Below are 144,179 nucleotides of genomic sequence, written 5' to 3'. Positions count from 1 at the left end.
AGCCTGCTTCTCCCTCTGCCTATGTCTCTGCTTCTCTCTCTCTCACTGTGTGCCTATCATAAATAAATAAAAATTAAAAAAAAATAAATGATGATGAAATAAAGTTAAATATGTATGTTTAAAATTTGTCTTAAATATGTTTATATTGGTGTGGTATTAACACATATAATAGAATGGATTCAGTATAGCAAATAATATCTTGTGCCTACTGAGGCCTAAGGATACCAACTTGAATAAATCTGGAGGTACTTTCAATTTAACGAACAAGCTTTGATTATATCCCTTTAATCTTATAACCTTAGACTTAAAATAAGCATCATTCTCTGTATAAAATAATACATGTCATTTGGAATTAATTCATTTTAGCATGTAGTGGACTGGAGAAATTTTCTATCCTCTTAGCTTTATTGCCAGCCTAGTTTTCCTTATTTTTTAAGGGTCAGTTTAAGGCAAACTTCTGACGTCTTTTCTAATCTCTATCCTAAATGTTACCTTGTTTTGTAATTAAGTGCTTAGTATCAGACACCGTTCTAAGCTTTTTATATGAATTAACTCATTAACCTTCACTATAAAGTAAAAACACATAGCCTGTATCACCCATTCAGAAATGACAAAGTGAGCACCTGTTAAAGTGCCAAGTATTAGGATGAATGAAACAAAGTCTTGGTCTTTCTGAAGCTTGAGATATGGAGAGGAAAATAGATGGCAAGCTTCCAGGCAGTTACTACACAGGTTTATCTCATTATGTATTTGTTTTTTCACCTGAGTAATCTAATCTCTTTGATCCAGTTGCCTGCTTGTTAAGAATAAAAGGCAATTCTCTCATTGCAAGACAAATAAGTGCCAGTATTTGATGACAGGTATAGTGAATGCTATTGTGAAAGCCCATTGCCTGGAGAATTGTTGAAGCTATCTAATTGAGGTCCACCCACATATGTCCTTTTCCTGAATAAGAAAAGCAGTTCTGCAGAAAGGAAAATGATGTTGAATTAAGGTATGGTCAAGAGTCTGGTTTTCCAAACATGAGGTATGTTACAATGTGGACACTAGTAAGATTAAAGCATTTAAATTCTGTGCTGTTTGTAACCTCTAAACATGAAACATTAGGTTGAGAAGGAAAGCAGAACTGGAAGTTCAGTAAAAATATGAAGAGTTAAAAAAATCTGGTCCTACTTTTGGGACAAAAGTTTGAAATTCTTTTTAGAAAGCAGTAACTGCTTTAGGAAACACTAAATGCCTCTGCTAAATAACCAGAAATAATGTGGTCATTCCATGAAAAATGTTCACCAGTAGCAACTTTCTTAATAGATCATGGATAATACTTAAATTTCTGTCAGTTGTTTTTATTCGCCAAATTAAAAAGTCCTAATATTACCACTTATACTTCGTGGCTTATACCACTACTGACTCCTACTAGTACATATATTAGAGTTGAGTGGGAGCCACGCTACAAGCTTTATTGGCAAAGCTCAACTGGAAAAGCTTTAGCCTATGGCTCCAACTAAACTTGTCCTGCCCTCTTTTCCTATACCTTGAAGTCCACCTTAAGAGGAAGATATTTAAACCAACTGATGTAAGAATTGCAAATGACCTATGGACAGTGGGTATTATATGTAAGTGATGAATCACTAAATTATACTCCTGAAACCAATATTACACTATATGTTAATTAAAATTTAAATAAATGTTTGGAAGAAAAAAAAAGCCCTACATGACTTCCACACCATGTTATACAGTGAAACCAAGATTCTAAGAGAGCCTAATGGGCCTGCCCTGGACTCTTGACTCAGTTTTGCTTACCATAGGTAGAGGAATGGAAACATGTTCCAACTGGGCCTATCCGGGTCTGAAATAGAGCCCCAGAAGGGACTGAACCACACGTCTCCAGGATTCTTCTCCCAGTGTCATCAATTGGAGAGAGGAGTCAAGCCTCCATGGGAATTCACACAGAGGTGTGTAATAGTCTCATGTATTAATTGGCTTTTGCACAAACAACCATAGAATAACAATTTTTTCCCGTGTAGTCTGTGGGTTATCTGGAGTGCTTGTCTTCTTCTTTGCCCCTGCAAATCTGCAGGGCACGTGTCTCCTTCTATCATTGAAGGGGCAATGGCTCACCAGGACTCCTAAAGCTTATCTTCAGAACGTTCACACTGACATTTTTGTCCATATTCCACTGATGCAGGTAAGCCTTAAGGCTAAGCCAAACTTCAATGGGGCCAGAAAGTACACTCTTCCCATGGACGTGGGGAGAGGGCTGTGCGAAAATCTGATGAAAGTGATAGAAAGATCAGGATACCTAAATAATGCTACCCTGTAACTCCTTTTTTCATCAGATGTCACTAATGCTACAATATTCAAATTAAGGTGAACTTTTAACTTTAGTATTCAGCCTTTCCTATTCGAAATTAACATTGGGATTTCTGGCTACAAAGATATAAAGACATCAGAGGAAGAAAACACAGCACCTGTATTGGCTAGGTAATTTTTCATTTAACTTTCCTGCTTTAGTGCACAAGTAGAATTGCAGGATCAATGGACACACAAACAGCTCTACATTTTTTAAACTTTAGGTGGTCTCTTCTGTCCATGATCAAGAAGCTCATTTGGCTCCTCAGCAAGCACATCAAGAGAAGTGTGTATTCACCTTTCCTAATGGCTCCTACCCTTTTACATCCTTTTAGCAATTGAATGTCCATAACACATTACTTTCCATTTACTGTATTTACAAAACTCCAGGTTTCTTTGGGAGCGTTGTAATTACACTGTCCTCAGATGACTTTAACCAATTAATGGCAGGAACCAAAAGACAGATGACTGAATCCTGTAAGTTATCTATATCGTTCAAAGAATAAATCAAGTGTGAATTTGTGAACCGTTGTGCAACACTTTCCCAACCAGTCAAAAGAATTGTTCATTAAATAACCTTTTACTCTTTAGGGAATTAATTTTTGGCTAAAGTTGTAAGTAATAATATCTTCATCTTTTTATTAAATATGTAAAGTTCTGTTTTAAGTTATTTTTGTACAATGTAACCATGATAAAAACTTGTGTGTTGGAATAACTATGGAATAGAAATGCTGCTAAATTTCAAATTTTATTAGTTACACCTTCTTAGAGCAGATCTTTGTTTTTTATTTATTTTTTATTTATTTTTTACTGGAGTTCAATTTGCCAACATAGAGCATAACACCCAGTCCTCATGCCTTCAAGTGTCCCCCTCAGTGCCCATCCCCTTGTCACCCCATCCCCCCACCCACCTCCCCTTCCACTACCCCTTGTTCGTTTCCCAGATTTAGGAGTCTCTAAGAGCAACTCTTTAAAGATCTTTCCATTCTTCATGAATATGGCTTTGAAAGCCAGCAGCATTAACTGATGCTTATTTTTAAAAAATCTCGTTGGGAAATCTACTTAATCTTCATTAGAGTTGACAATCCTCTTCCAATCTGGCAAAAAACATGGTAGCCTTAGCAACAAAACTATCAGAAAAAGCTTAGAGAGGAAAATGTCAAGAGTTGACCCTCTGATTACAAAAGTCAGTTTATGTTACCATTTCACCTATTTTTGTGCTCTTACCATTTGATCTATTTTTATACTAGAGAAACATAATTTTCATTTATTTGTATAAATTCCATTCATCTGTGTTTATCTGCACCATTTTGCTAGGCAAGCTTGTTTGCACAAAGGAACACATGACATCAAAATCTTTATTGTTTTGGCATTTTATCTGTGCTAACAAAAGCCTCTGATTATAGGCACGACCACACATACTCCACTATCCATGCAAGGGAAAGATCTCAAACCTCTTCCAAAACTATCTAGTTATGGACATACCCAGTGGATACCTAGACATGGATCTGAATTTCTTTCTGAACGGCAGTGTCACTGACTCACATGCATTATTACTTAATCCTCACAGCAAATCTAGAGGGGTTATTCCCATTTTACACGTATAAAACCTGAGACTCAGGAAGGCCAGGTAATTTGCTGAACTTCAGATATCCAGGATCTAGCCCCAGGCCTGACCCTAAACTAATATTCTTTCTCACTGTTTTTCAGAAACTCGGCAACAGCGGAAGGTGCCCTGCTCCAGCTGCAGGGACTCAGCCAGAAAGACTGGAATACTACATGACTGTACCTGCAAGTTGGGGAAGGAGAACTCAACACTATTTGAGTATTGAGTTGCATTCATTTTTTAAAAAACACTTTTTCAAAATAAGCTATCATTAAATGTTTATATATACATAGTATTTTTGCTGTATAATAGCAGCATGCATTTTCTTCCATCAATGTTTTCTTCTCTCATTCTTTCACTTGTTTATGTAACTACATGCTGTGTTGGAATTTGGGCTTCTTTACGGGTTGGAACCAGTTCGAGAAAGGGGACACAGCAGGCAATTGAAATGTATGTTATCATCCAAATTATAGGGTTCCCTAGTAAAGCTGGGTAGAGGCTTAGACGTCATGCAAAAACAGGGTTTGCTACTGCATCTCCATAAACAAGCCATGGGATGGCCAGACAACTGCAGTTGTCCTCACTCAAGCCCACTCCAATAGGGGACCAAGAAACTCTTTAAGTACAAAAGCTCTACACAGCTTCTATAGGTCTTAAAAAGGTCTGCTCTACGTTGCTTGGGATGGTGTGAGAAAGTGAAGAGAGCGACCCCAAATCTCTTCTCCAACACCATGTTGTGTCATCAGGATTGGAGTCGAATCCTGAAGAGGGGAATAACACGCATCCCTCCTAATGCTTGCCAGCTTTTTAATTTTTTAAATATATTACATTGTGGATTCCACTGGCATCATGTGAGTTGTTTTAAGTAGCATACTCCCAGGCATTTTTTTTTCAGTTTTATTAATTATGTATGCATTTTCATCTGTAGTCAGAAAGATACCTGTTTTTTTTTTCCTAACATGTTTTAACACATATTACCCTGAGCAAAGATTGTAAAGTCCATGCTGAATACTTAAAAACATGTATTTGTAGAAAAGTCATGAAGGCGGTGTACGCATGATGGAAGGCTGAGAAACAATGTCATAACCCTTTGTACTCAGGCATCAGAAGGGGACCAGGCAGCTGTCCCTCTCAGCCGAGTGGTGCATGCTCACAGTGCTGCTGTGCTCACACAGACCCCATGTCTGCTTCTCCCTACACAGAGTCCTTCTGGGACTTCTTGAAGGGCATTTTGCTTTTTGCCCATAAAAGACTAGCACCATGAGTCAGATAGTACTAAGCTGAAAGTTCACTCTCTAATTCTATTTCTTTTATCACTAATTATGCCCAGTCATGTTGTCCAAAATAGCTCACCAGACTTTATGAAATGAATACAGAGAACTATATCAATATGAAAATGTCCCAAATTTGAACAATATGAAACTGATTTTTGTTACTCAACTTCCCCACAAACTAAATCCCCTTGCAAGGAAAAGCTCATGGAGCTTTTATTTAAAGTCCAAATGCTCTCACTCTCCATTTTATACAATTGGCTCAGTGTAAGCCAGAGGCTTTTACTTAGAGCCGAGGTTCCTATAGCTGCAGCTGTGTCCTGGGATTTCACAGGAATGAGTATAGCTTCTTCAGCCTCTTCAAAGTTGCTTCAAATCTCTAATTAGTTCTAGTCTCCAAGGGGTCAGCAGTCACAAAAGAAACTGTCCACTATAGAAGTTGTCACAAACAAAACTGTGGTACACCAATTAAGTGACTATGTAATGTCATCTGATACTGCTATCGGAGCACAGCAGATAACTTAGTAGCACCTATGCTGGAGACAGCGAGGACCTGGTCTAGGTCCGGTGGCAAGCGAGCCAGCTGCACCAGCACTGAATCCACGGCCTGTGAATCTGTATGACTGAGCAGAAAGTGCCCATCAATAGTTGTGCTTCCCCATGTTTAATATAGGTATTCCTTTGCTTTTGCTGTTGTTTTGTTTTGGTGATGTGTGCAGTGGTCTCCCATATATATTACCTACTTTCTCTCAGAGAGTGACATTTGAGACATTATTGCCTTCTTCAAAAATGTAGATAGGTATTCTGGTTTCTTCATTTCCTTGTGTCTTGTGTCTCATGTTTTGGCTACTTTGGTACAAGATTGTGAGACCACAAGTCTAGAGAGAATTTCTCCTCCCACATTCTCCCAAGTCTGTTCTCTCTAGGACAGGGAAGTACACTCTCCTCTTAAAATGCATGAGGAATGGGATAAAGAACATCACCCTACTCCCTTAGTGCTATGTTTTACTAGTATATGAAGTTTTATTTATTCTGAAAATGATAATTGTCATCTCTCGTCCATAGACGTTTCATTCCTACCTAGGCAGGTTGAGTTGGGCCAGGCAAAGCAGTAGTTGGACAGAATCAAGATTCTAAGAAAATAAAATACTGTAATCACAGTAAGAGGCAATGAGTCAAGATTAGTCTTTTGTCAAGAAGTAAAAGAAAGATAACAAAGTTTAGCAAAACTTTAAAGAGGATCTAGATATCACAGATTAAAGTAGTCAAAAGTTAGTATTCCAAAGAGTTGCACATTGAAAAGATAGAACCCAAGCACAAAACAAAAATATTCCAAAAAACTTAAATTCAGGACAGAAACTTTTTTTAGAAGCTTTTAAAAATTTTTTATTTATTTATGATAGAGAGAGAGAGAGAGAGAGAGAGAGGCAGACACAGGCAGAGGGAGAAGCAGGCTCCGTGCACTGGGAGCCCGACGTGGGACTCGATCCCAGGTCTCCAGGATCATGCCCAGGGCCAATGGCAGGTGCTAAACCACTGCGCCACCCAGGGATCCCCAGGACAGGAACTTTTCTAGTCTCTTATTCCCTCCTGCCTCCATTGGATTGGACTACTGGGGTAAGGAGAGAGATTGCAGATGGGAAGGAAGTGGTGCCAAGAGCTGCAGCTGCAAAAAGTCGAGTTGGTTTTGTTTCTTCTAACTTTTAAACTTAAAATTAATACATACACATGCTTTAAAAATCAAGCAGTAGAGAATGATACCAGGGAAAAGTAAATTCTCAGCCTGAACTTGTTCCCCAACTCATTTCCAGCTCCCTGTTTTTAAGTATTTTCTGTTCTCCTGGTGGTTATCACAGTACCTCTGAAATATGTGTTAATACTTGATTTCTCCTTTTATCTTGTTTATCAACCTTAGATAGCATCTATTGGAAGATGAGAAACTTATTTCTTTGATCCATCCATGTCTACACTTTTCCAGTTACATTGCTTTGATATTTCTGGTGATTATCATTTTAAATAGTATATTTAAACTCTATTTTGTTACATCAATTTTACACAGTATATAATTGATTTCTTGCTATATAAATAAATAGGTGAGAAAAATCTGTGACATTATCTTCCATATCTCTCTGCTGCTTTAATATTCAGACTTCCAGTATTTCATATTATCAGTGTTAATATTAGATTCTCTTTTACACTTGTTGTCTTCCAAGCTTTGTTTGTATGTTGATTCTACCAATTAAAATAGCTTTTCTGTTATTCCAATGATTAATTTTCTCCTTACTGAAGGACTAAATAGGTCTAGTTATTGAGGAAAAAAAAGGGTAACCTTAGGTCAGGCAAACTGAAAGATGAATGTTCCAAGTGTCAAGGTCAAATAGGATTCCTTGAACTCAATCTTCAAGACTTTCTATTCAGTTTGGTCGATGATACCTTTAATATACAAGAAATATTTATCTGCCTTTGTTCTTATTTTGTAGCCACCTCTTTTTTGGCTTCTTGACTCTAAAGATGTTTGTTGGTTTTGTTTTCTTAATTTTTTTTTCCGTTCTCTTGTTTTCCTCAGGAGTCTACTAATATCTCTTCCACTTGCACCTTTTTTTTTTTTTTTTTGTTTATTCTAAATTTTCTGGGTCTTTTTCCCAAATATGCGAGTGATGAAAAAGGTTCATCAGCGCTGGTAGCATGATTTTCCACTGTGGTATTAGACCTTTTTCTTGAATGAAAAATGGATGGCAGGGTCTTTGTACATATAAGCTAGTAGTACTGTTTTAGGGTACATTTCGGTATTTTGTTCATCATGTATTTTTTGAAAATTGACTTCTAAAAATATTACATTAAAATATCATATCTTCTTTACTTAGTTTTTTGATGCATCTCAAATTTTGTGTGCCTGGTTTCACTCACTGCAGTATCTCTATCTCCTTTGGGACAAGGACTTGGAAGGTTAAAAGTAATTTCCAGATATGGTCAGTAGAGGGCAGCAAAGGGTAGCGGCGTGAACACTTAACTGCCAAGGCCTGGGCTTCCCTTTTTTCCCTCTTTATAGAGATCAATTAGTGGTAGTAGAAAATCCAGAGTGCCAGAATCAGGATAGAAATTACTCATAATACTGATCCAGGATGGGTATCAAGCTTAGAAGGCAGTGGAAATGTTTAGCCACAAATTCATAGCCTGGTATCTATCAAAGAGATGTGAACCACTGGACATTAGGAGGGGAATCATTAGACTTTCACAGTCCTGACTCTTACTCCCAGCCTGTCTAAAACCTAAGATCTCGTTCTGTAAAGTATCAGGAGTCTCCTACCCACATTGAGAGCTGATGCAAATTTCCTGTCATTATCTGATACGTCATTTGCAAATATCTTCTCCCACTCTGTAGGTTGTCTTTTAGTTTTGTTGACTGTATCCTTTGCTGTGCAAAAGCTTCTTATCTTGATGAAGTCCCAACAGTTCATTTCTGCTTTTGTTTCTTTTGCCTTCGTGGATGTATCTTGCAAGAAGCCACTGTGGCCGAGTTCAAAAAGGGTGTTGCCTGTGTTCTCCTCTAGGATTTTGATGGAATCTTGTCTCACATTTAGATCTTTCATTCATTTTGAGTTTATCTTTGTGTATGGTACAAGAGATTGGTCTAGTTTCATTCTTCTGCTTGTGGATGTCCAATTTTCCCAGCACCATTAATTGAAGAGACTGTCTTTCTTCCAGTGGATAGTCTTTCCTCCTTTATCGAATATTAGTTGACCATAAAGTTGAGGGTCCACTTCTAGATTCTCTATTCTGTTCCATTGATCTATGTGTCTGTTTTTGTGCCAGTACCACACTGTCTTGATGACCACAGCTTTGTAGTACAACCTGAGAATTCTCACAGAGGAAGACATAGACATGGCCAACAAGCACATGAGAAAATGCTCTGCATCACTCGCCATCAGGGAAATACAAATCAAAACCACAATGAGATACAACCTCACACCAGTGAGAATGGGGAAAATTAACAAGGCAGGAAACCACAAATGTTGGAGAGGATGAGGAGAAAGGGGAACCCTCTTACACTGTTGGTGGGAATGTGAAATGGTGAAGCCACTCTGGAAAACTGTGTGGAGGTTCCTCAAAGAGTTAAAAATAGACCTGCCCTACGACCCAGCAATTGCGCTGCTGGGATTTACCTCAAAGATGCAGATGGAATGAAATGCCGGGACACCTGCACCCCGATGTTTCTAGCAGCAATGTCCACAATAGCCAAACTGTGGAAGGAGCCTCGGTGTCCATCGAAAGATGAATGGATAAAGAAGATGTGGTTTATATATACAATGGAATACTACTCAGCCATTAGAAATGACAGATACCCACCATTTGCTTCGACGTGGATGGAACTGGAGGGTATTATGCTGAGTGAAATAAGTCAATTGGAGAAGGACAAACATTGTATGGTCTCATTCATTTGGGGAATATAAATAACAGTGAAAGGGACTAGGATGGAACGGAGTAGAAATGGGTAGGAAATATCAGAAAGGGAGGCAGAACATGAAGACTCCTAACCCTGGGAAATGAATAGGGGTGGTGGAAGGGGAGGTGGTCGGGGGGTGGGGGTGACTCGGTGGTGGGCACTGAGGGGGGCACTTGACAGGATGAGCACTGTGTGTTATTCTGTATGTTGGCAAATTGAACACCAATAAAAATAAATTTATTTAAAAAAAGAAATGAAAGAGGAGAAATAACAATACCACAAAAATATAAAGGATTTTAAGAGAATATTATGAAAAAATTATATGCAAAGTCATTGGGCAACCTAGAAGAAATGGATAAATTCCTAGAAACATATAACGTCTCAATGCTGAGTTGGGAAAAAATACAAAATTTGAAAGACTGATTATCAGCAGTGAAATCAAATCAGTAATAAAAAAACTCCCAAGAAAACAAAAGTACAGGACCAGATGGCTTCATAGGTAAATTTCAGCAAACATGTAGGGATGCCTGGGTGGTTCAACAGTTGATCATCTGCCTTTAGGTTGTGATCCTAGAGTCCTGGGATTGAGGCCCACATCGGGCTCCTTGAGTAGAGCTTGCTTCTCCTTCTGCCTCTGTCTCTGCCTCTGTCTTTTTCTGTCATGGATAAATAAATAAAATACTTAAAAAATTTTTTTACCAAACATATAAAGAAGAGTTAACACCTACTTTTCTCAAACTACTTCAAAAAACAAAGAATGAAAGCTTCTATGTATTCTGTGAAGGCAGCATTACCCTGATATCAAAACCAGATGAAGACACTACAGAGAGAGAGAGAGAGAAAGAGAGAGAGAGAGAGAGAGAACTACAGGCCAATATCTCTGATTAACATACATGCAAAAATCCTCAACAAAGTATTAGCCAACCAAATCCACCAATACATTAAAAAAGTCATTTACCATGATCAAGTGGGATTTATTCTTAGTATGCAAATGTGATTCAATATTCACAAATCCATTAACATAATACATCTCATCAACAAGAGAAGGGTAAAAACGATGATCATTTTAATAGGTGCAGAAAAGCATTTAAAAGTACAACATCCATTCATGATACAAACTCAACAAAGTAGGTTTAGAGGGAACATACCTCAACAGAATGAAGACCATATGTGAAAAAACTACAGCTAATGTCATACTCAATGGTGAAAAAGTGAGAGCTTTTCCCCAAGGTCAAGAACAAAACAAGGATTTCCACTCTCACTACTTTTATTTAGCATAGTACTGGAAGTCCTAGCCCCAGCAATCAGACAAGAAAAAGCAATAAATGGCATCCAAATGGGTAAGGAAGATGTAAAACTTTCACTATTTGCAAGTGCCATGATACTATATGTAGAAAACCCTCAGGATTCTACCAGAAACGGACTAGAACTGATAAATGAGTTCAGGAAAGTCACAGGATACAAACCAATATACAGAAATCCACTGCATTTCTATACACTAATAATGAAGAGCAAAAAAAGAAATTAAGAAACAGTCCCATTAACAATTGTACCAAAAATAATAAGATACCTAGAAATAAGCTTAAACAAGGAAGTGAAAGACCTATATATCTATATACACACTGAAAAACTATAAAACATTGGTGAAAAAAATTGAAGACAACACAAATGGAAAAATATTCCATGCTTATTGATGAGAGAACAAGTATTAATAAAATGTTCCATACTCAAAATGATCTACAGATTTGATGGAATCCCTATCAAAGTACTAATAGTATTTTTCGCAGAACTAAAACAAGTAATTCGTAAGGATGTATGGAACCACAAAAGACCCCAAATAGCCAAAGCAATCTTGAAAAAGAAAAAAACTGGAGGTATCACAGTCCCAGATTACAAGATATATTACAAAGCTGTAATAATCAAAACAGTATGGTATTGACAAAAATGGACAATAGATCAATAATACGGTATTATGGGCATAAAGATCACCTTACAGTATCTCTTCTATTTGATATTTAGGGTGAAAACATAGGTGTTCGGTGAAATAGATGAAAACAGACCCGGGCAGCCCAGGTGGCTCAGTGGTTTAGCGCTGCCTTCAGCCCAGGGCATGATCCTGGAGACCCAGGATGGAGTCCCACGTCAGGCTCCCTGCATGGAGCCTGCTTCTCCCTCTGCCTGTGTCTCTGCCTCTCTCTCTCTCTCTCTCATTCTGTGTCCCTCATGAATAAATACATAAATAAAGTCTTGAAAAAAGAAAACAGACCCCATCATTATTATTCTCTTTAGAGCTCATTCATCAAATTAAAATAAATCACAATGGTATTATGGAAGAAATTAAGCTTTATTACTGCAAAGGTAACTGTGACATGGTAAAAGAAAGCTCCCTTTAGCTTTCTCAGGCAAACTTTTCTCTCCTTTGCTTTACTACAAGGAGAAGATGCTATCAAAAACTGTATCTTTCTCAATTAATTCCTTAAAACCAGTGACTCACCATCCTGGTTACGTGTAAGAATCACTCAAAGAGCTTTTTCCAGATCTGATGAATCAGAAGCTCTGGGGGAGGCAGTTTCAGAATGAGTGCCTGAAAAGCCTCCCAAGTGAGTCTGATGCATATCAGAATTGATCAACAGGACGAGATTCTAAAAGGAGAGAAGTTTTCCTGGCCTCTAAATCTCTAACCTCTCTGAAGGGAGACGCAGAGAATGGGACATATTCTGAGAATTGGGGAAGGTGCAGAGAGAAGTCTGCCTATATTTTTTTACCTGAAATAGATTATTTTTTACCTGAAATAGATTTTGACAGGTGCTTGATGGGAGGCCAGAAAGTGTTGCCCAATGAGCCTCCATGGTTCTGAATACAGTCAAGCATGGCCAGACTAGCACTTGTCCTTTAAAAGTGGTGAGAAGGGGCGCCTGGTGGCTTACTTGGTTAAGTTTCTGAATCTTGATTTCCGCTCAGGGTTATGATCTCAGGATCATGAGACAGAGCCCCAGGTCAGACTCCATACTCAGCACCATTTGTGCTTCTCTCTCTCTCTCTCTCTCTCTCTCTCTCTCTCTGCCCCCCCTCTTGTGCACATGCACTGTCTCTTTATCTCTCTCTCTCTCTGTCAAATACATAAAATAGTTATTCTGTATGTTGGTAAATTGAACACCAATAAAAAATCAACTTATTTAAAAAAATAAATAATAAAAAATTAATAAAAGTGGTTTGAAGCCTGGAGGCCACTATCTACATGCCACTTCTGTGTTAGTTTGGTTTTAAGATGAGAAGCCTTAATAAAGTCTAAAAGGACTACCAGGACTTGTGCTCTCACCTCTACCTAATTTACAGGCCGATTTCACTCTCCTGTACCTTCTGCCTGTGTCTCCAATCCAGCAAAGTCTTCCATGTTTCTGAAACATCAGTTAGTCACATTCTGTCCCTTCAACTGACAAATGTATCTTCCCTCCCTTCCCCCTTTCTTCCTCTTTCTCTCTTCTGTGTAGTCCCAAGTCATTCTTTAAAGGTCATTTCAAATGAGCTCGTCAAAGAAGTCTTCCTCTCCATAATTGAAATCAGGTGTCAAGTCCCTCTCTAAATTTCTCATCTCACTCTTTAATTTTCCTCTGCAGTACTTTCCAGAGGCTGTGTTAGGCAGTTCTTGATGGCATTCTCTGTTTAATATCTGTCTTCCCCCCTCCTCACTTAAATCCTGGTTTTGTGAGACTTGGGCCTGGCTCCCTGTTGCCCAGACCTATCAAGTGCCTTTCTCCTAGTACAGGTTCAAACACTATCCGTTGAATGAATAAAGTAAATAAGACAAAGACTATTTTATGTCATGCCTTTTCCCTGTCCATCCCTGCCAGAAAACTATTTCATTCACTTGTTCAATACAGAATTTTTTGATTCCTCTGATGCGTCAATGTTTGTGAGAATTTAATGATAAATCAGACATAGACTCCTTCCTTGAGGTCCATAGAGTCTAGTGGGGCATAAAAGATAGGTTTTCACATGCCTGATACAGGAGCCTGTAAGAGAAACCACAAACTTTGTCTGTAGGATCAAATTTCAGTCCTCCAGAGTTGTCAAAGAAAGACACTGTCCATGTGGGAAGAGTGGGGGTGGGGGGTCCTCACAGGAAGCTGCGTGACCTCCTGAGTCACCTGGATTTGAATCCTTCATGTTACGTCACGGCTGCTTGGATTCAGAGCCCAACCTGTATGCGCAGGAGCCTCGTCATCTGTAAAATCATCAGTTTCCTAGTGGAAAGGGAACACTGTCTTCATGTAACATGTTTTTAACAGGCTCCTGTAGGTGCTTGGACACTGAAGGAGATGTCCAGGTGGCAAATCAATGGTTAGTATCACTAACCATTTGGGAAATGCAAGTGAAATCCACAGTGAGATATCACACTACACAGCTATCAGAATAGCTAAAATAAAAAATGACAACACCAAATGCTCGTGTGGATGGGGGGAAACTGAATGACTCATACAGTACTGGGGAGAATGTGAAATGGCACAGCCATTCTGGAAACCAGTTGGACAGTTCCTAAGAAAAAACTATAAAAACAACAACAACAACAACAACAACAACAAAATAGCTAGCATATGACCTGGCTCTTCCCGTCCTGGGCATTTAGCCCAGAGAAGTGAAGACTTCACACTGACACAAAAACCTGTACACAGATGTTTATAGTAGCTTTATTAGTGACAGCCAAAACCTGCAGACACTTTGAACTCCTTCAACAGGTAGTTACGCAAACTGTGATACATCCATATCATGATGTACTACTAAGGGACACCAAGAAATGAACTGTGAATCCTTGCAGCCATCTAGATGAATCTCCAGTTACACCAAATGGGAAAAAGCAAATCCCCAAATGTCATAAACTATGTGATCCCATCTGTATAACATTCTTGACATGGCAACCTTTTACACATGGAGAACAGATTTTGTGATTGCCCGGGATTAAGGAGGTGGTGGAGGGGGAAAGAAATTTGTGTGGTTGTAAATGGGGAATAGGAAGGACCCTTGTGGTGATGGAAGTGTCTCTGGAAGACTCCATCTGTAAAAAAAACTGATGTCATCTCCCTGTGTTATTTCTTATAGCTGCAAACGAATCTACAGTTATCTCAAAATAAAATGATTACTTTTAAAAAATCAAAACTTGGAGGCCAAGAAAAGGAAACCAGTATGTCAGTTTGGCAGTTACAGCATGAGCTTTGAATCTGTGACATCATAATGGCAGTGACCGCGGACCGCTGCGGAATCTTGAGGCTTCAAGCAGTTGACAGTACTCTGCCAAGTGCTGTAGACTCCCTTGATTTCCCGTCCCACGAATTGAAGAGAAAAGGATGTTCCCGTCAATCAGAAAGCATGCTGAGCTCACAGGTGGTCATTCAAGGCTTCAGCGCATGAGGTAGTCTTCTGATACACTATTTCTGATCATCCAAACAGACCGGCAATAACAGGAACTGTTGTTTTCTTTTGTTTCCTCTAATACATAGAAACTAAGTAGTCACTTCAGCACCAGCTTCCTGAAAAGCTGCTCCTGTTCTTAAGATTCAGTGCTGCTGAGCAGAAGGGAGCAGGCTTTATACATCCTTGGGGGAGGCGGAGACACTTTCTTGGCTCCACGAGAGAGCCAACTCTCTCTCTCCATGAGACAGAATTTTCAGTGGGTCTATGAAAATACCTGTCCTAGTTATGAAAGAATTTTTACATTCTGTTCAATTGTGTTGTTTTAGTACCTATTTTGACCAGGAATTCCTGTCAGAGCTCAGCCAAGTAATAGCTAAACTCTTGTGTGCAGAAACTTTCTGAGGTTTCCAATATTTTTGCTGATCTTTGAGAATTTTTACCCCAATTTTGAATATTGAATTAGATAAGATGGGGGTCAACTTCCAGGATCTTCAGTTATCTTCATTTTATCTTAACATAAAAGCAATTTGTAATTGATTCTTCACACGTTGTTTTATTTTATATTAGGCCACAAGTTGTCCTGTTTATTGTTGTTGTTCATTCACCTTCTTGTAATGTGCTCTACCTTTGGCTTCTTGGCTTTTGCCTACCTAATGGCTCACAATGAGCTTTGCTGCTTTCTCCACCACACCTCTAAGTATTGGCAGGCCCAAGGGCTTTGTCCTTGAAACTGTCCTCCCTCTGCATCAGTTTCCCAAGTGACCTCACCACTTTCTATAGCTTTCGGTAACTCAGGAATCCCTGATTCTGAGCTCTGGAGCTCTGCTTTGGGGGTTGAGACTACATTTTAGTGTTGTGTGAACCTTGAAACTTGGCATTAAACTATATTGTGTATTTGACCAGTAACTAGCTGCTCTGTGTTTGATGTGTTGTAGGAAGAGCTCGTCTGTGGAGGTGGACACCCACAGCGAAAGCACTACATCATCTGAGGGTGCCACTCGTACCCTGCTCATCCATGGTCCCGTTGAGCTCAAGAAAGGCTGGAGGAGGAAGAAGTGGCAGCTTTTCTTGTACAGCGATTTATTACTGATGTCTAATACCAAGTAGGTGTACCATGTTTCGTGCTCTTGTGATTCTCCAAAAAATTGCATTCCCATTAACCCTTACTATACGAAAACATTACATTTTTTCCCTTTTGTGTTTGCCAATGCTTGAATCCTTCATTCCATGAGTACTTCTGGAGGTCTTGTTTTGTGTCATGTCCCTACAGCAAATACAATTGCCAATGTGACAGGCCAATGTCTCTCCTGCCTGGGACTTACAAATGGCAAAATAAGAGGGGGAATGATAATGATTAGTGCTGCTGATAGAAGGTGGATAGGGGGCTGTGCGGAGAGGGTGGGAACGTGTTAGAGAGGAATAGTCTAGGAGGGCTTCTCTGAGGTGGAGCATTAAAACCAAATCTATGAGAAGAGAAGCAGCCACATTCCCAGACAATGTGCCTGAGCCGTCGAGGCTGAGGGACTTGCAGGCCTACGTGGGTACAATCTGACCCCTCAGAGAGAGGGGCTCAGGGAAGCCTGATTTGACTAGAGCCCAGAGCATAGGCCATGCTATCAGATATGATACTATGCTCAGGGGTCTAGTCACACAGGGTCTTCACAGGCCATGGTAAAAAAGTGGAAATATTTTGCCAAAGGATTTTTAACTAGGGGACTGACCAAATCTGATTTATATTTCTAGCAAATTTTTCTGACTGTTGCTAGATAATAGATGGATGGGTAAGCAAGAGTGGAAGCAGGGAGAGTAGTTAGGGGAGGCCATAGTCCTGATGGATGGTATCAGGGCTCTATCTTAGCAGTTTAGTAAAAAGGAAAGATGGAGCAGGTTAACCCGGGTGGCTCAGGGGTTTATCTTTGCCTTTAGCTCAGGGCGTGATCCTGGAGACCCAGGATTGAGTCCCACATCAGGCTCTCTGCAGGGAGCCTGCTTCTCTCTCTGCCTGTGTCTCTACTTCTCTCTCTACTCTCTGTGTTTCTCATGAATAAATACATAAATCTTTAAAAAAAAAAGATGGAGCAGATAGATGGAATCTAGGAGAAAGAATCGACTGTGTGCACTTTCCTCTCAACCCTGAACACAAATGCATCGAATATCCAGTCTAGAACATGATGATTGCTCAATAAACGTCTGGGAGCAGTTCATGGAAGGTCACCTGTTTACTTACTCCATCTCTGTTTGCATTATTCACAAAACATGGAAGACAAAGAACACTCCCACAAACAAAATATCAAGAAGCTATGGTCTTGCGAAAAAACTAACTCCCTCTTTTTTTTACTGCTTTCACCCTAGATCCCAGTTATGCCATGTCATAGGTAAGACATGCTAGTAATAATTTGGCAAAATGCTATACTCATCTGAGTTACATTAATAGTAATTTATCAGGGGCTTACTACATGTCAGATACTATGCTAAAAAACTTTATGTACCTAATTTTGTCCAACCTTACAACGACCCTGTGAGATGGGAGTATTTTTATATTGGAGAACCTTGATGCTCAGAGGTCTAATGGATCTGCCCAGGTTACCATATTAGTAATGGACAGAGTCTACATTTGAAATCAGGTCTATTTATTTCAAAGCACAGGCTTTTATTCACTATGTGGTGCTACCATTTCTATTCTCTCTTTTTTCCTGAATTTCATACAACATTCCATGAACACCTAGATTCTTTCACTATTGAAAGCAACCCTTCCTTTACATTGAGTGAACAACTAACTCCAGTCTGCTTGGTAACAAATAGATCAGAACGCTTAGCGAATTGAAAAATGAAGGAAATATAGCTATCAAAAAATCAGAGGCAAAGATAGTAGTAAAATATATTTGAGACTAGGGAAATTGCCCATAGATGTAACTTCGAAGGTGGTGATGTCATAAGGAGGCCAAAGAGAAAAAGAATGTCCAGGCCTTGGCATGAGGTCCATATGAAAGACTCTCTTCCTCTTGATAGAGGCCCATGTCATTATTTTAAAAATGCAGACTAGTTACCATTCTCTTTATTTAACCAAAGTGAGTATGGGAGACCAAAATATGTGGGATGCATGCTGGGAACCACACTAGGAACATCACAGATGCCTCACCCACCTGGGTTTCTCAGTGATTGAGCATCTGCCTTTGGCTCATGTCGTGATCCCTGGGTCCTGGGATCGTGTCCCACATCAGGTTCCCCACAGGGAGTCTGCTTCACCCTCTGCCTATGTCTCTGCCTTTCTCTGTGTATCTCTCATGCATAAAGAAAATTTTTCTCACAGCACTCCAAGGCCCATATTTTTTATCATCAACAGGCTGCAGAGATGAAAATGGGGACAGAGGAAGTCTCAGAAATGGTCCAGTCATACATAGGGAAATCATGCAAGAGATTCCAACCCAGGCCTGCCTTCATCACAAGGCCATGTTCTTCCTCACATACCATGTTGTACCTTTCCATCCTTAGCCCAAGAGACATGCTAACAAATAGCAAACTCATTTCCTGGTTGTTAGGACCTTGCAGACCACTCATATTCAATTTGTAAGGGGAATATGTTCTTCTTTTTTTTTTCATCTTTGTAAGTATTATAGCCTTTAGGGAGAGGAGAAGACTTTCCTTTTCTTACCAGAACTATTTCTTGTCCTGGGTGCTGCCTACCTCTCAGCGGGTTTTACAGAGCCTACGATATTCTGCTAAAAAGATTTTTATATAAAGATAGTGTTGTTTTTCCACTAGAGAGTTGCCTCTATTGAAGGGCTGAATTTTTATTTCAAATAGTTCATTAAGACAAAACAAGTTGAACATTTTTCATCTTTCACATATTGCTTTTGAGATATGTCCTTATGTCTACTCAAGGGTTTTTATATGACAAAATCTTTATCAATTTATTTGTTAATGTTCGTTGAAAGGGACTCGGTTCCCAAAAGTTTATCTTATATACTTTGTATTATACATTGGTAATATTAGAAAATGTAAGTGATCACAGGCATTTGAGTTTCATATTTAAGCCAAGGTCTTTGATATAGAGAGAACACAGATTTTAGAATTCCGAGTTCGAGATATCATCATGGTCAGGTTCTGGTGAGAGCTCTTTTTCTGCTTGCACGTGGCTGCCTTCTCACTGTGTGCCCCAAGGCATTACCTCAATGCATGTATGTACACACATACAGATCTCTCCCACTTCTCACAAGACCATCCATCTTACTGGATTAGGACCTTACCTTGATGATCCCATTTAAACTTAATTACCTTCAAAAGCTCTATCTCCAAACATGATGATATTGGCAGAGAGGGCTTTATGGTAAGAAGGCAGGAAAGCAGTGGGAGGGAGACACCATTTCATCCATAGCAGTAGCAGGCAGCACTTAATGCCTGCCACAATCTTTAGAAAACTACTATGAGATCATTCCCATAGTAAATATTTGGGTATATTTATGATCACTGTTAATATGAAAAAATTTACCTTTTTTTTCTAGAAGTAAAAACTAAAAAGAAATAGCCCCTGAAGTAACCAACATATTTAATCCCTGTCATGCCTTGGTCTTACATGGAGGAATCAATACCCTCAATCAATCTATTCAAATGAATAATCTGAGTTTAGTGCCTAATTTTTCCAATTAGCAATAAAAAGGGGGTAGGGTGACCCAGGTTCCATTTTACCTCAGCTCACCCTCAGGCTTCAGCTGGAGACTCTCTCATCTTTAGGTTGACACTACAGAATTTAACAGAAGTTGAATAAATAGTTGATTAATTTCTACCAATTTTTCGGTCAGAATTAGTGAATTTTGTCTTGTGTGTAACAATGAGGGGAATTAAATGTTTGTTTCTTCACAAAGAAATTCTATTTCTCTAGTTGTACAAGATGTTAATAATAGTGAAAATTGTTTGGGGATTTTTGTCACTTCTTTCATACACTAGAAAGTTGTGTTCGCAAGAATTGAAGTCAAATGGAACCTTCCTTATCACTTTTGATATTCATTAGAATGCTAAATAAGTTATTTTTCAAATAAAAATTACTTTAAAAATTAAAGTACTTTAAAGTACTTTAAAAATTGAAATAAAAATTATGTTATTTTTAAGAACAGTATCTACTTGGGGCCCTTGGGTGACTCAGTGGTTGAGTGTCTGCCTTTGGCTTAGGTCATGATCCCGGGGTCCTGGGATCAAGTCCCCCACCAAGCTCCCCAGAGGGAGCCTGCTTTTCCCTCTGCCTATGTCTTTGCCTTCTCTCTCTGTGTGTGTCTCTCATGAATAAATAAATGAAATCTTTAAAAAAGAGAGAATAGTATCTATTTGATAAAATATTAAGGTATTTGTACTAGTAGAGACCCGTGAATAATTTAGAAAAAGGGACTGAACTTAGATCTCACCCTTTTTAAACATCACATTCCTCATCATTAGTTATTAAGGAATGTAGAAATGAAATAAAAAATGAATTTAATTTGGTCAAAAGATGAAGATGACTATTAACTCACTGTCGGTGAAATGACGAATAGTTACAGAATAGACTATGACCCCTTCTCCCAACATTTGTAAGAGAATGCCTCTATCTTGGAACAGAGGAAATCTCCCTAGAATCCTGCAAAACTCCACAGTTCACTGGGGCTTACCTTCTGGCATAAAGATTAAGGTAGTGGAAAGCAAGAAGGACATCATGTTAATACAACTATAATAAATGACTATTTTTAGAAATAAAAACTGCAGTTCTCCTCCTCTTCTTCTTGAGTCAGTTTACAGTAGATTAACACTTTCTAATTTCTGCTGAGATAATCCAATTGGGTCAGTGATTGAGAGTAAGGAAACACAGTAAGACATTAGAAGAATCTATTAAAGTATAAAGCTTTGTTGTACACGTTGTAAATATTTCCAAGCTAGCAACTGGTTTTATTGATATAATGCCTTGAGATTTATCCTCTCACTCCCAGTGTAAATCCCACGAGAAAGCCTGATGGCTCTGGGGACAGAAATGAGGATGAGGGTAGGAAAGATGAAAAGGTTACTTCACGGTCAAGTGGTTACAAACATGGGCTTAGGAGTTAGGCTGTCTGGGTTCAAACCCTGTCTCCTGCATTTGACAATTTATTTAAACTTTCTGTGAGTTTCCTTATTTGTAAAATGGAGCTAATAGAGACCATCTAGTGTAGTTGCTTGAGGATTAAATTTTTTATATTTATATTTATAAAATATTTAGAACAGAGCTTGGCATATGATAAGAGTTCAAAACGTTGTAGGAGAGTAGAAACCACACACTGGGCTCTAGGAAAATTCCTTGGTTCAACTAATCCTGGTGCCTTATTGAACTAAGGTTATTGGATGGATTTTTCCAGGTCAATGTATTTGGAAGTTTCCACACAGGATCTTAGGGGTCTGTATATACACAGATACCTATATTAGAAAGAAAAAAATGTGTAAGAACAAGCAGATACCTGTCTATCATTCCCCTTGGCCATATATTTTTGACGTGACAATGCCTTTGGAATTACTATCTAGAAAAATGATTTTATCTGTTAATTGACTATGTTCCATAAAAATCTTCAAGCACAGAGATACAGGCACTTGGGTGTAATGTTGAAATAAAAAAATGTGGAAAGATGTTGGTATCCATCATATTTATATTCATTGTGTCCTAAGTTTGAATCTAGATTATCCTTCAAGTGGGCTTCCTAAAAGATTTTTTTTATTTCATAAATCCCACTGAAGAGTTTTGCTCTAATTGTTCCATGAATCAGTGGAGCCATAGGGATTTTTGCACATGAGGTGGCTTTCATCTCAGTTTAGTTCAGTGTTTTCCACATGTGTTTCTGAATAGTAAGGAGTTCCAGAGTGGAGGATCCAAGTTCCCCAGGCATTCCTTATAGGACTTGTAACTATTTAAATCTCAAGCCCACCTGCGAGTCAAAGTTATGAATTAACCAAATTAATCAATTAATCAGCCAAAATAAATCAATGGTGGTTTTCATCTTTGAGGTCAAAGAGGATTAGGTAGAAATTATCAAAAACCCATTTCACCCCTTCTTATTCCTCAGAGAAACGGGAAGTATCCATGACTTACATATAAGACCTCCGGACCACTGATCTTGGATTGATTGATGGACAGATGGATGGATGGATGGATGGATGATTTTTCAGTTGGGCTCAGTCTGTAGGCTAACAATTTTTTTGTTTTAGCCAGAATCTAAGGGAAAATGGTATGGACAAAATTTTAAGAAGGGAAATTGAAAATAACCTATGCTTCAAAGGCTAGAAAATATTTTGTAAATTAACGTTGAAAGTAACTTTTAAATCTTTCTGATCCAAGCTTATGTTTTTGTTTCGATTTCATCTGTCTTCCTCACACTCTTGAAAAGATTATTTATTTATTTATTTATCTATCTATTTATTTATTTATTTATTTATTTATTTTAGAGAGAGAGTAAACATGAGTGGGGGGCAGGGCAGAGGGAGCGAGGAATCCGACTCATTGAATGGGGAGCCCTACACAGGGGCATGATCTCAAGAGCCTGAGGTCGTGGCCCAAGCCAAAACCAAGAGTTGGATGCTTAACTGACAGAGCCACCCAGGTGCCGCTGGTTTGTCTCTCTTAAGGAAAAAAAAAAAAAGCATATAACTGTTTTTATAAGTCATGTATCAGGTACCTTTCTTCAGCCCCTCAAACACTTTTTGAAGTATGCAAGTCATAAATGAATAATTAACTGCAATATTAGCCATAAAAATTATCTGTAATAAGTAACAAATCCAGCAATAGAAAATGAATGAATGGTTTTCCTACAAAGCTCTAAAATATACAGTGGTTACTCAATACTCACCATTCAAAAATATGGCTATTTGCTGCCTTTAGAGGAAGTGTTTTCAGGTTTCCAAGCCAGAGTTTGCTCAACACACACATTGCAAAGGCCCATCTAACCATTTTCTGTGTGTGCACAGAGGGTAATAGAGATGCGGGAGACATGATTTGCCCTGGAGCAGTGAGAACTGGTCTCTAAAGAGCACAGCTGCTCCCATAACATTTTTGAAATGAACTAACAGAGGTCTTGTTTGGGATCTTTCTAGGTATAAGAAAAACTTTAAGATAAAAAAGAAAATACCACTGAACACCATGTGGATTGCCAACTGCATGGATACAGTGGGAGATGCCAACATCCGTTCTGGGAGGTCCTTTGTGTTGGGCTGGCCCACGGTGAACTTCGTGGCCACCTTCAGGTAAGACCGATGCCTTGGTGTCCTGTATCTACATGGCTTGAAAAGGATAACATTGTAATCTATTGTCTACCAAGCTGGTGACTCACTTCTTGACCTCCCATGACACTTGTTTTGCCTTGTACTCTGCGTAAGAAGGTGCTTATATCCACAAGGAAACAAGTAGATAATGTATAGTGGGAACTACTGGAGTAATTTCCTTCGGTTTTGATCAATGGTTTTTCAAATTTTGTTGTCTTACCTTTATGATGACCTGCGAGATTTTGGTGGAGTGGGGTGAGGAGAAGAAAGCAGTGTGTTAAGTGCAACTGCGTAAAACAGGAATGAGGCTTGGGGTGTGGATGTTTCAAACAGAGATGCAAGTGTGGCATGATCCCTGTAAACTCAGAGGTGTCTGCTCAGGATATCCAGGGTCGAGAGCCACATTCCCATCCTCATGTCAGCCTAAGAATGTGTCTTACACAACTAAACTCTACTCAATGGAATCAAATGAATAATCTGAGTTTAGTGCCTCAATGGAATCCTATTTTGTTTCAGATCGTTACCAACTAAGATAATCTGTACACAGCAATTCAGGCAACCTAGTATTCAATGGCATGATCAATTTATTTGTATAATTACATACTGTTGTTAAGGGAATTAACTTGGGAGTGTAAAAGCAATTTCTCAAATTTAATGGGACCCTTTAATAGTACTTGCTCAAGAAATCTATTCCGGTGATTTAAACATGCAGATACCTCCTGGGAATCAGAGGGCAGGATCTTGGAGAGGAGACCTTGAACCTCACTCTGTTGTAGTTGTCCCAAAAGAAAGAAAGAAAGAAAGAAAGAAAGAAAGAAAGAAAGAAAGAAAGAAGAAACCAAGTTTTTATCAACAATATACAAAATGTGGTACAGGAGCTAGGGACAGGAGGGAAGGGAGAGTGACTGCTTAATAGACACATGTTTGCTTTGGGGTGATAAACATGTTCAGTCACGATCGTTGCACAGAACGATGAATATAGTAAAGGTCACTAATGGTCAATTTTCTTTTATGTGTAATTTACCACAATAAAAAAGAATGCTGGTAAGTGATAAGTCCACGTGTGAATGAGCCTTAAGACATTTGCAACTTTGGATATTAAATGCTGTGAAAATTTTAGCAGAGAAAATATTAATCTTTAGTAATTTTGCGTCAGGGGATTGATCTTTCTCAGAAGATCACAGTGATGAAGAATAAGGTTTTTAGGAACTAATTTAACATATTACAATCTGCCATATGCATAAGGAAATAAAACTATTACAGGTGTTTTTTTCCAAAAAAGATATTCTTGTTTCTGAGCCAAGACAGTTCCATCAAATTGCTAAATTTCTTAAATGTGATTTAATTTGAATGGTAATATTCTTTATATCTGAATAGCCCTTGCAGCTGCAGGAACACTCTGAGCTATAATTTAACCCCTTTCCAGTTCTGGAAACTAAATATCAGAGTGGTTAACAACATGCCCGTGATCTCATAGCTTGCATCACATAGTCACAATTAAGTTTTCAGATTTGAAATCAACTTTTCTCCCTCTTTAGGATCTACTTCCCATTGCTTTAATACCACTCACAGAAGAGTGGAGTCCATCAAAACCACTCTAAGGGGAGTACAATTTACACATCCACATCCCTTAACAACTGGCTGCTCATATTTTTAGTCTGGAGTGGTGATCTTAATATGTTAGTAGGAGTATCGTACGTTCCTCAATTTTTTTCTTCTCATTTTTTAAATTGCAGCTCTTCAGAACAAAAGGAAAAATGGCGTTCTTACCTTCAAAGGTATTTTGTCAGTGTAATATTATAAGTCTTTAACCCATGATGAAAAAAATGTAGATCTCTTCAAAGCAGTGCCCCCAAACTATGTTCCCTCCCCTTAGTCCGAATTGTTACACTATCCTCCAATGATTTCTTATTTAATTGTACCCTGCCCATTACTACAAATAACCTGCTCTCCTTTACATCCATATATTGCTTTTTTTTTTATGAAATTCTGGTTATTACTCTCATCTTCCCCCACTTTCCAACCTCATGATTATAGCTAACATTATTCTCAAAACATATATTAAATTTCCATAAGTGCAGTTTACCCTACCAAGTAATGCTCAAAGCAACTTCTCATTCCTACATTTGAAGGTGCTAGTATGCCCTCCGGTCTAGGCAGGAAAGCTTTGGTGCCTGGATCTGCTGGTCAAATCTCACATGACAAGAGTGATCTATTGTTTTCCTAGTCACAGCTTATTTTCCTGAAATATTTTTGCATGTTTCCTTCCAACCCCCAATTTTTTTTTTTGCTGAGCTTATTTATATGCATTTAAAAATAACGAAGTATGTTGAAAATATGATCAACATAAATTGATTTGAAAGTAAGGTAATTTATCCTACTCTCTTTTGGGTTACTATCGAATTGGATTAGGTACATCATGCTAGCCAAAGAGAAGGAGCAGCCAAAAAGCATTCCCCTCAAAATCTTCACTGAGAACATCAAGAACTGTGCCTGTGTAAGTATTTTTAAGACCAACAATTAAATTCTGAGTTCCTAATTCTGACTGAATGAAAAAATGGGATAGAGGTGGAGACACAGAGAGGGAGGAAGCAGTGAGTTGGGGAGAGAGGAAGGAGAGAGCAAAAGGTAGGAAGAGAGAGAGAATATTTAGAAAAGTGCCATGAGGAAAAATGTATTTTCCCCCTCTCCATGTACTTCTTTATAGACCTAAAAACTGTGTCCTAGGTAACATGAAGCAAGAGGAATACATACTACAGTGCTTAAGCAAGGAAAGAGTATTGGATGTTATGTGTCTATGACATTTCTCTGGATCCTTCTAATTGCTTATAGTGGCTTGTAATACAGTGATTTAGAAGGAACCATCATTTTTTCCAAGGGCCACCACTTACATACAGAATGGTCTGGATTGTCTCCACAGTCCTTTTTCCCCTCCAGATATTTTATTTAGTATAACTATAAACTCAGAGAAAAGTTGTAAATATAAAAGTAAAAAAAAAAAATAAATAAATAAAAAATTAAAAAAAAAATTAAAAAAAATTAAAAAAAAAAATAAATAAAAGTAATACAAAAAACACCCCGTATACTCTTTATCCAGATTCATCTATTGGTAACACTTTATTCCATTTGCTTTATCATTTATTTTCTTTCTCTGTGTCTATTACATGTATGTGTATACATATGTTTGAGGGTCATACATATACTATAGCCCTTTTTCCTTAAACCTAAGTATTTCTTAAGAATAAAGATATTCTACAGTTATCACCTTTAGTGAATTTAACCTTGGCGTAATACTTTACTCTGCCATTCCCATTCTCATTTTGTCAGTTGACCTCAATAATGTCTCCTTTCTAGTACAGGATCCACTTAAGGATCAGGTGTTTTATTGAGTAGTTATGTCAAATGCAGAGGAGTTTCAAAAAGTCTTTTGTTCCAAGGAATATCAGGATTGAATTGAACTAAGAGGGATGACACTTTTAAGGGATCAGCATATTTCTATTTCCATTTCTTTATACTGTGGGGAGGAAAAAATCAAACCAATTGGCCCAGTTTTGTGTGTAAATTTGATTTCTGAAATTGTAGTACAGTAACCAAGACATTTACAGTGATGAACAAGATAATTTGGGTATCTTTAAATGGTATTTTTTGTGGTTGTTGTTATAGTTCGAAGTAGCTCTAGATCACACAAAACAGCATTTGAAGGTGGAACAAAAAAGGTATTCCTGGCTAAAGCAAAAGCCATGCAAATAGTTTGATCTGTTGTTAAGTGCCAGCTAGATGCACTGCATGAAGGAGAGAGAATTCTCTAGCAGCAGAGCACATTCTTGTCTCTGCCTTTGATATCAATTGTGGCAGTGGTTTACATTCAGAACTTTCCTTGGAAAATTACCTTGAGATTTTTAAAAATCAACTTTATTGAGGTATAGTTTTGGTGAAATAAACATTTCTGATGTTCTTCACCCATTCTTAAAGATCCAAGTTTCCCACTGCACTGTTTCACTTCATCCTAGAAAGATGATTCTTAGCATTCCCTGTGCAGAACTGCTGCAAACAGATTTACTTAATTTCTTTTATCTGAATATGGCTTTATTTCACACTGACTCTTGAAGGATATTTTTGGGGGTGTAGAATTTTGTTTGCAAATTTTTTTCCTTTTAGTCCTTTAGAGATGTTCCAGTCTTTTGGTCTTGATGCTTTCTGATGAGTAGTCTGTGATTAAACATTAATCCTCAGTAGGTGATTTGTCATTTTTTCTCTAGCTGCTTTCAAGTTTTCTCTTTATTTTTGGTTTTTAGCAGAGTGGCTATGAAGTTCCTAAGCATGGTTGTCTTTGAATCTGTCCTATTTGACATATTCTGAATTTCTTGAATTTGTAAATTTATGTCTTCACCAAATTTGGGAAATTTTAATCATTATTTCATCAAATATTTCCTTCCTCATTATTTCTCTTTCTCTCCTCCTGACAGTTCCATTCTTTCCATATCAGACACTTTCACATTGTTCAGAGATCCCTCAGGCTCTGTAATTTTTTTTCAATCTTTTCCCCCCTTTTCTTCTTCACACTGGATAATTTCTAGTATCTATTTTCAAATCACTGACTTCTTTTCATCATCTCCATTATGCAATGTAGCCTAGTCAATAAATTTTTTAAAAATATTTTTCAAAAAAAATAAATAAATAAAAATATTTTTCCGATAAAAATTTCTATGTTAAATATTTTTCCTCTCAAATAAGGAAAAGTCATTAATACTTCTTATTTCTATACTATGATGCCTCTATTTTTGTTTAATGTGAACATATTTTCATTTGTATCATTGAGCATTATTGTAATAGCTGTGTTTGGCTAATAGTCTAAGCATCGAGATCATCTCAGGTGTGGCTTCAGCTCTTGAAAATTGATCTCATTTGCCTGGTTCTTCATATATTAAGTAACAGTTTTGACTCATGAACATAACCTAAGTTTTCTTTTTCTTTTGAATTATTTCAAAAAATAGTTTATTTTTCTGAAGTTATTTGTTTAGAGAGAGTTCTATCTAATGGAATTTGTCTGTTGGGAGAACCTACAACATGCAGGAAAATATACATACATCCCTTAAATTACTATTTGAATTGCTATTTGAATGATTATTGAATTACTTTGGGACCATCTGTGATATCAAGCAATTGCATTCAATTCATAAGAAGAAAAATACAATGAAAGGACAAGGAGTGATTTATGAAAGAGTTTCTTTTAACTTTGCTTTTAATATTTTCAAGGCCTGTGGGTGTCCACTTGTGCTGTTTCTTCTTTATGCACTGTTTCCCGAAGGACACAGGCCCCATTGCCTAAACATGTTATAAAAACTGTATGCATAGTAAATGTTCTGGTTACATATTCTCTTATATGACTTTCGTAATTTTTGTAATTCAGATAGTTTGTAATTCAGATAGTCTTATAGATCCATCTCAGATTGCTATTAACCCCTTTCAGAAAATTTTCTTTAAACTTTTCCTAGTTGTATGGAGCAGTTTCTCAATGTATGGTCTGATAGAGAGCTATTAGAAGTACCTACTCGCTGGCAGAGTTGTGAATGGAACATCAACTTCTAACATTTCCAGTCTCATTTCCTAGATTCATCAGTCTTAAGAGATTGCAACAATGGAAGTCTTAGTTAACCATGATGCCTGACAAAGAAAATATGGACTAAATAGTAGTTTTTAAAAAGTGTCTTTCATAGCCAGTTCTTACCTGATTTTACTGAAACCGACTATGTAATTACAAAGGAACTAAGCCAAAAAAAAAAAAAAAACCCAGAAACAAACAAACAAAGGAACTAAGCCATACTATACAAACACAACTCAGTAAGAGAGGAAAGTATCTAGTGCCTTCCTTTAATACTATCCCCCTCCCACCATTTTGGAAATAGCCTTATGGAGCTGAGGGTCACCCCATGTGCCCTCTTAGAATTCTCAATTTTTCTCTTCCTTGCTTCAGCTGCTGTATTTTGTATGCCACAAATTCTTGGAGGGAAATATATGTTTTACTGACATGTTTCCTACTAGCTTCATGTTATATAAAAAAATGAAATTATAATTAAGGGTTCGTGTTCTACACGTGCTTTACTTTGTCATTACCTGGAAACAAGCTTTACTTTTGGAGTATGGATAATAATTTGACAATTATTTGGTCACATGCTTTAAATTTTAAAAAAATTGTAGCAATTTTTCTTATTTATTTTTTACAGTCCGTAACTGTAACAGTGACAAATTCCGACACAGCAAATGACACTATCAACATGTTACTAACAATGCTGGGAATAACCGTAAGTTGCCTACTATCTATTTTTAGTTTACGAACCAACTTTGACTTTTGAGTTTTGTGAGTGTGTGTGTGTGTGTGTGTGTGTGTGTGTAGGTGTTGTGCACCTCCCATCATAAGACAGCTGATTATTGTGGATAACATACTCATATTTTTCCTTCCAACTTTAGAAATTGAAGGCAGCGAAGCTATAGTATTAGCTTATACATGAGTGCTATTCTTATATTCCCATTTGAAATTTTCTGCAAATTCAAAGTTATAGCCTAAAATTGGACTATAATTTTAGAGTGCTAATAACAATATGCAGTTTACTGTATATATTTTAAATACAGACAATAAAGATGTTTCTAAGTTTCTTTTTTATTGTTGTTTCTAAATTTCTAAATATTTCCTCCTCTATTGGACTCTTCTTTCTGTGTTTTCAATTCTGATACGTCTCCATCCCTATTGACCCTAGTTATCACACAAGGAAGGACTCAATCCGTTTAATGAATCCTAAATTACATGTTCTGTTGTACATTTTGACATAAAGACTACATGGCTACAAGCTACCTCCTTTTGATGCAGATCCTGAGGATGAAGCAGCTCATACCCTTTAGCAACTGGTAAAGACAAAGACAAGTTCTGAATAAGACCATGGATCTGGGGCTGATCTCTTTTTATGAAAGAGAAATATATTTGAGGATGAGGTTTTATAAGGGAAAAAAGAGGGACAGTGATAGATGGAGAGAACCAAAGGGAGCACTTGGAAAGCACAGCTTCTTATCCAAAATCCTCTGTAAATGTGATGTGACATAATCATAAGATTGTTTGTAAATTCTATCTGAGCCAATGGTATAATAAAGGCCTTTAAAATTTCAGAGCAACGAGAATTTGGCAGAAGAAATCAATGATTTCTGTACAAACAACATTTAATAATACATCCAAAATAAAATTGAATTTATATGTACTGACTAAAGCACATCCTTACATACGTTTCTAACCTGTATGATATAGAAACCCTAAGTAAGAATTAAATCCTGGAAAAGAGAGTGAGTGGTTTGAGGGATGAAGGTGGGGAGATTGACTAATGATTTAACTCATTTTATTTCATGTTTGTGATTTTCTTTACTTAAAGCGATCAATGTCACTAGGCAAAGAATTTCTATTTTAATGAAGAACTGGGCTTATTTGGCTTTATGTATACCTGATTTAAAGGATTCCAGCATGGCATTTCCAAACCCTACCCTACCTTATTAGCTCTTACTTCTTATTTGCAACACAATCTTGAGCAGATTTAGCTGTGTGTGTGTGTGTGTGTGTGTGTGTGTGTGTGTGTGTATCTGTGTCTGTGCCCATACCTATGACATTCCTTCATAAGGTGAAGGCCATGATTTTTAATCAGGAGTCAAGGGCACATGATAACTATTACCAATAATTCCATTTCAAACGTTTTTTTGCTTTAGTCTCCAGGAAGACTCTTTAAAATAGTTCAGCAATCTTTATAATTTAGAATTGTTTGTTTCAAACAATTGGGATTTTCAGTATTACTGGGCAATAATTGTGCTGGGAGTAATCATTTTCTGCATCTGACATGCTGCCTAGAGTCCTCATCCTTTCTCTCCCTAAAGTGGAGTTTGCCTGCCCCAAAGCCAGTGGCAGACTTCCGTCCACTATCTCCTCAATGTCTCTTGGGCATTTGTCTCCTTTGGCTCAGGGCTGCTGAGCTATTGATGCCTCTCAAGTTACTTTGCTCAGGATTAGTCATAGCAGAGTATATGGCTCTCTGGACAACATGCATCTCTGGGCAGGGACATTTGGAGACAAAGGCCAACGCTATCCAAGGAGTCTAGAGAAAGCAGAAGAGAGGACTCTGAGATGAGACTTTTACTCCATAGTAAAGGGACACAAATCTCATTTCTTACACCATGGGCCACCCACAAAGTGAGGGGCTGGCTGTACTGTGGTTTCCCGGTCTTTATCAAAAATTACAAGAATCTGGGACAGTCTATTGGAAGCTGTGAGGGGAACTAGTTAACAACTACTATAGCTACCTCCATGGACCAAATACCATTTATCCTGGCCCCAATTCTTTCTTTTTGGAAACACAGATATGCTAAGGAAATGTGTTCTTCAAGTACTGTGAAAGATATGTTTTGACACCTAGTTCTTTTTGTTTCCAAGGGCTCTGAGAACGACTTCCAGCTGTGGGCGAGTTCTGGCAAGGAAAAACTTCCACTAATTGGTAAGTGTCAGGGAAAATCTAAGATGGGATTGATTAGGTTCAAAATTGTAACTCTAAGTTTCAAAGTAATGGTTGTTCTTTCTTAAGCTTCAAAATCCTTAAAAGTGAAAATCACATGCAATATTCACTCACATGTTTAATAAAGAATTACCAGGTACTGTTGCCCAGGCATTGATAACATCTCTTCATTCAGCAGCTATGATTTAGTGAGGGAGAGAAATGTAAATTTTTGTTTCTACTTCTTTTTACCTGACAAACAGAGCTGTCTTGAAAAAGTGTGATTATTTACTATTTACTTACTTATTTACTCATTAGGTATGAAAGCAAAATGGATTGGAATTTTTCCCATACATTTATTTTTCATATGTCAATTTTGAATTCTAGTTCCTAACTGCTAAGAAGCCTCTATTTGTGAGAATTCTCTAAAATCCAGTTATGTCTCTGAATCCAGGTACAGATATGTATTTAACACCCCTGCCCTGTGCCCAGTTTTCTCTGCATCATAAGGAAAATGAGATAATCACATTTAAACTCCTCTCATCTTCACTGATGAAATCGCCTGCACTTTGCTGTTTCTCAGGTTTTTTCCATCACTGTTCTTAAGGTTATTGATAAACAGATTGCACCTCTTCTAAAATAGTTATTAGCACAAGTTCTCTGAAAAAAAAAATCTTTGGATTAGCAAAATTGTTTAGTGTTTCCAGTAATGGAAGGGTTTAAAAAAAAAGAAAAAGAAGACAGGATTGGTAGCAGGCCTTGAAGTATAGTAATGGATGGTAATGGTGACAATAATCTCTTCTAGAAATCTTAAAGCATTCCTTCTTACATGAAATTTTTTTATCCTTTTAATAAACCTGTGAAGCTATAACTCTTTTTCAAATAATCTGGAAATCTAAACAACCAATTTCCTTTTTTTAAAAAACAACCAATTTCTTTCTGCAAAATATATATTCCCAGTCTTAGACTATAGAGTCACAAAGCTCATCACTGAGAACAAAACCCCTCAGTACCACTTCCTGTTTTGAATTAATGTTGACATCTTTGTAAAAGTTGGACAGGGGCAGCCCTGGCGGCTCAGTGGTTCAGCGCTGCCTTCAGCCCAGGGTGGGATCCTGGAGAGCTGGGATCGACTCCCACGTTGGGCTCCCTGCATGGAGCCTGCTTCTCCCTCTGCCTGTGTCTCTGCCTCTTTCTCTCTCTCTGTTTCTCATGAATAAATAAATAAAATCTAAAAAAATAGTTGGTTAGCAGTAAAAAGGAAAAAAGTTAAATACTTATATATGTTTCAATAAAGTGCATTAATTTAGATAAAATGATGTAGATGGTAACTTTTGAGACTTTGAATAGCTTCACACACGAACGCAGCTCTAAGGAATCTGAAGAGCCTGTCGTTCATGATGATCCATTAGAGCATTCAAAAATGCATTTTTTAAAACATACTCTCAATTCTCAATTGTGGATTAACTCCTGGTTATCTTGGTTTGGTTGTATTGCTGTCATAGAAGCTTCTTTTTCCTTAATGGAGCGAAGTCCCTGTGATTCTTGTGAACATTGCATTCATGACGGATGAAAAGAACAGCAAAAGCTCCTTTAGGTACATTCAGTAATAAATCTGGAATGACAGAATGAGAATTTTCTTTTTTTTTTTTTTTAATTTTTTATTTATTTATGATAGTCACAGAGAGAGAGAGAGAGAGGCAGAGACACAGGCGGAGGGAGAAGCAGGCTCCATGCACCGGGAGCCTGATGTGGGATTCGATCCCTGGTCTCCAGGATCGCGCCCTGGGCCAAAGGAAGGCGCCAAACCGCTGCGCCACCCAGGGATCCCCAGAATGAGAATTTTCATTCTATTCTTGAAAAATGAAATCCATATCATTTCCTAGGGTCTTTGAGAATTCTCTAGAGAGGAAAAACAATTTAAAGCATAAAAGAGCAAAACAAATCACTTGGCAGGCAATTCTGGATAGCTCTGGGTGTGGTTTTCTATTCTCTAACCATCGTTTTACAGTTTGCTTCTGGGTTTCCCACTCTGCACACCCTTCCTTCTGATCATTGCCTGGCAGGACACCCCATAGAGGGAGGGCAGCAGTGGAAGGGAACCATAAAGCATAAGGGCAACCCATCCCACTACTCTAGAGTAGCTCTGGCTGGAGAATTGACAAAAGGAAATGAACAAAAAATCTGTTCGACTGACATTCTGTTGGAGAGAATAGTGAAGATAGCAATTCTATATATATATACTCCAAATATTTAAAAATTTATTAACCAAAAAATAAAAATAAAAAATAAGAATATTAACCACCAATGCTTATTAATATATTCACTCTGATAAGTTTGTGTGTGGACAAGCATTTCAAAGAATTAGTGTAAGGCTCGACGGGGTCAAGTAATTTGCCTAAGATGTATAGATGTAGTTAGTGTCAAGGCACAAACTAGAAAACCTTCAACATTCTCAGATAGTTACCCAGCAAAAGTCAGCATTGTTTATTGCACTCGTGAATATATGTATTTCAAGCAAAGTAACATGCTTTAAATTGTTTTCTCTTCTTAAAATCTTTCCCTTGGGCACACGCTTTCTGTAAGGTGTTCCCACAAGGGTGCATATGATGCTCACTCTGGAGGCACAGCCTTCTTTATCTAGAAGTCCCAGAAAAATACCAACATATACAAATAGGGTGATGCTTACACTCAGGTTTGGTTTGATGACAAAAATACCAACATATACAAATTTTTTCTTGATGACAAGAATACCAACATATACAAATAGGGTGATGCTTACACTCAGGTAGTTTGATGACAGCCATCACCATCATCCTAAATATTCAGGTTTCTTTCCATACAGGACATGAACATCCCTATGGAATTAAAATGAGCCATCTTCCATCTACTAAAGCACTGCCAAAGGAAGCAGAGGACTCCATCTCTCCTTCCCCAACTCAGGAGTCCCTCCTTCTGGAGCAGAAGATCACAGAGATGCAAATCCATTTCATACTGAAGCCCAGGCACCCAGCCCAGAACAAGCAAGGGAGAGGTGAGCCGCTTGCTTTTCTTCAAGTGCCTTCCCTTGGCTCATGTCTCCATGCTTAAACACAATTCAGACACACAGTTTATTCTTTCTGGGTGAGCTTATTGTCATCAATGAGGAGGAACAGTATAGGAAAGAATGCAAAAACTACCCAAAATCAAGCTTAGAAAAATTCAAAAGTCTGACATCAAGACCCAACTCATTTCTATGAAGGTTGTTTCCTTGTTTTAAATCTTTTGGGAAGACCTTTAACTCCTGTCTTTCTCTATACCCTCAGAGCACTTTCAAGCCTGCCCTGAGCCATGCCTTGTGCTGAGTAGTATATCATATATTTAGTTTAACGAGTTGTAGGTAGCATCATTTATGTTAAAGTTGAGCAAACCGAAGCTTTAAAATGCTGAGCTTCATAAGTGGCAGGACCAGGATGCTTCTGGTGCAGTGCTGGCACCCACATGAGTGGAGGTGGTGATGCACTCACTACATCCCAGAAAAGCCAAGTGGCCGGGTGTTCAAGGTTATTTGGTGAAATGTTCCTCATGTGCTTATCCTTCGAAACCTTGGCTCATCTCTGGACTCTTCAAAAATCAGTTATTTAAGCAATGTTAAGGAATCTTCAAAGGAAAACATTCACAGCTGAGCACTAGAAACTTTGAACTCAGCTTTTCACTGCTGGTCACCTTTTCTTTGGAAAGCTCTTCCTTCATAGGGAATGTTGAGTAATTAAAAATCATCTCTGGAAACTGGTGCCTTCATATATATATATAATATATATATGCATTCATAACCTCTATAAGTGCATTCATAACCTCTCATTGTTTTTTTCGCTTCTATGATTTCTTTCAAGCCTGGGACTTGTGTGTAGATGTATATTTACATATATGTTTGAGTGTGTGTGTGAGGAAGTAGGTTTCCACACTTCATTGTGGTTTAGGCTCCTTTCAGTAAATGTTAAACCTATTTAACCAAAAACATCATCTCTGGGTGGGTTAGTGGGATATGACAAGAAAACACAGCCACCACATAGCCAGCATGTAATGACAACATCCCAAGGACCCTGACTGCAGCAAGTCATCCTTGAAGATGGCCCAGAGCAGAGGAACATAGAAGTAGGGCTCAGGCAGATTGTGTCCTGAGAAGCAGATCCTTTGGATGGTAGAAACTTGAGCACTCAGAAACCAAAGAGGAAATCTGGGGCTGAGGGGAGACTGGCTGTGAAAGCAGAGGATTACCAAACTCAGCCTGATTTGCATACCAAATCCTTCTAGCTTTTAAAATCAGATCTGACACCTGAACCCACTGATCACTCCAGTAGAAAACACATCTACAGGTTCAGTGCCTCCTGATGCCTTGTAACTGGCAGTAACTGATGACACAGGGAGTACTCACCTTGAGTCTGATCGAGTCTCTAGGTTTAACCATCAGTCTGAAGGATATGACCAAGAACTTATCAATGCCATGAGGATGCTGTTAGCCAACATCAGGACGTGGAGAGTTCTACACAACAAATGACTCAGTTTCACTCTTCTAGCCACTACAACGAACACGCTGCAAAATGGCAATGGTGAAAATAATGCTAAGTGAATTAAAATACACTAATCTCCCTTCTTCCTTAGATTCAGGCCAGACCATGAAAAGCACTCCTTTCAGAGACTGGGCCTTTTGGCGGCGCTCTGGCACTTGCCAGAAAAACCAGTGCAGAGTTGCACCATCGGCAATACCACAACAGCTCTTTGGGGTTTCACTCACAAATATATGTGATAAGGACAACTTGCCCTTCCCAATACTGGTAGGTCTCAGTTTGGTCTTTTTTTTACCTTCCTGAGGAGAGGGACCTTGGAGAGGCAAAGTGTTCTCATGCAAACCTACCCTCAAATGGAGAAATCATTAGACAGTCCCTGGCTTTGGCTGAGAAGCTTTGCTAGTGTCATTTGATTTACCTACTGAAGAGTCATTTGGCCAATACAGCAGAACAACGTTTTGCCCATTCCACTTGTTTCCACCGAGACCCATGTAGGCCTGTTCAGATCAGTCAAAATGGACTCTGTGTGCATGAATCATCTTCACATTCTGCTGTTGTCTTCCTGAACTCACAGTAGTCTCAGGTCTCCTTCAACGGAGTCTACTTAATCTAACAACTGAAAACATCTTACCTAAGCATAAAGACTCATCCTGAGGCATATATGAATCTGCTAATTCTAAAAGAGGATGTTAAATGACAGCCACAGAGTTTGCCCTTGTTATCTCAAATCGGTGTACTGAATTGTCAGTGTGGAAATTTCCTGAGTACCCAGGACCTCTGCAACCCTACACTAGATTTGGGAATGTTATCCTAGGTGTGAAGAAATTAACCACGTTAGTTCCATGCTTGCTACTACCCCGTCCTTGCATCACATCAATTTTAGGGGGTAGCTAGAACTATCATCCTCCATACTTTACAAATGAATTAGCTTTCAGTATAGTTCACATTTGCCCCAGGTCACACAAATGATCAGAAGCATAATAGGTTTCCGATCCCTTGGTCTATTGGACTCCAGCCCTTATTATCTTTCTACACTGCAGGGAGGGGACATGAAGATAGAGCAAAGGACAGTGAAAGACTCATGAAGGAAATGTAATCAGATAATAAGAAGAGAGCTTTTGAGCTTTTTTTTTTTAAGGAAGAAGGGAAATAGAGACAGTTGGAATGGAGGATACAATCACTTAAAGAGGAATCAACAAATGGGAAATGAGTATGACAAAAAGATTTCCATACTGGGGGAAGAGCATCTATGTAAGAGAATAAGGAGCGAAGACTGGTAAAGTAGGAGACAGGCGAGGATTCCACAAAGGCCTTGAAACACAGAAGTTTGATTTAAAAGGGCAAATTCAATGAAAAAGCTGATTAAAATAAGTGATTACAATGTTTCAGTGTATGACTGTACGGTGGATTTTTGGGTAGAAACTATAGAGAGACATTGACTAAAGAATCTAAATTGACTTTAGTCCTTCCAGCTCTAAAACCGTACACCATCCAATAGCCTAGCTCTTTCTAAAAGGAAACAAGCTTCTGCTCTGGGCTTGGGATACAAAATGTATATGCTCTTCTTTTTTTCCTACAGGATATGCTTTCCGTGATCAATCGGAAAGGACCACTCCTGGAAGGCATCTTCAGAAAATCAGCCTGTATAAAATCCTGCAGAATCCTAAAAGAGAAACTAAATTCTGGGGACAGAGTTAACTGTTACAGCAAATCTGTTCATGTGGTAGCATGTGTTTTAAAGGTGGGGAAAGTTCTAGCTTTACCACACATGGGTAACTGAAGCTGTGATGGTGTCTTTCATTATGATTGCCCAGGAACCAACATAGGCATAACTGATTAAGAACTTGTCAAACTGGAAAACACTTCATGAAATCAAATTTAAGGAAGCTACTGTAGGAGTTAAAAGCCCCATACATTAGAAATACTTTCTGTTTTCACCACAAACAGCCTACCTGAGGACTCCATGCAAAATACTAATACTAATATGATACTATTAATACTAAGAAATTTCAAAATATACACTCACACATACATAATATTTACCAAAGCAAACATCCTGCTTTGGATGACATCCTCACCACGATCCTAATGAAGGCAGTTTCCAAAAGAAAAATCATACGAAAAATTTGAGAATAGGTAGGGAATTTCACAATAGTAAGCAAATGTTTACTTTATGAGGAATCCAAAAAGGCTCAGTGAGGTGACCAAATCATTCTTAACCATCATTGTCGCATTGTCTCCTGTTTCTTGATGCCTTTTACTTTATAAGTCATGGAGGAATGATTTTGCCATTTGTGTCTCCTTTCACCACATCCTAGGCATCCTTTAGTTAATATTTGTGATGTCTAGCCCACCATCCAAGGTTATAACGACATGTTAGCCAGCTCTTGCTACATGCCAGTTTTGATAAACCTAACTTTTGGAGTAGGTGCAACAGACAAAAGTAGATTGGAATTCTGAAAATTCAATAGATCAACTCAAGAACTAGATTAATTTGGAAATTATACAGCTACATCACAGATATCCCATTCTATTGCTAAAATGGGAATGGAGAAAGAAGTGAGAACTAGAATAGAGAATTTAATCCATCTACCTTGGCACTTGCTATCAGCTCTCAACAAAACTAAGTTAAGGCAGTAATGATGACACTCTTACAATCAAGGTCATATGTGGTCCTTCCTTGTCACATTTGGTCTTTTCTTGTCCCTCATTTCTGTTCAACTATATGAAAGATACCAATAGTCCCTGACCACTACTACACTGAGGTCCAGTAAAACACACCACTAAATATTATATAGGCATCAAGAGACAGGGGAAAGAATGATGATACATTAGGTACTCGAATAGCATGATAAGTGTTGCCCTCCTGAAGGTGCACACATGGAATTGATGTTTCTAGCAAGGTTTAATAGGGTCTTTTCTATTCCCGTGTTATAGGCACAGACTAGGAAGATGGTGACCACGTGTGCATAGAGTTCTTAGACATTCCTGAAGCTTTCCCTACTTAAAGTTGACTAATCTTTGTGGAGAATCAGACTCTGCAACCTTGGCCTGAATAGTATCATGCCAAACTATCTGGAGAATTGGCCTACACTAGAAATGAATACATCCTCAGGACCATCACGAGTTTGCCATTAGACTCTCTACTTTTGTATAGTTCAGGAAAGGAAGAATGATACAATTATGAGAGTAGCTTATGTAGTAGTTTGCAGAAAAGCACACAAAAGAGTAAGTGCTATATGATACAAGGGAGCTTTGTCCTCATTTACACTGAAGCCTAGGCTCTGCTTTGATGCTTTCATGTTTGTTGGAGAAAATCCACACACCTGCTTTTGCACGTACAAGTCAATGGAGAATCAGAGCAGAGTTCCATGTGGGTCACAGTTTGGGTATCTACGACGGAAGTAAGACTGAACTGAAGTTTGCAACTAAGTGTTTTCTCTGTAATATTTCCAATATATATTTTGTATATGTGAGTGTGTCTGTGTGTATTTTTCTTTTATCCACATAAGGATTTTCTTGAAAATATTGAAGGCAGTTTACTTTCATCGGACCTCTATGAAAAATGGCTTCATGTTCTTGACGAAGTGACAGAGAAGAAAAAAATAAATGCAGCCCAGAGGTAATGATGCAATAATTACTCTACTCTGGTCATGGCTCAGAAATACAGCCAATATACTATTAGGAATATATTGGTTTACTTCTTGCCACTTTGACCACTAAAATAACATTCAATGCCACATAGTTTCAATTCTTGTCACCCATGGAGGGCAGTTTCAGAATACAGACATGCCTTATGGCTATTATTGTACTTCTCCTGACCTTATTAACATTGACTCATTAGTCATTGTATAACTTCTGAATATATGAAACTGGTAGACAAAAGTCAGTGGCCAAAGAGATGCCAGTGCATCTACAGCCAGTGGCATAACCTAAAGTTTGTCAAACATTTAAACGGAGTGGGTTAGCTCAGAAATTGAATTCGGTAAAACATTTTTGTATACGTTCATGCCTGGAACTCTGCTACAGCAGGCTGTATACTAGATCTAGAAAGATGTTCTCTGCTCTCCATCTCTATACTTCCAGCTGCTAAGTACAGTGACTTGCCTTATTCAAAAGTGCATCTTTCTGACTTCAGGCTTCTAGCCCAGCTGCCAAAAGTGAACGTTGTTCTCTTGCGATACCTTTTCGGAGTGCTCTACAACATTGAGCAACAATCCTCATCCAATCAGATGACAGCTTATGAATTATCAGTGTGTATAGCCCCAAGCCTTCTTTATCCACCTAATTCCTGCAGGTTGGAATTGGAAGAGAACTTCAAAAAAAAGGTAGGGAGAGCTCTCATATGTGTCCCCTCGGGTTTATAATCCAGGCTTTGAATCTGAAATGTGTAGTAGTAAATTGGATGGATCAGTTCTGAAAAGTGCACATCTTCCTAGGCTTTCTTGGAATGGCAGGTTTGTTATCCTTCTCTGGTGGAATATGGGAAGGGGTCTTAAAGTGGGAAACGCAGAGCAGTTGAGTCACTTATTTCCCATCCAGGAGATTCAATACTAGACTGACTAAACAAAAGAGAGAGGAGTGATGTAATATGGTAGAAAAGACCTGGGCTCCGGAGTTTGACAAGCCAAGGTTCAAATCTCAGCCTGATCCTTGAGGGAGAGCTTGTAACCTTGCGCAAAGACATGGTTTCCTCATGACACAATGGTAACAACCCCCAGTTCCTGTGGTCGTTACTGGCACATCCTAGGTGGCTTGGGCACTAAGAGCACCCATGGCTCCAAACACATAGCTTTGCTCTGCAAGTTGTGGCTCATTTAGAAAAACACTTGACTACTCTTTTGCCTCCGCTACATCAGACAGAAACTAGTGAGATATTCCAAAACATCCTGATGAAGCCACACATACCTAATAAGATGACAGCTTCCCCAAGCTCATGCCAAGAGCCAGCATTATTCAAAGTAAGACATGAGAAGGGACTGCGGCTAGACAAACATGTTTTCTCCCCAGCCCTGTGAGTTTTTACTCAAAAACAAAACAAAAGAAAACTTCAAAAAAAATCCACAGGAATATCCACTTTCCAAAAAATATTTGTCCATATTTAAGAAATGGATATCATAGGATTTTGTCACTGCTTTATACATCTAAATCAGATATTTTCCTAAGTTACAACCCAATATTTTCTGGAAGCAAAATTTTAGAAAATAAGTAAACTTTTAGAAAGTGGGTTACTTTGAAAACTATCCTAGTTTTAAAGATGTAACCTTTGGTATCACAATGTTAGGTATTAAATTAGGCCACAAAGTAGGAGTTTAGCCCTCTGTCTAGTAGTATTTTAAAATCTGTACTCAAAGTACAATGGAAAGCATCACTCTATGTTATTTATTAGAGAACTTGGGTTTCTATATATTTTTATCAACTCTGAATTTTTCATAGAAGTCTTTCACAGTTTTGGTTAGATCCAAGGTTTATAAACAAAATGTGACCTATAACTCTTCCATATGAAAAAGAGCACCCCACTGTGTTCTTTTTGCATTACAGGCTTCTCTCATACAGTTTTTGATCGAAAATTGCCTGAAGATATTTGGCGAAGACATCACTTCTCTCTTGGGAGAGAATTCAAAGAGTTGTCATAACAATGGGAAGGCTGCAGGTACTGTGGATAATTTAATAGGCTTTAGGGAGACACAGGCAGCAAGGTTGCCAGGGGTCATGGCAGATACTTAGCCCTGTTCTGGAGCCCAGAGCATGCCCAGGGCAATGATTCCCAGCTGCTCCTACTTCTGAAGGCTGGCTAGCAGGTCAAGGGAGGTTTCACACTGTTGGAGACCCACGAAAGCATAGAAACTTCAAGACGTTTTGGCAGTATTAGGAGATAGCATGGTATGATACAGTGTTTGGGGATATTTTTAAACACAATTTTAAATGGATCCCGCATCTATATTATATTTTGTATGTGGGTAAGCATATAATGCATAATTATTTATTTCTACTTATAATATATAAATCTGCTCTGGTTGAAACCATAGCACGGGGCTTTAATTCCTGCTCCATTCTCTTTTTGATCAATGGCTCTTGAGGCACCACAGGATTCCAGTGCTCTTTAAAATGAGTTGAAAATAACCAGCATCATTGAGAGAAAAGGACTTGACTTGATGTCAAACAACTTCTCCAGAGTACAAACTCCAGTGCCCCCGTTGATCATCTACATGACCTTTGACCAATTACTCTAGCTCGGTATCACTTTTTTCATGCCTAAAATGTGGATAAAAATAATGCCTAAATCTTAGAAGTGTTGTCAAGATTCAATAACATAAAGGATGTAAAAACGTTTCTAAAACACAATTAATAGAACTAGGAGAAGTTCCCCTGAGCCTAGTGCGAGTATTATTGGAGCCTAGCAAATCACAGCTCACTGGCAACACCCCATTTTTTGTAAATTGGAGTTTAGATTCAAAACCTGGAGACACATATCATCAATCCCTCCATACTTTTGACATGTCTTCGTTTTACGACATATACCTCATTGTGTTGAGGGAAGCTTTTGGATAATCCATGTCATCAGGAATTAAGATGAGTCTAGTACCATGTCTGAGAATATGCTGGTGCAAGACAAGTGTTTGTTTTTCATGTCGTCCGTGACAGAAAATCAAACTGTTGAATCCAAGCCAGTGAGAGTGATAGTGATTTCCAGAAGAGCACAACTGCAGAATGCTACCAAGTCCCCATGTGGTCCATCCACCTACATGTCTACAGTTTAGTAAGGCACTGAAGACTGGAATCTCCATAATGACCCTTGACACTTCTTTTTCTGTTTTTTCCAATGAATGAGAAATGAACCCCTTCTAAGACCCAGCTATTTCCATTTAAAGTTTTTTCCTTGGTCCCATATATTCATATTGAGGAATCTTCCACAAATTATCTCCCCTTTTCACTGCCTACCATATCCTATGACCTACTTTTTGAATTGTATTGTACTGTGTTGTGTTGTATACTTTTATATGGATAATAAAAATCATTCCATTGCTCAGTAGGTTAGACAACCATTTCTTTGGTTACGATTCACATAACACTTCAGTGGAGACTCATCTGAGCAGTTCTGGTCTCAGACTGGATTTGAAACCAGAGGATTACTAATCTCAGCCTGATTTGCATACAAATCCTTCTGGGTTTTAAAATCATATCTGACAGCTGAACCCACTGATCACTCCAGTAGAAGACAAACGTCTACAGGTTCAGTGTCTCCTGTTGCATTGCAAAGACAGTAACTGATGGCAGGAAATTCTGACCTTCAATCTGATCAAGTCCCAAGGTTGAACCATCAGTCTGAACGATAGGAGCAAGAACTCATCAATGCCATGAGGACCCTCTTAGCCACATTAGAACATGGAGAGTTTTACACAATAAATGACTCAGTTTCCCTCTTCTAGCCCCTACAATGAACATGCTGTATAATGGCAATGGTGAAAATAAGGCTAAGTGAATTAAAACACACTAATCTCCCTTCTTCCTTAGATTCAGACCAGAAGACCATGAAAAGCACTGCTTTCAGAGACTCGGCCTTTTGCCAGCGCATTGGACCGTCCCAGAACAACCAGTGCACAGCTGTGCTGTCTGAAAAACCAGGAGAGCTCTTTGGAGTTTCCCTTACGGATATCTTTGATAAGGACATCTTGCCCTTACCCATACTGGTAGGTCTCAGTTTGGTCGTTTTTTTTTTTTACCTTCCTGAGGAGAAGGACCGCAGAGGGGCCAAGTGTTCTCATGCAAACCAACCCTCAAATGGATAAATCATTAGACATTCCCTCGCTTTGGCTGAGAAGCTTTGCTAGTGTCATTTGATTTACCTACTGCAGAGTCATTTGGCCAATACAGCAGAACAACGTTTTGTCCCTTCTACTTGTTTCCACCGAGACCCATGTAGGCCTGTTCAGATCAGTCAAAATGGACTCTGTGTGCATGAATCATCTTCACATTCTGCTGTTGTCTTCCTGAACTCACAGTAGTCTCAGGTCTCCTTCAACGGAGTCTACTTAATCTAACAACTGAAAACATCTTACCTAAGCATAAAGACTCATCCTGAGGCATATAAGAATCTGCTAATTCTAAAAGAGGATGTTAAATGACAGCCACAGAGTTTGCCCTTGTTATCTCAAATCGGTGTACTGAATTGTCATTGTGGAAATTTCCTGAGTACCCAGGACCTCTGCAACCCTGCACTAGATTTGGGAATGTTATCCAAGGTGTGAAGAAATTGACCACGTTAGTTCCATGCTTGCTACTTCCCCAGTCCTTGCATCACATCCATTTTAGGGGGTAGCTAGAAGTATCATCCTCCCACTTTAAAAATGAATTTGAAAGCTTTCAGTACAGTTCACATTTGCCCCAGGTCACACAAATGATCAGAAGCATAATAGGTTTCCGATCCCTTGGTCTATCAGACTCCAGCCCTTATTATCTTTCTACACTGCAGGGAGAGGACATGAACATAGAGCAAAGGACAGTGAAAGACTCATGAAGGAAATGTAATCAGTTAATAAGAAGAGAGCATTTGAGCTTTTTTTTTTTTTTAAGGAAGAAGGGAAATAGAGATAGTTGCAATGGAGGATACAATCACTTAAAGAAGAATCAACAAATGGGAAATGAGTATGGCAAAAAGATTTCCATACTTGGGGAAGTGCATCTATGTAAGGGAATAAGGAATCAAGACTGATTCCACAAGGAATCAGGCGAGGATTCCACAAGGCCTTGAAACACGGGAGTTCGATTTAAAAGGGTAAATTCAATGAGAAAAAAATCTGATTAAAATAAGTGATTACAATGTTTCAGCGTATGACTGTCAGGTGGATTTTGGGTAGAAACTATAGGGAGACATTGATTAAAGAATCTAAATTGACTTTAGTCCTTCCAGCTCTAACACCGTATACCATCACATCGCCTAGCTCTTTCAAAAAGGTAGCAAGCTTTTACTCTGGGCTTGGGATATGAAATGCCATATACTCTTCTTTTTTCTCTCAGGATATGCTGTCCTTTATCAATGAGAAAGGACCACTCACGGAAGGCATATTCAGAAAACCAGGTAGTATAAAGGCATGCAGAATCCTAAGGAAGAAACTAAATTCTGGAGACAGAGTGAGGCATTACAGCAAATCTGTTCATGTGGTAGCATTTGTTTTAAAGGTGGGGAAAGTTCTAACTTTATCTGCACATGAGTAAGTCAAGCTGTGATTGGTGTCTTTCATTATGATTGCCCAAGGAGCGACATGGGCAGAACTGATTGAGAACTTCTCAATTCGGAAAACACTTCATGAATTCAAAATTTAAGGAATCTACTGTAGGAGTTAAAAGCCCAATACATTAGAAATACTTTCTGTTTTCACCACACACCACGCCCCTGAAGACTCCATGCAAGATACTAATACTAATATGATTACTAGTAATAATAAGAAATTTCAAAATATACACTGATACATACATAATGTTTACCAAAGCAAACATCCTGCTTTTGATGGCTTCTTCACCACACTCCTAATGAAGGCAGTTTCCAAAAGAAAAATCATATTAAACATTTGAAGATAGGTATGGAAGTTCACAATAGTAAGCAAATGTTTATTTTATGAGGAATCTAAAAAAGGCTCAGTGAGGCAACCAATCATTCTTAACTATCATTGTCGCATTGTCTCCTGTTTCTTAGTGCCTTTTACTTTATAAGTCATGGAGGAAGGATTTCGCCATTTGTGTCTCCTTTCACCACATCCTAGGCATCCTTTAGTTAATGTTTGAGATGTCTATCCCACCATCCAAGGTTATAACGACATGGTAACCAGCTCTAGATACATGCCTGTTTTGATAAATCTAACTTTTGGAGTAGGTGCAAGAGACAAAAGTACTTTTGTATTCTGAAAATTCAGTAGAAGGACTCAAGAACTAGATTAATTTGGAAATTATACAGCTACATCACAGATATCCCATTCTATTGCTAAAATGGGAATGGAGAAAGAAGTGAGAACTAGAACAAAGAATTTAATCCATCTAGCTTGGCACTTGCTAACAGCTCTGAACAAAACTATGTGAAGGCAGTAATGATGACACTCTTAGAATCAAGGTCATATGTCGTCCTTCCTTGCCACATTTGGTCTTTCCTTGTCCCCCATTACTGTTTAACTACACAAAAGATACCAATAGTCTCTGACCACTACTACACTGGGCTAGAGTAAAACACACAGCAAATATATATATAGGCTTCAAGACACAAGGAAAAGAATGATAATCCATTAGGTACTTGAATACCATGGTAAGTGTTGCCCTCTTGAAGGTGCACACATGGAATTGATGTTTCTAGCAAGACTTAGTAGGGTCTTTTCTATTCCTGTGTTATAGGCACAGGCTAGGAAGATGGTGACCACGTGTGCATAGAGTTCTTAGACATTTCTGAAGCTTTCCCTACCTAAAGTTGACTAATCTTTGTGGAGGAACAGAATCTGCAACCTTGGCCTGAATAGTATCATGTCAAACTATCTGGAGAATTGACCTACACTAGAAATGGATACATCCTACACTAGAAATGAATACATCATGAGTTTGCCATTAGATTCTCTACTTTTGTATAGTTCAGGAAAGGAAGAATGATGCAATTATGAGAGTAGCTTTTGTAGTAGTTTGCAGAAAAGCACACAAAAGAGCAAGTGCCCTATGATAGAAGGGAGCTTTGTCTTCCTTTCCACTGAAGGCTATGCTCTGCTTTGATGCTTTCATTTTTGTAAGAGAAAAGCCACACACCTGCTTTTGAACGTGCAAGTCAATGGAGAGTCAGAGCTTAGCCCCATGTGGGTCACAGTTTGGGTATCTATGAAGGAAGTAGGAATCAACTGAAGTTTTCAGCTAAGTGTTTTCTCTGTGATATTTCCAATATATATTTTGTATTAAATATACATATGTGTGTGTGTGTGTTTCTGTGTATATTTGTGTGTGTGTGTTTTTTTTTTTATCCACATAAGGATTTTCTTGAAAATATCGAAGGAAGTTTACTTTCATCGGACCTCTACGAAAAATGGCTTTGTGTTCTTGACGAAGTCACTGAGAAGGAAAAAATAAATGCAGCCCGGAGGTAATGATGCAATAATTACTCTACTCTGGTCATGGCTCAGAAATACAGCCAATATACTATTAGGAAAATATTGGCTTCCTTCTTGCCACTTTGACCACTAAAATAACATTCAATGCCAAATGGTTTCTTTTTTTAATAATATATTTAATTGTTATTTATTTGTGTTCAATTTGCTAACATACAGAATAACACCCAGTGCTCATCCCATTCACCCTCATCCTCAGTGCCCGTCACCCATTCACCCCTACCCCCCACCCTCCTCCCCTTCCATCACCCCTAGTTCGTTTCCCAGAGTTAAGAGTCTTTATGTTCTATCTCCCTTTCTGATATTTCCCACACATTTCTTCTACCTTCCCTTATATTCCCTTTCACTATTATTTATATTCCCCAAATCAATGAGAACATACAATGCCAAATGGTTTCAATTCTTCTCACCCATGGAGGCCAGTTTCAGAATACAGGCATGCCTTATGGCTATTATTGTACTTCTCCTGACCTTATTAAGTAGACTCCTAAGCCGTTGTACAACTTCTCTTATATATGAAACTGGTAGACAAAAGTCAGTGGCCTAAGAGAGATGCCAGAGCATCAACAGCCCGGGTATAACCTTCAGTTTGTCAAACATTTAACCAGAGAGGGTTAGCTCAGAAATTGAATTCGATAAAACATATTTGTATACGTTAATGCCTGGAACTCTGCTACAGCAGGTTGTATACTGGATCTAGAGAGATGTTCTCTGCTCTCCGTCTCTATACTTCAAGCTGCTAAGTGCAATGACTTGCCTTATTCAAAAGTGCATCTTTCTGATTTAGGCTTCTAACACAGCTGCCAAAAGCGAATGTTGTTCTCTTGCGATACCTTTTCGGCGTGCTCTACAACATTGAGCAACAATCCTCATCCAATCAGATGACAGCTTATGATTTATCAATGTGTATAGCTCCAAGTCTGCTTTGTCCACCCATTTCCTGCAGCTTTGAATTGGAAGACAACTTGATTAAGAAGGTAGAGAGATCTCTCATATGTGTCCCCTGTGGTTTAGAATCCATGCTTTGAGTCTGAAATATGTAGTAGTAAATTCGAAGGAACAGTTCTGAAAAGTGCACATCTTCATTGCCTTCCTTGGAATGGCAGACTTCTTTATCCTACTCTGGTGGAATATGGGAAGGGGTGTTGTTAAATTGTGAAATGCAGAGCAGTTGAGTTGCTTCTTTCCCATCCAAGAGATTCAATACTAGACTCACTAAACAAAAGAGAGAGAGAGTGGCATAATATGATAGAAAAGACCTGGGCTTCGGAGTTTGACAAGCCAAGGTTCAACTCTCAGTCTGATCCTTGAGGAGGGAGATTGGAAATTTGGTCAAAGCCATGGCTTCCTCATGACCTCATGGTAACAACCCCCAGCTCCTGTGGTTCTTACTGGCACATCCTAGGTAACTCGGGCACTATGAGTGCCCATGGCTCCAAACACATTGGCCTTGCTCTGCAAGTTGTGGCTCTTTTAGAAAAATACTTGGCTACAGTTTTGCCTCTGCTACATCCGACAGAAACTAGTGAGATATTACAAAACATCCTAATGAAGCCACATATACCTAATAAGATGACAGCTTTTCCCCAAGCTCATGCTGAGAGCCAGCATTCGGCAAAGCAAGACATGAGTAGGGACTGTGGTTAGACAGACAGACATGTTTTCTCTCCAGACTTGTGATTTTTACTCAAAAACCAAGCAAAAGAAAACATCAAAAAAGAAAAATCCACAGGAATATCCACTTTCCAAAAAACATTCTTCCCTATTTTAGAAATGGATTTCATAGGATTTCATGTATGTTTTACACATTTTAATGAGATATTATCCTAAGTTACAACCCAATATTTTCTAGAAGAAAATTTTACACAATAACTAAAGTTTAAGAAGGCAGGTTACTTTGAAAGCTGTCCTAGTTTTAACGATGAAACCATTGGTATCACAATGTTAGGTATTAAACTAGGCCACAAAGTAGGAGTTTAGTCCACTGACTACTAGTATTTTAAAATCTGTACCCAAAGTACAATGGAAAGTATCACTCTAAGTTATCTTATTAGAGAACTTGGGTTTCTATATATTTTTATCAACTCTAAATTTTTCATAGAAGTCTTTCACAGTTTTGGTTAGATCCAAGGTTTATAAACAAAATGTGACCTATAACTCTTCCATATGAAAACGAGCACCCCACTGTGTTCTTTTTGCATTACAGGCTTCTCTCATACAGTTTATGATTGAAAATTGCTTGAAGATATTTGGCGAAGACATCACTTCTCTCTTGGGAGAGAATTCAAAGAATTGTCATTACAATGAGAAGGCTGCAGGTACTGTGGATAATTTAATAGGCTTTAGGGAGACACAGGCAGCAAGGTTGCCAGGGGTCATGGCAGATACTTAGCCCTGTTCTGGAGCCCAGAGCATGCCCAGGGCAATGATTCCCAGCTGCTCCTTCTTCTGAAGGCTGGCTAGCAGGTCAAGGGAGGTTTCACACTGTTGGAGACCCACGAAAGCTTAGAAACTTCAAGATGTTTTGGCAGTATTAGGAGATAGCATGGTATGATACAGTGTTTGGGGATTTTTTAAAACACAATTTTAAATGGATCCCACATCTATATTGTATTATATATGTAGATCAGCATATAATGCATAATTATTTCTTTCTACTTTGGTTGAAACCAGAGCATGGGACTTTTATTCCTCCTCCATCCTCTTTTTGATCAGTGGCTCTTGAGGCACCATAGGATTCCAGTGCTCTTTAAAATGAGTTGAAAAGAACCAGCATCATTGAGAGAAAAGGACTTGACTTGATGTCAAACAACCTCTCCAGAGTACAAATTCCAGTGCCCCCATTTATCAGCTATAGGACCTTTGGCCAATTACTCTAGCTCCGTATCACTTTATTCATGCCTAAAATGTGGATAAAAATAATGCCTAAATCTTAGAAGTGTTGTCAAGATTCAATAACATAAAGGATGTAAAAACATTTCTAAAATGCAAATAATAAAACTAGGAGAAGTTCCCCTGAGACTAGTGTGAGTATTATTGGAGCCTAGCTAATCACAGCTCACTGGCAACACCCCATTTTGTAAATAAAGTTTAGATTCAGAACCTGGAGACACATATCATCAATCCCTCCATACTTTTGATGTCTTCGTTTTACAACATATACCTCATTGTGTTCAGGAAATCTTTAGGGTAATCCATGTCATCAGGAATTAAGATGAGTCTAGTGCCAAGTCAGAGAATATGCTGGTGCAAGACAAGTGTTTGTTTTTCATGTCGTCAGTGACAGAAAAACAAACTGTTGAATCCAAGCCACTGAGAGTGATAGTGATTTCCAGAAGAGCACAACTGCAGAATGCTACCAAGTCCCCATGTGGTCCATCCACCTACATGTCTACAGTTTAGTAAGGCACTGAAGACTGGAATCTCCATAATGACACTTGACACCTCCTCTTTATTTTCCCAATGAATGAGAAATGAACCCCTTCCAAGACCCAGCTATTTGCATTCAAAAGATTTTCCTTGGTCCCATATATTCATATTGAGGATATCTTCCCACAAATTATCTCCTCTATCTTCAATGCCGACCATATCCTATGACATACTTTTTGAATTGTATTGTACTGTGTTGTGTTGTTTCCTTTTTATGGATAATAAAAATAATTCCATAGCTCAGTAGGTTAGACAACCATTTCTTTGTTTATGATTCACATAACCCTTCAGTGGAAGCTCATTTGATCAGTTCTGGTTTCAGCTGAGGTCACCTGTGCACTTACAGTTAGCCTGCAGCTCCTGTCGAGCTAACCTAGGTTTCTGTGTATTGGCGCTGGCTTTCAATTGGTCCCCATGTCTTCCATAAGATAGCTTCTCCTCCTTTCATATGGTGGAGGAAGATTACCCAGAGGCAAGAGGGACTTTTCAAGAGTTAATGTGGGAGAGGACTGTGCAAAGGACCACGCCAAAGGTGGTGGTTTTCAAGACAAGGAGGCATTATTTCTTGAGACCACACATCATAAAACTCACAGCAGCACTACTACCACACATATCCTTTCCTTCACTGGCTTTTCATCCTCAGTTCTGTACACCAGCATTTCCTAAGGGGTATTCCAAGTAGGGTAGGAAGTATCTTTGAAATACTAATTTTTTTTTTTACCTGAGATATTCCTTCCCTCATCCTGCTTCCTACCTTAAGCTGCCTTCAGAGACAATTAAATCACCTCCTCAGGGCATAGAAGCAAGAGGAGAATATGAGGAAAAGGGATCTCCATGTTGCTTATGAGTTTTAGAGTGTTAGCTTTAAAGGAAACAGAAATGATTCATGGCATAGAGTAGAAGATTTCGGTGGCAATCTCACGGGAAAAAAGCCTAAAACCTTGGTAGGTACATGGGATATCTGCACCATTTCCTGCATGGAAACCAAATGGAAGCAGAAAATCCTCACAGAATAGTGAGCTGACATGTCTAAGAACTATGGGGCCCTCTATGTCCATGCAGAGTTTCTAATACCTCAACATGGAACATGTATCTCCATCAGTCCCAGAATAGTATGGAAGAAATAAAAAGCCACTGGGTGTGAAAGACATGCCTCAGCAATAAGAGTACAGGCCAATTTCCCAGGACCAGAGAGCAGTTTGGACACCTCAGCAACTATTTATATACATCAGTGACACAGAGCAATTAGATAAGTGGCACTTCACCATTTTACAACTTGTCCTGCACCAGAAGACTCCGGAACATAGACACACTCATGGGGGCAATTAAGAAAACCTAAATCACTACCAGTCTCAGAACAGAGAATCAAACTAGGCATCAAGTGAGCTATTTAGAACTACAGAACTGTACATTTCTGAATCATGCCAGCGTGTAGACGGGGATTGCTATCAGTGCATATAGAATATAGGATCCATGCATTGTTTTCCCTTTCCCAGGAAGGGTTCCCTTGTGAAATAGGTCTAGGAAATTCTTACTTTCCCAGTTTTCTTCCACATATATTTCACATTATTCGACCCTTTTGAAGCGACCCCATTCATTAATGATCCTGGGAACATTTATTGCCTTGTGCTGAATAGTATCTTATATATTTAGTTTAACTTGGTGTAGACAGCATCATTTACGTTAAAGTTGAGCAAACCAAAGCTTTAAAATGCTGAGCTTGCTAAGTCGCAGAACCAAGATGCTTCTGGTGCAGTGCTGGCCCCACATGAGTGGAGGTGCTGATGCACGTAGTACATCCCAGAAAAGCCAAGTTGCCCAGCGTTTAAGGTTATTTGTTGAAATGTTCCTCATCTTTTTATCCTTCGACAGCTTGGCTCATCTGTTGACTCTTAAAGCAATCGGTTATTTAAGCAATGTTAAGGTATCTTCAAAGGAAAACATTCACTGCTGAGCAGTAGAAATTTGAACTCAGCTTTTCACTGCTGATCTCCTTTTCTTTGGAAAGTTCTTCCTTCAATAGGGAATGTTGAGTAGTTGAAAATCATCTCTGGAAACTGGTGGTCTATAAATGCATTCCTAACCTCTTATTGTTTTGCATTTTCTATGTTTTCTTTCAAGCCTTGTACTTGTGTGTAGGTGTATATATACATGTATGTTTGAGTGTGTGTGTGAGGAAGTGTGTTTCCACACTTCATTGTGGCTTAGGCTCTTTTCAGTAAATGTTAAACCTATTTAACCAAAAACATCATCTATGGGTGGGTTGGTGGGGTATGACAAGAGAACACAGCCACCACATAGCCAGCATGTGATGACTACTTCCCAAGGACCCTGACTGCAGAAAGTCGTCCTTGAAGATGGCCCAGAGCAGAGGAACCAGAGAAGTAGGGGTCAGGCAGATTGTGTCCTGAGAGGCAATTCCTTTGGATGGTAGAAACTTGAGCACTCAGAAAGCCAAGGAGAGAATCTGAGGCTGAGGGGAGCCTGGCTGTGAAAGCACAGGATTACCAAACTCAGCTTGATTTGCATACCAAAAACTTATAGCTTTTAAAATCAGAAAAAAATAAAAAATAAAAAAATAAAATCAGGTCTGATACCTGAACCCACTGATCACACCAGTAGAAAGCAAACATCTACAGTTTCAGTGCCTCCACATCAGTGTAATGGCAGTAACTGATGGCCAAGGAAATAATCACCCTGAGTCTGATCAAGTCCCAGGTTTACCCATCAGTCTGAATGTTATTGGCAAGAACTCACCAATGCCATGAGGATGCTGTTAGCCAATATCAGAACGTGGAGAGCTCTGCACAAGAAATGACTCAGTTTCCCTCTTCTAGCCTATACAATGAACATGCTGTATAATGGCAATGGTGAAAATATGTCTAAGTGAATTAAAAAAACACTAATCTCCCTTCTTCCTTAGATTCAGACCAGAACACCAAGGAAAGCAGTGCTTTCACGAACTCGGCATTTTGCCACTGTGCTGGCACTTGCCAGAACAACCAGTGCAGAGCTGCACTGTCTGAAAAACCAGGACAGCTCTTTGGAGTTTCCCTCACGGATATCTTTCATAAGGACAACTTCCCCTTCCCAATACTGGTAGGTCTCAGTATGGTCTTTTATTGCCTTCCTGAGGAGAGGGACCTCGGAGAGGCCAAGTGTCCTCATGCAAACCTACCCACAAATGGAGAAATCATTAGACAGCACCTGGCTTTGGCTGAGAACCTTTGCTAGTGTCATTTGATTTACCTCCTACAGAGTCATGAGACCAATACACAGAACGACGTTTTGTCCATTCCACTTCTTTCCACAGAGACCCATGTAGGCCTGTTCAGATCAGTCAAAATGGACTCTGTGTGCATGAATCATCTTCACATTCTGCTGTTGTCTTCCTGAACTCACAGTAGTCTCAGGTCTCCTTCAATGGAGTCTACTTAATCTAACAACTGAAAACATCTTACCTAAGCATAAAGACTCACCCTGAGGCATATATGAATCTGCTAATTCTAAAAGAGCATGTTAAATGACAGCCACAGAGTTTGGCCTGTGTTATCTGAAATCGGTATACTGAATTGTCAGTATGGAAACTGCGGAGTATCCAGGACATCTGCAACCCTGCACTAGATTTGGGAATGTTATCCTAGGTGTGAAGAAATTAACCACGTTAGTTCCATGCTTGCTACTACCCCAGTCCTTGCATCACAGCAATTTTAGGGGGTAGCTATAACTGTCATCCTCCACACATTATAAATGGATTAGAAAGTTTTCAGTACAGTTCGCATGTGCCCCAGGTCACACAATAGATCAGAAGCAGAGTAGGTTTCTGAACCCTTGGTCCATCTGACTCCAGCCCTTATTATCTTTCTACACTGCAGGGAGAGGGCATGAAGATAGAGCAAAGGACGGTTGAAAGACTCATGAAGGGAATGTAATCAGAGAATAAGAGAGCATTTGAGCTATTCTTTTAAAGAGGAAGGGAAATAGAGATAGTAGGATTGGAGGATACAATCACTTAAAGAGGAATCAACTAATGGGAAATGAGTATACAAAAGATTTCCATATATGGGGAAGTGCATCTATGGAAGGGAATAATGAAAAAAGACTGATAAAGTAGGAGACCCGGCGAGGATTCCACAAGACCTTGAAACACGGAAGCTTGATTTAAAAGTAAATTCAATGAAAAAATCTGATTTAAATAAGTGATTACAAAGTTTCAGTGTATGACTGTAACGTGGATTTTGGGTAGAAACGATAGAGACACATTGACTAAAGAATCTAAATTGACTTTACTTCTGCAGCTCTAAAACTGTATACCATCCGATAGCCTAGCTCTTTCAAAAAGGAAGCAAGCTTTTGCTCTGGGCTTGAGATATGAAATGCCATATACTCTTCTTTTTTTCCTACATTATATGCTTTCCTTTATCAATCAAAAAGGACCACTCATGGAAGGCATCTTCAGAAAATCAGCCAGTATAAAATCATGCAGAATCCTAAAAGAGAAACTAAATTCTAGGCACAGAGTGAACTTGGACAGTGAATCTGTTCTTCTGGTACCATCTGTTTTAAAGGTGGGGAAAGTTCTAGCTTTATCCACATATGAGTTACTCAAGCTGTGATGGTGTCTTTCATTATGATTGCCCAAGAACCAACATAGGCATAACTGATTAAGAACTGGTCAGATGGAAAACACTTCATGAAATAAAAATTTAAGGAAGATACTGTAGAAGGAAAAAGCCCCTTACATTAGAGATACTTTCTGTTTTCACCACACACCTCCCACCTGAAGACTCCATGCAAAATACTAGTACTAATGTGACTACTATAATAATAAGAAATTTCAAAATATACATTGACACTTTCATAACGTTTACCAAAGAAAACATCCTGTTCCTGATGATTACCTCACCACACTCCTAATGAAGGCAGTTTCCAAAAGAAAAATCACATGAAAAATTTGAGAATAGATCTAGAAGTTCACAATAGTAAGCAAATGTTTACTTTATGAGGGATACAAAAAGGCTCAGTGAGGCGACCAAATCATTCTTAACCATCATTGTCTCCTGTTTCTTAGTGCCTTTTACTTTATAAGTCATGGAGGAAGGATTTCGCCATTTGTGTCTCCTTTCACCAGATCTTAGGTATCCTTTTGTTAATATTTGTGATGTCTAGCCCAAAATCCAAGGTTATAATGACACGGTAACCAGCTCTAGCTACATGCCTCTTTTGATAAATCTAACTTTTGGAGTAGGTGCAAGAGACAAAAGTACTTTGGTATTCTGAAAATTCAATAGAATGACTTAAAAACTAGATTAATTTGGAAATTATACAGCTACATCACAGATATCCCATTCTATTGCTAAAATGGTAATGGAGAAAGAAGTGAGAACTAGAACAAAGAATTTAATCCATTTACCTTGGCACTTTGCTAACAGCTCTGAACAAAAGTATGTGAAGGCAGTAATGATGGCACTCTTAGAACCAAGGTCATATTTGGTCCTTCCTTGTCACAAGTGGTCTTTCCTTGTCCCCCATTACTGTCCAACTATATGATAAATAGCAATACTCCCTGACCACTACTACACCGGGCTACAGTAAAACACACCAGTAAATATATATATATATATATATAGGCATCAAGACACAGGAGAAAGAATGATGATACATTAGGTACTCGAATAGCATGATAAGTGTTGCCCTCTTGAAGGTGCACACCTGCAATTGATGTTTCTAGCAAGGTTTAGTAGGGTCTTTTCTATTTCCGTGTTATAGGCACAGCCTAGGAGGATGGTGACCACGTGTGCATAGAGTTCTTAGACATTTCTGAAGCTTTCCCTACTTAAAGTTGACTAATCTTTGTGGAGGAACAGACTCTGCAACCTTGGCCTGAATAGTATGATGTCAAACTCTCTGGAGAATTGGTCTACACTAGAAATGAATACATCCACAGGAACATCATGAGTTTGCCATTAGACCATCTACTTTTGTATAGTTAAGGAAAGGAAGAATGAAGCAATTATGAGAGTAGCTTTTGTAGTAGTTTGCAAAAAAGCACACAAGAGAGTAAGTGCCATATGATAGAAGGGAGTTTGTCTTCCTTTCCACTGAAGCGTAGGCTCTGCTTTGATGCTTTCATTTTTGTTAGAGAAAATCCACAACCTGCTTTTGCACGTGCAAGTCAATGGAGAGTATGAGGTGAACTCCGTGTGGGTCACAGTTCGGGTATCTAGGAAGAAATTAGGGACTGAACTGAAGTTTTGAACTAAGTGTTTTCTCTGTGATATTTCCAATATATATTTTGTATCATATATACCTATATATTTGTGTGTGTGTGTGTGTCTGCGTCTGTGTGAATGTGTCTGTTTGCATGTATTGATTTATTTTTCTATCCACATAAGGATTTTCTTGAAAATATCGAAGGAAGTTTACTTTCATCGGAACTCTACGAAAAATGGCTTGGTGTTCTTGACGAAATGACTGAGGAGGAGAAAATAAATGCAGCCCGGAGGTAATGATTCAATAAGTACTCTACTCTGGTCATGGCTCAGAAATACAGCCAATATACTATTAGGAAAATACTGGCTTCCTTCTTGCCTCTTTGACCACTAAAACAATATTCAATGCCAAATAGTTTCAATTCTTCACACCCATGGAGGCCAGTTTCAGAATACAGGCATGCCTTATGGCTATTATTGCTCTTCTCCAGACCTTATTAATGTGGACTCCTTAGCCATTATACAACTTCTGTATATATGAAACTGGTAAACAAAAGTCAGTGGCCTAAAAGAGATGCCAGAGCATCAACAGTCTGTGGTATAACCTTCAGTTTGTCAATGATTTAAACAGAGTGGGTTATCTCAGAAATTGAATTCGGTAAAACATTTTTGTATACGTTCATGCCTGGAACTCTGCTACAGCAGGCTGTGTACTAGATCTAGAAAGATGTTCTCTGCTCTCCATCTCTATACTTCCAGCTGCTAAGTGCAATGACTTGCCTTATTCAAAAGTACATCCTTCTGACTTTAGGCTTCTAGCTCAGCTGCCAAATGTGAATGTGGTTGTCTTGCGATACCTTTTCGGAGTGCTACACAACATTGAGCAAGAATCCTCACCCAACCAGATATCAGCTTATGATTTATCAGTGTGTATAGCCCCAAGCATTCTTTGTCCACCTAATTGTGGCAGCTTGGAATTGGAAGAGAACTTCATAAAAAAGGTAGGGAGAGCTCTCATATGTGTCCCCTGAGGTTTAGAATCCATGCTTTGAACCTGAAATGTGTAGTAGTCAATTGGATGGATCAGTTCTGAAAAGTGCACATCTTCATAGGCTTCCTTGGAATTGCAGAGTTTGTTATCCTTCTGTGGTGGAATCTGGGAAGGGGTGTTGTTAAAGTGGGAAACGCAGGGCAGTTGAGTTGCTTCTTTCCCATCCAGGAGATTCAATACTAGACTGACTAAACAAAAGAGAGAGAAGAATGATGTAATATGGTAGAAAAGACCTGGGCTCCAGAGTTTGACAAGCCAAGGTCAGATCTCAGCCTTATCCTTGAGGCGGGAGCTTGTAACCTTGGGCAAAGCCATGGTTTCTTCATGACACAATGATAACAACCCCCGGCTTCTGTGGTCCTTACTGGCACGTCCTAGGTGCCTCGGGCACTATGAGCACCCATGGCTCCAAACACATTGGCTTTGCTCTGCAAGTCTTGGCTCATTTAGAAAAATACTTGGCTACTGTTTTGCCTCCGCTACATCAGACAGAAACTAGAGAGATATTCCAGAACATCCTAATGAAGCCACACATGCCTAATAAGATGACCGCTTTTCCCCAAGCTCATGCCAAGAGCCAGCTTTAGGCAAAGCGAGACATGAGAAGGGACTTCGGTTAGAGAGACAGACATGTTTTCTCCCCATCCCTGTGAGGTTTTACTCAAAAACAAAACAAAAGAAAACATAGAAAAAAAATCCACAGGAATATGCACTTTCCAAAAAATATTCTGCCCTATTTAAGAAATTGATTTCATAGGAATTTGTCTCTGCTTTATACATTTTAATCATATATTATACTAAGTTACATCCCAATATTTTCTGGAAGCAAATATTTACAAAATAAGTAAACTTTCAGAAGGTAGATTACTTTGAAAGCTATCCTAGTTTTAAGGTGTAACCATTGGTATCACAATATTAGCTATTAAATTATGCCACAAATTAGGACTTTAGCCCACTGACTAGTAGTATTTTAAAATCTGTACTCAAAGTACAATGGAAAGTATCACTCTATGTTATTTTATTAGAGAAATTGGGTTTCTATATATTTTTATCATCTCTGAATTTTTCATAGAAGTCTTTCACAGTTTTGGTTAGATCCAAGGTTTATAAACAAAATGTGACTTATAACTCTTCCATATGAAAAAGAGCACCCCATTGTGTTCTTTTTGCATTACAGGCTTCTCTTATACAATTTTTGTATGAAAATTGTCTGAAGATATTTGGCGAAGACATCACTTCTCTCATGGGAGATAATTCAAAGAGTTGTCATTACAATGAGAAGGCTGCAGGTACTGTGGATAATTTAATAAGCTTTAGGGAGACACAGACAGCAAGGTTGCCAGGGGTCATGGCAGATACTTAGCCCTGTTCTGGAGCCCAGAGCATCCCCAGGGCAATGATTCCCAGCTGCTCCTTCTTCTGAAGGCTGGCTAGCAGGTCAAGGGAGGTTTCACACTGTTGGAGACCCACGAAAGCATAGAAACTTCAAGACGTTTTGGCAGTATTAGGAGATAGCATGGTATGATACAGTGTTTGGGGATTTTTTAAAACACAATTTTAAATGGATCCCACATCTATATTGTATTATATATGTAGGTAAGCATATAATGCATAATTATTTATTTCTAGTAATAATATATAAATGTGCTCTGGTTGAAACCATAGCACGGGACTTTTATTCCTGCTCCATCCTCTTTATGATCAGTGGCTCTTGAGGCACCACAGGATTCCAGTGCTCTTTAAAATAAGTTGAAAAGAACCAGCATCATTGAGAGAAAAGGACTTGACTTGATGTCAAACAACCTCTCCAGGGTACAAATTCCAGTGCCCCCATTTATCAGCTATAGGACCTTTGGCCAATTACTCTAGCTCCGTATCACTTTATTCATGCCTAAAATGTGGATAAAAATAATGTCTAAATCTTAGAAATGTTGTCAAGATTCAATAAGATAAAGGGTGTAAAACACATTTCTAAAACGTAATTAATAGAACTAGGAAAAGTTCCCCTGAGACTAGTGTGAGTATTATTGGAGCCTAACAAATCACAGCTCACTGGCAACACCCCATTTTTTGTAAAATGGCGTTTAGATTCAGAACCTGGAGATACATATCATCAATCCCTCCATACTTTTGACATGTCTTCGTTTTACGACATATACCTCATTGTGTTGAGGGAAGCTTTTGGATAATCTGTGTCATCAGGAATTAAGATGAGTCTAGTGCCATGTCAGAGAATGTGCTGGTGCAAGACAAGTGTTTGTTTTTCATGTCGTCAGTGACAGAAAAACAAACTGTTGAATCCAAGCCACTGAGAGTGCTACTGATTTCCCAAAAGGCACAACTGCAGAATGTTACCAAGTTCCCATCTGGCATGCGTCCATCCACCTACATATCTACAGTTTATGAAGTCACTGAAGACTGGAATCTCCATAATGACACTTGACACCTCCTCTTTATTTTTCCAATGAATGAGAAATGAACCCCTTCCAAGACCCAGCTATTTGCATTCAAAAGATTTTCCATGGTCCCATATATTCATATTGAGGATATCGTCCCACAAATTATCTCCTCTATCTTCAATGCCGACCATATCCTATTACCTACTTTTTGAATTGTATTGTACTGTGTTGTGTTGTATACTTTTATATGGATAATAAAAATCATTCCATAGCTCAGTAGGTTAGACAACCATTTCTTTGTTCATGATTCACATAACCCTTCAGTGGAAGCTCATTTGATCAGTTCTGGTTTCAGCTGAGGTCACCTGTGCACTTACAGTTAGCCTGCAGCTCCTGTCGAGCTAACCTAGGTGTCTGTGTATTGGCGCTGGCTCTCAATTGGTCCCCATGTCTTCCATAAGGTAGCTTCTCCTCGTTTCATATGGTGGAGGAAGAGTACCCAGAGGCAAGAGGGACTTTTCAAGAGTTAATGTGGGAGAGGACTGTGCAAAGGACCACGCCAAAGGTGGTGGTTTTCAAGACGAGGAGGCATTATTTCTTGAGACCACACATCATAAAACTCACAGCAGCACCACTACCACACATATCCTTTCCTTCACTGGCTTTTCATCCTCATTTCTGTACACCAGCATTTCCTAAGGGGTATTCCAAGTAGGGTAGGAAGAATCTTTGAAATACTAATTTTTTTTTACCTGAGATATTCCTTCCCTCAACCTTCTTCCTACCTTAAGCTGCCTTTAGAGACAATTAAATCACCTCCTCCGGGCATAGAAGCAAGAGGAGAATATGAGGAAAAGGGATCTCCATGTTGCTTATGAGTTTTACAGTGTTGGCTTTCTAGGAAACAGAAATGATTCATGGCATAGAGTAGAAGATTTGGGTGGCAATCTCACGGGAAAAAAGCCCAAAACCTTTGGTAGGTACATAGGATATCTGCACCATTTCCTGCATGGAAACCAAATGGAAGCAGAAAATCCTCACAGAATAGTGAGCTGACATGTCTAAGAACTATGGGGCCCTCTATGTCCATGTAAGTTTCTTATACCTCAACATGGAACATGTATCTCCATCAGTCCCAGAATAGTATGGAAGAAATAAAAAGCCACTGGGTGTGAAAGACATGCCTCAGCAATAGGAGTACAGGCCAATTTCCCAGGACCAGAGAGCAGTTTGGACACCTCAGCAGCTATTTATATACATCAATGACACAGAGCAATTAGATAAGTGGCACTTCACCATTTTACAACTTGTCCTGCACCAGAAGACTCCAGAACATAGACACACTCATGGGGCAATTAAGAAAACCTAAATCACTACCAGTCTCAGAACAGAGAATCAAACTAGGCATCAAGTGAGCTATTTAGAACTATAGAACTGTACATTTCTGAGTTATGCCAGCGTGTAGACGGAGATTGCTATCAGTGCATATAGAATATATGATCCATGCATTGTTTTCCCTTTCCCAGGAACGGTTCCCTTGTTAAATAGGTCTAGGAAATTCTTACTTTCCTTTTGGAAGTCAAATGCCCCAGTTTTCTTCCCCATATATTTCACATTATTCGACCCTTTTGAAGCGACCCCATTCATTAATGATCCTGGGAACATTTATTGTCTTGTGCCGAATAGTATCTTATACATTTAGTTTAACTTGGTGTAGACAGCATCATTTACGTTAAAGTTGAGCAAACCAAAGCTTTAAAATGCTGAGCTTCCTAAGTGGCAGAACATGGATGCTTCTGTTGCAGTGCTGGCCCTACATGAGTGGAGGTGCTGATGCACGTACTACATCCCAGAAAAGCCAAGTTGCCCGGTGTTTAAGGTTATTTGGCGAAATGTTCCTCATCTTTTTATCCTTCGACAGCTTGGCTCATCTGTTGACTCTTAAAGCAATCGGTTATTTAAGCAATGTTAAGGTATCTTCAAAGGGAAACATTCACTGCTGAGCAGTAGAAATTTGAACTCAGCTTTTCACTGCTGATCTCCTTTTCTTTGGAAAGTTCTTCCTTCAATAGGGAATGTTGAGTAGTTGAAAATCATCTCTGGAAACTGGTGGTCTATAAATGCATTCCTAACCTCTTATTGTTTTGCATTTTCTATGTTTTCTTTCAAGCCTTGTGCTTGTGTGTAGGTGTATATATACATGTATGTTTGAGTGTGTGTGTGAGGAAGTGTTTCCACACTTCATTCTGGTTTAGGCTCTTTTCAGTAAATGTTAAACCTATTTAACTGAAAACATCATTTCTGGGTGGGTTGGAGTGGTATCACAAGGGAACACAGCCACCACATAGCCAGCATGGAATGACTACTTCCCAAGGACCCTGACTGCAGAAAGTCGTCCTTGAAGGTGGCCCAGAGCAGAGGAACAGAGAAGTAGGGTCAGCAAGTTGTTTCCAAAGAGGCAGATCCTTTGGATGGTAGAACTTGAGCAGTCAGAAAGCCAAAGAGGAAATTTGAGGCTGAGGGGAGACTGGCTGTGAAAGCAGAGGATCACCACACTCAGTTTGACTTGCGTACCAAATCCTTCTAGCCTTTAAAATCAGATCTGACACCTGAACCCACTGATCACTCCAGTAGAAAACAAACATCTCCAGGTTCAGTGTCTCCTGTTGCATTGCAAAGACAGTAACTGATGGCACAGGAAATACTGACCTTCAATCTGATCTAGTCTCTAGGTTTAACCATCAGAATGAAGGATATGAGGAAGAACTCTTCAACACCATAACGATGGTATTAGCCAACAGCACAACGTGGAGAGTTGTACCCAACAAATGACTCCGTGTCCCTCCTCTAGCCACCACAATGAACACGCTCTAGAATGACAATGGTGAAAATAAGGCTAAGTGAATGAAAATACACTAACCTCCCTTCTTCCTTAGATTCAGGCCAGAAGACCATTAAAAGAAGTCTTTTCAGAAGGTTAGCCTCTTGGTGCTGCGGTGCTACTTGCTGCAACAAGTGCACACCTGAGCCTTCTGCAGATCCCAGACAGCGCTTTGGAGTTCCCTCTCGTGGATATCTGTAGTAATGACAACTTGCCCTTCCCAATTCTGGTAGGTCTCAGTTTGGTCTTTTATTGCCTTCCTGAGGAGGGGGACCTCGGAGAGGCCAAGTGTTCTCATGCAAACTTACCCCAAATGGGGAAACCTATAGACAGCCCCTGGCTGTGGCTGAGAAGCTTTGGTAGTGTCATTTGATTTATCTATTGCAGAGTCATGAGGCCAATACAGCAGGACAACTTTTTGTCCATTCCACTTTTTTCCAGAGACCCACGTAGGCCTGTTCAGATCAGTCAAAATGGACTCTGTGCATGAATCATCTTCACATTTTCCCATTGCCTTCTGAACTCACAGTAGTCTCCAGTCTCTTTCAACTGAGTCTACCTAATCTAACAACTGAAAACATCTTACCTAAGACTAAAGACACATCCTGTGCCAAATATGAATCCATGAATCCTAACAGAATTTGTTAAATGACAGTCACAGAGGCATCTTCAAAAAATCAGCCAATATAAAATCATGCAGAATCCTAAAGCAGAAACTAAATTCTGGGGACAGAGTTAACTTGGACTGAGCAATTCATTTCTTAATTTTGAAGAGAAGATCCTGAGAATACTGATAAACTGTAAAAGGATAATTGCATAATCTAGAATGAATGACAGGCAATTAGGTGTTCCCCATTGGCCTTTACCATACCTGGGAGTAAGGTGTGTGTAATCATTAGTTAATATGCACTTAGTGATACAGTTAAGGTTTAACATGTCTAAAAGTAAAACAAAGGTACTTAGAATGACTATCTGACTTTATTCCAGAAAGAAAGTTACTCACAGGCTACCAGTATAAGAAAGCTAATTCTCATAATTGGTGGATCAATTACCATGATGAATCTCTCTCTCTCTCTCTCTCTCTCTCTCTCTCTCTCTCTAATAAGACTCAGTTTTTATTCATACGAGGAACATGTAAGAATTTGGTGAATGGAATATATATCAGTACAAGAAACCAGCTTTTTTTTCAGAGAGCACTGAACAATGCCTTTTATATTTTTCTGTAATTCTTTCTATGCTAGTCAAATGGGCCAATAAATACTCTGAAGATTTATAGTGGATGGTGAGTCTTTTCCAGTTTTGTTTTGTTTTACTTACCCATAGCATAACTGGTGCTACGAACAAATTGGTTTTTTCGTAGTCTTGGGCCTCAATGTCAGTATTAATTTAGTTGGCTTGCTCTTTTAAAGAATGAAGTCATTCCTTTGTCAAATAAAAGAAACAAGTAGAAAAACCAAATTGCCAAAGGAAAATTGTAATTTCTTAAAGTGGATAAAGAGAAACTGCTTTATAAGAATGGGAGGTTTTCCAAAATGTAAAAGTGTAAAACTAGTTGGGGGAAAAAAAAAAAACATAACAAAGCAACATCATCCTCAGGATAATAATTATCTCTGGGCAAGGAAAGACCAGGATTAGGAGAAAGGGGAAAGAAAGAAACTCCAAGCACACATACATCAATTTAAATTCTTGGAAGATTTCAAAATGCTTACACTTCACCATGTGCTTCATACTAATGAAGAACATGTTGTAGGTAACTTGATCATATAAATATCTACCACATACCCATGCACACACAAACGCACACATTGAATTGTATATGTAAACATACAAAACACTGTTCAATGAATAAGTAAATAAACGACAGAAATTTTAGGATTTTGTATTTATTCATAAGAGACCGATAGAGAGGCAGAGACACAGACAGAGGGAGAAGCAGGCTCCTCACAGGCAGCCAGATGCGGGACTCGATCCCCAGACCAGGATCACACCCTGAGCCAAAGGCAGGCAGATGCTCAATCGCTGAGTCACCCAGAGGTCCCTAAACTACAGAAATTCGTAGCATTCAGCAATTTTATCTGTGATTCCTCTGTATTGATGATCTGGTTCACTCAGTCCAAGTGGCTGAACAGTAGTATTCCATTATATGATGATATATGTATGTGTGGGCACATCGAGTCAAACTTTCTAGAGGCTTACCTAGTTTATTAGCTTTCAAAGAAATTGATTTTTTAAATCATCTCCATAAATGTTTTTCCTAGGCTTATTAATTTGTGTTTTGTTTTTATAATTCTGTTGCTTCAACTTTCTTACTCTTTTGATTTCTTCATCTAGCTTCTTGGATTAAATGCTAGCTGATTGTAGTAAATATATTTAAGACTATTCAGAACTTCTAAGTATTGCTTTAGCTATACCTCACAAATTTATTTTTCATATTTTAGTTTGTTGATAAAGCCATTACAGTTTATGATTTTCCTTGTGAAGTCTTTTTTAACCTAGTCATTATTTAAGCATTTGGGTTTTTTTTTTCAGATTTTCTAACCTGTAGGATTTTAATTACTAGTTGTAATAGTTCATTTCTAATTAAACTGCACTGTAATCAGATAATATGGTTTGAATAACTATGACTCTTTGTGACTGAGAGTGTACAGTTGATTTTATAAATATTTACAATGTTGCATGCATGCTTTAGGAGAATGTCTATTCTCTGTTGTATCCTCTTTTGAGTGCAGGGATATGTAAACTCACAATTATGTCATACGTGTTACTCAAATTCTCTATATATTCTCCGAATGTGCAGTTTCTGAGAGAGGTGTTAAATTTTGCCACTATGCTTCTCTGAGCTTTTCACTTTTATTTTGTAATTCTGAGTTTTCGTAGTTGCTGGCTTTTGGTGTTTTATGGTTTAAGTCTATATTATTAGGCACATACAAATTTATAATTTCTATAGCCTTTTCATGAATTATATATTATAGCTTATTTGGTTTATTCACATTAATGCTTCAACTTCATATTCGACTTTCACAGATATTGTTGCACTAGCGTTTTTTTTTTTTTTTTTTTTGGTTCATATATGCTTAGTCTATTTCTTTTTTTCCCTTTTTATATTTTCTGTTTTAGGTTGTGTGTGTAGCAGTGTCCCCTGTAAGCAGCATATAACTGATTTTTTTATATCCACACTGATAATTTATTTATTTTTTATTTATGATAGTCACAGAGAGAGAGAGAGGCAGAGACACAGGCAGAGAGAGAAGCCCCGGGAACCCGATGTGGGATTCGATCCCAGGTCTCCAGGACCGCGCCCTGGGCCAAAGGCAGGCGCCAAGCCACTTCGCCACCCAGGGATCCCCACACTGATAATTTCTGATGTTTATTAAAGCGATTTAATCTATTACATTTATTGTCATTATAGTATATTTCGAGTTATACTGACAAACCGTATTTTGTGTTTCTTTTTCATTGAAGATTCCTCCTGGTTCCTTTTTTCTTCTTTCCTAAGTTTTGTTAGATTCATAAATCATATTTTTGTATGCTCTGTGTCAATTTTTATTTATATTAGAATTTCTCAGCTATTATGTCTTTGACCAATTTGTTCCAATATTCCTCTATTATCTTTTACAAGAATCCATTAAAATTTTCTGAAACAATGATTCTCAAAGAACACTCGATACGAACAACCTTTTCACTTTTTCTCTTTGTACTGCATCCTGGGTAAAATTCTCAGTTCTTTTTTCCAGTTTATTATTTCCTTAACCTTGGTCATTCTAGAGTTTATTCTTTTACTTTCTTATTTTTTCTTTTCTCCACACCTATATGTTTTCTGGGATTACTAATCAGATCTTTTTCCTATTCATACAATTTTATATTTTTTCAGTAAAGATCATTTCAGGGGCATGTGAGTAGCTCAGTCGGTTGAGTATACAATTCTTGATTTTGGCTCAGGTCATGAGATGGAGCCCCCACATGGGGCTCCTCACTGGGCGGGGAGTCTGCTTGAGATACCTTCTCTTCTTCTCTCCTTCCCTGCTCTCTCTTGCTCATGTGCTCTCTCTTAATTAAATGAAAATCTTTAAAAAGTTCATTTCATTCATTTTCCCCTCTGATTTTGGTACCAAGAAGTAGGTCTTACTGTGACAAATACCTAAAAATGCCAAAGCAGCTTTAGAACTGGGTAAGGGGGAAGGCTGTAGAAGTTTGGAGGGCCACACTGGGAAAAGCCCCATTGCTGTGAAGGAACTATTGGTAGAAATAATAGATGTTGAAGGCGATTCTGGTAAGAGTTCAGAAATAAAAGCAAGAGCTTCAGAGATAGACTGTATCTTTTAGAGAATACATAACTAATCAGAAACAGATTGTTCGAAACATGGATGTTGAAGATCTTTCTGTGAGATCTCAGATGAAAATAAGGAACGTGTTATTGGAAACCATAAACAAGGAGAACCTTGTCATGAAATGGCAGAAACTTGGCTTAACGAGTGTTCTAGTATTTTGTGGAAGTTTGAACTTGGAAGCAATAAAATCAGAGATTTATCTGAGTAGATTGCTCAGGAAAGTTTTAAAGGAGCTTGTTTCTTCCTGACTGCTTATACTAAAATGCAAGAAGAGAGAAATGAGTTGAAGAAGGTATTAAGCAAAAAGAAGTCAGGACTCAAAGATGTGGAAAATTCTCAAGTTTCCGAATTTCTCAGTTTGTCATCTCTGCTCTAGCACTTGTACTCATGCTCTTGCTATCCCTAGACAGTTCCCTTCTTGTCCTCTTCCCATCCATGTCCGACCTATAGAGTCAGCTTCCCAACAAAGTCTGTCTTGATTTGTTCAGTCATGTTGGCATTTTCTCTTGTGAATTTCTGTAGCCTTATAATCATTTTCCTGTGATTTTTGTGACATGTAGTCTTTAAGGCACGTTTCATTTTGTAATTTTACATTTTCTGAAATTGAAATTTCAATTTTACTCTCTTGTCTGTGTATATATCTATATCTTTTTCAGCAATTCTCTGTTTACCCATCAAATGCTTTTTATGGATAACACATATGTAATCCACGGGTCCTAGAATATGAGGAAATAGAAAATGTGACTGCTGAATGGTTCTCAGGTGGTTCTACATGGCACGTACAAGAGCAGGGCTAGAGCAGTGGGAAATTTAAGCAAACCAGTGGAGCCTTGCTCTGGTCACTCCACAGCCTTGAACAAGCAGCTCAACTCTTTTTTTATACTTTTTGCTTTATTACTTCATTTTTGGATCTGAGCAAAAAGTTTTGTGAACCCAAAAATATTGGTATAAATGTGTAGTATGTTTTAGCTTTGTCTCTCTTAGGAGAACACAGGCTTCTGCTCCCAAAGAGACTGGCACAGTTATGTCTAGATAATTGGGTCAGCTTATTCTTGATTGGTTTGTGTGCAAACATGCAGACTACATCCATAGTCATCACTCCTCTTAATCTTTCAAACATCTCTGTGCCAATCTCCTAAATGTTAGTTCCCTTCTAACATTTTCTTTAAAAAATGGTGCCTCAGGCCTCCCAGAATGAACACAAATTTTATAGCATTAATGGTTCTTTGCAGACAGCAAATTTTAGATTTCTTTCCAAAGCACATTAATGGGTGTTAAGAAAATCTGTAAATGGTTATAATTTAAGAAGAAAGTATTATCCTTAAGAGAAGATTAGAATTTGGAGGGAAAAACAACCACAATTTTTATCTAGAAACTTTTTATCTTCTCCCTCTGCCCCTTCTCCTGCATGCTCTCAATCAATCAATCAATCAATCAATCATTCAATAAAATCTTTATTTCAAAAGAGGAAATGGGCTCACACAATTGTGGAGTCTGGCAAGTCTCAAATCTATAGGGCAAGCTTGCAGGCTAGAAATTCAGGTAAGAATTGATGTTATAGTCTTGAGCCCAAATTGCACAGGCAAATGAGACATTCAGGCAAGGTTTCTATGGCACAGTCTTGAGGCTGAATTCCTTCTTCTATTGGAAACTGGTCTTTGCTCTTAAGGCCTTCAACTGTTTGGATGATGCCCCCCACCCACACACACACACTACGGAATGTAATCTGCTTTACTCAAAGCCTACTAATTTAAATCTTATTCACATCTAATATATTCACAGTAACGTCTACACTAGTTCTTGACCAAACTATTGGGCACCATAGCATAACCACAATAACACATAAAATTAACCATCACGGTGTGTCATTGTCTATTAGGCTCTGTTTTCTACCTCTTTTCCTCACTCAGCTCTACTTCATTTCACCTTACTCCACCAAATAAAATGCAATATGATTTCAGCTTTGTAAGGGTCTCCAATCTGCTACAGACCTAAAACCTCTGAACTAATCAGGAGTTCAAAGAGCTCTCTAGATGACACAGCCACAAAGACCAAATTCCCAACAGCTTTGTGTATCAGAGGTTTTCCTGCATGGTAGGTTTGGTGGAAGAGACAATGAGTGAAAAAAGCAAATGTCTATGAGGCAGGCTGATCTCAAAATGTTAATACACATTTGCCACTGAATTCACATCATGGATGGTGTATCATTTGTGTCATTATTGCTCGAAGTAAATTTTCTTGAAGTCTTTAAACCTGTACCCTGATACATATGTCAAGACTGATGGAGAGTCGCTAGGTAAGGGTGGATCTGAGCTGCTCTTTCATTCTGTATTTGGAATCTCAGCAGTCATCTCCTGGATTTTTTTTAGAGCAGAACTGATACAGCATCAGGGGCATTTCAAACTCTGTCGAAATGACATTTGAAAGCATTCAAATGAATGCAAGTAGCTGCATAAAGTAAGCACTAAAACGTGAGATTAACTATTGCTATGCTTCATGAGCCCTTTCACGTTTTTCTTCTAGCACCGTGGTAATAATAAAACTTAATCGTAGCAGCCTTGGCAGTTTAAAAACAGCACATATGTATTTCCACATTTGATTCTTCCTCCAAATAGCACCATGGACAAATATTGTTCGACAGATATGAAACTGGGGGCTCAGAATTCAGATTTCACTTGCGGAAAACAAATAGCAAATACTGGGTCAGAAGTAGATCACAGCTTTATCCACTATATCATCTCGTCTGTTAAACATTCTCAATTGCTGTTCTGGGAAATAAAAATCATTATGTTTCCAAAGTAAATTATGAACCAACAGCCCCGAACGACTTGTGTTAGAGGTAACAGTTCTTACACAAGAAAAAAAAAAAAGCAACTATTTGTGGCATTACCATGAAAGTCTCTTACTGTGAACTGTCAGAGAAAAAAATTAAATTTACAAGACTCTCATTGATTTAAAATGTAACATAAAAAAACTAGAAGAAAAAAGAAATGGTGTTTTGTGTTATGATGATGAAGTAATTTTCTTTTGTGTCTGGTAATTGCATTGGAAAACATTTTTAAAAAATAAGTACAACTCACACTTAACTACATCTTTGAAGAAGTAGAGGAAGGAGGATATTCATTCAGAGGATCAGCTTGATCTTTGCTTCTTTCACAGAGATCAAAAGACTTACTCTTATTTGAGAGGGAAAAGCAGAATTCCATTAGGACTGAGATGAAGGATGCTGGGAGCAGAGTAGCTGCCTTCTCAGTGCTTCCTAATTGGGTATCCTATCTCCAGAAGATACTCTTAATGGATTCTTCAAAATCTTAATTCCAGTAATTAAGCCATTTAGACATTGGAAGGATGTTAAACAGAGTCCAGTAAGAGCAACAGGATTCAAAGTCACTGCAAATGACTAGAGTGGCAAAGAGATAAATGGATTGGAAAACAGGAAACTTTTTTCCTGGCCCTCTAAAGTTAATCTGCAGTGCCTCAAATGAGTTCATTTATCATTCATGGGCCAGATAATAGGTCTCAGAAATCTCAGAACTGGTTCTCTCTATATAAATCCATCCTTTGTTTTAGAAACAAATCCTAATTTTTCCCATTCTGTCCTCATCAGCACGCTGACTTCCGAGCCCAGCCAAACTCAGAATTTGTGGACTTCAGTGTAGTTAGGGGCCCGAATAATGTGACAAAATGTTCTTAGTTTTACTAAAATCAAACTCATCACACATATTACAGTAAGTTCTGAAGTTGGTTATGTTCTTTTTTTTTCTTTAAGCACAACCACAACAAAAGTGATAAAGCCCCAACTGTATTTTCTTTCCAATGACAATGAACAATGAAATGTTCTCTGTTTCTGAGAGGATCATGTGTTCTATAGAAAGTAATTTAATAAAAAAAAAAGAACATCATTTAAGAAGGCACATCTTAGAGCAGTACAGACATTTAAAATTTGGGCCACGTATTTATGTTTTAAACTGCAGTTCTTACTCATTCTCTATCTTTTGCCATTTGCTTATCTCATTGGACAAGCATATTCTCAATAGCCGGTATCTCTTTCTCCATATATGGAACACTAATCACATACAGTTGAAAATCAGGAGGAAAATTAGCATTCTGTAAACACCAGTCACTTTCTTTCATGGTGCTTCACTTTATTTACTATAGAGATTTTATCGATATTGCCTGGAGTGACTTGCTCTTTTGTTGAGTTTATGGTTAATTTGTATCTCAACAGACTGTAAGTTCCATGAAAGCAGAGCCATTTTCTGTCACGTGTTCTTCTAGAGCCTGAGCCCCAAAGAGGTGTGCTTGGCACATAGTTTTGTTTTGTTTTTGTTGTTTTAGAGAGAGAGAGAAAGCTTATGCGTGGGGGTGGGGTGGGGGGGGCAGAGAGAGGGAGAAAGAAAATCCACGCTCAGCATGGAGCCAATATGGGGCTCCATCTCATGACCCTGAGATTATGACCTGAGCCAAAATCAAGAGTAGGACACTTAACCAATTGACACTTAGCCCACCTGGCTGCCCCAAGGTATTCATGTATTTTAATAAACTCCAGGCACAGGACTAGACACATTGTGGACATTACCTCATTTAATTCTCAGAGTGATCTTGAAATGTAAATATATTAGCCCTTTTTCACAATGAGGAACCAAGGCTTAAAGGAATTAAGTAACTTGTGAAAAATCAAACAATTACGAATTTAGGTGTGCTGTGTGTTCTGTTTGGGGACCATGTTACAAGAAATGTTCCCAAAGTAGGCCATGGCTATAAACAAGATGATTATGGGGACTAAACAAAGTGGTCTTAAGTAACAACAGCATCAGACCATAAAAAAATTATTCCCTTTAAAACTTCTTTGTAATTAACTTTATTACATCAAGGATAAAGTCTCAAACTGGTGCCAGTTTGTATATATTGCTCCCGCAGTAATTGCTACTCTCTTCTTCTCTCTCTCTGTCTCCTTATTTCACTTAAGGGCAGGGAAGAATATAAACCCAGACTTTGTTTGCAGTGTACAAATCTTCTACAACTTACTTAAGGCAATTAGTTCTGGTTTCTGATTTGCACTAGTTACAGAGTTCCATCATCAATAAAATTTTAGATAAAAGCCTTAAATTTACTTAAGGAAAGTATTAATTAGATAAGAGTACAGGTGGGCAGCCCTGGAGGCTCAGCGGTTTAGCACTGGCTTTGGCCCAGGTTGTGGTCCTGAAGACAAAGGATCAAGTCCCACATTGGGCTCCCTGCATGGAGCCTGCTTCTCCCTCTGCCTGTGTCTCTGCACATATATATATCATGAGTAAATAAATAAAATTTAAAAAATACCTGTGAAAATTGGTTGACCTTGAAAGGAGTTCTGCTGCTATATTACATTGTTTGTTATAACTTATCTTCAAACACAGAGCTAAGCACCTACTTTAAAGCTACAAGCTTGGGGCATAGATGCTTTTTAGGAATCGCAGCCTCAAAGAAAAAAAAAAGGAATCGCAGCCTCTTTATGTGAATTTGAGTGTCAATTGAAGAATTCATAACATAGTCTATAGGCAGAAAAATTATTTTGAGACTTGCAAACTACAACGTATGGAAAATCCCACCCTCACTGTTCTACCTGCCTGTGTACATACCCTGTGAACTAAGGGCTCTAATCTTCATGCATTTGCAAATGAAGGCTTCTGGTGCCAGTGCCACTTTAACAGCTCTTCTTCTTGCCATCATACTAAAATAATGTTACCTTTCATTATTTACTAAACTTCTCTGCCAAGGAGGGTGATGTTTTACATCATTTAGTATTGTAGGAGTAGCATGGTTGACTTTTTATTGCTTTGTTTTGTACTAGGCAAAGAGAATATTCAGAATATTTGGCATTTAATGGAAATAGGAATTACTAAGTGAGGACAAGTTTTTATGACCGCTTGGATCAAAGTCCAGAAACAGAAGTCTTACACTTCCGTGTAGCTTTCAGCGATAGACTTTTTATTTGACACTGCAAAACTGTGCTGAATTAGTTCACATTCCTGGTCCTGTGTCTAGGATTTTTTTCACTTCTTTTCTTTTCTTCTCTCTTTCTTTGTTTCTGTCATAATTTTTCTCATCTCTAAAAGCTGTAATATTCTTATTTGCAAAATAGTTCTATTAAAATCAGATGAAATAAATTTAACACCAATAAAAGATAAATGTATTATAAAAAATTCAAATGAAATAAAATCAGATGATAGATATCAAATAAATATTGCCATCCACTTTTTCAAAAGATACTGTTTCTGTGAATATATAGGAATATAATTCCAATTATCAGATAAATGATTTGTGAGGCATATGTTATTAAGTTGTCACTAGTGTTGAAGATAATAAAACTCTATGGTTATTGACTCAGTCTGACTTCGGTCTTATTTATAATAATTTTATGGTGGTAATTCTGATGCGGTGATGACCTTTTCTTTTTGTATGGTTTATAAACAGCGTTCATATAGCCAGCTTTAAGCTGCTCTTTAGTACTCACCTCAAGATGTGCAGTTTTTAGTATTTTGAATATGTTGTGCAACAAAATTTTCTTTTTAGTAATTCCACCTAAATATTTAAAATATCTGAAACTGGCTTTTAAGTTTCAAAGGTAGAATTTGTACGTTCATCCTTATCTGAATACAGAGAAGGTTTCCTAAGGTTTGAAACACAAAATAACTTAGGACTTTGCTTGAACTTCCTACTGCATTTTAAGAATGCTCAAGAAAGATTTCTTCTGTAGTTGAAAAGGCTACACAGAACTGTTTGGTGTTTATTACTTTATCCCCCAAACATTTTTCAACCTAATATTTTATTAAACCTGTAACTGTTATGTCGAATTAGATGTGTTCTTTGTTCTCAGAGCTGATTGTAGGATGACAGCCTCTTCCTAGGAGGAAAGTCTTCCATAAGGACCACTGGGCAATTAAACAAATCACTGAGTTGATTGATCGTGGAGGGTTCAAAACGACTAATTTCTGAATTTAGGATGCAGTCTAGTTACTGACTTTGCAGGACTTCCTATGAAATTAGTTTAGCTGGATAGATGCGGATTCAGTTGACCAGTGTTTACAGCTGATTGATGTGGTCGTGGTGATATCTGTTATATCAGGCTCTGAGTAAAAAGCGCCTGTGAGCTACATACCTAGGAATAAAAAATGAAGGAAGGCTTTCCAATATAGGAGTCATTCATTTGATATTTAGCTCTGTAATCTTATTTACCGACTTGGTATTCCCACTTAACTTGAACTATATATATTTTTTTTACGATGTAAGTGCTTTATTCATTTTCTCTAACTGGTAGAAATTTACGCTTACTGCCAAGCAAATGTTTAAGGCAGGTAAAGCCAAGTACTCACTTGGCTTAAGTTTTGACACTGCAAAACTGTGCTGAATTAGTTAAGAACTTGAGTTCTTAAGAGTCATTTTGCTAAGTATTCTAAAAACCTTTTAAGAAGCTCTTAAGGATATCTATTTATTTCTCTGGTTTGTAGTTTGTACTGAACATGCTATTTAAAGTGTTATGTGCCATTGGTAGCTTCTGTTTTCCTCGAGACTTTTCCTCTGATTCTGAATTGTAAAGTCAACCTTTTGGAAATTACCTTTTCTGAATAATTTTATTAAAACTAAACTTGGGACTGAAAAGATCCTCTTCTAGTATCATATCTCTAGTGATAACTATAAAAAATAGCCATCCTTATTTCTGCTCTCTGTACATATACCGAGGTATAAGAAAAGATCCGGATCTCTTAAGCTGATGAAATAATTAAAACACACACACACACACACACACACACACACAGAATTTTTGCACTTTAGAGTTAGAGAGGATCATGAAATCCGGTGTTTCTCAGACTTAAGTAGTGTTCCCCTGCTAAAGACAGTCTTATTCATCTCTAGCATATTAGAAAGCATTTGGTCATAAGTAACATAAACCCTACTTGGATGCATATAAAATTGACTTACATGATTAAGTGCCTGGAGATTGGTTTGGTTATGAAATTGAGCTGATCAAATACCCGTCAAGATTCTGTTTGTCTGTATGTCTGTTTAATCTGTTTGTCCTTCCTTCAGTCCATCCATTCACCTCTTCTTCCTTCTTTCTTTCCTTCTGTCCATCTACCCTTCCAGTTTTTGGTCTTATGCTGTGTTGGCTTTATTCTGTACGTTTTCTTTATAGGCTGGAAGCCTTTTTGGTGCAACTTTCGGTGGCTCTTAATATTCTGAAACTAGAGAAATACCTTGTTATTTGTGTCAGTCCTCTCAAAATTACTCTGGCCCTGCTTGGGTCATGTGCCAGCTCTGGACCAATCACTGTGTCCAGAAGAATAGGTTTATCCAAGGGGTGGATAAGCCACAATCTGAAATGCCTTTGGGGGAGAGGGAATTTCCTAAAAGAAAGCGATGTAGACACAGCAAGAAGTTCCAGATACCTACCATCTAGTGCCGGGCTTCCTTTTATTTAATGTTAGTTAAACGTGGAATTCTTAAGAGCTGGTATAATGCTGCCATAATTACAGCATTTTTCCAATTGTAATACCAAAATAAATTTGTGAGTTAATTACGAACTAAAATGGTACAACCCCAGCCAGATACAAGTTGACAGCATTTATTAAATCACCCTTTTAGAGTGAATCTGGCCCTGCCTGCCCAGTAAAGGGTCTGCTGAGGTCAGCTCACCTTTGCTACAGTTGCCTTAATGATGATTGACTTCTTCCCCTGGGTCTGCTCAGTCAGGAAGCTTTTATTCCAATAGCACAGCATACCAACTTTGGGTTTTCCTTGGTCTGAAAGCATATTTGCATATCAAGGTGGTCTCTTTTCAAGATTTCCCTTTGTTCTGCGACCATTAAACTGCAGTGTGATTGTGAACACAAATATATACCTGACTGCCAAAATTGCAGGACAGTGCTTGATTCCAAGGTGGTCATCCCAGTATTTTAAAGTATACTTCTTTCACCTTCTTTCTCTCCTCCTCCTCCTCCTCCTCCTCCTCCTCCTCCTCCTCCTCCTTCTTCTTCTTCTTCTTCTTCTTCTTCTTATTATTATTATTATTATTATTATCATCAGTGTGGAAACACAAAATTTAAGACACTTTCATAGAAAAATTACAGATCTCCACAACACACTTGTTTGGGGTCCCTCCAATTGGAGGTGCCCCCAAGTGCCAAACCAGCACAGTCTTTCCCATATCTCAGCTGCAAAACAAATCAGTTTACATATTTACAGCATAGACGTCAGTGACTATGTTTTCTTTCAGAGATAAGTAGGATTTCCTTTAAGGAATATTTTTCACACATGTGTTTGTGAGTGCACGGAAATTTACAGAACACATCTCTTTCAACTCTCAGTCAAGTGTGAATGTAAAACCACATGAAGCAGTTATGCATTTAATTTGTATTGGGTCCCAGTTAGCTTCTCAGATGTTTTCATAGCTGGAGAAAACTTGGAAATACTAGATAACTTCAGGCAGAGCGTTCATGTCCTTTCCATGCCAGATCCAAGAGAACTAATCACTGTAATATCGGAGTAGAGGTTATTTGAGGATATCACTTGGAGGTGCTCCGAATCTCCCCAGCTTCATATAATAGCCTATTATAGTGTAGTCATCTTTTCTTTATCTAAAGCAGTACTCCTCAAAGGGGATGCTGTGGGGGTACCTAGGTGGTCTAGTTGGTTAAGTGTCCAGCTCTTGATTTTGGCTCTGGTCATGACCTGAGGGTTGTGAGATCAAGCCCCACCTTGGACTCCATCCTGGGCATGGACCCTGCTTAAGATTCTCTCTCTCTCCCTCTCACTTTTTTCCCTCCCCAGCTTCTCTCTCTCCCCCTCTCAAAAAGAAAAGGTGAGGGATGCTATTGGAGTTCGATGGTGGCTTTTTTATGTTGTTTTGAGACACTGTACAACACATTGCAGGATATTTAACATCCCAAGGCCCCAGACACTAATTGCCAGAGTGCCCCCATCATACTGACCCACATTTCCAAATGCCCCCAAGGACATACTATTACGTACATACTACTTGGTTAGAAGCCATTGTTCCAAACTCTTTCATATTGATTTCTACTGATGAATACTGTGTAAGGGCCCCAGATAGGACAAATCTTAGCTTCAAACCCTGGAGCTATCTCTTTCAAAGAGTATGACCTTAGGTGCTTCATTTGCCTCCTCTGTAAAATGGGGATAGCATTTACTTTGTAGGGTTCTTAAGAAATTTAAAGGAAATAATGTATATTTTCTTCTCTCTCCTAGAATGAATTTCAGTAGTTTACTCTTTTTTCTTTATCTTGAGAATCATCAGCACCTTAAATATAATCACAGACAGTCATTGCTTTATTCTGGCAAGTGGGAATTAGAACAAATGAATGGTGATTTTATAGATTTTAAGCGTCCTTATTTTTTACATGAATGTTAATTAATGATTTGAACAGAACCATTTGTGAATTCTGTGAGGTACTGGAAAAGGAAGTGGAAGGGGAGCTCAGACCTCCCAGTGCTGTCCCCAGCATTGGAATTGGCCCAAATTAATAACCCTCAGCTTTAAAGTGAGAGAGGGTAGGGAATCAAAGCAGAGACATTCATTAGTGAGCTTAAAAATCTCTTTCAGGTCTCCTAACTCAGGGAAAAGAACTAGGGGTGGTGGAAGGGAAGGTGGGCGGGGGGTGAAGGTGACTGGGTGACAGACACTCAGGAGGGCACTTGAAAGGATGAGCCCTGGGTGTTATTCTATATGTTGGCAAATTGAACACCAATAAAAAAAAATTTATGAATAAAAAACTCTCTGCTCTAAGCATTCTTTTTTTAGGCTTATTTGAGAGAGCAAGAGAGAGAGCATGCACACAAACAAAAGAATACAAGCAGGGGGAGCTGCAGAAGGAGGAGGGAGAAGCTGACTCTCCCCTGAGCAGGGAGCCTGATGCCCATGGTTCCTTGCTCTATCCCAGGACCCTGAGATCATGACTTGAGCCAGAGGCAGATGCTTAACCGACTAAGCCACCAGGTGCCCCAGCACTAAGCATTCTTGATTCTCACAAGGAGAGCAGAGTGTCAGATTCTCAGATTCAATAGTTTTCTTCTTTAACTACTTTCCAAAAATATGAGTAGTGGATGCAGGTCAAATCATTCAAACAGTGTAACTCAAACTGTAAAATTAGGATTGAAGGGCAGGAAAAATATCTAATGTTATATTTATTTTTGTGAGTTATTTTTGTGGTTTTCCTACAGATCATTTTAGCAGATTTCCGTATAGGTGTTTAACCATCCCTTTCCAGACAAATAATTAGTATAATTTTTGTAATTCTGGTTTTAAAGTGATTAATTCACATGACTTATGGAAAAAAGCACTGGACAGAAAGAAAAAGGGATGACACTTTAATAGTAATCTTCAAAACTTGGGAATATGTTGTGTTTTGTGGATTACTCAGGTCCTGCAACTTTTTAATCTACTTGTCTGAAGCATCCTGCAAATCTCCCCAAATATTACTGCTCAAAAACCTGGTGCATAGCCCTCCTGGAGGCCCAAGCTTCAGCATACTTAGAGAATTTCCTCAATTGAGCCCCTTCGGTAGGAGCTATAACAGACCAACTTTAGTTTCCAAATCTGTATCAGAGTGTTAAAGTATTATGTTGTCTAGTACTAAAAACCATTCTGCGATTTAGAATTATGATTATTGTGAAATATTGCAATTGTTTTCATTATAGTTATATATTTTCTCACATTTGTTGTGAGTTTTATCTTTGATATTTTGAAAAAAGGTCCCCCAAATCTATAACTTATTTCTGCAAAAAAAATTAAGTTTTTGATAGTAATGGGAAAACAAGATATGTTCTTATATTTATTTTTCTCAACTAAATATTCAGCTCTTTATTTTTATAAATTATTCAGAAAATTACATCATATATAGTGTAGTTATTATTAGTCTAGGGAGTCTTAATGGTTTTTCAGTACTAAATTGAGAGAAAACAAGCATTGAAAAGACCATTTTATTCCTTTAAGTGTTTCTGTACAGATATTAGTGCTTTTAAAACAGGAGCCTAAGAAGCAGCAGTGGCTAACATCTAGTTGTTCTGTACAAGCCTCTTGAATAATTTTTATTTTTACAAGAAATCACTTTTGAAGGTATACTCCATTTAATAATGTTTGATTAACTGAAAAGTAATATCTATCATGTATTAAAGACTGTATTAGGCATAAGGTTTGTCTGAGACTCTATGCTGTCACGTTATATGTCTCATTTCCTTAAATTTTTAAAAAATATTTATTTATTTATTTATTCTACTTTACATTTTGTGGCTTTTTTATTTTCATGTATCTATTTTTTATTGGTGTTTAATTTGCCAACATATAGAATAACACCCACTGCTCACCCCGTCAAGAGCCCACCTCAGTGCCTGTCACTCAGTCACCCCTACCCCCCGCCCACTACCCCTTCCACCACCCCTAGTTCGTTTCCCAGAGTTAGGAGTCTCTCATGTTCTGTCTCCCTTTCAGATATTTCCCAATTATTTTTCTCCTTTTCCCTTTATTCCCTTTCACTATTTTTTATATTCCCCAAATGAATGAGACCATATAATGTTTGTCCTTCTCTGATTGACTAATCTCACTCAGCATAATACCCTCCAGTTCCATCCACGTCGAAGCAAATGGTGGGTATTTGTCGTTTCTAATGGCTGAGTAACATTCCATTGTATACATAGACCACATCTTCTTTATCCATTCATCTTTCAATGGACACTGAGGCTCCATCCACAGTTTGGCTATTGTGGACATTGCTGCTAGAAACATCAGGGTGCAGGTGTCCCGGCGTTTCATTGCATCTGTATCTTTGGGGTAAATCCCCAGCAGTGCAATTGCTGGGTCTAGGGCAGATATATTTTAAACTCTGAGGAACCTCCACACAGTTTTCCAGAGTGGCTGCACCCTGGAATCCCCTAACTGCAGTTCATATTCCCACTAACAGTGCAGGTGGGTTCCCCTTTCTCCACATCCTCTCCAACATTTGTGGCTTCCTGCTGCGTTAATTTCCCCATTCTCACTGGTGTGAGGTGGTATCTCATTGTGGTTTTGATTTGTATTGCCATGATGGCAAGTGATGCAGAGCATTTTCTCATGTGCGTGTTGGCCATGTCTATGTCTTCTTCTGTGAGATTTCTGTTCATGTCTTTTGCCCATTTCCTGATTGGATTGTTTGTTTCTTTGCTGTTGGGTTTAATAGTTCTTTATAGATCTTGGAAACTAGCCCTTTATCTGAGACATCATTTGCAAATACCTTCTCCCATTCTGTAGGTTGTCTTTTACTTTTGTTGACTGTATCCTTTGCTGTGCAAAAGCTTCTTATCTTGATCAAGTCCCAATAGTTCATTTTTGCTTGTGTTTCTCTTGCAAAAGAAAAGAAAAGAGAAGAGAAGAGAAGAGAAGAGAAGAGAAGAGAAGAAAGAGAAAGAGAATAAAATAAAAGAAAGAGAAAAAAAGAAAAGAAAAAAATGGGTGGGGGGTCAGAAACAAATCAAAAAACAAAAAAAAAACAAGGGGGAGTACCCTTTGATTCTGTGTACTGTAAATCCCTCGACCCCCCTGGAACTTTCCAGTGCTGCTTGGTGAATAATTTGTTTTTCCCCTGTCCCCCTAGCTGGTCTCCTGGGGGAAGGGCCTGCTGTGCTGATTTTCAGGTGTTAGCACTTGGGGGAACTGCTCAGTCCCCTGCCTGCTGCAAGGCTCAGTGAAAGATGTTTAAACTGTTTATCAGGTGAGGCCACTGTGAGGCTCAGTGGGGGTTGTTTACCCCTTGAGGCCTCAGGAGGAGCAACCAGAGTAGTGGCAGCCAGCTCTCCAGCCCTACAGTCAGCTCCCGCAGTAACTCGGGAGCTCTCAGTCTGCAGGGGCCTGGAGACTCCGGGGCGGGGGCACTCATCTGCTCAGCTTGTGGCAGGAGCCTCCTTGTTGTCCTTGGCCCTCGCGGCTTCTACCTGTCAGCGAAGGAGGCCAGATACTGGGCTGTGTCCCCGGCGCCCTGGGCTCCCAGGCCTGTGCTGTTGGAATCCTGCTCCTGCCACGCAACCCCCTTCACGCGGAGCCGCAGCCGGAGCCCCTCCGAGCTACTCCCCGGTCTAGCCAAGTGCACTGCAGCCCTTTAGGCAGCTCGGCTCTGGGGTGTGGCGTGCTGTCCCCGGGGCGCAGGTGTCTGTTAGTGCCTCTGGGAGCCTGAGGGCATCCCCACCCTCCTGGGTCCTGCTCCAACTTCCTGTGAGCCCCTTTCCATCTGGGAAGATTGGTGAAGCTCCTGCTTCTCCGGGACGGGGCTTTCCTGTCCTGGGGACACCGTCCCCAGCCTTAGCCGGCTCCACATGGGGCCCCTTCCCCTTGGATGCTTTTTGTTTCTTTATTTCTTTTTCCCCGTCCTCCTACCTTGATAGATGCATGAAGTCTTCTCACTGTAGCGTTCCAGCTGTTCTCTCTTTAAATCTCAGGCCAAATTGGTAGATTTTGAGGATTATTTGAAGGTTATCTTGGTAATTTGGTGGGGAGAGGTGACTTGGGAACCCTACTCTTCCACCATCTTGCCCAGAATACTTTTCTGACATTCTTCAGCTACACATATTTAGGGCACTAATTACTTGTAATGAAAAACTGACTTAATTTTTCACATCAACCCTTTTAAGTTATTTAACTTCCTGTGTACTGTATTCTGAATGCTGTTCAGTTAAAGAGACTGCGATCTGTAAAAATATGTGTTTTCTATCTGCTTTTCAATCTGGAGATAGGGGATTCCATGGGTCGGGGTTATTGGATAATACCCCTGGAGAAGATATAAACAGGTAGGCCTCGGTGATATGTGTATACGTGTGTATAAGCCCAAAACAGCAAGAATTTTTAACAGAATCCTTTGAAAAATCACTAGGGGTGGTGAAAGGGGAGGAGCGAGGGGGTGGGGGTGATTGGGTGACGGGCACTGAGGGGGGCACTTGACGGGATGAGCACTGGGTGTTATTTTGTATGTTGGCAAATTCAACACCAATAAAAAATAAATTTATTATTAAAAAAAAAAAGAATCCTTTGAGAAATCAATAGAAAAAGCCCTGTGCCCTTTGCTGAAAAACCGTAAATCTCTACTGTCCTAGTGACGATCTTTGTTGATTTCTAAAAATGTGTCTCTCTTGGGTTTAAATCTGAGAACGGTGTGCTGTCAGAATTGATTACATGAGCAGACTTTTTTTTTCTTTGTGCTTCTAAGGATATCCTGAGATCTGTTTAATTGGACACTGAAGGCAGAGCATCTGGCCTAACTTCAGTTAAAAACAAAGGAAAAAATGCCTGTAATTTAATATAAACATATGGTGCCATCTGATTCTCCAAAGATATCCCTACCTTAAATATTAGTGCTTAAAACTAGCTTCTTTTTCTTTTCTTTTCCTTCCCCACCTTAGCTACATTTTTTTTTTTTATGTAACTGGCTTAGGAGGTCTGTGCAAATCAAACAGGGTTTGGGATCGAGATGGTTTTTACTGCAAGATGAGAATATTCACTCATTACAGGCCCCCAGACATGTGGGAGATGATCTTCAGTAGGACAGTAACCAATACACTTCATCTTCATGAAAATTCAAATAAAAGATGATGCTATTTGGAAGACAAGTTTTGACAGGAAAAAATTATATTTTGGCTGCAAAGGTTAGTTAGATGCAGGAAAATGATACTAAGAGGAATATCTTCCTTATTCCTTAGACTTTAAAAATGTTCAATTTATTACCTCAGGGTTTGGTATCAAATTAAAAATAGATAAATGGAGACTTTAATAGTAGCCATCTGTCTGGAGAGTTTTTATTTGGTTTGTCTGGAGAGAGGAAGGATGGCTTAGATTATCTTTGAATGTCTCTTAGATATTTCAAGAGGGGAATGCTGTGGGTAGGGTGGGAAGATACAAATCACATGAGCAGATGATCTTACAGCTTCAGGGAAGTGTTAAGACTGGGAAGGGGAACAAGGCACTTCAGAGTTGGAGGGAACAGGTAGCCTGCAGAGAGGAACTCAGAAGTCATTTGGTTCAGGGTGTTTTGAATAAAATAAATAGTGGTTCTGTTAATGAACAAAAAGAAGTATCTCAGCTATGAATATGTAAGCAACTCTACAGTACACTGCTGTCTATGATCTTGTTGCTATGAGAATATAAGTAATCCTGAATCGATATGTAAAATGGATGTATTGAAAGGGACAGGTTTCATCAGAAGTTTAATATAAAATTAAATGGTGCTTGTCTCCTAAGCTGTGATGTGGTGTGAGATGGTTACAGACAACCAGAGTGAATACATCTAATGGACCGGAAATAAGTCACTAATACTGAATACCTGGACCTGGTTGGAGGCAAAGGGCCTGGGAAAAAGCTGAAATATACAAAGAGCCAACGATGCCCCTGGCCGAGTGTCCTTACTCTAATAAGTCACAGAGAAATCTTTGTTACATTTCACATCTTTGAAGAAAGAATTCCAAATGTCAGACACATCTGATGTATATTGTACTTCCTACTGGGCAGCCAATGTATGACTCAGAGGTAGTTTCTGTGAGTAGTGCTGTCCTCTCCAACGGAGATATGTCCCTGACAGAGCCATTGGGGTTTCCCTACATAAAAAAAAAAGTTGGATTGTGTGGATTCCAACAGTAATGGTGTTCTGGAAGAGAGTGTCTGTTTGTGTAAATGGAGGTCTCAGTCCTTGGATTCCCCAGAAGATTTATGTGGGGATCTGCACTCCAATAAAGATAGCCAGAAAGAATGTAGTAAATGCAAAGCGGTTCGTTAAAGCAAAAAAAGTGCACTTTCAAGGTGGGAGAATAGGCAGGTTCTGAGAGGTGGAACCGGCCCCTAGGTTGTTCTGGAATTGGGTATTACTGGGCCTCTCTGGGCTGGGAGGAGCTGTGATCTGCAGTGAGGTGGTCTCTTAATGGAGGCTGCCTCCAGTCATTTGGGAAACTCCTCCCACAAGTTGGGAGTAAGAGTTTGACCCTCTGAGGTTTGGCAGCCTTCTCCGTGGGGGGGGGGGATAGAGAGTTGTAGCCATTATGCAAATACATTATAATGAGTCTAGGGGTTACCTTGGGGTAGGGGTGGAAGGGGAGAGAGCATGTTCTACACCTGAGGCATTTGATCTGCCCACCCCAAGGTCTTAGAAACTACAAAGGAGGCCATTGTCTTCCCAGGATTTTTTTTTAATTTTTATTTATTTATGATAGTCACAGAGATAGAGAGAGAGGCAGAGACATAGGCAGAGGGAGAAGCAGGCTCCATGCACCGGGAGCCTGATGTGGGATTCGATCCCGGGTCTCCAGGATCGCGCCCTGGGCCAAAGGCAGGCGCCAAACCGCTGCGCCACCCAGGCATGCCTCTTCCCAGGATTTTAATGTGTAGCTTATTTATCACCAGCCTTGCCTCTGCTCCTCTCCCCATCATTTCCCTTTAAAGACTGGGGACCGTGCCTTAGGGTGTTCCTTCCACTGCTTCAGTCTCCCTTCTGTAAAACAGTCGCAGATTTTAAAATCTGATTCTAAGAAAATTTTTGTTTCAAGAATCTAATGGCATTGCTGCTCATTCTGCTTCATTTAGCTCTTTGTCAAGGTAAACAGTTTTGTTACTGTAGCTACAGAGGAACCGGGAAAGGAGACTTCATACCCAATTATCTAACGTGACTTATTTAATGATTTATTCACTGTCCTTAAAGAACAGTGAGTTGATGTCCTCTTTGAGGAGGGGCATGGAGAGTTCTTTCTATGTATCCCAGCAGTCTTTCTGGACACTTCTGACGTTACCCAATGGGCAGTGAGGGGTAAGCAGCAACATAGCACAGTTTTCAAGTGCCTCCCAAAGGAGATCTCAGTATGAGCTTTCCTAGTGAGAAGTTAAAATTCCCATGGCTTCTCACCTAAACATATGAGATATAAATAGTAGGTGTTTATAGTCCTGAGTTCTTCTTTTAGCAGTTACAATATCAAAAATTAAATTTCTGCTTCTCATGGAGGTCTCACATTTTGTCAGCAAGATTTTTAAATGATTATTGAGGATCCTTTGGCATTTAAGAAAACAGGAATTGTTTGAGACACATGGCAGTGAATGGTATAAAGACAGAACAGGAAAACTGCATTTTTTCTGGACAATATATGCTAAAATCTTGACATATCAGTGTTTGGAGCTCATGTAGCAGATGTTTTGATATAACAGTCTTTTGGAGGTAACTTGACCTCTGCAGATGGCTTCCTAGTCTGTACATCAGTATGTGGCTGGACCTGTGCAGTTTGTTTGATGTCCCTGCCCCTCATTTTCTTGGTTGCTTCTGTGCCACTCCCGGGGCCTTTCTAATTGCCTTCTATGTGCTGTTCTCTCTGGGTAGGAGCACTCTGTCTCCAGCCCTCCACTGGCCACTGGCCAGTCCCTACCTTCTTTAGAGCTCCTCTCAGGTCAGAGAGGCTGTATCATCTCTTCTGAGATTGCTCAGCTCCCCTCACTCTGCCTCCTTCTGCTCTGCTTGAGTTGTCTTCACAGCTCTTACCTTTCCCTGAAGTGATATCCTATGCTTGTTTGTTCTTAAGTGCTGCAACGATGTCCAGTTCCAGCTGTCTTGTTCACTGAAAGATTCATAGTGCCTTAAGTTGTACCTGGCACATGGTAGGGACTCAGTGAATTATGTCCAGTGAATGCATGATTGTCCAAATGGATCATTGGGAAATTCAGACATTATTAGGCTCGTGGTGCTTTATTTTATTAAATGAAGTTTTGGAGATGTAGAATTTGTTTATCCCCACCCCAAGTCTGCAAAGGTGAATTTATATTCTTATATTTGTGTTACTTGGTATTAGAGATCTGAAGTGCTGATCACTCACTCCTTTCCTCATCCCCTGGATTCCACTGGAATTTAAACACACAGTGAGTTGGATGGAGATTGATTTTTCCATTATTAAACTGAGCACCGCCTGATAACCTGCAGCGTGGGGGCCTTGGAGAAGCTTGAGTTGAAGCAACTTGGTTTCCAGAATGTAAAATGAGCTACCCACTCCTTTGGCAGTTACCTCTCTCCCTCCAACTGAATGTTGAGTGGGTCTGACCAGGAAGCCTTATGGCATGAAACAAAAGACAGAGGGCGCACTGACCTCAACAAGCCATGAGCAGGCCATGAAAAGACAAAATGGAACCTATTTTATTTATCTACTATTTAGAAATGTGAAAATGTGGCTCAGTGGATGTCAGATTCTACTGGTTTCATTGGCAAGTTCTCCTCATATGGAAAAGATTCAGGAAACAGGTGGAGAGTGAAATTGAAAGGATTGCTCCAGCTCTGCCCCCCTCAAGTGGGAACCAAGCAGTATCCCCTTTTCAGTGGGAAAAGGGGGACAGGTTGCAATTATGGTTGTCCCCTGGGTGGTTGCAGTTGCAACACGTCTATTAAAATATACCAACTAACAAATAATTTGAACCAGAAAAGAGCTATCAACTCTGAGAGTTGCTGCAATTGTGAGTCGTCTAGACATCTGCCAAATAAAATAGTAGGTTCTATTTGTACGTATGTTTAAGGGGGAGAATGGATGTTAATCCAGCATCTATTCAACATCTGTCAATAAGAAATGTGTATCCTTATGAGAAAATATCATATCCTACTCTTGATATGTTTAGTATGACTAATACTAACTTCATGTCCAAACTCAGCAGCTTTTTATGTTTCAGGTTCGTGGGAGTAAGGGAGAAGTACTATACATTTTGGATGCTACCAACCCTCGACACTCCAACTGGCTTCGCTTTGTTCATGAGGCACCATCTCAGGAGCAGAAAAACTTGGCTGCCATTCAAGGAAGCTTATTTGCTTCTTATTTGTACTATGTACTGTGAGAGGAATGAACCAATTTATAACTGCACTCCCTGTTTTAAATTTATTCCCAATGACCTGCTTCACATTACAGTAACTAACTCTTAAAGCAGAGAAATCTCATGTATTCAGCATATGCAGAAAAGGGTTAAATCTAGTTGTAAATTGACACCAGATCATTCTCTTTATGAGAATTCTTGAGGGAATGAATTACATGCTCTGATAATGTCCTTGGCAGATCTTGTTTTCAAGTACTTTTGATTCATTCAGTGAACATTTATTGATAGTTTCTTTACTTGATGGTTTATTTGGCTCATAGTGCAATATTCTGTGTTATTACTTGGGAAAGGCTTCATGGAGAAATTTTATTTGGGTATATCCTCATGACTAGATTTTGAGCTTCTCGAGGATAGTGTATTAGCCAGTGTTTCCCAGAGAAATAGAACTGATAGGATCTAGATATCTGTCTTTCTGTCTATCTATTTATATATCTCTCTATCTATCGAAAGATTCATTCCAGGGAATTGGCTCACGTGGTTATGGAGGCTGGCCAAGTCCAGAATATGCAGAACAAGTGTCCCACTTTGAATCTAGAGGCCACAGGCTGACGTAGAAGAACCAGTGTCCCACTTTACACACCGTTAGGCTGGAAGAGCAGATATTCTAGTTTGAAGATCATCAAGCAGGAGAATCCTCTTATGTGGAGGAGGATCACCCTGTTGTTCTGTTCAGGTCTTCAACTGATAGGATGAGGCTCACCCACACTGGAGGACAATTTGCATTAGTCAAGTCCATCTATTTAAATGTTAATCGCATGCCAGAACACCCTCACAGAAACACCCAGAATGATGTTTGAACAGCTATCTGGTGATCCTGTGGCCCAGTCAAGTTAATACATAAAATTAACCATCCTCAGTAGGAACCGTATTTTATTGAATTCCATATCCCTGTATCCTTGCCTAGTGCTGCACATTACATTGGGCTCTGACAGAAACTGTGAGTTGAACATAGCTGATTCCTCAGCAGAAATTCCGCCAAGATGAGAAAAAGTTAAGCAATAAGTTTTTAGAGGAGTCCTCTAATTAAAACTCCTTTATCAGATGGTTAACAGAATGAAGAAACATTGCAATTCACTGGGAAATTGGTTGATTGCATGTGAAAGCACAGCTCCTGGTACCTAAGCTGCAAAAAAAAAGCAAAGCTATGGTTGGCAGAAGTAAGAGAGAAGGGAAAGAATAAGGAAACTAATATTTCTTTAAGAATTTACCATGTGCGGGCAGGCCCAGTGGCTTAGCGGTTTAGCACTGCTTTCTGCCCAGGGCGTGATCCTGGGGACCCGGGATCAAGTCCCATGTCAAACTCCCTGCATGGAGCCTGCTTCTCCGTCTGCCTCTCTCTCACTCTCTCTCTCTCTCTCTCTCTCTAATAAATAAATTAATAATCTTTAAAAACAAAGAATTTACCATGTTTATTGTTCTAGAAGCTTCATTGTACATCATGTCATTTACTCTGATCCGAAAGACTGTAAATTTAATAATTTGCTGAGAGTTATGCTGATTTCACTCCATTCTGAGTGTAAAGTCCACAGTCAGAAGAGGGAAAATGCACAGAATTAGTTTTTAAAGTAACCAGAAAGGATAGTCATCTAGAATATTCCATTTCCTGATGTTATTAGCTAACCATATTTTCTCCATACAGATAAGCATTGGATAACCAATGTAATTACTGTCTTTTTTTGTCTGGATAAATGAGAGATGCCTCTTACAAAAGGCTAGATTGGGCTGGAAAATAGAATCTTTTTGGCAGCTGGAGATATTCAAGCCACTTTTTAGGTTATTCAGGATATACGTTGATCCAACCACAAATTTCAACTGATATTTTTAAATGTGCATACATTAATTTTTTCCAAGCATTTTGTATTTTTTATGGCTTCCTGATGCAGTCCTCTTCCAGCACCTCCAGCATGACCTCACAATTTTAATTTACAAACTCAGTTCAAGTGTCTCCTTGTGAATGTTACTGATATCAAAAAGCCTACATGTAGACTCATGGAATTTACTTTAGGCAAATCCACTGTTTTGTGTTCTTTCTTTATTCTGTGTTTTAGAGAATGTTATTCTGTTTAATCTACATTTTTTCCTTATGCTTAAATAGTAACTCTAACCTTTGCTCAGCTGCCTTTTGTTTGTGACCTTTCTTCCTATTGGTGGTTATGTCTGTATCATCGATAACACTCTAGGTTTGCCCAGACTCCCAAAGGATTGGCTGCTCAGCTTTGAGTTCCCTTTAACTGTATATTTTGCTTGCAATGATCCCTTTAGGTAATGGAATACTATGTCGGTAAGTGTTTATCTCCACCTTTTACCCACATCACTCCTCTAGGCCCTACTTATGTATTTCTTTATAAGGGAACCACCTGCACGTCTCTCTTGTTTAGTAGCCGGTGTTGCAAAGACTCACACAGTTCTCCCGGTCATTCGGTCATTCAGTGTCATACCTGTCTTCTGCTATGTCAGGTGCGCTTCCTTCCTTGAAATAGAGTAGGAATCTACAGAAGATGACTGTTGGCAACTTTGATACTCTCAGAAATTATTGTTCGATTTAAGAGGAGGTGAAGTGGGGGTGCGACTGGAAGAGGATTCATAAACTAGAAGATCTGTGAAGTTTCATATTCAAATTAATTAGAATCTGTTCAGAGGCCAGTGTGAGAGCCTTTTGGTGCACAAGTGATGACAGTGTCTTTAATTCCTTTTAACATTATCTTGGCTTTTCCTTAGAGTGGGATCGAGTGCACTCTGTGTTCCTTGCCACAGAGCACAGTATGGATCTTTGTTCGCTCCCTTGGCGGAACGTCTGTTTTCCTTGAATGCTAGCTGGAGTAGCAGACTGTTCAGGGTTCAGAATCACATCTGAGCTGGGAGCAGAGGACCCAGCTATAATGGGTCACAAGGCTGACAGTGATGTCAGCCTTCTGATTCGGTGGAATAATCTCCTGAGGGTTGCATTCCAGAAACATCGAGCTGGTAGGAGAAGACCATAATGTTTCCTGCTTAACATTATGAATCACTTACATTCCAAATTGTATCTGAAATTTGGGGTATTCAGGAAATTTCTTGTTTGAGCTGTATGTCCCAGGATTGGAGTAAATGAGAAACATTTGTGGCTATGTGGCTTGCTTGGTGGAAAACATCAATAGTTGGTCCAATTTTTTTGGACAAGGGATTAAGAATTTGAAGTCTGTTTTGGCAGAGAATTGGAACTCCTTTTTGGAGACTTAGTTCACTGGTAGTTTTGCAATTTATTTGATTTTGGAAGATTTGCTTTGGAAATGATGATTTAAATATATGAATTATTGAAGGATCTCATAAGCAAAAAATTCTTCCCACATGCACACATTTCAGAACAATTCATTGAACTGTAAGTTCAAACTTCTGAAAAGTATTTCCAACTGAACCAGAAAATTCTAAGTGTGAAAGATGTGGCTTAAAATGAACCAAAAGAATTCTTAGGCTCCATAAAAAATGGGTGATTCTTATTACTAAGTATTAATTTCTTTACACCAAAGGAAAAATGTAATATTGGAAGAAATATTTGACCTACTCAGATTTTACAGGCTTTTAAAAATTTCTGATCTTTTCATAGAAAATTATTTATGTACAGAATTACATCATTTAAAGTCAAGACTTTGAATTCTTGGAATATTTTAGATATAGTGCTACATCTCATGTTCTTAAAGACATAGTTCCAGGCATCCCTTCCTGGGACTTTTTTGCAGCATAATATCAACATAAATGAAAAGGTGGCTTGGTGTTATAAGAAAAAGGAGCATATAGAAAACCTGGGTTTTTGGAACACCTCATGAGGGATGTCAGGTTGTGGGGATGGACTGAATATGTTGAGAGAGCACTAGGTATTGAGCCAAACTTGTGATGTCAACAAAGCTTTGTCCCAATTCTGATGTCAGTTTCGTTTTCCCATTAGCAGGAGAGCTATTTTATTACATATTATTTTCTCTCCTTTCTCTGCCTTGTGCAAGGATGGGTAGTCTTAGGCAGTTTATCTTGGAGTCTTCTGGTGACACATGATATTTCAAAATGGTCAAGCCAAGAGATCAAATGTGGATTCCTGTGAGAGAAGCAACTTGATTGTTTCTAAAGCACAGACAAGACTTTCTCCATTGTCATGAAGACATTGAAATCCATGGGCTTATTAAATGTTGTTGATGCAGCATTCAGATCGCAGGGGCACCAACCTAGCAACCAAAAAAAAAAAAAAAAATCAACTGGATTTTTCATTTATACCAAAAATTATAAAGACTTTTCTCTAATTCAGTTTCTTTTCTGTTTTTTAAATCAGATTTATATAAATGTTTTTTTAATAATTTTTCTAGACTCTGTTACAGAATATTAGGGAGCAGCTATCTAATGATTTCTTTAGTAATACCATAATAATATCAGTTAAATATCTTGGAGATCTTTTAATGGATTATTTTATAGTAAAGTACATATTTGTCTTTCCTTAGTTAAAAGTTTAAAATAAGTACAATTAGAAGCAGTAGGTCCTATGAAATTTTAAGTACTAGCCCTACTGTGGCTACATATTACTATAGGAAGTTAAATTATTATATTACTTATAAATATATTATTTTAATTCAATTGGAGATTATCCGCAAGTCAAACGACTATTTTTAGAAATATCCTTAAGCTGTATAGATTGATAACTTTGAAATACATCATTTAATCCTTAATAATGATGATGGTGACGGCAGCTAGCACAGAATAGGTACTATGTGCCTATAAGTGGTCATGTGTATTAGAACCTTAATATGTACCATGAATATGTGAGGAAGGCACTAGAATTGTCCCCTCCTCTGTCAGGTGAGGTTGCTGATACAGAATCTAAGTAACTTGCCTGAGCCACACAGCCATTGAGTAGCTGGATAGGAACTGAGTCCAGGTAAATTGTCTTCCCTGTCCACCGTGTAAACCTCTGTGCTCTAATACCTTAGAGTTAATTTGCAAAAGAGTAAACACAGATTTTAAAAGCCTTCCATGCTTCTGAATTTACTATTTAGATAGTTTTGAAACTACTGAACATTTGCAAACAGTTTCATTTAAGAATATACATAGTTTAGAGTTATTTAGAACTCATGTTCCTTGATATTTTTAAGTTCTCAAAACATCCTGAATTCATTCAAAGGCATTGCACCTTCTTTTCTTTTATACAAAAGTCATGCGTAGGCAATATGTGTTTTAGCCTCTTTTTCCCTTTGGTGAGGGAAATTAGCTTTGTTGGAGGATGAGGAAAAGTTAGAGTCAGTGGACAAAACAAACACTTGATATAGAAGTAGAAAGAATGCAGAACTGAGCCCAGTTTGGATTCTGTTAAGAAAGGCAATTTAAAGGCCTAATTTCTGGCCCTGACCCTTGTTGGCTGAACACTTCACTTGATGCATTCATTCAACTGATAGCCCTCGAGCATCTGCTGTGGGCCAGGGCCTGTACAAAACTGAGCCCAGTTTGGATTCTGTTAAGAAAGGCAATAAATGCCTAATTTCTGACCCTTGTTGGCTGAACACTTCACTTGATGCATTCATTCAACTGATAGCCCTCGAGCATCTGCTGTGGGCCAGGGCCTGTACAGAACACTGGACATGTTATAGTTCAAAAGATAATCTAGTCACTGTTTCCATAGTGGTAAAAATAATCTTGGAACTCTTGTTTCTGTTGTGAATTAATGATGATAATACCTACCTCATTGGATTTTGTGAAGATTAAGTTAAATAAGATAACATAAGCAAAACACCTGGACCCTATGTGTGCCATATAAGTTAGCAAGTATTTTTATCACCACTCTGCCATGTGTATAGTTTTTGTCTCTGTAGTTTTGTTTCTATATAAAACAGAGCAAAGTCTGTTTTATTTCTCTAACATCTCAAGGTAGCTGGTATAAATCCCAAGCATGCCAAAGACGTTTAAGTAAATAATCACCACTCAAGGAACAACGTGCTATGTGGATGACAGTCCTAACGGGCCTACTCCCAATGAAGACAGCAGCAGCCTAGTGCCCTGTTCCTGGGCTCCTCAGTTGGATGCACAGGGAAGCATGTGTTCACTTAGGCCACTTGAATATTGTTTACCGGGGCCATCGTACTGGCTATGGCTGGGTGGCCTGTCTTCTCTTTGGAAAGGTTGCTAGGACTTTATAAATGTAAGAAATGTCCTGTAGGGAAGATATCTTGTTGTGCTGTGCAGAGACCTTTATTAGATATGGTGGTTTGGCAGCTTTAGAGATAGGTTTAAGATCATTATTATTATGCTAAACCGCTTTCAGCTTTTTAAGAGAAGCAGGTTTTGTGCCAGCTGATTGTTTCTTAGTCAACCTTGTGCCTGCAGTCAGCTACCTTTCCGAATGGGGAATGCTGGATGTTAGTAGGTAGGGTCTTTAGAAATCATTTCAGTGAGCCTACACCTTCATAATTTGTAGGGCAGTAAAGCCTACCGCTGAGGCATCAACCAAGGAGAAGCTAGAGTGTTTGTTTCCTAACTGCGCTGCGGCCTTTGTTAACAGGATTGGTGATACTGAAAGTATGAAATAGAATTTAAAAAAGGAATTCTGTGAAATTCTTCTTTGGGAGGAAAAGTGCTGAGTCTTCGATTTTATATTTAAAGTTATTATTATTACTAATTTAAAATTAAATTCTATTTAATTTCTAATTTAACATTTTAAGTGAATTTGAAGCAGAATTGTTTAAGATTTTCCCAATACCTCTAGAATAGAAATCTAGAGTAATATATCCATGGGCCCACTTAGAGAAATGATTTACTTATATATGTGTTTTTGTCACTGAACTGAGTTCCTCAAGAACTGAGGAACACAGAACAGCTATGTTTATTTTCTCACTGCCCACCCTGGCAGTCGGGGCTCAGTGAATGCTGGGTGATCTGGCCTCCTCTGTTCCCTTTCGTTTCTCTCCTGATGCAGTACACCTCGTCCAGTGTGCCTTTTCAATTCGGAAGAAAGCTTATGTCTCTTTCCTTGGAAGTCACAGAAAGCAAATTCTTCCACTTGAACTCTGGTCTGCTGTTCATGTGCATGGAAGTATTTGGTCTGGCAAAGTGTTACATTTTTACCCTGGGATTGCTGAGTATGTACTGGTATGTGTGTACACATTTTGGTCTACTGTGTAAGTAGCTTATCTCTGAGCCACATAACTGTGTGGCCAACAGCATCTTGTTGTTAGGTCATAGATCTTTTTATGGTTATTACCACAGATAATCAGAGCCTTCGATTAAGATACCCCATTGACTAAGAACCTGGCAGTCCTGTCTGGACTACTCAGAAACCTGGATATAGAGCAGTGAAATGACTAAGGTTCATGCGAAGATGGTATTTGCTGCAGGGTTCTTTCAAATTATGCTTAACAAATGTAATAATGAAAGATTAGTATTCTAAAATTAATCCACATTGCATTAAATACACAGGTTTAAGAAGAGATATGGTAAAAACTAAAAAGGAGAAAGTTTACAATCTTTTGTTGCTAAAAACTATGATGAAAAGAAGAGGCATTCGAGTTAGATTCAGTAAGGCAAATAACATGAATACATCACTTATCACAAGAGGAAATTAAAAGAATATAACACTTTTAAGTGTTAAATCTAATATCTAGACAACTAAAATTAAACATACATATTGCTTGTTTCCAGACAGGATTTCTTTGTGTAGGAAGATAAAGAAGAAAATGCCTTTTTTTTTTTTAATTGGGGATATATTTTATGATGAGTATTAGATTATTTCTTAATGATTGGTATAAAAATAGTCAATAAGCTGCAAAGTGAAGTTAATTTAATGCACATAACATAAAACACTTGAATTAGCTAGATTTAGTTCTTTATGAAGGAAAGTTGTGTTTCTAGGGAGATTTTTATTCAAGAAAAATGTATTCCATCTAGTAACATGAGTGGATACTTATAAAAGATTCAGCCACTACTTAGCCATACAAAATAAAATGTGAAGTTCTACATTGCATCATTGAATTAATAAAATATTCAAAAGAAGGTTTAAAATTTGTCTTGTAATATAAATTTTTATGATTTATATTTATAGTTTATATAATTCAGTGAATGTAACCTGCACAATAAAGATGTATTCAGCTAAGTATATTAAATTATGAGAATTTGAGAAACAAGCTCACAGAACCTTAAGAAAAATGTTTCTTAGAACCTTAGGAAAAATGTTTCCTAGAACTTTAGTCATCCTTCATTGTGCCTTAGCCCTCTTTGGAAATCTCACATGATCCAAAAAAGACTGCTCAGGAAGGGAGACAGAACATGAAGACTCCTAACTCTGGGAAATGAACTAGGGGTGGTGGAAGGGGAGGTGGGCGGGGGGGGGGGGGCGGTGACTGGGTGCTAGGCACTGAGGGGGGCACTTGATGGGATGAGCACTGGGTGTTATTCTGTATGTTGGCAAATTCAACACCAATAAAAAATAAATTTATTATTAAAAAAATCAAAAATAAAAGAAATCCTGTGCCTAAAAAAAAAAAAAAAAAAAAAAGACTGCTTGGAGAAAAGAAAAAGGAAGATAAGTTACTGAGTTGTAGGCCACTGTTTGTGGTGCTTTATTGCATCAAGAGGGTACAGAGTTGAATAGAAGAGGAGTTCTAACTCCTAACTCTGGGAAACGAACTAGGGGTGGTGGAAGGGGAGGTGGGCGTGGGGTGGGGGTGACTGAGTGGCAGGCACTGAGGTGAGCACTTGACAGGATGAGTCTGGGTGTTATTCTGTATGTTTACAAATTGAACACCAATAAAAAATAAATTTAAAAAAAGGAGAGGAGTTCTAAAATGTGGCCTTCTCTTTTTTGGAGTTTGTTTTTTTTTTTCTTTTTTTTAAACTTTATTTTATTTTAATTTATTTATGATAGTCACAGAGAGAGAGAGAGAGAGAGAGAGAGGCAGAGGGAGAAGCAGGCTCCATGCACTGGGAGCCCGACGTGGGATTCGATCCTGGGTCTCCAGGATCGCGCCCTGGGCCAAAGGCAGGCGCTAAACCGCTGCGCCACCCAGGGATCCCGGGAGTTTGTTTAACAAGAGTCTAAAAAGTAATTAAATATATTATTATCATGGCTGAATTATGTCAAAACTATACACACTATTATTCTTAATTAAATGCATAATCAACTGACTGATGTGTCTATTATTTCTTAGGTTGGTATTTACTTTTTTATTTTTTTTAATTTTTAGATGAAGAACAAAATTTTATTCTAAAAATAGTTCTCAGTGACAATTAAATACCAAAACCTGGTCATTATAATAAAAGGAAAAAAGAGTTAAAGGAATTTGCTTTAAATTTTTCTCCTTAAAAATAGAAAATTCTCACGAATATATTGTCAACTCTCATTTACCTGAATGGGAGTGATTCATGTTTTGGATTATCTAAAGTCCTGGATTGGATTCTCACGCATCTTCAAGTGAATACATTTCTCAGCGGGAGCGGAAGCGAGTATTTGCCGCAGTGAACAGGACTAGGTAATGAGTTTATGCCCGTGAAATGTGCACTAGGGGAGCAGTGGTTGGCCTGGGAAGTGAGCGATGCAGCTTCCACACGGAGAAGACAGGCCTCAGGCCACCGGAAAGGTATTCAGGGACATGAAGTGGTTCCCTATCCTCAGAGTGCTCAGAATCCGGCTGCCTACGGGGTTCTTTTTTTTTTTTTATTTTTATTTATTTATGATAGTCACAGAGAGATAGAGAGAGAGGCAGAGACACAGGCAGAGGGAGAAGCAGGCTCCATGCACCGGGAGCCCGCCGTGGGATTCGATCCCGGGTCTCCAGGATTGCGCCCTGGGCCAAAGGCAGGCGCCAAACCGATGCGCCACCCAGGGATCCCCTGCCTCTGGGGTTCTAATGGACCTCAAGCCGGAAAGCACAAAGAACACAAGAGATGAAAAAGGTAAAATTGAAAACACCCCCCACCCGCATCGTCATTTTACAAAGAAATGGAAACGGTGGGGGTTCCTACCAGGCAAGTATGTGGTCTGTTACCAACTCTGCCCACCCAGGCTTCCTTGGATTCCTTCTACAATACACATCTCAGGCCTGCGGCGTTACCTGGTCCTCAGCAGACTAGGCCTTAATGCACAGTGCGTAGACGTGATGCTTTTACATAGAAATTCCTAGCATCCTCTGAAACACAAAAGCTGATCACAAGTCACATTTAAATCCTTTGCAGTGCAGACGAGGGACATTAGGACATATTAGTGCATTTCTGGATTAGCAGAAATTTACTAAGATAGCAACACTCTGTCGGATGGTCATATAGTCAGATTAAGTACCATTTTTTCACCAAACATGAACGAGTTTTGGCTGCTTGTAACAGGAACTACATTGACTGGCCCTGGGGTCCCTACAACATGGGGCTTTCTCTAATACCATAATACAGCCATGTCCCCGCCCCCAGGAGACCAGTGGCCTGAAGAATAATAAAAGCTTATCTTTAAAAGCCTTAAAAATGTACTCCAAAGCTTTTGTAGTATAAAAATGCTATGTCCCCAATCTGAGTAAAATCAACAGTGCACAAAAATGCAGCATTTGGTATGTAGGTGGGAGCCTGAGGGGTTGTGTAGGTAGTGCTGCCCTACGGCCCCTGGATGGACTGGCACAGCCTTAGCTTGTGGGGTGGGTTTGGAAATCACAGGAGGAACTTAGGTTAGGGAAGTTTACAGGACATTCAGCGATTCTAGGAGCAGAAAGCTTTACACCTCTTAAAAATATTCACTAAACAGAAAATAACTGTTCCATATGAAATAGAGCGATTTCTGGTAGTGACACTAGTCTCACATCAGCAATAACCTAACCAAATCTTTAAAACACTGTTCAGTGTTCCAATTTAGTGAAATACACAGAGGAAAAAAATACTTAGATTACCTCTCATTGAAAGTTCAGGCTCTCCCTAGCAGGGCAAAGCCCAGATATCATTGCTAGTTTGACTGGGCCCTGGGGGCAGTGCACCGGGCACAACGCTTTAAAGTTATGCTTGCGAGCTGGTGAACTCCTATAATTTTTGCTGTGTGGTGTTTCTGTCAGCATCCTGAGGGCCTTATTTGTATGTGGGGAGGGCACAGCACCCGTGGGGGACCATGTCTGCCGATCACTCCCCTGCTGTGACCAGTGCCATACAAGGAAAGGGCAGGCCTTGTCTTACTGTGTATTTCTTAAAAGTGACTATAACCATTGCATTAACTCTATGTTCCAAATACTCCTTTAGAAAACCCAAACCAAACCCGTTTTCCCTTTAGGAACCAGGAGGACGCTCCACATGTTTATATAGCACATTGTATATTATGTGCATGGCCGAATCACCGAAATGATCTGACAGGGCTGTATCCGTCTTCTTCCACTGGTCCTGGACCTCCTTAGATGATGGCATCATGTTCACCAATGGTTCGTGATCGAACGCCTCTTCTGGAATAATACCTTCTGCCTCCGATGTAAGGAACCGACGGGACACCCAGTGTCAGCACAATACCGCCCAGAGAGCTGCCAGTATCCACTCTGGATCCTGGATTTCCTTTAGAGCTAATAGCTGGTGTGATTGTGACTGATAAGAAAAGGCCGCGGCTGAACTGTCGTGGGGATGGTCTCCGAGGCCAGTGTCGCCTGGGTTGTGTTCTGGGACCCTGAGCTGCTGGAGATCCTGTTGGCCCAGCCCCCAGCTGCTGGGATTCTGGCTGTAGCCACGTGTCTTGGAGATGGAGATGGCGGTTGGTCAGCGGGTTCCCGGAGCTGCTGGTGGCCTGGCTCCTAGAGCTGGAGGTCACAGAGGTGACATTCCCTGTTGGTGGTTTCCTGAGGCATCGAATTCTCTGCATGCAGAGATCCGTGCAGGCGCGCGCTGTCCACAGGCGCCTGGAGCAGCGCCAGCAGGAGCAGCAGCACCCAGGCCGCGTCCCAGGCCCCTTGTTCAGGGGCAGGACACGCAGCCTCAGGGTCCCGCCCCAGCTCAGCTGCCTCCTTCAGGCGGGATTGAATGGGCGATTGATTTAATTCATCTCAGTGGGCAGAGATGACAGCGACATTTCCTTGTGTCTTTCCCTTTGGTGAACTAAGTCCTGTGATGTATGGCTGTGCACAGTTAGGGGTGGGTTACATGTCTGTCTGTCTATCGGTTTGCTTTCCTTCTTTCTTTCTCCTTCCTTCCTTCCTTCCTTCTTTCCTTCCTTCCTTCCTTCCTTCCTTCCTTCCTTCCTTCCTTCCTTTCTTCCTTCCTTCCTTCCTTCCTTCCTTCCTTCCTTCCTTCCTCCCTCACTCCCTCCCTCCCTCCCTCCCTCCCTCCCTCCCTCCCTCCCTCCCTCCCTCCCTCCCATTCTTTTTGTTTTTCAGAAAGGAAAAGCAAAGAAAAAGGAGCATGGTCATTCTTGCTGACAGTTTCCCTGACTCTTCCTCTAGCAACAGCATGGAACCAAGCAGGCTTTGGAGAGCTTTCCCTCCGCGACTTAGTTCCATGGGCCCATTTGTCGACTTTGGAATGTAGTGTGCTTGTAAACAGCTTTCCTGATCTTTCTTCATTTTTTTCTCTATTAAATTTAAATGCACATTATTGGGTATTTATATGCTATATTAAACTTTTATAAATATATTTTGCTTTGTTTCAATTCATGGTAGGACCCATTCATGGTAGAACACCCAGTGTTCTAGCTAGGTTTGTTGCTTACCATAATCTAAGCTACGCTTGGTAATACTGTGACTTTGCTGACATTGTTTGCCCTATTTTAATAAACCCAATGCCATATTGTACACAAAAGTGACATTTAATAATCCCTTGAAATACTTTGTACCTTGCCACACGTAAGATTTTTAATTCTGTTGACACCATCTGAATCCCATAGGAAACCCTATGGTAATTTTAACCCTAGAATGTCAGTAAACAACTGGAAAGATAATGTAAATAACACTGACACATCAGCTCCTGACAGCACACACTCACACTCACTCATCGGTGCACTCGTTCTGTTTTCGTCCTCCCGGCATAGAGAAGTGTCTGTCCCCTCCTCTTTCTGAAGAACAAGCCTGTGTACCCCCTCTGATGAACACTTAGGACGTAGAGCATCCCCTCTCTTCATTTGATATTCACCCTCTGACACTGATGATCATTGTCATTGATATTAAATATTCAGACTTTTTCTTTTCAAAATTGTTCCCTCTTGATTCTACATCCCCTTTCGTCAGGGATCCCCTCTTTGCTTGGATATTCTAGGTCTCCAGTTTTCTCACCTCCAATGTGCTCCTCTGCCCGCACTGAGATGGCTTCTGCCCTGAGCTTTCTAGTGACTCTCTCAGGCCACCATGCACTTTGTGTCACTAAAGCACTGCAGGCTTTTTGGAGCTCCTTCTGCTGATCTGCCCAGTGGCATTAGGGGTTGTTGACAGATGACAGATACCTCCCTCTTAAAGCACTCTCTTCCTTGACTTCACTGAAACCATCTCCTAGCCACTCATTTTTTTGTTCTATTTTTTTGCAGCTTATACGCTTTTTATATATCTCACTGTAAGAATTGGCTAAGGTGGTTATGGAGGCTGACAAGTTCTGAGATCCTCAGGGTAAGCCAGCAAGCTGGAGACCAAAGGGAGCTGGTGCTGTACTAGTTTGAGTCTGAAGGCCTAAGAACCAGGAGAACTGAGGGTATAGCTCAGGTCAAAGACTCTCAAGCTCGAGACACAACCAGTGTTTCAACTTAGGTCCAAAGGCAGAAGAAAGCTAATGTCCCAGTTTGGAGGCAGTCAGGCAGGAGGAATTCTCAGGGGAGGGTTAGTCTTTTGTTCTGTTTGGGCCTTGAGCTGATTGGATGAGGCCCACCCATGTTGTGGCTAGCAAGTTCCTATAGTCAGTCAATGAATTCACATATTAATCTCATTTGAATATATTCTCATGGATACACTCAGAATAATGTTTGACCAGATATCTGACAACCTATGATTCAGTCAGGTTGATACATAAAATATACCATCATATTGATCAAATGAACAAAATTTATTATAGATTTCTACTTTTTAGTCTTTTTTTTTTTTCTATTTCATTAGGGTGAGGTGGTTGCCTTATAATTTTCTTCAAATGCTGCAATTGACAAGGCATATTTAGATTTTTTTAAAAGATTTTTTTTATTTATTAGAAACAGCAAGAGAGAGAGAACATGAAGGCAGGTAAAGGCCGAGGGAGAAGCAAGCTCCCTACTGAGCAAAGAACCTGATGCAGGGCTGGATCCCCGGACTCCAGGATCACGAGCTGAGCCAAAGGCAGGGCATGTTGAATCTGTGCCTGACTTTTCAGTCACTCCACACATCGAAGCTGCTCTTTCAGTCTCCTTTTCTACAACTTGTCTGCAATACCCAGTGTTCTATCTAGGTTTGTTGCTTACCATAATCTAAGCTACGCTTGGTAATACTGTGACTTTGCTGACATTGTTTGCCCTATTTTAATAAACCCACTCCCTCTCAATCTTGTCTTGTCCCAAACTTTCCTAGTTTTCAAGGTTCAGAGTGAATCTCAAACACTGTTGTGAAACTGCCTCTGAAACTTCCATAGCTGCTGCTCTCCATGCAATTGTCTTGGCCCCTTTTACTTTTTATGGTAATTTAACCAGTTCCTATTCTGTTTCCACCAAAAGCATGTCAAGTCCTACAGAGCAGAAACTGGTATTGACTTTCTTGTGAGTGGTGGGGGGTGGGGGGGTCCTGCAGGATGGTGCACATGATGTGCTACAATAAATGCATTGAATGAACACTCGGTTTCTCTCATAGGTTTTTGAATTGACTTTTGGTATGTGAGTGGAGTGTGCTTGGCCTGATTCTGGTTCTCTTTCCAGGAAGCACATCTGCTTATCTACTCTGTCCTCTTATTTCCAGTCGGTTAAAATACTCTCAATTATTGGTTAACTTTTGATTTCTTAAGAATTTGTTGGGAATGGGAACTTGATTCCTCAGTCCTTTTTCTAGCAAGTTCCACTTTCCTGAATGACATTCTTGCCTTTATCATCTTATTAATTTACAGGAAAATGCCAGTTATTTTTCTTAGTTTTTAGTCCATTGGGTTCTTTGTGTCTGGCCCTCAGTGAGCAAGGTTTTGTGTCAGGTACTGAGATTTCTACATAGATGAATATGATGTATTGCGTGCCCTCTGGGAGCAAGGAATCTTTGGGGAAGGGAGGAGGCAAGGGGAAGGAGAAATCTGTGTTTAGTGAAGTCTCCTGCCATTGAGAATAATATATATTTGGGGAATGATAATTTATATGTAATTTGAGGATATAACCCCTTCCCCCATGGAGTTTGCAGCCCAGTTGGGGGATGCATCTAAATAAATACAGATCAGGGTGGGAAATACTTTGATAGGGATAGCAAAGTTGGTTAGGGAGGCATGTGTGGGGAATCTGTTGCTCAAACTTGGTTATATAATAATTTGGTTGAAATTCTCTTTTCTGATGTGATATGGACCGGTACGTGGTCAGGTAATAGAAAAAGTTTGTGCTAGCAGGGAAAATAGAACTGATATTTCAACCATTTAATTTTAGTTTAAGTTTTGTAAGTATACATTGATTCTTTTTTAAAATAATAAATTTATTTTTTATTGGTGTTCAATTTACCAACATACAGAATAACACCCAGTGCTCATGCCGTCAAGTGCCCCCCTCAGTGCCCGTCACCCATTCACCCCCACCTCCCACCCTCCTCCCCTTCCATCACCCCTAGTTCATTTCCCAGAGTTAGGAGTCTTTATGTTCTGTCTCCCTTTCTGATATTTCCCACACATTACTTCTCCCTTCCCTTATATTCCCTTTCACTATTATTTATATTCCCTAAATGAATGAGAACACATTGATTCTTTAATTTTTAAAACTATGGGCAGCCTGGGTGGCTCAGCAGTTTAGTGCCACCTTTAGCCCAGGGCGTGATAGTGGAGACCCGGGATCCAGTCCCACGTCGGGCTCCCTGCATGGAGCCTACATCTCCCTCTGCCTGTGTCTCTGTCTCTGTCTCTATCTCATGAATAAATAAACAAAATCTTTTTTAAAAAAATAAAATTTATGACCAAAGCCTTCTTGATTCTGAGCATAGGTTTTCTCACTAGAGTTTGCAACCATATATATTTTTTATAACCACTCCTTATAGTATTCAGTTTTGCTATTTTTAAAGTAATATGAGTAAAGCCTCCTTCTTGTAAAGCAAGTGGAGTATAAACTCCTTCCAGACTTATGATTTTCCTCCATCTTTTATAATTGCTTTCGTTCTGTAACTTTTTTTGTTTTTTTCCTCTTTTTTTTCATTCTGTAACTTGACAGTTCTTTTTACAGATTTACCTTTGAGTTTTTTTTTTTCCTTTGAGTGTTTTTTAAAAATATACAGCTGATTTTCTTAAAAACAAGTGAATTTTTTTCTTACTCGTATATCTTTGGTTTATGTAATATTTGGTTAAGTTATCGATTAAAATATCTTGTACAAGTGTCATAAACATATGTGGGAACACACACAAGGGACTCTCGCGACACAAGCATGCTAGTCAAGGGCTGAGGACAGAGGTGTGCCCGTAAAGCAGAGAGCAGGCTGCCAACTGAGAAGACTTTGCTTTGGACGTCATTCAGCTGACTTGATGCAGTGTCAGGTAAATCTGGGAATGAGTTAAGTGGAGGTCAGTTAAAAAACTTCTGATGTAAAATAGAGCAAAAATGCTCTGGGAACACAATATGTTCTCTAATTGCTTGTCTATAAAATAGCCACTCTGTTCTCTGTGACATAATCTTATTCTAAAGTTTCTTGGCCTGTCGAGATTGGTAATTTATCTAAGTAAAATAGTTGAGGTATACCTTTTTTTCCTGTGAAGAGTACCTGTTTCCTAGGATCAGATCACATGTTTTCTGTGTAACAGATTTTTCTTTTTATTCTTCTTGTCTTTTCTGTTGACTTTTTTTCCATGTCAGATTTTTTTTTTGTAAGATACTTTAAAGATTACTGTCTTTGCCTGAGCCCCTCAGAGAAACATAGCATATATGTTAGTGATTTGTGGTTGTTGTTTTTTATTTATGGACTTAGTTTTTTTGTCTAATATAGTATCCCATTCCTAGGAATCCTATTAAATTGTTTCCTTGCTGTGTGGCTGATTATTAGCTGTGATTAGAAACCATCAGAGACCATTTTAGTGTCACCTGGATGGCTCAGTTGGTGAAGCATTTGACTCCTGATTTCACCTCAGGTAATGATCTCATGGATTGTGGGATCCAGCCCTGAGTAGGATTCCACACTCAGCAGGGAATCTGCTTCTCTCCTTCTTGCTCTCCCTCTTCCCCTCCATTGTTTTCTCTCTCACAAATAAATAAATAAATCTTTTTTAAAAGAAAAGAAAAGAAACATTTACATTTGTTTGAAACTTCACTTTTGGGATCCCTGGGTGGCGCAGCGGTTCGGCGCCTGCCTTTGGCCCAGGGCGCGATCCTGGAGACCCGGGATCGAATCCCACATCGGGCTCCCGGTGTATGGAGCCTGCTTCTCCCTCTGCCTGTGTCTCTGCGCCTCTCTCTCTCTCTCTATGACTATCATAAATAAAATAAAAAAAAAATGAAACTTCACTTTTTAATAGGACCCGATGAGTGTGCCGTAAATATGAAATTAACTTATTTTGCACAGTTCACTCTTTTGAATACACCTGTCATTTTTCTGCTTCACATAAATTTCCTTGATTAAAAGATGCTTCATTTTTACCAAGGGAATAATTTAAAAAGTATTATTTTGCTTAAGTCATTGTATCAGTCAACTTTTGCCAAGAAGACTGCTCAAACAAATAACCTTAAAGTCTTAGCGGTTTCTAGCAACAAAGATTTAGCTCTTGTCCATGCAAGTGTGGGGTACAGGAGGCTGTGACTCTTTCCAGCATTTGGTTCCACTTGATGTGTAAGGGAACAACACTTACAAGAGACATGCATTTTTCTGGCAGAAGGGAAAGAACAGTCCCCCAAACATGACGACTCTTAAAGCATTCTCTTGGAGATGATTCACTTTGCTTCCAGTCACATTTCATGTGTCAGTACAAGTCATTTGGTCAAGCCTGATACAGTACACACCTCATACACACACACCACTCTGGGCTAGATCACAACTTGGTACAGTGCCCCCTCCTGGGATGGGAGTAAATAAATAGGAATGCAATGCTCTGTTACAGTCAGGTCTTTTTTTAGGTTTTAATAATAAATTTATTTTTTATTGGTGTTCAATTTGCCAACATACAGAAAACACCCAGTGTTCATTTTAAAGATTTTTTGTTTTGTTAGAGGAGTATTAAGGATATATTTTGTGAATTTTACTGTGGAAATAATTTTTTCCTGATATTTTTCAGCTTTATATTTTGAACTCTGTAGAACTGATGTTAATATACAGGTTGAGATTGAATTAGGATCTTTGTAAGGAAGAATTAAGTGAAAGGACATTACATATGGAATTCTTACTTCCTACTTCACAATATTTTATTTTCTCCACCTTTATCACTTGTCTCCTACTTCTATTGATAATTGAGCGGGAGTTCAAACTTTTTTCGTCCATACTGGTATAGTTTCAGTTTGTAACTTTAGGAATTTTGAAGACTATTTCCTATTGTATTGATTAGTCATTAGTCAATTTGGCTGGATAATCTGACGCTATCTACTACCATTTCAATACACTAAATTATGCCTTTGCCAATTTCATAGTCATGTTGTTTTTTTTTTTTAACAGCATCCACATGTGGACAACAGTCTCCCAGCAAGTAAAGAGAAACCAAGTTAAGTCACAGACAGGTGCAGCTGAAATACCAAATCACGCATGGCCTTTTCTAGAGTTATATTTACTTGTGCACAGTGGGGACTATATTTCCTTACAAAACAAGAGATAGTTACATTTGCTGTTTTGAAATAGCAGAACTGAACCTCAAATGCATGAGAACATGAAATCTTAGTGGGGTATGGTACTTGAAAAGGGACAGTGGGCAACTTGTCAGAGAAATTGGAGATTTGTGAGTGATGCTGGATGTTGGAAGGAGATAGGAAGTTTGAAAAGTAGATACATCTAGATATCCAGGAGTAAATGTTTTGTGATAGTGATGGAATCAGAAAGAATTAGACTGGAAGGCATTGTGAGTTTATTTGGTCCTAGCTATTGCCACAATACAGAAGCAGTTCCATTGGTAAAAGCTTATCAAATGGTGGCTTACATTATCCTGTGTAATTTCAGAGAAGTCCCCTCCCCCAATCTTCCAAGATTGTGTATTCCAGTTTTTCACTGTCATATCCCACTTAAGTGTGTTTCTTAATTCCATACCAACTGTCCTTTTCAAAGGGTGAGGTCTGAGAGGGGCAGCAATGATCACATCATCCTGTATATGCATTTCTCTTTAACGTCATTAAAGCTCTTGGGAAAGATGTTATTTCACCTGTGATTGAATCTAGTTCTGAAAGGGATGAGATTACAAAGTCTACCTACACCATTTTACAGATTAAGTGAAAGAGTTTCAAAGATGATGAGACTCGCCCAAGGTGAAAGGGCCCAAATGGGAAAGCCAAAGCCAGAAGAACAATCTTGTCTCCTAATTAAGTGTTCTTACTTTGTATATGACATATAAGTGGCTATTTCATGAGTACATTAATATCAGATGTACATAACAGAATATAAGTTTTCTTCCTGCACATAACATTGAGGTAGCATAGTTAATAATAGGTGTCTGGCCAAAGAAAGGAAATTGTTTTGTGAGTCATTGAAAAGTAAGCATAAGAAATAAAAGAAATATATGAGGACAAATTCCATTTAGCTGTCAAACGCATTGGGTTGTTTTAGCCTCCTTTAAGAAATGTTTTATCCAGGAAAATTGAAAGCTATATATAGATTAACTCATTCTATTTCACTCCTGAGTTCACTACGCCTGTTCTTCTCATGGTTCTAGTTATAGGCTGGCTCTAGGATTTGCTAAGTGTGAGCTTTACAATTGTTTATCATCACTTTGTCTCAACTCTCCCATTGGTAAAATGTGCACAGCTTGGAGGTGTTCTTCTGGGAGATGGACCCAGATTTTTTTGAAATTTTTTTAATAAATTAATTTTTATTGGTGTTCAATTTACCAACATACAGAAAAACACCCAGTGCTCATCCCGTCAAGTGTCCCCCTCAGTGCCCGTCACCCATATCCCCCCACCCCCTGCCCTCCTCCCCTTCCACCACCCCTAGTTCGTTTCCCAGGGTTAGGAGTCTTTATGTTCTGTCTCCCTTCCTGATATTTTTTGAATTTTTTAATCCAGAATTACTCTTTTAGGTAGGTGCTATTGATCCTATTTTGTAGATAAGGTAATAAATGAAGTTAAGATAAACTTTCCTGAGGATACATTGCTAATAAGTTGTATACCAGAATCCCAAGTCAGGTCTATCTGATTCCAAGGCAGAGTCTCTCCACCCAGTGTACTTGGAAATGCACTTGACTTTTTCATCCATCTCTCAGAAGGTGAAAGCCTGATAAAATACGTGATATTTTTAGACAATTGCCAAGTGCTATATCAATGTGAGGTATTGTTGTTTCTTTTATGTGTTCTTAGCCACTTATTGGAAAATAGCAGTACGATCCAAGGCATAAATAAGTTTTCTATTTTCTGCTTTATGGATGAGGAAATTGAGGCCCATGGGATAAGGAAGGATATCTACATAGGCAGAAAGTAAGAGAGTAGTGTCAGTTCCTAGTCTAGTTCTAAAGCCCATCGTCCAGTCTTTCTCCTTATTCTTCTCTAGACCTGAGTTTTTATTTTGGCATAGGGGCTGATTCCATCACTATGTACTGATTCCTGTGTTGGAACTTCCCAATCAGCTAAGACACTCTAGCGAGGTAAGAGTAGGTTACTAGTAAGGAAAGAGGTAATGACACTGATGATAGTAATTTTTAAAGACTATATGCATACAGGTAATCATTCAAACTTCATGACAGTTGGATATAACACTATATGGCGACCCTTCCATACTTTATGAATTCAGAAACGGTCATTGTGGTGCATTAGGATTTTGGCAGAGCACCCGCCTCAAGAGAATACTCTGTAGCAGCTCTACCATAAGGCACTATCTCCAGTTTTCCTGTTGAATCATTCCAGCCAGGTTACTTACTACATTTTTCTGGGCTTGTTTATCTTCATTTCCTAAGTTTGTTTGAAAAACCCTAACAACTAGGACATTCAGAGAAGCTCTTGTATGTGCAAATTTGCCTGTAAATCTGAATTCAATATGAGATGTTACTACCAAAATGTTGAATCTAATAAAACTGTAAGCCACCATGATTTTTGTGTGTCATTCAGAGATACAGATCAACATTCTCCTGTACTTTACTTATTTGAATCGATTATCAGTCCAAAGGAAGAGCTTTGCAAGTAGTTTGTTACTAAAATGATTTATTTTTTGGATTTAGGTACACATGATGATTCTCTCAATTCTTTGAACCTCTCAGTTGCCTGTTCTTTTTTCTCTTTCTGGACCAGGGTTTTGGAAATTCATTTAAGGTTTGTTTGTAGTTCCCTGTCGTATAACATGAAAGTTCTAACTTAATTTTAATATTCTAGTTTAAATTTAATATTAATAATTAGATCACCGATAGCATAGTGTTCTCTAGATGCAGAAATGACACCATTAACTAATAAACTTCTTTTTGCTGCATTTACAGGCCTCCACAAGATGTTACTGCATTGGGCAAATTGATGATGTGGAATTCACTTTTAGAAAGTTAGATAATTAGCCTTTCCTTTGATATATATGACTGTCTCTATTTGTAATATATATTTTATGTATATTTTATGTATATGTATTTTATTTGCCAGGTAACTGAATATTGTCAGATTCCTTTTTCAGTATCTAGATCAGTTGGAAATTTAAAAAAAAACATCAATGGTAACTTTGAATTGGCACGTGGTACTCAATGTATCTTAAAATGATTTTTTCTTAATCACTATTAGAAACAAATGAATAGGGCACCCTGGGTGGCTCAGCAGTTTAGCCTCTGCCTTTGGCCAGGGCCTGATCGTGGAGACCCAGGATCGAGTCCCACATTGGGATCCCTGCATGGAAAGCCATAAACTACCAGAACTGGAACAGGAAGAAATAGCAAATCTGAACAGGCCAATAACCAGGGAGGAAATTGAAGCAGTCATCACAAACCTTCCAAGACACAAAAGTCCAGGGCAAGATGGCTTCCCTGGGGAATTGTATCAAACATTTAAAAAAGAAACCATACCTATTCTACTAAAGCTGTTTGGAAAGATAGAAAGAGATGGAGTACTTCCAAATTTGTTCTATGCGGCCAACATCACCTTAATTCCGAAACCAGATAAATACCCCACCAAAAAGGAGAATTATAGACCAATATCCCTGATGAACATGGATGCAAAAATTCTCAAGAAGATACTAGCCAATAGGATCCAACAACACATTAAGAAAATTATTCACCATGACCAAGTAGGATTTATCCCTGGGACACAAGGCTGGTTCAACACTCGTAAAACAATCAGTGTGACTCATCATATCAGCAAGAGAAAAACCAAGAACCATATGACCCTCTCATTAGATGCAGAGAAAGCATTTGACAAAATACAGCATATACAGCATCCATTCCTGATCAAAACACTTCAGAGTGTTGAGATAGAGGGAACTTTCCTCGACATCTTAAAAGCCATCTACGAAAAGCCCACAGCAAATATCATTCTCCATGGGGAAGCACTGGGAGCCTTTCCCCTAAGATCAGGAACAAGACAGGGATGTCCACTCTCACCACTGCTATTCAACATAGTACTGGAAGTCCTCGCCTCAGCAATCAGACAACAAAAAGATATTAAAGGCATTCAAATGGCAAAGAAGAAGTCAAACTCTCCCTCTTCACCGATGACATGATAATCTACACAGAAAACCCAAAAGCCTCCACCCCAAGATTGTTAGAACTCATACAGGAATTTGGTAGCGTGGCAGGATACAAAATCAATGCCCAGAAATCAATGGCATTTCTATCCACTTATAATGAGACTGAAGAAAGAGAAATTAAGGAGTCAATCCCATTTACAATTGCACCCAAAATCATAAGATATCTAGGAATAAACCTAACCAAAGAGGTAAAAGATCTATACCCTAAAAACTATAGAACACTTCTGAAAGAAATTGAGGAAGACACAAAGAGATGGAAAAATAGTCCATGCTCATGGATTGGCAGAATTAACATTGTGAAAATGTCAATGCTACCCAGGGCAATTTACACGTTTAATGCAATCCCTATCAAAGTACCATGGACTTTCCTCAGAGAGTTAGAACAAATTATTTTCAGATTTGTGTGGAATCAGAAAAGACCCCGAATAGCCAGGGGAATTTTAAAAACGAGAACCATAGCTGGGGGCATAACAATGCCAGATTTCAGGTTGTACTACAAAGCTGTGGTCATCAGGACAGTGTGGTATCGGCACAAAAACAGACACATAGATCAATGGAACAGAATAGAGAATCCAGAAGTGGACCCTCAACTTTATGGTCAACTAATATTCGATAAAATAGGAAAGACTATCCATTGGAAGAAAGACAGTCTCTTCAATAAATGGTGTTGAGAAAATTGGAGATCCACATGCAGAAGAATGAAACTAGACCACTCTCTTGCACCATACACAAAGATAAACTCAAAATGGATGAAAGATCTAAATGGAGACAAGATTCCATCAAAATCCTAGAGGAGAACACAGGCAACACCCTTTTCGAACTTGGCCACAGTAACTTCTTGCAAGATACATCCACAAAGGCAAAAGAAACAAAAGCAAAAATGAACTATTGGGACTTCATCAAGATAAGAAGCTTTTGCACAGCAATGGATACAGTCAACAAAACTAAAAGACAACCTACAGAGTGGGAGAAGATATTTGCAAATGACGTATCAGATAAAGGGCTAGTTTCCAAGATCTATAAAGAACTTCTTAAACTCAACACCAAAGAAACAAACAATCCAATCATGAAATGGGCAAAAGACATGAAGAGAAATCTCACAGAGGAAGACATGGACATGGCCAACATGCACATGAGAAAGTGCTCTGCATCACTTGCCATCAGGGAAATACAAATCAAAACCACAATGAGATCCCACCTCACACCAGTGAGAATGGGGAAAATTAACAAGGCAGGAAACAACAAATGTTGGAGAGGATGCGGAGAAAAGGGAACCCTCTTACACTGTTGGTGGGAATATGTACTGGTGCAGCCACTCTGGAAACTGTGTGGAGTTCCTCAAAGTGTTAAAAATAGACCTGCCCTACGACCCAGCAATTGCACTGTTGGGGATTTACCCTAAAGATTCAGATGCAATGAAACGCCAGGACACCTGCACCCTGATATTTCTAGCAGCAATGTCCACAATAGCCAAACTGTGGAAGGAGCTCGGTCTCCATCGAAAGATGAATGGATAAAGAAGATGTGGTCTATGTATACAATGGAATATTACTCAGCCATTAGAAACGACAAATACCCACCATTTGCTTCAACATGGATGGAACTGGAGGGTATTATGCTGAGTGAATTAAGTCAGAGAAGAACAAAAATAATATGTTCTCATTCTTTTGAGGAATATAGATAATAGTGAAAGGGAGTAGAAGGCAAAGGAGAAGAAATGGGTAGGAAATATCAGAAAGGGATACAGAACATAAAGACTCCTAACTCTGGGAAATGAACTAGGGGTGGTGGAAGGGGAGGAGGGCGGGGGGTGGGGGTGAATGGGTGACGGGCACTGAGGGGGACACTTGACGGGATGAGCACTGGGTGTTTTTCTGTATGTTGGTAAGTTGAACACCAATAAAAATTAATTTATTAAAAAAAGAAAAAATTTATTTCTCACAAACAGAGCATGTTGCAGCATTAAACAAATCTTCCTCATTTCTCACATTTGCATAATGACTTTCTCGGATCTAATCCCCAAATATGTTAACATCAGTCTTAAATTCCCGTTCTGTTAGGTGATACTCCTACGTCTATATCCTGACACTGTTGCACAGTGATGTTCAGAATTCACAATCAGGGTTTGCTAAACCTGCCTGTATCTCTAACTGCTACCCCAAAGTTCTTATCAATATTTTTCCCTACTTGAAAGTGTCTCCCCACTGAGGACATCGCTTCCCCTAAAGTCCTGTCAATTGAAGGCTATGTCCTCCATTGCCCTCTTCCCACAAATGCCTGGAACGCAGAAGGCAAGAGGTGGGGAGAGGTGGGTGGGGGTGGGGGCATAGTTGTTCCTCTGGAGGCTCAGGAATTGTAACAAGACCTGTAATCATTGCTGTGACCAGGCTCTCTCCCTCCTCCTTTCTAAAATTTCATGTTTTTTACAATAATCTTGAGGAATTACCCATATGTATTGCACTCACTATATTCCTCCCTACTTATAAGCCTTTTATTACTCCTTTGTGTTTCCTCTTATTCCTTGAAGACTTACACCACAATTCTTATCAAAATCCTTGATAATTTTATTATCTACATTGATGACTTTTGATCCTGGTGTCTCACTCAGTGACTCCATGTCCTTCTCTCCAGTGGATTTGGCTCTCAGCATGCTTCAGCTACTCACATAATCATGCCTATGTTTGTAATTACTAATTTCCACTGCCTTAAGAACCCAGCTCACCAATCACCAGCTCCTATCTTTCCAGCTTACTTCTTCTAGTACTCTAATTCCAAAAATGCCACAGACCCACTTGGACTTTCGGTCCATCATTTCTACTGCATTTTCGATGTTCTTTATGACCTCATCCTTGTGCCTTCCTTTTCAATATTACTAGCTTAAATTCCATGGAAGGTTTAATTTCTTTCAGGCATGTACCTGTAACTCCGTTATGCAATGCTCCCTTCAGAGCATTTGCTTGAATAATCACAATCTTAGTTTAAAACAAATTTCCTCCTCCTTGGGATCTGAACTCACAAAGTTTCATGCAGCTAAAGAAAAACACATACCATGTGAGTTCTGTGATCATTTGAGTCTCACCACAAGTAGGACTTTAATGGCACCCAATATATTTTTCCTATTCTGTTCACTCTTCTGCATTCCTGGAAGACTAGGCCAGACCTCTTCTCAAATTAATAATGCATCCTCACCGATCCTTACTGAGTCTATGACTTCTTATTCTTCTCCATTTCTCAGAGAAAACAAACAAATAGAAAGAAATAAGAGATGTTCCATAAACTCCTGCCACCATATTTGCTCCCCCCCTTTTAGGTTAGAAAAGGATTTGGGCACAAGATTGTCTTTTCAAAATTTTGTTTTGTTTAAAAAATACCCATATGCAGAATGGATACTTATCTCTTATTTATATAAATCTAGTATCTAAAACTTACAGGTCGAGATTCCAGTGTAAGTGCTAAATAAATGAAAGACTTCATAAATGAAGGATCAGTGAGCTAAAAATTAAAAGTTGAGAGGTAAATATTTGTCAAAGAAAGAATGCATGTCAGTCTTATTTGCATTCTATTTAATCATTTATCCATAATACAAATATCCATTAACCCCTGTTGTGTCTATGAAAGTACTGAGTAAATATTTTCTGGGTGAATAAGTGAATCCATTGATAGGGAGTCAGGAGGAGGAGTTTCTAAAACATAGCACAAAATTCCAGGAAACTTTTATTTGATTTTTTAAATTTGAATTCAATTTGCTGGAGTGTCTGGGTGGGCTCAGGTCATGATCCTGGGACGCTGGGATTGAGCCCGACATCAGGGATTCCTGCTCAAGCAAGGAGCCTGCTTCTCACTCTCTGCCTCTTCTCTCTGCTCATTCTCTCTCTCTCTCAGTAAATAAATAAATAAAATCTTAAAAATAAATAAATTAAATTTGCAACATCTAGTATAACACCCAATGCTCATCACATCCCATGCCCTCCTTAATCCCCATCACCCAGTTACCCTATCCTCCCCACCCACTTTCCTTCAGCAACACTCAGTTTGTTTCCCAGAGTTAAAGAGTCTCTCATCATTTGACCAGGAAACCTTTAATAAAATAGTTAAATAATCCTTTTTCTAAGAGAGCTATTCCAACACAAGATTATGAATTATTAGTAATTATTTCCCCAAATGAAGATGATTCTATCAGTGGTATCAATGGTACTACAGAATTTACTGTATTAGATGAGATCTTTTTTTTTCATTTAAAAATAGTTATAATAGCCATTTTTCAGAATGATGTGCAAATATATTTTATCTTATAAGAAACTGGCCATTTATACAGTCAAAAAATCTAAATATAATCTAATATAAAAACACTGTGTCATTCATTTTTCTCTTATATAAATGGTATATTTTTAAAAAGTGGTTATATAAAATATGTGGTTAGAATAATTCTTAAAGAAAAAACTGGGTCATAGAACTAGAAGACAATATAGGAGAACACCTAGATAATCTTGGGTATGGTGATGCCTTTTTGATATAACACAAGACACAACCCATGAAAGAAATAATTGATAAGCTGAACTTCATTAAAATGAAAAGCTTTTGCTCAATGAAATTCAATGTCAAGGGAATTAGAAGACAAGGTATAGACCAGGAGAAAATATTTGCAACCAATTAAATAATGGGCCAAAGACCTTAAAATATATACAGATATAAAACAAGCATATGAAAAATAGTCCACATTATATGCCCACAGAAAAATGCAGAAGATACCACAAAATACCTAGTAGAATTCCTAAAATCTGGAACACTGGCAACACTAATTGCTGGTGAGGATGTGAAGCAATGGGAACACGCTCATACACTGCTGATGAGATGCAAAATGGTCTAGCCATATTGGAAAGCAATTTGACAGGTTCTTATAAAACTAAACGCACCATTTGATCCAGCAACCACTCTTCCTGGCATTTACTCAGAAAAGTTTTAAATGTGTCCACACAAAAACATACACATAGATCTTTAAGTCATAATTGCCAAAACTTGGTAACAACCAAGATATCCATCATTTTTTAATTTTTTTATTCTTCTTCAGTAGGTAAATGGAAAAATAACTATGGTACATCTGACAAGGGAATTTTATTCAGTGCTAAGAGGAAATCAGCTTTCAAGCCATGAAAAGACACAGAGAGACCCTAAGTACATATTACGAAGTGAATGACACCAGTTGAAAAGACTATAGACTGCGTGATTATGACTAAATGATATTCTGGAAAAAGTAAAAATATGGAAATAGTAAAAATGTCAACAGTGGCAGAAGAAAGGATAAATGTACAGAGCACATGTTTAGGGCAGTGGAACTACTCTATATGATTTTAGAATGATGGATAAGTGTCATTATATGATTGTCTAAGCCCACGGAATGCACAACAGCAAGCACTAACCTCGAGGTTAATTCTGGACTCTGGGTGATTTTGATGTTCAATGTAGATTCATCATTGGTAACAAATGCACTACCTAGTGAGTGATGCTGATAATGCAGGAGGCCACGTGTGTGTGTCAGTGGGCAATGTGTGGAAAATCTCCATGATCCTCCCAGTCCTGCTGTGAAGCTTACATTGCTCTAAAAAATAAAGTTTAAAAAAAGAATATATTTTTCAATTGCAGTTTAAGTCTGAAATGTTTTCATAATTTAAACCCAACACCGATCACCTTTTTTTCCACTAAAAGTTGAGACAAACAACTAACAAATGTGTTAGAACACATTTTTATATTATAGACATGAGACCCAATCTCAGCAAATAAAAGGCACTTAGTTGAGTTGATGATTACAACTAGCCCCATCTGCCCCATTCATGGAATGAATTACAAGTATGCTATAAAAATACATTTTTCTATAGAAGATTTATTTCCTTAAACAGCAATTTTTAAAATTTGGGACTAGTTTCCAACCAGACATTAAGAATGAACATCTCAATTTATCACCAGTTAACGTGAATGCATTACATTTGGAGAATATGTAATATCCTTATTATAGATGAGTTATATGAAGATTGCTTCCAAAGGGAAAAACGTGTTGTAGATTCTTTATATTGTCCTGTTACCAGTTTGATTCCTAGATTCAAAACAATGGATTATAAAATACATTACCACTTTTTTAAAAAAGTAACTAAGAAACTTAACTTTGATAAAATATTCAAAAGGAAATGCACTGTGCCCTTAAATCAGCATATATGCTTTGCCACTCTTGACAATGATGAACACATAGCACAGCTAAATAAAATATCATTTCCAGCAAATACCTGAATCATAGAACTCCCTATGGGATTTTCTTTCTCAGGGAGTAAAATTTAATAGTCAAAACTTTCCAAACAGAGCAAGGTGCTCTAAAAACAAAGTTTTACAAATTTTACAAGTACTACAGTTAGTTTTTTTATACAGATTAATTAGTAGTATATTAAATCTAACTGATACATGGATGACTACTGACAAACTATGATTTAAGGAATTGTGTCAGGGTAACCCCCCTAAGGAAGCAACTTGCTTTGGGTTTTTGTGAACAAGATCCAGGACTCTGGCAGAAAAAACCCCACAAAGGCTGAAGGGGCTGCTGTTAATACTTCAAATGACCAGCATGTCTCCCAAAGGAGTGGAAGGATGGGAAGGGAAGAAAAACGACCAGGGTCCACAATCCCTTTGAATCACCTCCTTAAAACCCTTCCATTACATATCTGGTTTCGACGAGCTCTATGTCAGGTGAGGTGCAGAAAAACAGGATAGAAATGGGGATGGGAGGAAAGCTAACAAAACTACCATAAAAGTAAAAGAGAAAGAAATACCATAGGATATCATCAAGGGGAGACGGCATCAAACATCAGCAGGCATGTCCGCCCACTGGATTCTGTTCAACAGCACACCTTTAAATACTAAGGTCATATGTTGGATGTGGGAGTGTAACAGGTCTCCTTCAAGGTAGGTCTCTGGGCCTGTCTTTATAGATGCATAAGCACATCCAAGGACACTGGGTAATAAGATTTTCTTCTCTATTATCAGGCAATTTCAGTATCAAGTGATTTGCTTGTTTGATTATATTGATTTTGCATCTTAGCAGCAGGTAGAAAGAATCAGTGTGAAAAGGTCAGCATGTCAAGGGAAGAACTGCAAATCTTAGACTAATCATTATAGTAATGAAAAATACTCAAAGTCAGTGACACTGACATACTAAAGCCAGTTGAGCTTTGTCTACCCCATTTTTGTCCAGCCCAATGCATTTTAATTACTGGCTTACCTTTGTAGTACATTGCCAGCTGGAATCTTACTTAACAACTCTATGTATCTTGTTCTACTTCATAACTAACATTTTGTTTTTTAATCTTGTGTTTTGTAGGTGCACAAATTACATTAGTGTACACGTGCATTTGGAGAGTTCTTTTTATGAAATTATCACTATTTGTTCTTTTAGGTTTGACTCTGTTGAATGCAAGGCTACATTCATTAAAAGGTCCATAGTTTGGGGCAAAATCTGAACCATCCTAGCTACAAATCCCCAAAAGCCCCTCTCATTACCCTAATGAAGAATGTGAATATGTATCAGTCAAGGTCCAAGCAGAGCAGATGGCATATTCAAAAGATTAACTGAAAGAAACATAACTAAGGGGCTATTAAGGGAATAACCAAGGTCAAGTTAAATACCACATTTCCAGCAAAAGCAAGAAACCCCACCACCTACCCTTAGGCCCAAAGTACATGGAAAGGGCAAAGCAGGATGGTGGTCTAGCCAAACGGAAGCTAGACCCGTGTGAGAGTAGCCTTTACACAGAACCTGAGGCCAAAGGGTGAGAATGCTTCCTTCCATGAAGAAAGGTAACAAATGCTTCAGCCTCTCAGCTGCCATGCTTGGACTCTCTTCCCCCCAAACCCACTAGGAAGCCAGGCAGCAAGGGAGTGTGGGTAACACAGGTTGAGGGATCTCCTCGGACATGGAGCAGAGAGGAAACATGAAGTGCATGACTTTGATACAGCAAATGCAAGTGATAAAAAGAGGAGAAAATGTCATGTTGAATTATTTTCAAGAGATTAAAAAAAATAATAGGTAAATTTTCATTTTCCCGGTAATGACGGACTAGCTCATAGCAATCTATATAATATCCTCTCAAAACGAAGCAAAAAACTAAGGAAAAAACTAGAAATTATTCAAACAAGCAGACAATAAAAATCAACCATCTATTTAAAGGCAATGAAAAATTAGCAAGTAAGTGTGTGCTTGAAAGGTGATTATGGCAGGAGAAGAGATGCTCACAGGGGAAGACTTGGTGCCACACGTCGCTCTTCATGACAAGCAAACATCCATTTCTAAGATGAGAGTGAATAGCTGAGAAGCTGAGCAGGATGGCTGCTAAGGGACGGAGACCATAAATGGAGTTTCTCCACATTTCTGAAGACTGGTAGGTGCAACCCAGACGCCAAGGATGCTAAGCCCGCCATGCCTGAGTAACAAGATCTCCCTGCAAGTGAGACTTGGGCAAGGGAGCACTGCTGCCTCCTCCAGGAACCCAGCGACCCCGAGGCCATGCAGGCCAGAGGGCTGGGGCCCTGCAGCAGTGGGCAGCTCCAGCACCAGGATGGCACACAGGGCTTGCCACTGAGTAGGGCCCCTTACAAATTCCCAAGAATTTCATGTAGGACTTCTGAAAACAAGTAACCACAGGAGTAAGGGAGAAGCAGAAATACACCAGGACTTAAAAGCACTAAACTCAGCCTTGATCGAGCTTGACCTGACTTGTACTAAGATGATACGTCCATATGCTGACTACAGGCTGAAGATAATGTATCATCTAGAGCTCTGAGAGTTTTTCATATTAATTAAGTCTCCGACTTCATAAGATGTTAATAGACACGGCAAGAGATACAGCTAAGAGCAAAAAACAGCAGTAGAAGTAGACTCAGTGCTGATTCAGATGTTGGAATTCTCAGACACAAATGACAAAATAATGACAACTAAGGTGCTCAGGAAAGAGCTGGTAATCTGTTAAATTTCACAGAGAACTAGAGGCTATGAAAATGGTCTAATGTAAACTCTAGGCATAAAAAATACAGTAATGAAATTATGAACTCAAAGGTCTTATTAAACATAATATTGGCAAATGTCAGCCTACGGTCCAAGTGCAGAATACTTGATAATGGATTTTGTATTGGAACAGGTCATAGCCACGTGGTTACATAATGTGTCTGACTCTCTGTGTATTAGGATGCCCAGTTTTCTACCTGTATGTCCTAAGCATAAGATATTTCTTATCTAGTCCTTTACAAAAAAAAAAAAAGTCACTCATCCATGGATTAGGTAAAGAAGAATGGAGGATTGGAATAAAGTTCAGGAGAAAATATCCAGACTAGAGCACCAGAAGAGCTTTTACATGTGAACAAAGAGAAGGAAGAAAAAGATAAAATGTGTGTATATGGAATAACGTCTAATTTATGTAATTGCAAATGAAGCAACACAGAAGAGAGAAGGTGATGCTAACATAATACTTGAAGAAATAATGGCTGAGATTTTCTAAAAATGATAAAATGCATCATCTATAGATTCAAGAATGATAGATCCCAGGCAGGTAAACACAAAGAAGCAAACTAGCATAAGACATATGAATCTGAGCATATTAAAATATAAGTTAAAAAGAAATTAGAAACTGAAAAGCAGCCAGGGGTGGGAGCATTAAGAGAAGTTTAGCCTTCATGGAGTAACAATAAAATTGACAGTTAAGTATTATCATCTTAAATGATGAAAGCCAGAAGGCAATGGAATAACCTTTAAATTCCAGAAAGAACATGACTGCCAAACAGAATTCTATATCTGTATCTTTTGGACTGAAGAATAGAAATCAATATCTCCAACCAAAATAAGATGGAGTGAATTCATCAGCAGCACACTCTCATTTGAAAGAGTTACGAAAATTACTTTTTCCAGGACAAAAATACGATAACAGAGAGAAACACTAAAATCATTAAGGTACAGAGTAATGGAAAGAAAAAATGTGTGGGCAAATATAAGTAAATTATGACCCTAAAAGCAGAAACAATAGCTCATGGAGTATAAAATGCATGTAAAATTAAAATACACGAACTACATAGAGCCTATGATCCAGAACTCCATCCCTAAAGTCCATGCGGAGGGCACTTACACACACAACCAAAAAGACAGGGATAATCAGGTTCATTAAAATAATAATTTTTCTCATCATTGAAAACAAGGTAAATGCACCTTCAGAGAATTTCTTCTAATTACAGGTAAGATGTCCAGAACAGCAAGAGACCATCATTGCACTTTAAGAGCGAGAAGGAGTCAAACTGTAAAAGCCTTTGTGTTTTTAAGCCCATTTTAGAGGCAAAGGTCTCAGGAAGGCTCAAGGTGTCAACTGACATGAAGAGAGACATTTCCCAGGGCAAAGGGGCTGGGACTGGGGAGAAGGGCTGGTCACTGTGAGCAAGCTCCCCCAGGGATGGGGAAGAGGGTGGGGTCACAGGAGCACCCTCCTCTGGGGATGGAGAGGAGGGAGGGCAGGTCACAGGAGCACCCTCCCCTGGGGATGGAGAGGAGGACTGGGTCACAGGAGCACCCTACCCCAGGGATGGAGAGGAGGGCCAGTCACAGGAGTACCCTCCCACCCGCCAGGCCCTCCCGGGGCCCTGTCCTGTGTCCTGCCCCTGGAGCATCCTGGTGTGGAGGTGGAGGGCTGGCTAGTCCGGGGGCCAGGCTGAAGGACCCTTGGGGACCCTCCCCCGCAGAGTGTCAGGGGTCCAGGGCCACCCTGAAGCCTGGCTGTGTCCTGGTTCCCACAGGAAGGGAGACACAGGCCTAGGGCAGGCACTGTTGGGCCAGAGCCAGTAGCCAAAGCCTTCGTGCAGAGCAGGGGGACCGGGAGGAGGTGGGTGGGGTGCCCCCGACCCCCGGACATCACAGCACCCCCTCACCTGCACCCTGAGCTGCCCACACCGTGCTTTCCGGGAGCTGGGCCTGGCTGCACCACCGGCCTGGCCACAGGGGGACCTGGCCCCGAGGTGCAGCGGCCTGGCTCCCAACTTTCTGGACGCTGCTGAGTGGGGACATATCTGGGTGTGAAGTGTCCTTTTTGCATCTATGTGATCACAGTTTGTCGGACACATTGATGGGTGGAATGAGCTGCTCAAAGGGGTCTTAAGGCCTGCAGGACGGGAGGCGTGTCTGGAGTGGGTTTAAAGGCTCGAGTCGGAGCATCTCCGTAATCCCCTATAAAGGCAGCAGGATTATGTCCTTGCTTTTCTTTTGGTTGCTGCACTCTCAGATTGCAGAGAATGCCCATAACTAAAGTTTGTTCTTAATTAAGTAAATTCATTCTAACCAGACCCAGAAATCCCGTGCGACTCCCTTTGAAAGGCTGCAGTACGGGGGCCGTGTTCCTGTGAGTGGCTCAACCTTCAGAGACTGTCCCCCCGTGACCGAATCCCCATCGTGCCTGCTTATGCAGCTTTCTCCTTGTTACAACCCCATCACGGAGCCAGGTGCCACCCTAGTTAAGCCTCAAAAAGACAAATCGCTCATCTTTTATTTACCGGTAACTTTTGTCAAAGCCTCGTCGGGGTGGCTTTATGTCCTGTTTCACAAGTACATCAAACTCTTTCTCTTTTTCCTTCCAACCTGGAAAGATCCACTCGGCATTCACCGCCCAGGAGGCAGAAATGCAGGTTTCTCTGTGCTGTCTTCTTACTTGCATCCTTTTTTTCTTAAATAATAAATTTATTTTTATTGGTGTTCAATTTGCCAACATATAGAATAACACCCAGTGCTCATCTGGTCAGGTGCCCCCCTCAGTGCCCGTCACCCATTCACCCCCACCCTCTGCCTTCCTCCCCTTCCACCACCCCTAGTTCGTTTCCCAGAGTTAGGAGTCTCTCATGTTCTGTCTCCCTTTCTGATATTTCCTACCCATTTCTTCTCCCTTCCCTTCTATTCCCTTTCACTATCATTTATATAACCCAAATGAATGAGACCATATAATGTTTGTCCTTCTCCGATTGACTTACTTCACTCAGCATAATACCCTCCAGTTCCATCCACATCGAAGCAAATGGTGGGTATTTGTCATTTCTATTGGCTGAGTAATATTCAATTGTATACATAAACCACATCTTCTTTATCCATTCATCTTTCCATGGACACCGAGGCTCCTTCCACAGTTTGACTATTGTGGACATTGCTGCTAGAAACATCGGGGTGCAGGTGTCCTGGCGTTTCAATGCATCTGAATCTTTGGGGTAAATCCCCAGCAGTGCAATTGCTGGGTCGTAGGGCAGGTCTATTTTTAACTCTTTGAGGAACCTCCACACAGTTTTCTAGAGTGGCTGTACCAGGTCACATTCCCACCAACAGTGTAAGAGGGTTCCCTTTTCTCCACATCCTCTCCAACATTTGTGGTTTCCTGCCTTGTTAATTTTCCCCTTTCTCACTGGTGTGAGGTGGTATCTCATTGTGGTTTTGATTTGTATTTCTCTGATGGCCAGGGAGGCAGAGCATTTTCTCATGTGCATGTTGGCCATGTCTATGTCTTCTTCTGTGAGATTTCTCTTCATGTCTTTTGCCCATTTCATGATTGGATTGTTTGTTTCTTTGGTGTTGAGTTTAAGAAGTTCTTTATAGACCTGGGAAACTATCCCTTATCTGATATGTCATTTGCAAATATCTTCTCCCATTCTGTAGGTTGTCTTTTAGTTTTGTTGACTGTATCCTTTGCTGTGCAAAAGCTCCTTATCTTGATGAAGTCCCAATAGTTCATTTCTGCTATTGTTTGTTTTGCCTTCTTGGATGTATCTTGCAAGAAGTTACTGTGGCTGAGTTCAAAAAGGGTGTTGCCTGTGTTCTCCTCTAGGATTTTGATGGAATCTTGTCTCACATTTAGATCTTTCATCCATTTTGAGTTTATCTTTGTGTATGGTGCAAGAGAGTGGTCTAGTTTCATTCTTCTGCTTGTGGATGTCCAGTTTTCCCAGCACCATTTACTGAAGAGACTGTCTTTCTTCCAGTGGATAGTCTTTCCTCCTTTGTCGAGTATTAGTTGACCATAAAGTTGAGGGTCCACTTCTGGATTCTCTATTCTGTTCCATTGATCTATGTGTCTGTTTTTGTGCCAGTAGCATACTGTCTTGATGACCACAGCTTTGTAGTACAACCTGAAATCTGGCATTGTGATGCCCCCAGCTATGGTTTTCTTTTTTAAAATCCCCCTGGCTATTCGGGGTCTTTTCTGATTCCACACAAATCTTAAAATAATTTGTTCTAACTCTCTGAAGAAAGTCCATGGTATTTTGAAGCAAAAGGCTCAGCAGTTTAATACCGCCTTCAGACCAGGGCATGATCCTGGAGACCCAGGATCGAGTCCCGCATCAGGCTCCCTGCGTGGAGCCTGCTTCTCCCTCTGCCTGTGTCTCTGCTTCTCTGTCTCTGTCTCTCTCTCTCTCTCTCTGCATCTCTCATGAATAAATAAAAATCTTTTAAAAAAAATCCAAATGGTCTTACATCAGTGCTTTGTTCAAAACTCCTCAGTGGTCCCTTGCTTCATTGAGAGTCTGTAGTAAGCTTGATAACTCTGCCCTCTATGGCTCCTAATTCTCATCCCTTCTCTTTTCAATTGTGCCTTCCACGTTCTGCTCCAGCATCCTATTCTCAAACATGTCAATATTGCTGCCATATCAGGTTCCTTATATCTGTTTTTCCCTTTTTCTAAGATTCTTTTTAAAAATTTATTTGAGAGAGAGAGAGAGAGAGAGAGAGAGAGAGAGAGAGAGACTGAATGAGTCGGGTGAGGTGTAAGGCAAGAGGTAGAAACAGACTCCTCGCTAAGCCCAATGTATGGCTTCACCCCTGTGGCTCTAGGGAGGGCTTCAAAGGGGGCTTGACCAGAGGACTCCACCCTGGAGTGGAGGAGGGCCTCCATGAGGAGTCCACTCGAAGACACTGAGATCATGACCGGTCAGACATGTAATTGTCTGAGCTGCCCAGACACTCTGCCTCAAGGTTCTTTTTCCCTAGATATGTACATGGTTATCCCCCTCATATGCAAGGAGACTTTCCTGACCACTGTATTTAATATTATAACCTCCCACTATTTCCTAATCTCTGTTCCCTACTTTATTTTTCTCTTATCGATTATGACCTATCACCACCTGATACTATGTACTAATATTCTCTTTCCCCTACGTTCATATCTTATGCTCCCTTGTTGTACCTAAGACCTAGAACATTTGTCTGGCCAATTGTAGACTTTTAAATATTTGTGGAGTGAGCAAATGCATGTATGAAATGTGAGCACTATCGGACAGTTTTTTTTCAGTAGACATTAAGCATTTGGAATTATTTGAAGATGTTAGTGTATAATTTCACAGAGCATTTTTCCTATGTTTGGGTAATTGTGCATTATAATGTAAAGAGTATTTTTGGTCTAGTTGAGTAGCTGTTTCTATTAAACCACAAAAGTTATTGTTAGGGTTCTCCTTAGCAGCATATTAATAGGGAAAAGTAGAGAACGTAGGCTATTCACGTCAGTTCCACAGTTCTCTAAAGTGAAGCCATTGTAGATGTCACTGAGAGAAGAGGAAGAGCCAAAAACAGGAGGAAGAGAAGGCATAAAAAATATGAAGCAAGTAAGTAGCAAGTAATGTTGTGAGGTACAAATGCTCTGACTCATTTGTTCTAGTTCCTCCCACAGGAAACATTTTTCAATATTATTAAATGTGCAATTTGTTGGATAAATATCTTCAGGTATTTTGAACCATCATGAACTCTCGTGCCCACTGCCTGGCCTCATGTTAGCTCTCAGGTACCACATCCTCAATTCAGTGAAGCTAAAGTTGTATTTCAAACAATATAATATAGCAGTGGCTTCTTACCTGGTGCCTGCATTGTGTTGTTGAGGATGGGAGGGAACTCAGTAGTGACCATTACTGTGTGCTAGATATGTGTTGAGAGTTTAACTTTTCTATCACTTGATTCCTAATGAGTAATAGAATCACATTAGGGACAGATAAAATGCTAGAAATGCAGAAAATGGGATCCAAACCCTTATTTCTCTGAATTCACAATCTACAGTCTTTCCACTTTACAAGCTACATGGATATGTCTGAAGGATAAAAGTATATTTGCACTTTGCTCAGTTTGGCTGTGATTCTGCAAAAAATTGGGAGAGATGCTTGGTCTATTGGACAGAACTAATTTAGCATTTTATTTGTATGTATTATTTGTGAATTTATCAAAATAACACAAGCAGAGAGTTTGAAATATTCAAATATGCCCAGAGTACATAACAAAACATATGTTTCTGCTCCTCTTGCATCACCCAGATGCAACCATTATCTACTTTTTAAACTATTATTCTGACTTTTACACACATCTGTATTTTTAAATAAATGCGAAAACAAGTAATGTTTGATTCACCAGTTTGTGATATTATGGTTTGACTTCCTACTTTCATAAATGAGGATTTGATTGTTTGAATAATCTACCTCATTGTTGCTATGCTCCATCCTCCAGTATATTTAGTCAACATTTTTATTAAATCAAAATAGGTTTATATTATTATGTGTGTGCTCCTGCTGTTCATATCTGGGCACTATTTATATGCTGTGCTTATTTTTCATTCTTATGTTTTCTCCTAAAGTTAATAATGAGGCAATTCATTTTCATTTGCTTGATTCTCTTTGTATCTATTGCTAAAGTCCCCCACACTTCCCAGTAAAGCCTTTGTACAATTGTCATCAAGGCCAAACACATGAGGTAATCTGTCAGTTTCATTTTTTTCTTCAAAACATCTCTCCTAAAAATAACCATATATATTTTTTTTCTCTCTCTGAGTCCTGCTACATGACTGGCATTCTGGAACTTCTTCTTTTTTTAAACGAAAATTTATTTATTCATGAGAGACACAGATATAGACAGGGGCAGAGACACAGGCAGAGGGAGAAGCAGGCTCCCTGCAGGGAGCCCAACGTGGGACTTGATCCCCGGGATCACACCCTGAGCCAAAGGCAGATGCTCAACCACTGAGCCATCCAGGGATGATCCCTCTGCAACACTTTTTATTAGCATAATAGAATTCTTTAGCTTTTTTCTGTTGCTGATTTTTTTCTCATGTCTTGCTTTTTCTTAATTTACTCACTTGTTATGGGAAAGAATAGCTTCCAGTACTTTCATTAAATTAAAAGCATTGTATAAAAAAATAAAAATAAAAAAAAAATAAATAAATTAATTAATTAATTAAAAGCATGGTGATTAAGTCTTACTGAATTGATCTATTATGCCGGATAAATAGTTGGCGCCCTGGAATCTCATTTGCTTACTATTTTGGAGATTGTCTTGAACTTGTTTCTTGATGAATCTCTAGTTTTCTTGATCTTGTGGTTGCCTTTGATTTGCTTGTACTGCTTAGAGGCCTCTTCCAGTCACTCCCTGTGAAAGAATGTAGTAAAAGCAAAATTTTGAAACTTTGTATGTCTGAAAATACATTATGCTTCTCACATAGTTGGTTGATAGTTTGGCTGAGTAAAAAATTCTAGATTGGGAATAATTTTCATTCAGAAAATTGGAGGTATGTTTCATCGACATTTCCCTTCCAGTGTTGCTATTGAAATAGCCAAAGTTATTTCAAGTCATCTTTTGCAAATAAGGTAATATCTTTTCTAAGATAGTTAGATCTTTTCCAATATACTTACAGCCACTGTGTACCCATACAACCATTCTGTTTTCACTTTATGTGTGGTATTCAATAAATTACATGAGCTACTTAGCACTGCATTATTAAATGGGCTTTATTTTAGCTAACTTTGCCCAACTGTTGTCTGAGTCTTTGAGCATGTTTAAAGTGGGCTAGGCTAAGCTGTGATGTTTGGTAGTCTATTCATATTAAATGCATTTTTGACTTACAATATCTTCAGCATATGATGGGTGTATTGGGATGTAATCCCATGGTAAGTCAAAGAGCTCTGCATTCATATAAGATAACTTGGCTTTAGCCTTGTTATAATACAAACTCTCTCAAATGTGCCTGCTGTCTCTTCCCACTCCACATGCACATATTCTCTGTTAAACTCTCTTCAGTGGCTAAAACTCCACACCTTTTCCAGAGTTGGGAGAGTAGCAGTAATCTAGAGATTTCATTGTTCTCAAACTTGTTTAATTCTCTTCTTTATTTTAACAACTCCTGTTATCCCGCGTTCCAAATGTGCCTAGTAGGCTGATTACTGAGGCTTTGAAGAGTCTAGAGTCTATGTCCATTTGCTCTTAGCTTTCCTGCTTTGGGCTTCAATAATACCCACCATCTGTCTGCTTCCCAGCTCACAAGGTTTTGTCACTATGTTTCCTCCTCTGGTTTTCCCAGCTTTGGGACTTACAACTTGAAAACATTTGATTTACCATTTTGTTTGTGGGTTTTGGGAAGCAAAATTATATATATCCCAGAACTAAAAAATGATTTTCAATCTCAAAAGCTCTTAGAATCAAAAGAAGTGAATGTTAAGGTATAAAAACATAAAAAGAAAGGCATGAGTTGACTTACCTAATAATAATAATGAGGACAAAAAAAGCTGCTAAGTATATGGTGTTATGGATCAAGTGCACTTTCCATGCTTTATCTCATTTCAACCTCAGAACATCTATTACAGATAAATACTATTAATAGCTCATTTGCAAAAAAGGAAGCTGAAACACAGAGTGTTCAGCTAATTTGCCCTACTTCACAGATCTAGTATAAGGTGGAGCTCAAAATGAAACTCAAAATTCTGGTTCCAGGCTTTTAGCTATTTACCCCTTTGTCATATGTCCTCACCACATTATTATACTGAAAGGACAGAGTTGATTCACTTGGGTCATGATGAACCCTAAATATTTGGATTCTGTAGTTGCTGTGATAAAAGCCAAAATGATTTTGATTCTGATTAAAAATGGAGTCAGTGTAATTTATTACTTACTGATGTCAAAGGGGAGTAGATCATTGCATATTAGGAAGACCAACCTCTATAGTAAATATAGTTACTTAATGCTTCTTAATTTTATAGTATAGTGTAGTGTAGAAAACTGTACCTATGCATTATCAGTAAATTGAAGTATTATCAGTTCTCTGTCAGTTACCTGTGATAGCTATACAGTATTTGGTTTAAAAAGGATCTATTAGAAGAAGAAGAAGAAGAAGAAGAAGAAGAAGAAGAAGAAGAAGAAGAAGAAAAAGAAGAAGGGGAAGAAGAAGAAGAGAAAGAAGAAGAAGAGGAAGAAGAAGAAGAAGAAGAAGAAGAAGAAGAAGAAGAAGAAGAAGAAGAAGAAGAAGGAGAAGAAACAGTAATAATGTTATGCATTATTTTAAGTGCAGCCAAGGTATATGCATTATAAGCCTAGTTAGATATAAACTGCATTTATTAAGATGTGTATGACATTGATTAATAAAATTAATCTACCAGAATAGTTACACCTGTAACCTACAATATTCTGGAAGATTTATTCTCTTCAATGAATTTGTTGGAGCATATACAGTCATTCAGTATTATCCATGATGCTTTGTGCTACAAGCAATTGAAAACCACAATCAAATTTGAAATAAACTGATTCATCATCTCAAATAAAGAAATCAAAGGAAAGATGGTTCCATCTGGTTAGTTCAGCTCAGTATATGTCTGAGCACCCAGACTCTATTTACCCTATCCTGCCGTTCTGTGTGGCATCTTTGCAGATTTGCATGTATCCTGAGGGATCGTGAGGGATCCTGAGGGATCATGAAGTCCAGGTCTTACCAATATATGAAGATGCCCAGGAGTGTATGAGGGGCTATCTATTTCTATTTATCTTAAGGATTAGAGAATTATCCCATAAAACGCTAGCCCAAAATTGGTTCCCATGGTCACAATGGAGGCACATGACCTTCCCTGACATAAAAATTGATTAAGGTGCTATAAACTACCATGGCCAACTGGAAATATGATGGATATCTAAAAATATGATGGATAAAAGGAGCAATGGATATGCGATTTGCATTGCCTTTTTAAAAATTGAAGTATAACTAACATATAATGTTATAGTGTTTTCAGGTGTACAGTATATTGATTCAACAATTCTGTTACTTAAGGGTTAAGACCATGATAGTATGGTCACCATCTTCCCCGTACAATGTTGTTACAGTATTATTGACTATATTCCTTATGCTGTACTGTTTATCTCTATATTTAGTTATTTTATAACTGGGAGCCTGTACCTTATAATCATTTTTATCTAGTTCACCCATCCTCACCCACCTCCCCTCCAACAACCACCAGTTTGTTTTTTATATATATGTCTGTTTAAAAAAATCTGTTTTAGTTTTCTTCTCTCTTTGTTTCTTTATTTGTTCATTTGTTTCATTTTTAAGGTTCACATATAAGTGAAATTGTATGTTATTTGTCCTTTTCTGATTTATTTCACTTGACATAATACCTTCTAGGTATATCATGTTGTTTTGTTTTTGTGAATCACAAAATCTTTTACAGCTGAAATAATATCTAAATATAAAATTTTTATTATACACACACACACACACACACACACACACACACACACCGCATCTTCTTTATCCATTCATATATCAATAGACACTTGAGTTGCTTCCATATTTTTGCTATTGTAAATAATAGTGCAAAGACATAGAGGTCTATATATATTTTTTCAAATTAATGGGTTTTTTTGTTTGGGTAAATACCTAGAAGTAGGATTGCTGGAACATATGGTATTTCTATTTTTAATTTTTGAGGAGGCTTCATACTGTTTTTCACAGTGGATGCACCAATTTACATTCCCACCAACAACGTATGAGGGTTCCTTTTTCTGCCCATCTTCACCAACATTTGTCATTTCTTGTCTCAATTCAGGCCATGCTGACAATGTCAGGTAATAACTTGTTGTGCTTTTGATTTGCATTTCCTTGATGGTAGTGATGTAGAGTACCTTTTCTTGTGTCTGTTGGTGAATTGCCTTTTAAACATTTAATGAAATAAATTCATACAATGAAAATTTTTTAGAATTACTTAAAGTTTCACAAAAAAAAATCCTTGTGAAAATATGAGTCATTGTTGATTATATTAAGAAAACTTAAAAAAAATTGTATATTTTTTTTGGAGTTCAGTTTGCCAACATATAGTGTAACACTCAGTGCTCATCCTGCCAAGTCCTCCCCTCAGTGCCTGTCACCCAGTCTCCCCATCCCCACATCCCCCCACCCACCTTCCCCTTCCACTACCTCTTGTTCATTTCCCAGAGTTAGGAGTCTCTCATGTGTTGTCACCCTCTCGGATTTTTTCCACTCATTTTCTCTCCTTTCCCCTTTATTCGCTTTCACTATTTCTTATATTCTCCACATGAGTGAGACCATATAATGATTGTCCTCCAACTGACTTACTTCACTCAGCATAATACCCTCCAGTTCCATCCATATCGAAGCAAATGGTGGCTATTTGTCATTTCTAATGGCTGAGGAATATTCCGTTATATATATGGACCACATCTTCTTTATCCATTCATCTTTTGATGGACACCAAGGCTCATTCCACAGTTTGGCTATTGTGGACATTGCTGCTATAAACATTGGAGTGCAGGTGTCCCAGCGTTTCATTCATCTGAATCTTTGGGGTAAATCCCCAGCAGTGCAATTGCTGGGTCGTAGGGCAGGTCTATTTTTAACTCTTTGAGGAACCTCCACACAGTTTTCCAGAGTGGCTGCACCAGGTCACATCCCCACCAACAGTGCAGGAGGGTTCCCCTTTCTCCACATCCTCTCCAACATTTGTTGTTTCCTGCCTTGTTAATTTTCCCCATTCTCACTGGTGTGAGGTGGGATCTCATTGTGTTTTGGATTTGTATTTCCCTGATGGCCAGGGGGGCGGATCATTTTCTCACGTGCTTTTTGGCCATGTCTATGTTTTCCTTTGTGAGATTTCTGTTCATGGCTTTTGCCCATTTCATGATTGGATTGTTTGTTTCTTTGGTGTTGAGTTTAAGAAGTTATTTATAGATCTTGGAAACTAGCCCTTTATCTGATACGTCATTTGCAAATATCTTCTCCCATTCTGTAGATTGTCTTTTAGTTTTGTTGACTGTATCCTTTGCTGTGCAAAAGCTCCTTATCTTGATGAAGTCCCAATAGTTTATTTCTGCTATTGTTTGTTTTGCCTTCTTGGATGTATCTTGCAAGAAGTTACTGTGGCAGAGTTCAAAAAGGGTGTTGCCTATGTTCTCCTCTAGGATTTTGATGGAATCTTCTCTCACATTTAGATCTTTCATCCATTTTGAGTTTATCTTTGTGAATGGTGCAAGAGAATGGTCCAGTTTTATTCTTCTGCACATGGGTGTCCAATTTTCCCAGCACCATTTATTGAAGAGACTGTCGTTTCCCAGGGCACAATCTTTTCTGCTTTGTCGAATATTAGTTGGCCATAAAGTTGAGGGTCCACTTCTGGATTCTCTATTCTGTTCCATTGATCTTTGTGTCTGTTTTTTGTGCCAATACTGTCTTGATCACAGCTTTGTAGTACAACCTGAAATCTGGCATTATGATGTCCCCAGCTCTCGTTTTCTTCAATATTCCCCTGGCTATTTGGGGTCTTTTCTGATTCCACGCAAATCCTAAGATTATTTGTTCCAACTCTCTGAAGAAAATCCATGGTATTTTGATAAGGATTGCATTAAATGTGTAATTTGCCATGGGTAGAAAACTTTTAATTTGATTGTATTATTTTGAAAATCCTTATGATCATAGCATCCATTTTCACATTTAAAGAGAAATACAAGCACTTTTGTACATTAGAAATATATCAAGAAATTGGTGATTAACTATTATGTAACATGCCTTCTCTCTTGGCTCAGATGTCTCTATTCGATACAAATGTAACCTTCAGAGTGGGATGTTTTAAATGTATAGTTTTTCTGGAGTTACTTTCTGTGCCTTCAATCAGAATTATTTAGTTTCTTACAGAAATTTAAGCTGTATTTGGAAACATATTAATACATGTATCCTTTTTCATTTCTTTCTTCTTTTTTTTTCATTTCTTTCTTCTTTTAGTGTAGTTCACTCAGGCTTATGTATCAGTTGAGTGAATAATATTCACTGATGGACATAAATTATTTCATAAGCACTTTATGAAAAATTGCTTAATACAATAGTGCCTTTAGATTTACACGCTCGGCTTTTTATCTGATTTCTTATGTCTTTCTAAATAGATCATTAGATGAATGAAGCTATTATATGGACTTACAAAAGAAGCATGGGTTTAGAACTTAAGGACTTCTGCTAAAATTGCTAGTATTACAGAAAAGTAAGTTAATAGTGAGGTCTTCTTAAAAGTGATCCTACTAAGTGATCTTATGTACCACTCTTACCTTTTAACAGAATCTTTTATGCTATAATGTTGACCATTTTTGTTGTTGAAATTTTAATGGAGTAAACCAAGTAAGGCTAAATCATATTAATTATCTTAGATCTATATTAATTTACTAAAGTCCTGTGGTTTTGTTTTCACTTATTTCTTTTTGAATGACTGGCTACTATAAACATTTGGAAGAGAAAATATCTAGGATAAAAAATTTCCTTCCAGTAGTTTTCTTCTTTGATTTTTCATTTGTTCTTTTCTTTTTTGAAAAAAAAAATTGCTTAAAGTAACTCTTTTTTAAGATAGGTTTGGTTTGTTTATTTGCCTATTTATTTATTTATTTATTTATGAGAGAGATAGAGAGAATTCAATCTGGGGTAGAGACAGAAAGAAAGAGAGAATCCCCAAGCAGCTCCCTCTGATCGCACAGTCCCACCCAGGGCTTGATCCCAGGAGCCTTAGGTCGTGACCTGAGCCAAAACCAAGAGTCAGACGTTTCACTGAATAAACCACACAGATATCCCTTAAGGTAACTATTATGGATGGTGATGCAGCAAAAAGCAAATACTCGTTGCTCTCATTTCTTCCAATATGTTGCTTTTGTGATATGACCCTATTTACATTTTTATTTACTGTGTGCACAACACTTTTTCTCACTAGACTCTTACAGAGTAATCCTGGATTATGACAATGTAAGCAGTCTTCCCTTCTACTAAAATAATGTTATTAATTATTGAGTCTGAGAGAAGAGATGAATCAAATCCTGAGTCTAAGTATTGCTTTTTAATTACCTCCCAAAGGCTCTGCTTGTGTCTCTTCAAAGACAAAACCAATCTTCAATAAAATTTTACTCTTTGTATAAACAATTACTGAAGTAATAGGGACATTAAAGACTATCATTTACATGTAGAAATTCAGTAAATAGGGCTAAACATTAAAGGAAACATTACTAGATATAAGACAGTCTCAGATTAATACTTGAATGTTTTCATTGTTTCCTTACTTCCCTTCTCCACAACCTCCTTCTTTGTCATTTCTGATCCTATTATATCTGCTGATACTGCAGAATGGTGAAGAAAACAGGAATGGCCTTCAAGGGGCTTTCATTCCAATTGCATTCCAATTGCCTAAAAAAAAATCACTTGAGAATGGTGATGTCTCAGTGATAGGGTCCTGGAATAATTGGTCACTTACTGAGAGACATATTTAGAATATGTTTAATGTGAGAGTTAATATTAAAATAAATTTCAGATTTTTAAAAAATATTAAATACTGAAGTGTGATATCATAAATATCTTAGAAAAAAGTGAATATTTGAATTTTGGATTTCATGATGAAGAATCACCTTAGCTTAAAAATAATAGAAGATTCACGCCAGAACAGATGGACAGATTTGAATACATAAATATGTATTAAACCTATTTTGTATCAAAACATGGATATTTTAATATACACTTGTGTAGAGGACTGAACATATTTAAATCAAAATATTTTAGTAGATATTTTGTTTATATATGATATAAACAATTAAATATATATATATGCATATATATATAATATCCCTATCCATTTCTATATTTCACATAACTACAATGGCCATGGCTTACCTATATAATAAAAAATTTTTTTAAAAATTCAGTCCTTTTTGAAAGTGTTGTTGATGGCTAAGAATGAGGTCAGGCTACAGTATTTGATAACTAAGCCAAATTAAAATTTTATTTCATATTTTAAGTAGCATATACACAAAAAACAAATTCAACAAATATTGAATCAATAAAAGTAATATTAATTTTCATTTTTTAAATGAACATAATGGGTTTTAAGACCTATTTTATCCTCCATATTAAAATTTTAAAAATATATAAAGCTAAGTGTAACATTATCAAATCTACTATCTAATCATATTCCATTAGTTCATGTCCTTTTCTTCACTTGATGCGTTGGATGGGAAACACTCAGAAAAAAATATCACTCTAAGTATTCATAATTCCTATATTTAACCAAGCTTATTTATGCATGCGTATATATATATAGTATGTATGTATGTGTCTGCTTCAAGATGTTTTAGAGGGGACGCAGGTTTCCTCCCTTTCCTGTCACAGAAGCACACACCTAACAAAAAGGAAGGAGGATGAGGGACTCATTTATGGAAAGTTCTGCATCATACATAAAAATAACTCATATTAAGTTTTTGGCATGTGAGTCCAGAATAATAATGCTGGATTGTTATATAATCAAAAATGTTAACTTTATGGATGAGCGAGTTATGATGCCAAGGCCCATATATGCATATATTCTTAAAAAGAGTAGAACTACAAAATTTATATTTTGAAATATAAAACTTATAATAGAAAACTTATAAAATCTAAACTTTCTAAGTTTAATATATTAAAATTTCATTTTATTGGCATTGTTGTCTAACTGAATTTTCCAATGTGCAAGTGTTATAGAATAGCAAAGTTTAATCAATATTATCTAAAATTCATGTGCAGCTTTTACTGATATTTTGGCAAATAAAGCACTGGATAACATCAAGAAAGTATTAAAGTTTTATGCTTTTGTTCTCGAAAATTAGCAAAAGAATAAAAAAAATCTATAAAAGTTGAATCAGTTGAATATTCTCATCAGTCAATACCTACTCACATGGAAATGTGACTGTAGAATAAGAAGAGAATATTAAAAAATTGCTACCTCTAAATTACTTAGGTATAAAAGGAATTACTATTGCTCATTGCATTCATATAAGTGTCCCCAAATATAGGTACCTCAGAAAAGTTTCGAGGCCTGTGATACAACATCATGGAATACTTCTAATTTTTAAATGCAGATCTACCATTAAATGTGAAAAATATATATAACATATGATTTGTACTGTGTTGACAATTTACTATTGTTTAAAGTGTTTACTTTTGGGGCGCCTGGGTGGTGTAGCCAGTTAAGCATCCTGCTCTTGGTCTTGGCTCAGTTTGTGATCTCATGGTCCTGAGATCCAGCCCCCATCACTTCATGTTCAGGTAGGGGTGTGCTTGAAACTCTCTCGCTCTCCCTCTGGCCCTCCTGCTCATGCTCGCTCTCTCTCTACAACAAATAAATAAGTCTTAGGAAAAATGTTTACTTCTATGAACACACGGAGTTGATGGATGCCTCCCTCCGTGACAGCTTGCCAGCCCGGATCTGCCGAATGGGAAGACGTGGTTGGCCCATCCATACATGCACTTCCACATCGCATAATTCTTTGTTTACTTGATATTTCTACACTGCTGACTTTACAGTGGTATTTCCATTATTAAATGGTAGCTTGGGAACCCATACCGCAAATGAGTGTGCACTGTTTGCAAGGTTGCGATTCTGAGTGTTTAGAGTACATGCACGCACACTTCTAGTCAGAGTTGGTCGTAGAACAAGGGTTCTGAAACTTCAGTTTGCATGACAATCTCATGGGTCTTGAAAATTCCTGGGCCCTACGACCTCAGTTTCTGAACTCCCTGGAGTGTGTTTAAGATTTGCTCTTCTAGGGGATCCCTGGGTGGCTCAGCGGTTTGGCACCTGCCTTTGGCCCAGGGTGCAATCCTGGAGTCCTGGGATTGAGTCCCGGGTCAGGCTCCCGGCATGGAGCCTGCTTATCCCTCTGCCTGTGTCTCTGCCTCTCTCTCTCTCTCTCTCTCTGCCTATAAAAAAAATCTAAAAAAAAAAAAGATTTGCTCATCTAACAATATTCTAGCTGATGCTGGTGCTGTTAGTTTTGTGGTCCACATTTTGAGAACCAGTGATTTACAGGGGAAAATATTGGGCAGTAACTGGAGGGTCGCAAAGTCTGTTTGATCCATATTGTTCGTTATCTCAGGAGGATTTTTAAAAATTCACATTTAAAAATCATTTATTCTTATAGGACATTGAAAAAATATGGTTGCTCTTTTTTGCTTATTGATAGATCAATTCGGAAGTGGGATGACAACTAGACCAGCGTTTTGCACACTGGAAAATGATTTTCTTTCCATATAGTCATTCCCTTGGCAAGTATTTATTCATCAGAATATCATTAAAATTGTCGTTGGAGTCTCTGGTGGATTAAAACAACCTGACTTAATTTCACACGCATGCACGCACACATTTTATACAGGAAATAAATACTTTGACATGCCTAGGTTGGAGAAAAATTGTGAAATATTGCCTGTGTGCCTGGCTTTTGAATTGCTGTGAATTTCTGGTCAGTTTTCAATGACATGACTCACATAGTATCTTGGTAAACGTTAAGTGCCTAAGACAAATGACCTCTCTCCAGTGAAGCTCCTGAAAGATGATGAAGATTACAACTTCTCATGATTGAAATGGATTGAAAATTATTGCCTTCCACTGAGAAAAAATCCCAAGCTATTCTTTCTGATCTGTGCACATTCTATGAAAAAAAAAATGGCAAGAACAGGGATGAATTTTTTTCCTTCAGTGTGCACCAAATTTAGAAATTGGACATTTTCAAATTTTAAAAATTTCTAAATCTGTAGTACCTTTTGAAATATTAACGGGTATTAAGTCTTGAAACAAGATAGTTTCAATGTATGTATTGTTAGCTCTTGAAGATTAAGTGATAGACTTGACGGCCTTTGCACTTTTCCTCTAGGCTTTATTATATGATATTGAGAAAAATTAAAATCAGTATCTAAGAATTAAACATTATACATTTATAGAAGTATATTTGAGGCAACAAATGCCTATTAAAATATTACCTTATGTTCTGTTCACAACTAGAAAGTCATAAGAGTGTTGGAGTAAATCTTTCACTTTATGGATTTGTAAACTCTAAATAGAACTAGGCATAAGGTATTAAATGATGCTGAGCAAAGCACTAGGGAAAAGTCAATTAAATGAAGTGGAGAAATAATCCAAGTTACAAGGTAGACCTGCTCCATAGCTATATTCTCTCATTTATTATAATGAGGCCAAGTGGATGATATCAAACAGCTAAAAGAATACATACAACAACATAAAATGTTCTAATAACAGTAAATATAATTTTTGAGTACTTTTGAATACTTTGATAACCTTTGAGACCGATTTTTAACTTTAAAATGGAAATTAAAGTTTGTGAGACATAAAACAAAATTTTAATGTGGCATGTATGTAAAAAAGCTATAAAATGAATAACGACTCGGATTTAACTTTCATGCTTTTAAAATAACATAGGAATAGAAAAATAACAGCAAACAAAAGTTAAATGGAGAGACCAGGTCATTAATATCTACACTTCGTGCCACCTCTTCTCTCCACCAAATATCTTGGTTTTTTCTTTAGGGAAATTTAAATCCAAAGTCTACAAGCCATCAAAGTTATAAGGCCAGGTAAACAAAGGTAGCATGCCCTGGGGTCTTGACTTTTTTATGTTAATAGATCTTATTTTGATGTAGATAATAGATTGTTTTTAAATTTAGCTATCTAAGGATTCGGATGTATTTTGAGTAAGTGTAACTACTTATCTCACAGTTTTAAACAGGTATAAGAATTTTAAATGCGGCTATATTGAGAGGGCATGGACTCCTGTGAGTGACCCCATAAAACATCTGTTAGGAATCCTCTTGTAGGGTCCATGGCAGGTCTTATCTTGAAGCTAAGGAAAAACAAAACAAAACACAACTCAAATTTTTGATTTTGTTAACAACAGGTTAACATTCTGTTAACATCCCAACTAACATAAAATAATTCCTTGAGTAAAAATAGAATAGAATTGACTTCCCTTTTCTCAAATCAGGCAGCCCTAGCAGTGAATTTAAACCATGGTAGTCAGACTGTCCTTAAACACACAACTGTTAATATGCCGTGAAAGCCATTGCATCCTGGATCATTTCCAATGCTCTGTAACAAATTACCTGGAACTTAGGGGTATAAAACAATACAGATGTATTATGTTGCATTTCTAGAAGAAAAAGTCTGAAATGGTTTTGTAAGGTTAAAATCAAGGACTGTGTTTTATCCGGATGCTGTAGGGAACATTCCGTCCCTTGCCTTTTCCTGGTTCCGGAGGCTGCCTTCCATCCTTGGTGTGTGCACCTGCCGCCCTGTCCTCAGCCGTGTAGCCACATCCTCCTTCACTCTGACCTTCCTGCTTCCCTCTTACACTGGTTCTTCTGGTCATATTGGGTTTCCTGGAAAATCTGGGACAATCTTCCCATCTCAGAATCCTTAACCCAATCACTTCTGCAGAAGCCTGTTTGCATGGCGCTATGATATGTTCCAAGGGTTACAATGTGGGCATCTTTCAGGGGCCAATATTTCTCTTACCTGAGACAGGAGCACAGTTTTTATGTAATAATAATGTGTAGTTTCTGTGGAGTGTCAAATGGTGTTCCCCCTGAAGGTATACCCACGTCAAATTTCTGGAAACAGGACACGTCCGTCACCTTATTTGGAAGAAAGGATCTTTGCAGATGTTAGGTCAAAGATCTTGAGAAGAAGCTGCTTACACCCTCCCCTGTCCTGGAATTGTGCCTGCAAACTACTATTCACATTTCGGCAGCCCTTTTGGGGATGCAGTCTGATGAGAGTGAGGTGTTCTTGAGACAATGAAGATGTTGTTGAGAGCAAATAACTAAACCAAGTTAAGTCCTCTGTATAAACTTTTTTTTAATATGCACAGAGCCTGATGTGGGGCTCGATCTCACAACCCTGAGATCATGACCTGACATGAAATCAAGAGTCTAATGCTTCATGGACTGAGCCACCCAGGAGCCCCTAAACTGTTAAGGTCCAGTGTGTGGGTGGGTGTGGGAATCTCCTTGTCTTGGGGCCACTTAGGATAAGCCTCATATTCCCTTGTTTATTAAAACAGCCACCTGCCAATCTGGAATCCTCTGCTGCTTTCTCTGGGCTCTCCAAGCCCCCTGTGTGTGGGGGCCACATTCAGATTTCACCTGGGGAGCCCTCAAGGTTGCAAACCAACAATACAGCCCGTCACAGGAAAATGACATAGTCCCTAAATGTGAAAATGCCTGAAAGGCATATTTCGAGTTCTAGAAATTTTTCAAAGATTAAAAATAACTTTAATAATCATAGTATTCATATGCTGTACATTTATAATCTTAAAGATTTTCATATTTTTAAGAAAGATCTTATTTATTTATTCATGAGAGACCCAGACAGACAGGCAGAGACACAGGCAGAGGGAGAAGCAGGCTCCATGTAGGGTGCCCAATGTGGGACTCGATCCCAGGACCCTGGTGTCATGCCCTGAGCCAAAGGCAGATGCTGAACCCCTGAGCCACCTAGGTGCCCAGATTTTAGTATGTTAAGACACATCTTTAAAGACTGTGTAGAGGTGTCGCCTGGCTGGCACAGCTGGTTAAACATCCAAGTCTTGCTTTAGGCTCAAGTCGTGATCTCAGGGTCTTGAGATCAAGCCTCACATTGGGCTCTGTACTAAGTGTATAGTCTGCTTGAGATTCTCTGTCTCCTGCTCATTCTCTCTCTAAAATAAATAAATCATAAAAAACTGTATAGAAATATCATACCTAGAGATATACCCAAGAGGGGTTTCTTGTTTGTGATAACTGAAAGATAAATACATAGCTCTGCTATGAACTCTTGTTTCAGGAGTTGAGTAAAATTTTACAGAATTGAAAATGATGAATTAAGCAAAACAAACCTATAAATCCCTTTCCTTCATACTGGTGGACTAAAAATGGTTTGTAAGAAAAAGAAAAGATTATATATAACATTGTTACTCTGGGTACCAAATATAAACTTGTAAATAAATTCACAATATGATGAGTCTTTAAGAGGATAGTTGATAGAGTGAGTCATTCTTTATTGGTGCCATTATTTATGTTTTTCATTTCCTACAAGTTTTCTTGGCGAGAGCTAGATGGAAAAATAAATTTCAAATATTACAACACCTGCGCTTCAGTAAAATTTTCTAAGAAGAAACTTTATGCTAACAACTGTACTAAATATTCTAGGAATACAAATTGCAGATGATCTTTCTTAGTTTTTGAGATTAATAGAACTTTGTGGGCTCTTTTTTGTTATTTTTTATTTTTTCATTTGAATGCACATATCATTTTTTACCTAAGCCTGAATAATGTCTACTTGTTACAACCTGGGATAGTCATATAGTGTAAAGAAGTGCATGAACCATAGGCAAAATGTTTAAAACAGGATGGCCTGTCATTATCAGAGGAGTTAGTGTCATAGAACTATTATCTAAACTACTTCTGATATTCATGCCATGGTTTAGAATGATCTTGTGTTTGGTTTGATTCCTTTGTTTTTATTTATTTTTTTTAAAAAACTTTAATTTTCAATATATTGGAGAAAAAGCAAGTCTGTTGCCACAAACCATGAAGGTACATGGCTCTATCTCTCAACATGAGATCCTGTGCAAGTCTGTGTGCGTGTGTGTGCATGTAATTAATTCATAGCATTTGCAAAATACTCTGGGTCTTAGGATCATTCAAATGACATACATTTACAATATAGACTCCATTTGAGGTTGGTTGCTTTTTGTCTGTCATTAGTACCAGAATCTCAAAATTGTGCATGGCAACAGTGTATTTGCCTTAGTGACTGTACGTATCAATGACATCTATAACCTGTTTATTAGTAACATTCCTGTCTGTACTTAAAACATTTTTAAAATACAGATTAAATTTTACTATTTGAAACTATATGGGGATCTAAAATTTCCTGATGACATATTTATAATGCAGTATGCTAATTCAATCATATTCTGTAAATCATATTTTTATTGACTGTAAGACATACTGATTTTAAATAGCTTTTTTTAATAATAAAAATATTTTTTTATGGGTGTTCAATTTGCCAACATACAGCATAACACCCAGTGCTCATCACCTCAAGTGCCCCCCTCAGTGCCCATCACCCATTCACCCCCACCCCCGGCCCTCCTCCCCTTCCACCACCCCTAGTTCATTTCCCAGAGTTAGGAGTCTTTATGTTCTATCTCCCTTTCTGATATTTCCTACCCATTTCTTCTCCTTTGCCTTCTACTCCCTTTCACTATTATTTATATTCCCCAAAAGAAAGAGGACATATAATTTTTGTCCTTCTCTGATTGACTTATTTCACTCAGCATAATACCCTCCAGTTCCATCCATGTTGAAGCAAATGGTGGGTATTTGTCATTTATAATGGCTAATATTCCTTTGTATACATAGACCACATCTTCTTTATCCATTCGTTTTTCAATGGACACCGAGGCTCCATCCACAGTTTGGCTATTGTGGACATTGCTGCTAGAAACATCGGGGTGCAGGTGTCCCGGCGTTTCACTGCATCTGCATCTTTGGGGTAAATCCCCAGCAGTGCAATTGCTGGGTCGTAGGGCAGATCAATTTTTAACTCTTTGAGGGACCTCCACAGAGTTTTCCAGAGTGGCTGCACCGTTCACATTCCCACCAACAGTGTAAGAGGGTTCCCCTTTCTCTGCATCCTCTCCAACATTTGTGGTTTCCTGCCTTGTTAATTTTCCCCATTCTCACTGGTGTGAGGTGGGATCTCATTGTGGTTTTGATTTGTATTTCCCTGATGGCAAGTGATGCAGAGCATTGTCTCATGTGCATGTTGGCCATGTCCATGTCTTCCTCTGTGAGATTTCTCTTCATGTCTTTTACCCATTTCATGATTGGATTGTTTGTTTCTACGGTGTTGATTTTAATAAGTTCTTTATAGATCTTGGAAACTAGCCCTTTATCTGATACGTCATTTGCAAATATCTTCTCCCATTCTGTAGGTTGTCTTTTAGTTTTGTTGACTGTATCCTTTGCTGTGCAAAAGCTCCTTATCTTGATGAAGTCCCAATAGTTCATTTTTGCTTTTGTTTCTTTTGCCTTTGTGGATGTATCTTGCAAGAAGTTACTGTGGCCGACTTCAAAAAGGGTGTTGCCTGTGTTCTCCTCTAGGATTTTGATTAAAATTCCCCTGGCTATTCGGCTTTTCTGACTCCACACAAATCTTAAAATAATTTGTTCTAACTCTCTGAAGAAAGTCTGTGGTATTTTGATAGGGATTGCATTAAACGTGTAAATTGCCCTGCATAGCATTGATATTTTCACAATACTAATTCTGCCAATCCATGAGCATGGAATAGTTTTCCATCTCTTTGTGTCTTCCTCAATTTCTTTCAGAAGTGTTCTATAGTTTTTAGGGTATAGATCCTTTACCTCTTTGGTTAGGTTTCTTCCTAGATATCTTATGCTTTTGGGTGCAATTGTAAATGGGTTTGACTCCTTAATTTCTCTTTCTTCAGTCTCATTGTTAGTGTATAGAAATGCCACTGACTTCTGGGCACTGATTTTGTATCCTGCCACACTGCCAAATTGTTGTATGAGTGCAAGCAATCTTGGGGTGGAGGCTTTGGGGTTTTCTATGTAGAGTATCATGTCATCGGTGAGGAGGGAGAGTTTGACTTCTTTTTTGCCAATTTGAATGCTGTTAATGTCTATTTCTTGTCTGATTGCTGAGGCGAGGACATCCAGTACTATGTTGAATAGCAGTGGTGAGAGTGGACATCCCTGTCTTGTTCCTGATCTTAGGGGAAAGGCTCCCAGTGCTTCCCCATTGAGAATGATATTTGCTGTGGGCTTTTCGTAGATGTCTTTTAAGATGTTGAGGAAATGTTCCCTCTATCCCGACACTCTGAAGAGATTTGATCAGGAATGGGTGCTCTATTTTGTGAAATGCTTTCTCTGAGTCTATTGAGAGGATCGTATGGTTCTTGTTTTTTCACTTGCTGATATGATGAATCACATTGATTGTTTTATGAGTGTTGAACCACCCTTGCATCCCGGGAATAAATCCTACTTGATCATGGTGAATAATCCTCTTAATGTACTGTTCTATCCTATTGGTTAGTATCTTGTTGAGAATTTTTGCATCCATGTTCATCAGGGATATTGGTCTATAATTCTCCTTTTTGTTTGGGGTCTTTTTCTGATTTTGGAATTAAGGTGATGCTGGCCTCATAGAACGAATTTGGAAGTACTCCATCTCTTTCTATCTTTCCAAACAGCTTTAGTAGAATAGGTATGGTTTCTTTTTTAAACGTTTGATAGAATTTCCCAGGGAAGCCATCTGGCCCTGGACTCTTGTTTCTTGGGATGTTTTGATGACTGCATCAATTTCCTCCCGGTTATTGGCCTGTACAGATTTGCTATTTCTTCCTGTCCAGTTCTGGTAGTTTATGGCTTTCCATG

General features: G+C 38.7%; 2 protein-coding genes and 2 long non-coding RNA genes across 5 annotated transcripts; all 4 read left to right on the top strand.

Annotated features, from left to right (window-relative positions):
- Positions 1-3,376: 3,376 nt before the first annotated feature.
- On the top strand, positions 3,377-46,488 carry LOC140598707 (rho GTPase-activating protein 20-like). Its single transcript, XM_072757233.1, has 16 exons — positions 3,377-3,979; positions 4,060-4,174; positions 14,768-15,077; positions 16,015-16,182; positions 23,156-23,305; positions 25,060-25,101; positions 25,736-25,820; positions 29,548-29,625; positions 31,785-31,845; positions 34,688-34,876; positions 36,484-36,656; positions 37,969-38,130; positions 39,902-39,976; positions 41,931-42,042; positions 43,905-44,080; positions 45,408-46,488. Exons 3-16 carry the CDS (start codon positions 15,013-15,015, stop codon positions 45,603-45,605), a joined length of 1,734 nt encoding a protein of 577 aa, XP_072613334.1. The 5' UTR covers positions 3,377-3,979; positions 4,060-4,174; positions 14,768-15,012; the 3' UTR covers positions 45,606-46,488.
- A 706-nt stretch (positions 46,489-47,194) lies between these two features.
- LOC140598706 (rho GTPase-activating protein 20-like) lies at positions 47,195-54,574 on the top strand. Its single transcript, XM_072757232.1, has 5 exons — positions 47,195-47,496; positions 48,309-48,498; positions 49,728-49,839; positions 53,874-54,049; positions 54,530-54,574. Exons 1-5 carry the CDS (start codon positions 47,324-47,326, stop codon positions 54,572-54,574), a joined length of 696 nt encoding a protein of 231 aa, XP_072613333.1. The 5' UTR covers positions 47,195-47,323.
- An 8,991-nt stretch (positions 54,575-63,565) lies between these two features.
- LOC140598520 (uncharacterized) lies at positions 63,566-89,826 on the top strand. The gene is made up of 2 exons (XR_012000957.1): positions 63,566-63,722; positions 87,515-89,826. It is a non-coding gene; the product is annotated as an uncharacterized lncRNA (long non-coding RNA).
- A 9,774-nt stretch (positions 89,827-99,600) lies between these two features.
- Positions 99,601-109,416, top strand: LOC140598519 (uncharacterized). Of its 2 annotated transcripts, XR_012000956.1 has the most exons (4): positions 99,601-100,196; positions 106,408-106,469; positions 109,106-109,196; positions 109,358-109,416. It is a non-coding gene; the product is annotated as an uncharacterized lncRNA (long non-coding RNA). The 2 variants fall into 2 exon arrangements; XR_012000955.1 differs by lacking the exons at positions 109,106-109,196; positions 109,358-109,416 and having other exon boundaries at positions 106,408-107,095.
- The last annotated feature ends 34,763 nt before the right edge of the window (positions 109,417-144,179 follow it).

Source organism: Vulpes vulpes, chromosome 4, assembly GCF_048418805.1.
Source record: "Vulpes vulpes isolate BD-2025 chromosome 4, VulVul3, whole genome shotgun sequence".
NCBI lineage: Eukaryota > Metazoa > Chordata > Mammalia > Carnivora > Canidae > Vulpes > Vulpes vulpes.
This window is presented reverse-complemented; position numbering and strand designations above follow the sequence as displayed.

Coding starts and splice junctions, on each gene's coding strand:
- LOC140598707 (XM_072757233.1), top strand. CDS start 15,013: ATGTTCCCGTCAATCAGAAAGCATGCTGAGCTCACAGGTGGTCATTCA. Junction 16,183..23,155: donor TTACTGATGTCTAATACCAA/GTAGGTGTACCA, acceptor GGATCTTTCTAG/GTATAAGAAAAACTTTAAGA. Junction 38,131..39,901: donor TGGTAGCATGTGTTTTAAAG/GTGGGGAAAGTT, acceptor TATCCACATAAG/GATTTTCTTGAAAATATTGA.
- LOC140598706 (XM_072757232.1), top strand. CDS start 47,324: ATGTGTGTGTGTGTGTTTCTGTGTATATTTGTGTGTGTGTGTTTTTTT. Junction 47,497..48,308: donor AAAATAAATGCAGCCCGGAG/GTAATGATGCAA, acceptor TTTCTGATTTAG/GCTTCTAACACAGCTGCCAA. Junction 54,050..54,529: donor ACTTCCCCTTCCCAATACTG/GTAGGTCTCAGT, acceptor CTGAATTGTCAG/TATGGAAACTGCGGAGTATC.